Here is a 121,977-nt window from a genome sequence, read left to right as displayed (position 1 = left end):
CTTCGTTGAGTGTGCCATGAGCTTTGCTAAAGACTTCAAAGGATCTGATCTTTAAGGTCCTCTACTGAAATAACAGCCCATTGACATTAATGGTCTATCACTGGAGCACCTTGGGGATCAAAGCTATTCAGCCTATATTTCAATATAATCTTGATTGTTTGTTTTAACCTCAAGCTTTGATATTATTGATGTATGGTTCAAAAGCTTCATTGGTGTTAGCTGAGCTGGTTCAGATGGCCATCTCCTGTCCTTAAAAACATGCTTCTTCTCTTCCCCTCCTCAAAAAATGTATAGGAACTGATTTGCACTTCCATTATTCCACCATGATATTCCACTGAAGAAGACCCTGCACTTAACATATGTTTCCCGGTGATATCATTGACATCAATAACCGTTTGCCATTGTGTGCTGTATTGGAGGCAGAGAATGGAAGAACAGTGCGACAAAAAGTAGTAGCCTGATCCTGTATTTGATACATGTGTACTTGGGGAGAAGCAGATAGGAGTTATTAGATGTGGGAAATGAAACAGAAGCCTCCTGACTTGGCATTTTTGCAGATGGGACCCTGAGGATAGTAAGCTCCTAAACAGAGCCTATCTCATTGTGTTAGTTACCCTAGATTGCTGAGGTTTTTGTTTTGTTTTGTTTTGTTGTGGTTTTTAAATACATGTTAATGTAAGATAACATATAGTGGTCCAGGCATTTGGGGACTTCCAAGCTAAGTCCTAAATTAAGAACTTGATCAGAAGCCAGCCTGGTTATTCTATTTGAATTATAATTGTCATCCTTGACGACAATTCAGGGAAGGCATTCATTGAATGTTTGAACAGCACTGATCTCTAATTATTGATATGTTGTTGCATTAATAGGGACATAGTAATAGTGTTTGTGTTACCCACAGACTAATGTGCTTTGTGAGTATCTCTCTCTCTCTCTTTTCTCAATTTCTAGTTGATGACGGTAAGAAATTGCACTGACCACTTATGTGCTCCTTATTGTATAGCTACTGTTGTTACCAAGTCACAAAGTTGGCCATCAATCCAGCTAAGATGAATTGCTGGGTATAATGGCCTGCAGTCTTTGAACCTCTTTAACAAGAGCAATCCATTGACCGCAGTAGAAATCCACCCAAGAAAACATTGTGCAGGTTAACACTTATGGCTCTGTAAAAAGAGAGGAGAGAAAGAGATCCAAGAAAGAAAACAAATTATTCAGACATTAGTAATTGGAATTCAGAAAGGTATTGACAACGAAAGGGTCATATCATAGTCATTGATTTTCATGTGGAATTCACCATTGATATTTCATAACCTCATTGAATATTTCAGAGCCATAGATTCCATCAGGGAGTCCAACTTCAAAAACAACAGCTCAATATCATCCAAAGCAAATTACTTTTTTTGACGTATCAATACACTTGGTTTCAGGGCAGAAGTCTCTCCTTAAAGCAAAGTGTATGATTCACGACCATGTATTTCCTATATGTTGCTTTAATCCTGCTTTTGAAAACTGGTGTGATCCTACAGTTGTTGGCCAAAACTGTAAATAGCTTTTATTTTTCTGCTGGCATCAGTTGAAAGGACTTCCACTGTGTTTGTCCATTGCCGAGCCCAAGAGAGGCTGTTCAACAATCGTATAAATGCTTGAGTACCATCAGTCCTGAAATGGTATGTAACACTCATGCAACATAGATTTTTAAATGAGTTGTGAATTCTAGGGTGACACAACTCCTTGAGTAGCATGGCTTCTAGAGTAGCGTGGGTCCTTGACTAAGAGATTCAAGAGATAGATAGACGCAGCAGAAATGTAAATATAGGGCAGGACTTAAATAAGATGTCTATCAAAACAAACATTAATCCAATTATTCTAGGACCTCTTTTCACCACTGTACCAAGTGATCTGTTCTGGGCATGAGTGTTCTGGTATGTGCACACAGCTTTCCCACCTGGAAGGTTACGCAATTCATTTTAGTGGAAGGAACCAGCTAAGCCGTGTAGCTTGGCTCCCTTCATTGAAATTAATGGCGGGGCACATTCCATGTGCACAAGAGGTCCATGTGTGCATCTTGGCAGACAGTAGACGTTTAGACTGGGGTGCTTGACATATTTGCTGTTCTTGACAGCATCGTGCATGAAGACCTACCTTGCATTCACTGAAATTAAATGAGAAACTTGCACTGCCTGTGGTGGAAGGAAGCTCACATCCAAACGTATGTGTTCAAGATGCATGCGTATTCCATTGTCCACGTATGTAACATGCCTTCATTCTCACCTGCAGAAGGCCCGCAATGGCATCAAAGAGATATGCATGTGCAAACACTCCGAATGGCAGTCCCCAGTGCATGGGGACTGTACCCCATGCTGGTACACACTGCTGTTTACAACATGTGTTGTTAAGCTCTTGATTTGATTAGGCATCAGTAGATAGGCCTTGGTCAAAATAATCAAAACTACCTGTGAGGATCTGATGACTGGGCTGGTGATTGAGACACACAATATTTCCAGATCTATGTACTCTGGCTTACATGATCGTCCATTGTCAATCGGTCTATATAAAATATAGAACAGGCATGCAGAAGGGAGATTGAGATCTACTAGTAGATCTCTGAGTGACTGGCAGTAGATCAACAAATATTTCTGATTCCCTAATTTCATGGACTTACGCGCAGGTGTGTACTTCTTAGTATCCATCCATTTAAAATGGGCCTGCACAACTTTTGATAGAGGGAGCCAAAGGCAGACAGTTGTCCAAGCATGGTCAAAGCATAGGAGGTCCAAGGAAGATGGAGGGGGGAAACTTGCCTGGAGCTACACAGCCAGGGGGAGAGGGCACCTGACAGAACATAATATGGTGAGTATGTTGAGTGCAGGCCCAATCAGATACCAACAGGTCTTCTGCTCCCATTTCTTTCCTTTAAGCATCCAAAATCCCCAAAAAGCCAAGCATAGGTAATGTGAATGGAGGTTGCAAGCAGAGGACAGGATCCTGTAAATAAGTGTGAACTACTCTAAGGAGCTTGCTGTTCCTTGCTGAGTGGCATCATCTTTACACAGAAATCGCATTTTTCAGAAATTCTGCCATGGTCATCAAAACCAACCATTTGTTCTTAAATAGCCATATTAGAAAGTCTTTATTTTTCAGGTAGCAAATGTACACTAGAGTCAGGATTTAATCTCAGGTGAAATGGTGTGGAAAGCTGCACAATGTTTCAAAACGTTTGGCACGGGGGAGGAAAAAACCTGGAGGTTGTCCTAGTGAAGTCAGTGGAGATTTCACTGGTGGGGGAACCAGTCAACAAGCAAGCGCCATTAAATGAATGAAGCGTTGCCCTGATACAGAACTTAATTCATTTTTGATGGAGGAGTTGTTCCCAATAGCTTGTGTAGAACTCGGTTCAGCTCCAGGATAAGAAGTATTAAAGATGTATGAAACAGGGCCACACCTCTGAGATTGGAATGTGATCTGTACAATGTAATGTACATGTAAATATTTCGTCTGACTTGTTCATTGCCAGCTAGTTCATCCAGCCAAAATTAAGATGTTTCAACCTTACCAGTTTCAGTGGGAGCATCAGAAACCTCCTCTGAAATCAAAGAGGCTGAAAGGTTGGATCCAGTTTGGTTGGATTGTACACCTTGGTGTGTGTATTTTCTTTTCTTTATTGTTTCCTTGTAGATGAATTCTGCATAGTTATTGTGATTGAAAATTATTGGGGTGGGGTGCGGGAGATTTGCAACGATTCCTTTTGAATATTTCAACAACGTTATTGTCGGGTGTGGATGTGCCTGCCACATTGACTCATGTGCCAAAACATGATATTGAATGCATTGTTTTTAAATAAAATGTTTTATTGTGCACTGGAAACCCCCAGGCCTTCTCTATCTCTTTGTCCTCGCCTGACTTTGTAGGATCTGTTAGTTGTTCTGGATGCTCTGCAGATGTTCACATCAACATAGCAAAGCAAAAGACTCTAACTCAATAGTGTATACAATGGTACCTCTGGTTACGTACTTAATTCGATCCGGAGGTCCATTCTTAACCTATAACTGTTCTTAACCTGAAGCACCACTTTAGCTAATGGGGCCTCCCACTGCCGCCACACCGCCGCTGCATGATTTCTGTTCTCATCCTGAAGCAAAGTTCTTAACCCGAGGTACTAGTTCTGGGTTAGCGAAGGCTGTAACCTGAAGCGTATGTAACTTGAAGTATATGTAGCCCGAGGTAAATGCAACAGCCTAATTATGCTAACTTGCATATTTATGTAAAGGTTGCCCCAAAATTGGATGTTCCCTTCTTTCTTATTTAAATAAGTACGTAATCTCCACTTTTATTACTTTGTGACCATGGTTTCAAATTTCCATTAAGTACCACCATAACAGTTCAATGTATAAAATAAAAGAAGTGTGCCTGCACACGAAAGCTCATACCAAGAACTAACTTAGTTGGTCTTTAAGGTGCTACTGGAAGGAATTTTTTTATTTTGACTATGGCAGACCAACACGGCTACCTATCTACTACTAGTTCAATGTATGATACAGATATCAACCGGAACCCATCAGGAAATTTAAAAAAAAACCGTGTGTGTGTGTGTGAATGAAAGAGAAGAAGAGTTTTGGATTTGATATCCTGCTTTATCACTACCCTAAGGAGTCAGGCTGAGAGACTTCAGAGAAGTGTGACTAGCCCAAGGTCACCCAGCAGCTGCATGTGGAGGAGCAGGGAAGCGAACCCGGTTCACCAGATTACGAGTCCACCACTCTTGACCACTACACCACTATGCCAAGACAGGAGACCACTGGAACCTCTATGTTAAGTTGGCACCAGTGTGTCCACCAGGACCTTCTGTGGCACCCGTAAAAGGACTCAGTAAATATCCCCTCAAAAATCCACAGTGGGCAGGAGACTGAGCTTCCTACTTAGCTCCTGTTTGCTCCTGCTTAGCCAGTCCTGGAGTAAAACATTCACTTAAATATGCCCACATTTCACTGGATGCCAGGACTGGACACGCTCCCTTCTGTTCTAGACAGAGGATGGATGCAAAGGGTATCTCTCTCTGAATGAGTTTGGTGTTGCCTAGCTTAGGTGCCTTTCTCCCTATTTGGCAGAGAGGTGGCCCTGATATATGAGTCTGTTTTGTGCTCTTGTCTTTCAAATAATAATTATTATTTATACCCCAGCCACTCTGGGTAGCTCCCAACAGAATATTAAAAACACAATAAAACATCAAACATTAAAAACTTACCCACTCTTCGCCACAAGTTCCTAGGACAGGTTACAATAATAAAATGTAAAATTATAAAATAAATAGAGCAGGGTTTTTTAGGGGGAGAAAGGTGCCAGTACTCACCATGAAGTTGTTACAGTAAGTGCCATATTTTTAACATTTGAGTACCCCCAGAAAAAAGCACTGGTTGCAACCATAAAACAAGTGGGGAGGGAGGGGATTACAAGTATAGAAACAATTCTGTCCAGTGCTATTTTTCTCGAAAAAGAGGTGCTGGAACTCACCACGAACTTCTTCCTTGTTGTCTTAGAACAGCTATGGCGCCCACCTGAGAAGACTGGGGCTGGGGGGGGGGGGGAGCCCTGATTATGTCACACCCTTACAGCAGCCATTTTGTGCTATAACACAGACTCCCCCGCCACAGCAGCCATCTTGTAGCAGGCAACCAGGGTAGTGTGCAGGCCCAAAAAAAGACCAATGTCTCTGGGTTAGGTCCTGCTGGCTACTGGGTGCTCTCCCATGCCATACTATTTCATATCACAAAAGCACAATCAGTTATGGTATATCCTGAACATATCTGCACCACATAGCAAGCACTTTTATTTAAATATTTCTACTCCAGCATTCCAAAATTGTGTAAGCAGATTATATATATATATAAACTGTAAGACAGAGCTATTCAGCCAGGCCTTTAATTTGAATTCAGCCTGATCCTTTATTTCCCTTCTCCTCCCCTTTTATGAAGATTACCCACTCTGAGACCCCACAGCTAATTCTCCCCTGGTCTCCTCACTGGCCCAAGTAGGACTAATTCAGCCAGCTAGCCCTGGTGACTATCTAATGCTTATTAGATGGATTTCCCCCAAATTGATTTCTGAACTTTGAATTTTATTGTTATTCATGTTTTTATACTGTATTTTATGCTGCTTCTACCATTAAGTGTTTTAAATTTGTTGTTAGCCACCCTGAGCCCGGTTTTCTGAACCGGGAAGGGTGGGGTATAAATAAAAATATATTATTGTCAGGGGCTCAGGAGCAGAGGTACAGGGGAGAGAGGAAATGGAAAGCAAAGGGGAAGAATCTGAGGGCAGCGTAGGGGAATACGACAGTGACCCGAGAGATTCCATGAGCTTCTCCAGCGAATCAGAAGATTCCCAGAAGGAGGCGCCGATGGTCAGGGCGAGGGTGGTCCCGGGGGGGACACTCCAGAAACAAGGGGCCAGCGGGGACTCCCAAAGCAGCAGCTGGAAATCAGGACCAGCTTCCCCACCAGAGCGTAGTGGGGGGGGGAAGAGTCCCATGGGGCAGGGCCAGCGTCTCCTCCAGCAGGGAGAGAAGATGAGTCAGGGCTGACCACGCCTCCATTGGAGAGTGAGGGAACGGAGGGGAGGTCGGGTCCAGCTAGCCCCCCTCGAAGGGGGAAGCAGTGACAGGAGCAGTGTAACGGTCAGGAGGAAGGTTGCCGGCTGGGCGCGTGCGCCAAGTTCAAAGGTACAGGTGCGCGGGACAGCAGAAAACCCAGATTGGGAACCAGGTCCTAAAGCCCGCCGGAGGCAAGGAGAAGAGTCAGGGGATTCAGCGTCAGAAGAGTCTAGGAAGGGCGAGACCCCAGCTGACAGGCGGAGCCAGAGGCGGAAAGAGCAGCGGAAAAGGTGGAGCAAGGCTAGAGTCTTAAATTGGTGTATGGGGGGAGGAGATTCAGACGGAGCTTCGGCGGTCTAGAGTTTCAGACGTAGAGCTGCACGCTGCTAATATGAAAGACAAACTGAACTTCAATAAGGACTTTTGTATATAACAACGAAGTGGCGTTGGTCCTTTGTGAGCTGGGACCTAGGGCAGCTCTGACAATTATTATTATTATTATTATTATTATTATTATTATTATTAACCCTCAAATATTCCACAATCCAATTTCCAAGAGGCCAGTCCAAAATCAATAAATCTGTAAGCAAGCGGCTTCACACATTTTCACCCCATCTTCTGCAGGTGCTTCCTCATAGCCTGGAACAGATGCTCTTCCAAAAAGAAAAGAGGTGTCAAAGACAAGTGGTGAGGGGGGTCATCCCTCACAGGAGGACAAAAAGGAGACTATGAGGAAGGTGTGGATGGAAGGTCAACCAGAGACCTTCCAGCTCTGAAGCATTCTTCCCTAACCCAGTTTTGCTTGGATGAAAGAATTGAGGGGATGCTCATCAAATTTGAGGTTACACCAAACTGGGAGGGGTAGCTAATGCCGCAGAAGACAGTATCAGAATTCAAAATGACCTTAACAGATTGGAGAACTGGGCAGAAGCTAACAAAATGAATTTCAGTAGGGACAAATGTAAGGTTCTGCGCTTAGGCAGGAAGAGCCAGATGCACAAATATAGTATGGGGGACACCTGGCTTACTAGCAGTACATGTGAAAAGGATCTAGGAGTCTTGGTGGACCATAAGCTTAACGTGAGTCAAAAGTGTGGTGCAGCAAAAGAAAGCTAATGTTATTCTAGGCTGTATCAACAGAAGTATAGTGACCAGATCAAGGGAAGTAATAGTACCATTCTATTCTGCTTTGGTCAAACCACACCTGGAATACTGTGTCCAATTCTGGGCACCACAATTGTAAGCAGAATATAAGCAGAGGGGGGCAACCAAGATGATCAAGGGTCTAGAAACTAATCCTTATGAGGAGCGCTTGAAGGAGCATGGTGTTCTATTTTGTCAAAAGGGTTATATGGTTAAGTTCAGTAATAATAATAATAATTCCCCCAAAGCAAAAGTGCTAGAATTGCTGAGTTTGGGCATAATTGTGTGAATTTTAAATGAGTTGTATTTGGCTACAAAAGAAGAGGTCGTTCATCAGGACTGTGATATGAAGAAAAACATTAAAGCTATATGGAAGAAATGAATGGAGATGCAGCATTGTAAAATAGAATAGATCGTGATCAAGGAGAGATCATCCCATGTAGATGAAGAAGAGTTTGGATTTGATATTCCGCTCTATCACTACCCGAAGGAGTCTCAAAGCGGCTAACATTCTCCTTTCCCTTCCTCCCCCACAACAAACACTCTGTGAGGTGAGTGGGGCTGAGAGACTTCACAGAAGTGTGACTGGCCCAAGGTCACCCAGCAGCTGCATGTGGAGGAGCAGGGAAGCGAACCCGGTTCACCAGATTACGAGTCCACCGCTCTTAACCACTACACCACTATGCCAAGACAGGATAGTGCACAGGGTGGACGTTTGATTGGTTGCTGCCACGGCTGTCAGCGGCTATTGGGCGTGTTATTGGTTGCTGCGTCAAGGGCTGGTGTCGATTGGCTGATGTTGCGGCAATTGGGTGAGGGGACATACGAGAGACAGATTTTGCGCTGTGTGCCACTGAGCTATTTTCAGCAATCCCACCTTTAAAAAGCTCAATAGGGGGCGTCTTATACATGGTGGCATCTTATACACAGAAAAGTATGGTATATTTACACTAGGGTTGGTGTGATTTTAATGAACAGTGTGCATCAACATGGACAAATGGGCACATTTGCACAGAGACATAGGGAACCCACACACTCCACAGCGGATTTCAATTACTGCCCCGTCGATATGGAGAATTACAGTACCAACTGATAGCAGACAATGTGAAGACTGAAGAAGTTTCATGCATCACATGACCAGTCTGCATACTCCCTAAGTCGGGGATCCAAACAGTGACGAGACCATATACACATGTGCCAATTTTTGTTGTTAACTTGTGCACATTCTTCAACATCACATGGAAACTCTGCATTTTATCATTAGTTATTGTGTTTATTTGTGTCCCAGTATGTTTCCGAGCACAATTCAAAGTGTTGGTGCTGACCTTTAAAGCCCTAAATGGCCTCAGCCCAGTATGCCTGAAGGAGCGTCTCCACCCCCATCGTTCTGCCTGGACACTGAGGTCCAGCACCGAGGGCCTTCTGGTGGTTCCCTCACTGTGAGAAGCCAAGTTACAGGGAACCAGGCAGAGGGCCTTCTCGGTAGTGGCACCTGCCCTGTGGAACTCCTTCCCACCAGATGTCAAAGAGAACAACAACTACCAGACTTTTAGAAGACATCTCAAGGCAGCCCTGTTTAGGGAATCTTTTAATGTTTGATGTATTACATTATTTTAATGTTTTTGGAAGCTGCCCAGAGTGGCTGCGGAAGCCCAGCCAGATGGGCGGGGTATAAATATTATTATTATTATTATTATTATTATTATTATTATTATTATTATTATTATTATTAATGAACCACTGTGCAACAGAGTCCTCTGATCAAATCACAAATAATATATCGGTTTAGCAAAATTATAGAATGCAATCAAACAAGCACTGAAAGCCAATGACCAAGGCAGCTTCGTGACCAGGAAGTGTGCAAAATTCTCCGTTTGTGCTGTCAGTTTGTGTGCGTTCTCTGTTCCTTCGATAGAACGCACACCACTATTAGTGTCCTTTTACCATTGATTGCAATGCGTGCATGAATGTGCATGCGTCCGGGAGAATCCCTGCCTTAGCTCGCCCTGAATTAGATCACACCATTTCCTTTCTTTCGACCCACTGGTCTTCGAAACGAAAAGGCCTATGCTAATAGAAAGGACCTCGCTTGGCCAGGCCTGAAGGTGCTGACCTTTGCTTGCCTGTGCCCTGGGAGGCAAAGGGTGGGGTGAAATCAGGCTGTCTATGGATAAAGGCAGCTCATTAGATCATCACCTCTGAGATGCTGCATTGAAAGTGCAGCAGGCTGTATCGAGGACTTCCTAATGCCAGCCTCCTTAAGGCAGAAGCCATTTGTATCCGGTGACAGTGGGGCAATCTCATATAAAAGGTCAGCCTCAAGTAGAGTTACCAAGTGACCAGGAAGTCAGGGGAGGGGGGGCGGCATCCTGAGCCCTTAACAGCAGAAATAAGCAGGTGAATATTTTTTTCCCAGCAGGGAGAAATAGACGTTTCCCCTTGTTAATACTTGCCTGTTGAAGTCACAAGTACCATGGACCGCAGAAAAACTGGCAATTTTCAAACTGTCATCTGTGCAACACAAGTCCAGTTCTGCTGGGAAGATTTTTGAACAGTGAAGAATATCTGTATTTGGTCTTGTGATCAGTTGATTTTCTGATTGTGGCAGCTTTACCATGGGACAGCCTGCTAACAGGCTAGCAAAACTCTGGCCTAGGAACCATGGTTTTCATAATATGTCACTGGTTTTCATGAAATGCACCAAAAAAAGTATGGGATTTCTCTTTTGGAATTGTAGGAACAAAATCCAAAAACTAATGGACAGGATATTTTTGGAGAAGGAAGCCAGGTGGATTCTGAGGTTGACATCGTGGCTCCTATAGGCTTTAATAAAATTCTGGGGTGATTACCATAACTTTGAGATACAGCTATTTGGAATTTGGAGTAGTTGGAGATGTATATTTGGCCCTAGTTGCTTGGTTTAGTATAACATAACAATACAACACATTTAAATGTTGAATCATTATTTCACCAAGCAAGTAATCAGTCTTAACATTCATTTTCAATCTAGTATAATAAGTATTAGAATACTTTTTCTTGATCACTGTGTATTTCGCTTTCTGAAAAAGATCAATGTAGGGTGTTAGTTTCTCATGTGCTCCTTTTAAAGTCAATTATGGTTTTATATACTTTACATCGTATCTATAGACTTATATCATAGGACACTATTCAGCTCTGAAGTTTAATATAGATTCTTAAAACAGATTTTGGATTTCCCTGTCGAAGAACTAGCAGGGTCTGAAATGTGCTAAATTAGCATGTTTTGTCTACCTGCTGGTTTTTGTTCCTGCTTCCAACTAGTTTTGATGATGATGATGATGGAAAAACAAGTTTATTAAATGCTAAACCAGGACCCACAGCAATTCTCAAGGAATACACACACACAAACCACTTGAGGACCCTGCTTTGGTTTGAAGGAACAGGCAGGGAGCAGGAGATAGCATGTATGGGCACAACCTTTTTCAAATATCTCACATTGTCATGCCACAGAAAATGCCCATGTGAAGACACATAGGTTTTGGGTGATTTCTTCCACTGTAAGAAAACTGTAAGATATGAAATGGTTATAGCTTTCTCCTCAACCAGCTCCTGGAAATCTTGTGGAATCGGTCAGGAAATAACCCTTGCAGGACACCCTGTTCCAGGACTTCAGCTGGGTGAATGTACAGAATGGGAGGGAAGTAATCTGACCAGACTGCTGTGATCAGTTCAATAAACCAATAGAGAAAAATCTGGATTCACACAAGCCAGCACTAGATAGATGGCAACAGCATTCCACATTTACATAGCAAGCATTGAGTGTTGTAATCATTTCACATATATTATCTTGGCTAAACTTATGACAGTCCCATAAAGTGGGTCAGTATTGTTGCCTACGTACAGGTAACTCGCGACTTACCCACATTTAACTTGCGTGCACTCAGCTTTACATCCTTGGCAATCAAAAATTAAAAAGGGGTCAGAAGAGGGCTGGGCGTCAGGGAGGGAAAGACTTCGGCAAGCCCACCCACCATAGACTCCAATGCTTTTTGACACTGTGTGTTAATGGCTTTACGCACTAACCCAGCGTAAGTTGAGCGTTGCCTGTATTGCAAGTGAGGACTGAGGGACAGTGACTTGTCCAGAGTCCTCCTCTTTAAATTCCTGGCATGGGCAAAAAATAAAAATAAAAAATTGTAAAGTTGGCATGGGCAAAATTTAACCTAAGAACTTCCTGGCAATTGTGCTCTAGATAAACTGATTGTATGAGAGCAACATAGATTTTAATTGAGGGCCATGCTGTATCTCAGCAACAACAGCTGTGTCTAGTCCACAACTGGATCTTAGTTTGGTTGGGATATTTCATTCCAGTGGACAATTCCACTTCTCTTTGGAACGTATTACGAACAGTGTGGTTCCATGGAGAGCAAGTTGCTGCAAAGCCATTGCTATCTGCAGCCTTGGGAAGACCAAATATAAACCTGCAGTCCAGAAAGTTTTAGGTTATCTCTCTGTAGCTCAACATATTTATATGTACCTATCCAACTGAAGTGTTTGGTTATATTATCTACCCGGGCAGAAACAAAGACAAAGATAAAAGTTCAAACTATGCAGAAACATTTCGGCAGCCATTCTGCTCCATTGAAACCAAGGGGGAGTTTTGCTGATGACTCCAGCAGCAAAAGGATTTCAGCACTGCAACACTCCCACCTGTTTATACTCCGAAGCAGGCAAGGCTCAGTGCAACGGGACTCTGAACCCCTATCTGAGTGCAGAAAGGAGGCCTAATGCTGTTTGCTCAGAAGTAAATTCTACTGAGTTCAGCTTGGCTTAGTCCAGGCAAAGTATGCAGAGGAGGACTACATCTTAAATTATGGGAGCAGGGAGGTATATGAAAGGATCGTGTTTTCCAGAGTGTGTTTATTGCACTGACCTAAACTGCCTGCTAGATTCTTCCTCCTCCAGTTGAAAAGCTAAAACAGCCAAGAACCTTAAATAAACAGATTTATGGTGGCATTCGCTTTCCTGGACTGCGGTTCCTCCTCCTTTCTCAGTTTCTCCCGAAGCCGCTTGTCAGAGAATCCAGAGGGTCTCCTTTTCCGTGGCTGCTTCAGGGGGCTGGGGCTCCGCGGGAAGAGAGAAAGAGGTGGGAACTGGGGTCCCAAATTTGCCCTCGGGTCTCCTTCGCCCATTGCTTGCAGCCGAGATGAAAACCTTTCCTTGGGAAATGCCAATTGTGTACTGTTAGGAGGGATTCCCTTATTTGGCATGGGAGCTCTCCCTCCTCCTGGCCGATTCCGGGTATTCCTGAAGAGTTCTAAACTATACATTTGCCTACAAAAATAGCATCTTCCGAACGGATGGAAGGGCGCCACAAAAATCACAATTCTGGATGGGTTGTTTCTTTTTTGACACCTCCCCTCCTTTTTTCCTTTCAGCTTCTCGTCTCCAGGACACTTCTCTTCTAACATTTCTGACACTCTTAGTAGACAGCTAGAACTCTCTTAAAACCAGAAATTTCCAGGAAAAGTTGGGACAGCCATAAATATATTTATATGGCTAGTCTTTTGTGTAATTAATAAATGTCAAAGAAATGAGAGATAGATATACACATTTTAATCTATGTGTAAACATAAAGCATGCATGAATTATATTTCTTATTATTCATATTACACCCTCCTCAACGCAGGCTGGCAGATTTAAATATATACCTCATGAAGTCCACTACAAACCGATCTTTTACAAACCTCTTTCAGTATTATGAGTATAGCGTGGATTTCTCCTACTCTGAGCTGTAGGATCTTACACAGTTATATATATATGTTTAAGTCAGCTAATGGAAAACGAAGAATTTGACTCTGCTAAGTCACCACATCAAAAATAAGAAGTTTTCCTCTCTTTTCCATATCGCCGACCACGCCGAGGTCCAAATCCAGCCGGAATTGCCGAGTAGGTTTTCATTGTGCGTTGGATTTAGATGGATCTCTGAGCCGATTTGAACTGAATTCCGCTCGAGTGCTTTCCGGATCGAGCTGCAGGAAAGCTCACGAGCCGGTTTACAGGGCTTTGATTTGCTCGATTAATTGGAAGTTTACTGCTTTCAACAAAAGTTACTACCGAGGAGTTGAGGGAAGTGCTTTCGGGATCTTGGGCAGGTGTTTGCGTGGAGCGCGAAGCCGTGAAGAAATTTGTTGGATGTCAGGAAAACTCTTCAAGCAAACACCCGAGAGTTAAAAAATATATATATACAAATTTCCTTTGTTCCCATACTGGCTTAGAAAGATATTTCCAAAAATATAGTTTTTCGGGCACCTTCCACCGAAAAGAGCTGAAACCTAGTAAATTTTTCATGCTATTCTTAAAGTTTCCAAAGACCTCAGATCGAAGCAGGCTTTCCTATAGCTCAGAACAGTCGCTGCCTGTAGATTTATCGTTTCCAACAAGTGGGAAACTTCCCCCTAAAGTAAAAAAGAAAGAAAGAAAATTATTTATAGCTCAAACTTTTCAGGTTTTAAATTCGTATGTCCTCCTCCTCTCCCTCTCCTTCCCTTAAACTTCAGAAAGAGAGACGTCGGCTGCATTTCTCTTTTGGATTTCTCACAAGTAAACGTGAAATGTCCTCGACCAGGAGCGAGTCCACCCCAAAGTGGCGATAAATTAAAAAAATCGCGGCCCGAGTTTCTCCTCCGAAGCCAGCTTCCGCTTTCGGAGAGTTAAATTTGTCCCTTTGACAATCAACAGCAACTTTTGCCTTCCTTTTGAAAGCGCAACAAAAAGATTTCACGCCCAACTTGAGCGGAACAAAGAGACCTCGCGCCGCTTTGCTTCGGGACCCCCCCCCCCGCCGCCGCCCCGCCCGCCTCCTCCTCCCGTGTTAAACGGAGGGTGAGTCGCTTGTTAGGGGGGATGAGAGGAGAAGACTCAATTTTATACATACTTTCTTATTTGAGGGAAGGATGTCCCTGAGTTGGAATCACGAGAGGACTGCGGGTTTGAAAGGAAAATTCGGGATCTCTCCATAAAGGACGTTAAAAGCTTTCGGTCTCATTGGATTTATTTATTTATTTATTTTTATTAAAATGTCAAAGAAAGAAAGAAAGAAAGAAAGAAAGAAAGAAAGAAAGAAAGATAAAATAAGCCACGTAGATAAATAAAGTATAATTAAATAATCCATATGCAGAAAGTATATAGAAAAAAATGTAGACAGAGGTATGTATATGAATATATAAAAGGGGGTATAAATCTACACATATAAAGTCTAATTGTACAGTCTCACAAATAAAGCATGCGTAAGATAAAATTGGGTATGTTTAAGAAAGGTACTGCGTAAGATGTAAGAATGGGAAGGTTCTATAGCTGGGTTAAAGTGGCCTTTGAATTTAAATAACTAAAACGCATTGTATTGCATTGTATTGTACTGTATTGTTTTGTATTGCTACCACCAATTTGCGTGTGCTCCTGGGGAGTCTGGTGTATGAATGCATACATGCAGGTCAGCACAAGGGTACACACACCTCGCGTACACAAGCCTCACACGGTGGAGTCAGTCAGCATCCCAGTTAAACCAAATTCTTTGGCGTTCAGCCGGATGGAGTCCTCTTGGAAATACAAACAGCACCGGAATCGAATCAAGAGGGCGATGGAAACGGCAGCCTGCTGAACTCCTGGGGTGTCTTCAGTTTAATGGGAGGGACAGGGGCAAAATGTCACCTCTCTTTCACCATACACCCCCTCCCATTCCCCCCTTTGAGGCTTTCAATTGGGAAGTTTTCCTCTGTTCATAAAGGGAGGCTGCTCCCCCCAACACAAGTGCTCTTGCGCCCAAGCGGCAATCGTATTAGCCACCAGTACTGTAAATCGCATTTTTCCCTTTCCAAAGGTCTACGGGGTTGACGCCAGACTTAAGGTCATACTTCGAATTAGACTCGTGGGTTTTAATGGGACTTAAGTAAGCCATGCCTAACTTACTTTATGTGCGATTAAGTCTGGATCCAGCCCTAGAGCTTTCCTCTGCTTTCAAAGAAACCTGTGGCCTTTTCTTTCTTTTTTTTCTCCTTCCACGCTCAAAACCCAAAATAGTATAATTGAGCTATCTTGATGCAATGATTTGGAAGGCTGCGCGCTCTCCCTTTTTTCTTTTTCCCTTCTTTATTTCTTTTCTGTCGTATTTGAAACTCTCCCTGATGTCCTCCTCGGTGGGTTAGAATAGAAACAGGATTAACTTTCTCTGACCTTAAAAGAAGGTGACGTTTCCATCTAGCGATTCCCAGCAGCAAGAAACAGATTCCTGGAGGAGGGGGGGCGGGTTGGTGGGGTTGTTTGGAGGGGTTGAAAGGGGTGGAGAGGGTGAATTGAAAAGAGGGCAGCTTTAACAAAACAAAAGATGGCCACAGGGTTGCCAGAGATAAGATTGTCCCGCCAAACAAGGAGAGAGAGAGAGACAGAGAGAGAGAACTCCTTTCGAAGTTACTGATTAAAAACTGGGAGGTGGGAAATAAGGGGGTGTTGGACGGAGAGAAAGGAGACCCTCACACACATACGAAAAATAAGCCCTTTCAACCTCGAAGTGAAAAACGTGGTAAATTCAACAGTGGTAGCTATGTTAGTCTGTGGCTATCATTATATCATCATTATCATTATTATTATACATTGGTCAACTGTACGGACATTTTCCTGGACTGGAGCCTCAGCTCCCTTACAGGAAAAGCTGGTGGTGACTGACACCACGGTAATGTGTTAGCCTTGCAGGTGTCACAGGACTCTTGGGTTGAGTTTCATCTCCCGAAATGTGCGATCTTTCCTGGCCAATTGCCTTGACTCGCCAGCCTGTGAGTCAAGGAACTTCGAAACTTTTTGGGGAGGTGGCTCTGTCCTCCCTTTTCTCTTGCGCCCATCTCGGTTCTTTGCACCCCCTCTTCTTCCCCGCATCCATTTCTTCCTCTCCTCAGCCCCAAGCTTTTTGGAGTGGAGAGATAGGGGGGGAGATGGAGAGAGGAGGGCACCGTACCCCAAATCCCGACAGGTGGCTAGTCTTAAGACTCACCAGTTTCAAGGCCACCACTGCCTTGCTCATACCTTGAGGCCAGATTTGCAGACCACCTCATTTTGCACCAAGAAAAAAAGCTCCACCCAAAAAAGCGCTTCGGACTACCAATCCTGCCTCTCTCTCTCCAACCCCAACTGCATTCGCCTTCAGTAGGAGCAGGATCCCTCCCTTGTCCAATCGCTTTCTTCCTTTCCTTTCTCCTTTTTGTTCCTCTGGCATTTACAGCCGCATAAATCTTGCAATTCGCACCCAAGTCTTTCTGCCCCCATCTCCCCCGCCTTTCTCCAACCAAGAAAGCTATGAAACTCTCAAACTCCACTTCGGACACATTGCAAAACTTCTCCCTCTTGCCAGAAGAAGCGAGGCTCTTCCTCACTTCCTTACCTAGATCATCTCCTAACGTTGACTCCTAGGGTGATGGGCGGAAGTAATAGGATTTTAAATTCATTCCCTTTGAATTGGCACCCAAGATCTCAGCGCCTCTTTGGAGTCTTTCCAGTGGCGTAGCGTGGGGGTCAGGGGGGGCCGGCCGCACCGGGCGCAACATCTGGGGGTTAGGGTTAGGGGGCGCAAATTACTTGCCTTGCCCCGGGTGCTGACAACCCACGCTACGCCACTGAGTCTTTCTAAAGGGGCGAGCTCATTTCACCGGCCAAACCCTTCTCCCCTTCGCGTTCACCGTCCGGACATTTCCCTGAGGTGCCTCTGCTTTAAATACAACCACAGAGAAAGCGAGTCCACCTCCTCTTCCAGATGTTAAACGCAGCGCCAGTATCTGCGCGGCATCTCCCTAGGCCTTCCTGCAAACTCCTTCCTGCTGTTAATTCGCCAGTATTATTATTATTATTATTATTATTCATGTTCCACGAAGTCAAATCGGAGAAGCTCGCCAAACGCAGGAAAGCCTGGTCTACGGCATTTCGGTCCTTTGTCGCCCCGCCAGCCCCCACCTCCCCAAAACAAAATGTGAAGAAAAGGAGAGAGAGATTGAGAGAGAGAGAGCGCGCATGACTTACCCCTGAATGGAGGTTGGAGTTGGGGCAAAGGGGAACCTGAAGGAAGGATCAGAGCACTGTTTGGGAGCGGAACAGGGCAGGCAGATGCGCTTCCTAAGCAAAACTGATGGCCAGCAACGCTATAGATTAGCATGGGGTCACCAGCACACACGGATTTGATCAATACCCCCGCACTCACGTGCCAGATGGTTTTGGAAGAGGAGAAAGAAAAGGAAGAGAAGGAGGGGAGGGGGACAGGAAAAGAAAACCTTCCAAACTAAAAAAGAGAGAGACTTCAGGTCCACCCAACGCCTGCCTCCCTAGTATCCCACAGACCTGTGGAAGGGTTTTAAAAATAAATATAAAGACATTTCACCGACAAAAAAATATCACTGGCACGTTATTCTTTGCTTCTTCACCTCCTAGAAAAAAATTTACTGCCCCTGCCCCCCCATTAAATGTTGAGATTTCACCCTCTCCCCCACCCCCTCTGTAGCAAATACAAACTCGCTTAAAATATCTATTGCGTGCGTGTATCTATTGGGCGGCGTGTTTAAACACGTGTACCCGAGGATTTAGTTTGTTTCAGAGGAGACCAAGGGGTTAAAAAAAATCAGAGGGCACCGATGGACCTTCACAGAGAATCATCCAGCACACCGTGTACAATTAGGTTGTTCCCAAAAGGAATGAAGGTTTTGCACACGAGGACACAGCCATTCGTGCTGCACACGTGCACACGTGTGTGTGTGTGAGAGAGAGCGGGGGGCGGGGTTCAGCCTGAGATCTTTCCACAAACCTCGCTCAGGACGCGAGCAAAAATACTGCTAGATGCCTGAATGGCTATCAGATAAAAACATATACAATGTATGCCAACACATTTATGGAATAGCATTAAATTGTGTGTGTGTGTGTGTGTGTGTGTGTGTGTGTGTTTAAACATTTCATTGTTTTCAATGGGGAGGGGGGATGATGAATTGGTGGTTAAATCTCCCTCACTGGAATGAATGGGACTTGAGTGCTCAAATTTGACTTCAATCTGCCCACGATTGCTCCTCGAATATTGCACGCTGGTGTCATGATGACATAGATTTATATATATATATATATATATATATATATATATATATATATATATATATATATATATATATATATATATATATATATATTAGAGAGAGAGAGAGGTTAAGTATATTTGGAGAACACACACACACCTTTTAATATAAAGGACTGAAGAGGAGAAAGGTTAAATTCTGGCACAAGCATGCAGGATTCCTCTTACAATTATAGAAAGACGCTGAGAATATTTGATATCAAAACAGTATTTGATATCCTTCCCCACGCTTGCTATTGGATGCGTAAAAACAGCTGTCTGCAAACCCACGTCTCCTATCATTGGGGTGCGGGCAATTTTTCTCAAATATTAATGGGGGGGCAATTCCTGAGTCACTCTTATTTACTGCTTTTGGGGGGGGGAGAAAGAAATTAAAATAGCACGGTAAAAAGCAAAACACTTATGCAGATCCAAGAGCACGTTTCCTTTTTTTAAACGATTATTATCATTGCTGATAATAAAGGCATATATATATATATATGGTGACGCTTCCAGCTGAGGTTCCCAGGACTCCTGCGAGCAAGGCGTTTTATGTGTGTTTGTCAGTCATTTAATGCCCTGGATAGGAAACGATCCTAATCTGAAATAATCCTGTGTCGTGTGCCTCTTTCCCTACAAAAGGGGTGTTGGAGACTTGTTTTCATTTCGCCTTCGAGACGCTCAGCGTGGAAATCCAGAGCCGAGTCAAAGGCATATTCAGCACACAAAGAGCCGCTTGTCTGCCTGATTCCATACAGAAAGCAGAGTATTGATCCGGAGGTGGGAACACGCAACACCTCACCTTTAAACTCTGGCCCACGTGACCAGGGAGCTCAGCAGCCAGAAAACAGGTTTATTTTTCCAGGTTGATCTTCTCCCACCCTAGAGAACCTCAACCCGCCATGCCCACCCCCCCCAGGTTAAGAGAATAGGGGCACTCACTGCTCCCCTTTTTCCCTACAGGAAAATGTAGGTGAAAAAGGCCGCAGAGATCTTCAAAAATCCAGCCTTGGGGGTTCCTGGGTGCCGCATGTTTACGCTTTGCTCCAAATAGGGGTTCTCTTCCCCCTCAAACCTTACAAACGGATGGATCCTGATTTTGACAGAGATTGGAAGCTGGCAGCGCAGTCTAAGTCATGCCTACTTAGAAGTAAGTCCTATTGAATGCAGTGGAGCTTACTCCCGGGTAAATTGGCGTTGGGGTTGCGGCCTGAGTGGCACAAAAGAGCAGGTGGAGCGATCTGCTGGGGTTTCGTCCGATTTAGCGCAGCGTCACGTGTGAATGGAGGCACCTTTGCGAGTAAGTCGGCTGGAGATCAGTTGGTCTTAGCTTTCCGGGAAACGGGTTTAGGAGCGCGGAGTGCTGCTAATCCCAGCTAATCGTTTCGATGTGCGGTGGATCCCCCTCTTCTGAGGCGAGTCAGAGAGGCTTTCTTTCAGGAGCAAAGCGGATTCGCACCCAGGAATTGCGATTGGCTCCTCTGGAGTCCGCTGTGAAAACACCTCCTTCTTAGTTTAAAACTGACACGTGGATGGATTTTCCTATTTCTACCAAACAGGAGATTCTCCCTCTCAAGCCCCAAACTGAGCACGTTTCAAAAGTGTTCCTCCCACCCACTTTTTATAGGATTTATATTGTTGTCAGGATTAAGATTTTAATGGGGAGGGAGTTGAAATAATTCCAATGGCTTTTTATTCTGCTGTGACATACCAAAACCAAACAAAAAAACTAGAATTTTTTTTGGCAAGAAATGTAGATGCGTGCCCATAAATTAATACACATTCCCTATCTAAAAATGTTTATGGTGACGTTTCTATTCTTTCCTCGCTCCTTGGAGAAATCCCCTTTCCACCCTCTGTTTAACCTCATAATAACCGTGTGAGGTAGACTGGGCTGAGAGACGGTGCTCCACCAACAATTAAAAAATGCAGCAGGATGATTGGGTAAGGAACTGGACTCCTGACCCCCTGAACCCAGCTCAGAAAGGTTGCATCTCAAAGTGACTTCCTTCAGTTTAATCCCTATTATTATTATTATTATTATTATTATTATTATTATAATATTTTATGGAAGGGGTTATACTACCCACATCAAGATACAGGTAATATTAGAGAGATTTATTTTAGCACAAAATATAATGTGTTTGTTTGTTTGCAAGCCTAATCCTATTTGATCATTTAATACCACAGAAATTTTAAGAAGGCTATCCGGAAGGACTGATACCCCAACGTCTATTGAGTTAACCTTGTTGCTTTACCTGAGAAGCTGGGACTTCCTTCCCACCGCTGTCTAGGACTCTTGCACCCACGTAGGGCTTCAATCCTGAAAGCGACTGAACCTCTCTATCCTCAAATTATCCACTTATCATCATCTTCATTATTCCTATCACTACCGTTGTTAGCCTACATTCAAGAGGACTACTCCAGAAGCGAGTGGTTTGAGAATTTACCGCTCCCGAGGCCAATACTGAATCAATTTCAGGTCCTTGTAGTCTTGATCCTAGGCATGTTTACTCAGGAATTAACCTCGTTGGGTTCAGTGGAGCCGCCTCCTAAGTAAGCGTGCATAGAGTTGCAGCCTATAGCTTCCATTTCCAGCGAATTTACGTGGGAGACAGTCCCAATCCACGCAGGGTTTACTTCAGAATAAACACGCTTGGGCTCAGGCCATATGTATTCATACTAAGGGCTTTACGTACGAGCAACCCGCCCTCTCCCATACTCAAACCTTACTTAGGGGCAAGTCCCATTCAAATGATAATACCAATGAAATCCTATTGAGTTCAGTGGCCATTATTATTATTATTATTATTATTATTATTATTATTATTATTATTATTATTATTAACTTTTGAGTAATCACGTCTCGTTAGAAGTCCTGTTTTTTGTTTTAGCATGAGGGTCTCAAGCGTCCTCGAGATTTGGGGGAGGGGCGCTACTATTCCCCCCCTCCGTGTCCCCCCCCTCAAAAAGCCCCACAAGACCATGTCACTGGTCCAAAGATTTATTTTGCAAGCTTTTCTCAAGTTGTTTTTTTTTAAAGTGGGGCTTCTCTTTCTCCACGCCCCCCCCCGCAGCCCACCATTGTTTTCCGAGCCAAGTTTTCTCTAACAGCTGGAAGTGGTTGGAAGGGACTGTCTTAAGAGACCCCCCGCTCTTCTTTTGACAGCTGATCAAAAGAAAATAGGTCACGCTTTTCAAACTTATGTCCCTCCTGCCCTTAATTACTGTCTCTTTAAACAAAGGCAACATCTGCGCAGCCTCAACCTGCTCTCTCGTCCCCCCCCCCCTTGGAGAAGCTGTTACTTCTGGAAGGGGCTGCGCGCGCTCTCGTTCTCTCTCTCTCGGCGGCTGGCTAGTCCAAGGAGGCTGGCACAGAAAATGCGAGGGGTGGATGTGTACTAGTGGGCGGGTACGCAAGGCCTCTGGAAGGACCCCAAAGCTGTAATCCTAAATAAGCATCGCGACTGGAGCAAAAATCCCAGGGCACTGAATGGGGTCTTAACTGGTGGATCAATGCGCGTGGGATGTGACTGCAAGCCGCCTTGCTAGGGAGTAACCCTCGCCATGTCCAATGAGGGAGGAAACATGCATAGGATCCCACTGCGACGACGCTAGCTAGCCGAGCTGGATAGGGTTTACTTCCGAGTAAGCACGCTTAGGGTTGCACCTTCTCAGGTCCGGAATTGGCCCAACCCAATTCAGCGGAAGCCCTCAATTTCTGAATTTTGGGGGGGGAATGATTTGGGGCTGGGCCGCTTTCAAGATCGACTCCTTACTCAGGAGTAAATTCCTTAGACATCAATTTTACTTGATGTGGGTGATCTACAGGAACACTTCCCTTGGGTCAGCTTGCAAGCGCCATCCTATATGTTTACTCAGAAGTAAGTCCGACTGCGTCCAATGGGCCTTACAGTAGGTATACAGTATAGGACTGCAGTCTTCATTTATGTTTGAGTCTCGGTCCTTTCAAAGGCCTTTTATTTCTCTTGTTTGAAGGCATGCTTACTCAAAAACTGAGCCAGTGTGGTGTAGTGGTTAAGAGCGGTAGTCATGTAATCTGGGAAACCGGGTTCGTGTCTCCGCTCCTCCACCTGCAGCTGCTGGGTGACCTTGGGCCAGTCACACTTCTGTGAAGTCTCTCAGCCCCACTCACCTCACAGAGTGTTTGTTGTGGGGGAGGAAGGGAAAGGAGAATGTTAGCCGCTTTGAGACTCCTGAAGGGGAGTGAAAGGCGGGATATCAAATCCAAACTCTTCTTCTTCTTCTTCTTCTTCTTACTCGCAAGTGAATGTACATTGGACGGTTAAAAAAAAAAGTTCGGTGTAGAACGTGCAGCAGGATCTTAGACATATTTGCACTCAGAATGGCAACCCACGAGCTTATTAGGGCTTACTCCAAAGTAAGTCTGTAAAGGATTTGCTTGCACGAAGTCAATTTCCTCCTTGCAACCCTGGGCGAAGTAACCAGAGGAGGAAGCTATGTCGAACTTAGGGCGAATTTGCTTGGGAGTAAATAAGCTAAGGTAAAGGTTCCATGTCTTGATATGAATCGGGCCAACTGCATCCCTTGGGGTTAATCTTCTGGAGTCTCTGTGTTTCTGGTTATTAAGAGCTGTTTGGAAAGTAACCACCAAAAGTACAGGTTTTTAATAATCATAATCACCATACATTTGTATTTTCTTTATTATCTGCTAATTAAACTCGAGGGTGTTCAGGCCTTTGGCATTTGTTTCGACTCTCTCTCTCTCTCTCTCTCTCTCTCTCTCTCACACACACACACACACACACACACACACGAAATCTCATTAAACTTCCTGAAAGCACAACTACTGCAAAGCTTCTGCCGTGTTGGGGGTCCCTAACACAAGACAGCCAAGCGTCTCCTTGGATATTCTCACATTAGTGAGGTTTACATTCGAGGAAACCGTGCTCTTTATAAGCTTGCCATCCTATCCTACTTCCAAAGGAGGGTGTGTGTGGAGCTGAGCCCCACTAAAATCAAGGGTCTTGCTTCCATGGACAGCTAAGCGCATTGGCCACGATCCAGCCTAAATTAAATGCCTTATAAGTCCCCATTGCAGGCGCTGAACTTTCCCATTGAAATCAATGGGCGTTTTAGCAGCGGCGCCTAGCTGCGGCCGAATCTTGGCCGTTGGCTTCGCAACTGGATTGCCCTTGCAATACACGGCCATGTAAGTGCGCAGCTCCGACGTGTTCAGGAGCCGGTGTGCATGCATAGGATTGCGATACTTGCGCGCAAAAAGGCGACCTGGAAAATTTGTAAATTTAATGCTTCGTGCCCTCGGGGCAGAGACCTCTCTATTCCTTGCGTCAGTCTGCTTAAGCTCCATGCGCCCTATTAAGGATCGAGATGCCAGTTTCATAGTCCATAATTGCAGGACTCATTCGGCGCAGACTTCCGCCGAAGCCTCTTTTTGGAAAGAGGCGAGGAGGAGGAGGAGACTGGGATGGAATAGCGAAGCAGCCCAGCTAGAGGCATTCTTGGGACTGCCGAGATCTCCATAAAGGGCCACCCCCTCTCCATAAATAGCGCATATATTATGCATATTCACACACACACCCCTTGTTGTTGTTTGTGGTTGCAACGAGGCAGGCGCCGCCGCTGCCGTCTACCTAGCGGGGAGCTGTAGCCTCGGCCGCCACGCTCCTCAGCAAAGATCAACCCGCCGCTAATCAGCGTGGCTGCTGCATAATGAAGCCAAGTTTGGCTAAGTTCTGTCGCGCTCCACGAAGGCGGCGCAGGGTGAAGGGAGAGAGAAGGCTGAAAGATTCTCCGGATCCAAAGGCGATCGGCTAGGATCACAAGCTCTGTTCTCTCCCCCGCCTCTTCCTCCCCAAGAGACAGTCGGTTTTATGCATTTTTTTTTATTATTTACGATTTTTATTTTTTTCTAAAAACCAGCCATCCAGCAAAGCCAGCCCAAATATTCCCAGTAAAAAAACAACACAGAACATCACCTTTGAGGGACTTTGAGCTGGTGTAGAAAGGCAAAGCTTGGGTAGGGGGCTGGGTGTTTGGTGAGGAAGAGCCGGATCCGCTGCCTGTCTTACTCGAAGGAAACCCCACAGGACTCCAGGGAGGCTAGCTTTCAGGCAGGCGCGCAGATGCGTTGCAGCCCTGGATACCTGGGTTGGTGGTGGGCTCCCTAAATAAAGACCGACCATGAAAATGCGCGGGGGGGCAATCACTAACAGTGGGGCGCTACATAGACATTTGTGTGTGTGTCTTTGTGTGTGTGTGTTGTAGCCTTTAACGTTGACTAGCTGGTGCCTGTGCCTAACAGAAAGGAGAGCTGGAAAAGAGATTTCTGCTGGGCATCGCCACCCCTTTTAGGTACCCACTTAACCGCCTCTGATTACTGCCTTGGCGGTACCCCGTTATTTTATTTTTATTTCTGAGAAGGGAGGCAGCTCCCGGGCGTGGCTCTCCTCTCCCCCCCCCCCCATCTTCAGAAGCTCCCTCTCCCGCGTTCCCTTTGTGCGCGCCGTGCGCCCTGTTTGCGCCTGGGCGCGGAGAGAGAGAAAGAGAAAAACAGGGCTGGCCAGCTCCGTCTCGATACCCAAGGCAGGAGGACGCTGCATCTTTAAATTCTCTCTTTCATTCTCTCTCTCTGCCTCTCTCCTTGGCGTTTGATTCCAGTGCCTGGGAATCTTCAGGCAAGCTTGAACCCTCCCGGCGCGTCGCTCCTCCTCCTCGCCTCTGCCATTGGCCGGGCTCCCGCAGACCTTGAGCCGGCTGGCTCGGCGAGGCGTCCTGAGTGGGCGATCTCCTCGTCCATCCGTCCGCAGAGCCCGCCTTTTCCCCGGGGCTGGGCTAGGTTGATGGGAGGCGAGCCTCGATCGCAACTCTGGACAGCTCCAGCTACCCAAACAGACGACGTAAGAGCAGGAAAGGGCTCGGACATGGCGAGGCGGCTGCAGCGGCGCTGGCCAGGCTGACGGAGAGGCTGGTGGCTGCCCTCCCTTCTCTCTCTCTCTCTTTCTCTCCCCCACCCCCCCTTCTCTCTCTCTCGGCTCCCCTCCCGCCCCCCACACGCACTCACCACACAATTCACACACGCACACAACTGAGAGGCCTTATATCGACACCCCCCCGTCCAAAAAAAAGAAAGGAAAACCCAACACAGCAGGAGCGTCAGCAGCAGCAGCATCCAGCATCTTCCTCTGGCGAAGCGCCGCGGCTGGAGCTTTTGATCCCCCCCACCTCCTCCCCTTCCCCAGAGCCAAGGGACCCCCGGAGCTCCGTCTGCCTGCCTGCCTGCCTTCCCCCTCTGCACCCACCCCCGCGAAGCCCCCTGGTGCCGACCACCCCTCTCCATGGACTGAATGAAGACTGCGTGCACCTCCTATCGATGCCTAACCAAAGAGCTGGACAGCTGCGCCATGAACCCGGAGATGACAATGGAGACGCTGGGCCCCTTGCACGGGCCCTCGAGCCATGAGCAGGAGCTGATGGGCAGCCCCAGCCCCCACCACCACCCCAGCAGCCGGAGCGCCGGATCGCTCCGGGTCCACCCGCCGCCGCCGCCGCCGCCGCCTCCAGGCCCTCCGCCGCCGCCGCCTTCCCACCAGGACTTGGCGTCCGCCTCGTCGCGTTCAGCCATGGTGACCAGCATGGCCTCGTTGCTGGACGGCGCGGGGGACTACCGCGCGGAGCTGTCCATCCCGTTGCACCACGCCATGAGCATGCCGTGCGACTCGTCTCCTCCGGGCATGAGCATGACCAGCACCTACACCACGCTGACGCCGCTGCAGCCCTTGCCCCCCATCTCCACCGTGTCGGATAAGTTCCACCACCCGCACGCGCACCACCACCCGCACCACCACCACCACCACCCGCACCACCACCCGCACGCGCACCACCACCACCACCAGCGCCTGTCGGGCAACGTGAGCGGCAGCTTCACCCTCATGCGCGACGAGAGGGGCCTCCCGGCCATGAACAACCTCTACAGCCCTTACAAGGAGATGCCCGGCATGGGCCAGAGCTTGTCCCCCTTGGGCGGCAGCCCTCTGGGCAACGGGCTGGGCTCCATCCACAACACCCAGCAGGGCCTGCAGAGCTACGGCCCCGCGGGCCACGAGAAGATGCTGAGCCCCAACTTCGACGCGCACACTGCCATGCTGGCCCGCGGGGAGCAGCACCTGTCGCGGGGCCTGGGCACCCCTCCGGCGCCTATGATGTCTCACCTCAACGGGATGCACCACCCCAGCCACCCCGGAGGCCACCCTCAGTCTCACGGGCCGGTCTTGGCCTCCGGCAGGGAGAGGCCCCCGTCTTCTTCCTCGGGAACCCAGGTCAACAACTCCGGGCAGCTGGAAGAGATCAACACCAAAGAAGTGGCGCAGAGAATCACGGCCGAGCTGAAGCGCTACAGCATCCCGCAGGCCATTTTCGCCCAGAGGGTGCTGTGCCGTTCTCAGGGGACCCTTTCAGACCTTCTAAGGAACCCTAAACCTTGGAGTAAACTGAAATCGGGCAGGGAGACCTTCAGGAGAATGTGGAAATGGCTGCAGGAACCCGAGTTCCAGAGGATGTCAGCCTTAAGACTTGCTGGTAAGCCTTCCCACCCGTCCCTCTCGCTCTCCCCGGTCTTTCCTTGTGTCACGGGGGGTCACCAGAATATTCGCTCTCCCAGGGAGTCAGCGGCCAAGTCTGTTGGTCCTCGGGTCAAAAGAGGTTGGAGGCTAGGGAGAGAGGTTACTTAGCCTACGTGTGTGTGTGTTTGTGTGTGTGTGTGTGTGTGTGTGTGTGTGTGTGTGTGTGTGTGTGTAGGGCCTGAGTGCTGCACAGGCTTTTGAACTTGGCTGATGGGTTGTCCCAAGAACCAACCGCCTTGGTTTTCGGGAGAGGATGTTCGCGAGACAATGCCCAGGCCCTTTGGTCTCCTTCCCGCCTCCCTCCGCGCCCTTGCCGCCTTATTATTATTATTATTATTATTATTATTATTTATTATTATTATTATTATTATTATTATTATTATTATTATTATTATTATTATTATTAATTCGGTGGTCTCGGTTTGGGTCTCTGTGGTACTTCTGGATAAACAATCCCCGATGTTTCTATCTTCCGAGTAGGAATGCTCCAAAATTAGACATCTTCTTGGGAGAGGGTTGTGTTGTTGTTGTTGTGTTGTGCCCCTTCTCTCTCAGGAAAGTTCCCTGGAAGATGGAGAAAAGGGAGCAGCTCTTCTCCCCTGACCAGCTTTTAGGATGCGCGGGGAGCGGGCGCGGGAGAAGACAGCTACAGCTTTGTGTATGCTGTGAAACAGGGGTCGCCAACCTAGTGCCCTTCGCCAGGTGATGCTGGACTTCACTGCTGACCCACTGACCATGCTGTCTGGGGCTAAGGGGAGTGCAAAAAGCATCTGGCGAGCGCCACGTTGACTATCCCAGCTTTGGGAAAGGACAGTGCCTTTCTCAATTCCAATCTCTGAGTGCTGTTTGTGAATTCTTTCGTCTATTTATTACATTCGAAATGGAGCACAAAACCAAAGCCTTTCTTTTTTGGAGTGTGCTATGGTGTCTGCAAGATAAATAAAAGCGTGTGTGGTTGTGTCGAGGTGGAAATCTTCCATCCTCGTCTATCCCCACCCCCCACCTTTCCCTTCAGATATGTGTGTGTATCATTTAAAAGTCATCATGAGTGGAAATGGAGAATTAAAACCCGCGTTCGCTCTGCGAAAAAGGAGGCGCTGAGATTGAAAGCTACCAGATGAACGCATCAGAAAGCTTGGGGTCTCTTTTGGGAGGGAGGGAAGGAAGCAGGGGAAAGGGCGCTATTTTCTGCAGAACAGATTGGATATATTTGAGCGTGGGGGGAGGGGGAAGGAGAGAGAACAATCACATTTTTTGGTATATTGTTCTTTTGATGTGTGCCGAGTTGTTTGCGGGCGCCCTCTAGTGGCAGCTAAGGGAAGCCTTCTACCCCTTCTATTGTTCTAAAGATGGCAAGGAATTTCGTCCATTTGTGCGTAATGAAAAAATATTACAGTACGGATTGTTGACAAATGAATCAGCTGGATAAAGGTGGGCAGGGGGATCTGGTCGGCAGATCTTACTATGCAAATCACGCTGAATGGGCTGAAACTGGGAGACGCCAGAAGGGAATGTGTATAAATACATATATTTCCATCCCATATAATGTATGCATCAGTAGGGGGAACTGATTGCACCATGGTTTTGACAGCTATTTTGCGGTGCAGCCTCGGGTATGGAAAGATAACCCTGCGCGGGGATTCGCCTCTCATCCTTTCATCACCCTTCATCACAAGGTAGTTAGATGCCCAAGGCTAGAGTCACAGAGGAGCGTGTTGATTTCTGGTACATTGAGATCTATTGTTTCCTAGGCTTGCTCCAGCTGGGCATATTTAAACATTCTCACACAGTCTAACGCCCCCGTCCAATGTTTACAACCGCGTTTAATAAAAGGAATCCCTCCTCCTCTATCCTTGACAATTGCCTCATTCACCTGTAGTTTGATTGATTCTGGTCTGTTGCAATTAATCGTTGGCTGGTATTGATTAGCAGAGGGGAAAACTACTACATAGGGATACCCCCCAAGAGATGACTTCGCTTCCAAATTCTTCTCACCTCACCCCAATTTCCCACCCCACCCCATCTCCAAAATTACCCTTGCCTTTTACTATAGATATACCAAAGGACTGATCGATCCTTTGCAGGAGATTTCAAATCCCTCTCCTTTGGGGAGGGGGCGCTAGGAGGGTGGGGAGTGGGGTTTCTTTTCCTGACGCGTCTCCAGCGATTTATTAATAATTAGCAATCCTGCTCTCTTAATTATGAGCCGCGTTACCAGCTCGTGGGAAACTAAGGCAGGAGAGGAAATTGAATGTGTGAACGTTTTGCTTTCCTGGCGAGGCTGGGTATGTGGCTACATCCTTTGTTCGTGTGTGTGTGTTGTCACGTCACTCTTTCCCTAACAAGACAGTTTGTGAACACCTCGTCTCCAAAGATGAGCTCCGCTTCCACCCGCTCCTTCCCTCCCTCTCGGCCCCCCTCCCCTTTCTCATTGGGTCTTACTGATGATAATTAACGTGAGAACCGTCTGAATTGGTCTATCGACCCGCCTTTTGCATGGTATTCCCCCTTTTAATAGCAAGGTTGTTTGCGGTAATAAAGCAAAGCGTTGGGAACGAAGGGAGGGGGGCCGGAGAGAGTCTTACGGTGGCGTTTTCCTCTTGGTTTAACGCGGCGTTATTTTAGACTGGGGTGATGAGGGGGTCCCATATTTCTTTCTGATTTTTCTGATTTACGCAGAGCCGAAGGAATTTCAGAATGGGGGGAAGCGCTGGAATGCACCCCCAAGTCTCTTGCTTTTTAGGATTCAAGTCCTCAACGCCCTTCTTTGGAAGTAAACCCTATGGATTCCAATGGGACCGCACGCACATCTTGTGTCTAGAAGCTCATATTTCAAAGCATTAAAAAATATGCTGACCTTCAAAGCTGCCCGATTATAATCCAAAATCAGAGGTGCCAGGGTGACAATAGGTGGGAAATACTTTCCTGTCCTGCCTATTATATATCAGTAGGCTAAGATACTATTATGAACGTTTTTGGCGTCGCGATCCCATTTAGGTTGCACTTTTAACTCCACAGCGACACTTACTTCCGAGTAAACATATAGAGGCTTGTGCTCTTAGGCTGCTTCCTTGCAGCTCCCCTCTGAATGCGCTACGCGTAAGTAGGGCCCATTGAAATCAACGAGCTTTCCTTCCAGCAGGTGCGTTGAAGGTGCGGCTAGGAGTCAGTTAAAGAGGAGGAAAAACTTGATTGTTTGATAAGGTTTCTAGTACAGCCACAATCTCGTTCCCTTGTTACTTTCAACAGTATGCGGGTTGCACCTTTTGAAAAACCGCGTGTAGATGCGCTCCGGCTCCGTTTTGGATGTTGATCCGCCGTTTTATTCCGAGTAGCCCTGGCACACTTGTTGCAACGCTGCCTAAGGAGTTCTCCACGGTGCGGGGATGGCCAATATTGCCATATTCACCACCGCAGCTTGTCTATTGGAGAAGCAGCTGGCATTGCTGGAAGGATCCAACGGAGAGAGGAGATATTACCATGGACTTTACGCGTAGCTGCAGACACCAGCAAAAGCGCGGGGGACGTGCGCAGAGAAAAAGAACAAAAGCCCTCTTTCTATGAATTATTAAACTAAATCTGGGTGCTTATGGAGAGCGGGGGGGAAATGAGGAACGCTTGTGGGGTGGGGGTGGATTGCGAAGCGCACTCCGGTTTGGGTTGAGGAGTCACAGAACTGGAGCCTTGGCAGCAAACCGAGGGTGGAGGTTTCTGCGCATTTCAAGGGAGTGACAACCCACCGTTTGGTCCAGTCAATTTCACAGCTGCAACAGCAGCGACCTGTGCAGAGGGGTGGGGGAAGGTCTGGCCAATTTCAAGAGCCGCGTTTGAGTGATGATGGAAGGTGACTTGGTATAGTCTCTCCATCTCTCTCTCTCTGAGCTATTAAAAATTCATGCTCAAGCCCCACAGGGCGAGATGGGCCGCTGTGCCGGGGTGATTTCTTTACATATTTAATGTCTGTTTAGGCTGTTTGCTCAAGCAGAAAGCAGCCTGCAATAATAATAATAATAATAATAATAATAATAATAATAATAATAATAATAATAATAGGCAGCCACTCGAAAAAGCAGCAGCAGGAAGAGCCGACGGGTTTCACTGGTTCGAATTTTACCATTAAAATTTATCCACACTGAGAGAGAGATGCAGAAGGCAGACGTTTCTCCTAACAGCCTTTTCTGGGCTGGGCTGGTAGTGGTGGTCTCTCCCCTTAGCCGCGCGTAACCATCGCCAGGCCGGCCTGCCCTCGCTGGCAGAAGCTCTGAACACGCTAGTTAATTGTTTTCACCTTTGCGATAAATATCACTTATGCAAAAGTCGCCCCGCCACTCTCTCCATCCACTTCCTCGGCGCCCCCTCCCCATCCCTAAATTTAACGATTTTCAATTAAGAGGAAGAAACATAACAGGAAGAGGGAGGGAGGGAGGGACAGAGGGGGAGAGAGGCCAGATAATCACTATAACGCATGCATTGATTACATTTGTGTATCTGTGTGTATCTACGCATATAACACATGCACACATTTCGCTGGCTGGCCAGCAGTGCAAGCGGGAGACATTCCGAGGGATTTTATCTGCTCCACGCATATATATTCCTTTTCCATTGCTGTTATTAATGAGCGCCCACATTTTCCTCGAACGGCTAATATTAGTGCTATCAGGAAGCTATCGTTTCGATTAACACCCGGTGTTCCTTTAATTACCATTCCCTCATTTGCCCTCCCCGCCTCTCTCTGGGGAGGATTGCGGGGGTGGAGTGTTGGGGGGGGGGAGAGAGACCTTCAGCCCCCGGGTGACATTTTCTCCTCTTGTTATGGCGAGTTCTGAATGCGCAATGGCCGTTGCGCAATTCCAGAGCATCAGATGTGCGCCTAATTGGCACAGGAGCACATGGTCAGGTTCCCACTCAGATCAATGCAAATGCTTCTGTTTGCAAACAGGAGGACTCTGTCCTCCGCCGCCGCGCCTCCCTTCCCAGAAGACACCTATTTCGCACAGAACATTTCCCTCCTTTAAAAACAACAACAACAGCATTTATTTGTGTGAGTGTTTTAGGTTTTAGATTTCCCTTGCTGTCCTAAAGACCTGTTAAATGATAATTTGTGGCTAGGGTAAATAAGCACACTCATGGAGGGAAAACAAATCAAAAAACAATGGAATTTTGACTTCTGCCAGATGTTCCAAGCCGCCCTAATGCCAAAGGAATAAGGGCATTGGCAGATGATTTAAGGGTGGTTAATTGTGGGATATGCAGATCGTGGAGTAATAGAGGGCACAATTATATGTGGCAATTAAGCACCTCTGAAGTCTCACTGAAATCGGTGAGAGAGAGAGCGCTCGCCTTTGTGTGCTTCAGTATCGCACATAGGAATCAATGGGATCTGAGAGTGCTTAACAGTGGCTGAATCAGCCCTGTGTCTGCTTCGTTGAACACATGCTTGTTTATAGATCTCTGCTATTTGCTTTATTCATTCATTTGTTTTGCTTGCTTGCTTTAATTGCAATTTTTGTGTTGCCTTGCGTTTTCATGCCATGAGCTGGCTGAAGAGTCTTTGGCCTCTGAATATGGGGTGTATATATTATATAAGAGAGGAGAGGCAGAGCAGACTGGGATTTTCTCCAGTGCAGACTGGGAACTGCACAAGAGTGGTGCAAGCACATTCATTATGAACCATGCAGATTAGTGAATACAGCTGTAATCGGTCAATGAAATGGGGAACGACTTCGGCCTAATCACCATTGAAAGAATTACACACCCCTTACACAGCTCTGGCTTATTTCTATGGAGCTTTTGCAGGACCATCTACCAGTGGATTATGTTCATACATTGTGCATGATAGTTACAAAATAGGCTTACTCCCAATAATATATACCTGATTTCTGCAACCTGGTTGAATTATTCCCCCCTCCAGTTTAAACTGCAATGTACACACTACAAACCAATGACCAAAACCCCCATTAAATTGTTGTGAAATTCACCCTGTACTAAGGAAACAGACCTATACAGACTTGCTTTGGAGTCAGCCCTGTTAAATTCATTGATACTTATTTCTGACCAATTTTTAATTATCCTTAAATACTCCTTAAACTTATATCAATAGACACAACCCAAGAGAGTTTGGAGCATATTTAAAACCAGTGAACTTAAGCATGTGTAAGAGTTATTGTTCAGCAATATGTTTAGAAGCAGAGTGCTATTATAATATACCATTGCCAAAAGAATACAGTGTCAGCAATAATAACCCAAGAATAATGTAATGCAAACCACTCCGTGAGTTGAATACTGCACGTTTTGGCTAATCTTTTAAAAACAAATTTAATTATCACAATGTGCACATGTGTTGTGCTATCCTGGTGTAAAAATGGTGATGCACATGTGGAAAGAAGATTCTGCAATCAAATAATCATTTTGGATCCTGCACATGAAATAATGTGTTGTGCAGAAGGAGGGGGATAAACACTGAGTCATATTGCCATTGTCGAACAGATCATCAGTACTAATCTCCAGGGCTGGGAAAGACATTTGTTTGGTCATGCCTATGGAATGAACACTTCCCGAACAAACTGGAATACATATTTTCTTCAATATTTGCACTCACCCAAACTTAGCAATGTAGCTCTCCACCCCAAAAGTGCATACAAAACTGTACATATTAAGGGGAGATTGCACAAAAAATGCCTATATTCACAAAAATAACATACAAAAAAGATGGGTGTGTATCTAAGTCGAAACTACTAGCAAAAATATCTATATTAGACAAGGTTGCATACAATAATGCGTGCAAGTGTTCATGCAAACTATTTTTTAAAGATAATAATTAAAAAATTGCAATTGGATATGGAAATGGGGAGACGTGACCTTAAGGCTGAAGAAATGAGAAATAGAAATTGACCAATCCATCCATTTTTACGTATCACATATAGATTCTATCTCTAGACTCAGAAGGTGGTGAGACCTGTCCAAAATACAGAACATAGTTTTGAATGTTACGGTTTGAGGGATTTTTAATGCTATGGTTTATACAATCTTTAATTCTATGGTTTGTGCAATATGGTTTGTGGGGAGACAGGGAGCTGTGTCAGTACTTATATATAAAGGCCTGCTTAGTGGTGGGCTTTTTGTGTTCAGCAGTGTGTATGCAATATCTCTGATTGGTGCCTGCATGTATATTACATGTATTTTGCTTTATGCATTCATATTCCCACACTTTTTAGCAATTTCAATTAGTACCTTCCAAAAATTGCCTGGGTTTGTTTACACATCCCTCTCTGTTTATTCTGTAGCCTGTCATTGCAACATGCAGATATAAATAACGAAAACATTATGAGAGTGAGAAAAGATTTGGAGCACCTATTCATATCAAAGCCTTTATAACAAAACACACAGTTTCCCCTCTTCCAAAACAAGCCATCTTGCAAAACCATAACATTCAATACTATGTTTTGTATTTTAGACAGGTTGTTACAATGCAGTCTCTTTTTATTCATAGATATTGGTGGGCAAAATATTTGTGTGCACAGATACATTACAGAATATGCAGCGGTAGAGAATATGCAGCCAAGAATCATTTGACCCAAATCAAGATGCAAAATTCTGTCCCACACCTTTTCCCTCCATTTTCCCACAGCCTAGCACACAAAGCCACCTCTGTCCTTGGAGTGTATGACAGGTTTTACTTCTAGCCAGACCAACAATTTCTTGTTCCCTTACAGAAGCTGGACAGGGACTGTAAACATTCTGACAGTTTTTGAGTGACTGGAATGTTTATGAGCATTCTTGGTCATAATAACAACCCAATCAGTTGGTGTTAGAAAATTCCCGGTCACACGTGGAATAATGATACTTAGCCACTGCTGTGTTTGAAACACGTGCATACATGATAACGATCATGTATTAATAATCTGCCTTTTAACCAATTTGTTGAATAAAATTTAAATAACTTACATACTACAAAAACGGAATATGTGGTTATTTTTTAGACCTTGAAATAACTTGCAATTTACAGGATAATCTATACACATCTACTCAACTAAACTCCACCGATTTCAATAGGAATTACTCCTAGATAAATGTGCGCAGGGTTGCAGCCTTGAGAAACGAAAGCTACTTCCCATTATTAGTACCATGGACTTACTTAATGTTATAATTTCCTTTGCTTGTTGCAGTAACACAGCAGAATTTTAAAAAAGGTGTATGGAAGGATAAACAGACACAGCAACTCAAAAATTGGCCTCACCCTTTAAAATTAGCCCATTCCCAATCAATCAACTAGGGTCCAATCCAAGCACACTCACTTGCAGAGAAACTATTACACTTAAGGCTTGCTTCTGACTAAATAGGCATAGAATTGGTCTATAAAGGCTTGGTTGATTAATCTAATGATCAGACTGATTAAAGCTTATATACCAACTTTTAGCTAACTGAAAAAGTTTTGATTTACTGGATGTTGGCATCCTTTCTCAGGAGGCAATGGAAAAGTGTCTCCCATTTGGGGGTGAAGTCAAACTGTTGGAAGGTTGCAGCCCCTGCTGTGGCCACAGAGACTGATACAGGAGAGACATGTGTTGTTGCAGCTGGGGCAGATGAAGTTTCTCCTCCGGTCACGGCTATGAATGCATGACCTATCTGTCTGTCTCCAGGCACTATAACCAAATCATATGTGTATGTATTATTCTGTCTTGCCTACCACTGTGAGTACTTTCTGAAATGCAGTCTCTTGAGTCTCTGGTATGTTTCTGCATCAGGCTATGCCATGACATGTATGTGCACAGAACTACAGAGGGGCCATAACTTAGAAGGTATTTTGCATACAGGAAGTTTGAATTTTTATCCTTGGCATGTTCACTTAGAAAGGTCAGAAGTGTGGTAAGACTCAGAACAACTTATCCCTGAGATCTTGGGAAAGCCACAGGCAGCAGTAGGCTTAGAAGAACCAATAGCCTAATTTGATTTTTTTTAAAAAATATATAAAAGCTTTATGTTACACTCCTGTGTTATAAGTCACGACATATTGCTTCCATAAAATTCACTTTAAAAATATGAGCATCCTAAGCTCAAGAGAGTGTGGTTCAAGAGAAAAACAGGTGTTCTAGATTCAAATTCTAATTCAGGAACTTGTTAGTCAGGACTGGGCCTGTTGTTGTTTATAGGTTTGGGCAAGTTGTTCTTTTGACTTGCCCATCTGTAAAATGGGAGCAGTAATGAACTACCTAGAGGAGTTGTTGTGTGGCTCAAGAAGCAGTGTTTCAGTGTGTGCATCATGCTTGCTTTAATATGAATTTTCTTTCAAATAAAATAGTGTCACTTTGCTTGTACTAAATTCATGTCCTCATTGAACCCCTTACATGCCGCCAAATTTTACACTGGAACCACAACATGAATGATTTCAATGTGTGGGGCTCAGCCCAGACAAATCTAAGCACAATTAATCCTCAATTACTTTAAATGGAAGAAATGTAAGCACATGTAACAGGTAAGGATGCGAGTGGCACTGTGGTCTAAACCACTGAGCCTAGGCCTTGCCGATCAGAAGGTCGGCGGTTCAAATCCCTGCGACAGGGTGAGCTCCCATTGCTTGGTCCCAGCTCCTGCCAACCTAGCAGTTCGAAAGCACGCAGTGCAAGTAGATCAATAGGTACCGCTCTGGCGGGAAGGTAAATGGCGTTTCCGTGTGCTGCTCTGGTTCGCCAGAAGCGGCTTAGTCATGCTGGCTACATGACCCGGAAGCTGTTTGCCGGCTCCCTCGGCCAGTAAAGCGAGATGAGCACCACAGCCCCAGAGTCGTCCGTGACTGGACCTAATGGTCAGGGGTCCCTTTACCTTTAACAGGTAAGGACTCTACTCTACACCCCGTGCACAAAAAAGCAATCAAGACACATGTAGTAGGAGCAGACCTTATCACTAACCTATAGCAGTGCCCATGTAACTTCCTTAAAAGGAATATGAATGAAGTGGCTCTATGGAAGTAAGTTTATGCAGTTCTATGGAAGTAAGTTTATGCACAGCCTAAACTCTGTCATTCACTGCATGAACAGAAGTCTCAGATCCCAAGCAGTAATGACACTGCTTCATTCTGCTTTGGTTAGATACCTCCTTGTTTGGAGATCTGTCTCCAGTCCTGGGGCTTTCAGTTTAAAGGACATTGGCCATGTGTGTCTGGAGGAGGGCAACAGTGCATTGCAGGGGAAAGAAAGCAGCTATTGTGCTTATTTTACACCAGAGTATCCAGATAAGGCAGTCTCTAGTCTCATAAAACCAAAGGGGACAGACCACCTAATTGAGTAGTATGGAACCAGGTGTTCTTGGGCTACAGCTCCCTGCCCACTGGCCATTCCAGCTGGGGCTGATGGGAGATGGAACCCAACAACAGCTTGGGCACCAGAGACTTCCCACCCCCACCCCCGATCCCCACGCCTTGAGTTTCTCCAAGTCCCACAGCCAAATGAAAGGATGGAGCTCAGTGCTAGAGTATCTGGAAGCAAGAGCTCCTGCCAGTCCGTGCAGGCAGTACTGAATTAGATGGGCCAATGGTCTGACTTCATATGAAGCAGCTTTCTATGTTCAGTTCCACTGTTCTCCTCAGCCTCTGGATTGAATGTTGGAAAGTTGGATAATAAATTGGTGGGGGTCTTTCAGTTCCTGATCCATATGCTACGAACCATAGAGTCATAGAATCATAGAGTTGGAAGGGATCGCAAGGATCCTCTTTGTCCAACCCCCTGCAACACAGGAATCTCAATTTAAGCATCCATGACAGGTGACCATCCAACCTCTGCTTAAAAACCTCCAAGGATGGAGAGTCCACCCCTCCTGAAGGAGACCATTCCACTGTCAAACAGCTCTTAATTTCAGAAAGTTCCTCCTGATGTTCAGTCGGAATCTCCTTTCTTGTAACTTGAAGCCATTGGTTCGAGTCCTGCCCTCCAGAGCGGGAGAAAACAAGCTTGCTCCATCTCCCATGTGGCAGCCCTTGAGATATTTGAAGAATATTATGCACTCACTGCTCTCCATCTTTCCTTTTTAGAGGAAATTCAGGCCCTTCTTCCACATTCTTTAGTGTGGTATACAACCAACCAGTTACTCTAGCATGACGTGGTGTGCAGTTTAAGCTCCCTACCCTACCCTACCCTATCCCTGTGTGCTCTCAGCGCACCCCTCTGCTCCTGAGGACTGAGGAGAAACACAAAGCAGATCTAGAGGGGACAGGGCAGTGTGGGGAGAAGAAGGAGGAGGAGGTTTAATTGCGCAACTCAAAGGCATTGCACTAACATAACTGCCCAGTCTGTCATTCTTGTGTTTGCCTTATTCCCTGGGTCTTTGTCCCTCAACATAAATTTACTCGTTTGAAATATCTGCATGCATTACTATATTATACTCAAACGAATGACCAGGAGGGCTGCCTTATGGCAGTTTGATACAGTGGTACCTCGGGTTACATACGCTTCAGGTTACAGACTCCACTAACCCAGAAATAGCACCTCGGGTTAAGAACTTTGCTTCAGGATGAGAACAGTAATCATGCTCCGGCGGCGCGGCAGCGGCAGTGGGAGGCCCCATTAGCTAAAGTGGTGCTTCAGGTTAAGAACAGTTTCAGGTTAAGAATGGACCTCCGGAACGAATTAAGTACTTAACCGAGGTACCACTGTATTAGTGAAGTGATACACACGGTTCTCTTTAGAGGACAGAGGCCCTGTTAAGACCATTTGGTCCAAAGTCTAAAATTACCTAACTTCACCTCTAAAGCAAATGGCCAAAAAACAACCACCACATCCTTGTCCATGCCAGTTTCATCGTTCGGTGTGACTGCCACTTCTGTCCCCACAGTCTGTTCATAGGTGAGTCTTGTAATTGCAGAGGGGCATGTGGGAACTGGAAAATGAGGCGCCAGCGAATTGCTCCATACATGTTTCCAGGAAAAGCTGTTGTCTGAATGCAGGCCATAGGTCGGTGGCAGAGCACATCTGTACACAGAAGGCCCCTGTGATCCAGCTGTGCAGGGAAGGGCCATAACTCAGTGGTAGAGCAGCCGCTTTGCATGCAGAAGGTCCCAGGTTCAATCCCCAGCAACTCCCGTTATGGCTGGGAATGATTCCCAGTCTGGAAACCTGGAGAGCTGCTGCCAGTCAGTGTATGCAGTGCTGGGCAAGATGGCCCAGTGGTCAAAAGCAATTTCATATGAGTGTGTTTTCTTGCGATGCTAATTGTATGTTTTAAGTATGTTATTTCCCCAGTGGGAAACATCTTATCTGGAAGTAAATCTGGCTGGTTGCAGTAGGACTTTGCTTTTGTATAACTTAACCTGACCCAGCCAAGAGTGTTTGTATTGGCTCCTGTTCTTGCCTGGTTTTTCTGGATGCTGTTTAGAAGCCATAAACCACTTTCCGTTCTGTAGGCCAAGCTGAACTCATTACAGTACCTGGCCTTAGGCAAGCTGTTAGATCTTTGCTTGCAGCAACACAGGGTAGGGGGGATAACAGCAATGACCCATCGCATAGGATCCTAGAAAGGACAAATAGAAGCACTTAATTTGAGCACTTAATGAAAGCCGTCTACAAATACCAGAGCATGAATGGGAAGGACTGGGACTGATGGAAGTCCAACCACAGAATAGCCATAGCTGGTGCGCAGGGTTGCAGCCGTATTGACTAAGAAACCCTCTTAGATCTGAGTAAGCATGCACAAGACTGGGTTGAAAATTTAACGGAACATACCTAACACCCATGAACTTTTGATTGCTTTGCAATTGGTGCAGCAATAAAGCACATTTGCAAAGCTAAGCATGGTTTCAAATTGGATGGGGGACACCATGTCCTGGACTGGTTGGGCGCAGAGGAATGGTGGGAAGAACCAGCTGGGGAACCATCAAAGGAGCCCGGCGAGTGGTGGTGGGTTGACAATGGGCAGTCAGAGGGAGATGACTGGGAAGACCAGGTGGTGAGCTGGGAGAGTCTGCGGCAGAAAGAAGTCAAGAATCGGAAGCTGAAGCTGGTGAGTGGGAGGAGAGAGACCAAAAGGCAGAGATTATTCAGGCCGGTGAAGAATCATGGGTATCTCTCCCTCCGGCTGTGACAATCTCCTCTCCCCACTGTATCCCAGAAGCAGGAGAGGCATGCAAAGGGCGGAGGAGAGATTGGCTGCCTCTATGTAGGCATAGTCTCCGATTGCTTGGCAAAAAGGAGATATAGACAGCTGGGGGGGGGGGGACCTTTAGTCTCAGCAACTGATTTCCCCACCAGGAATGAATTGCTGTGCTAATAAAAGGTTAGCTCCAGCTTTGGACTGTGTACTGACCAGCGTGCTTTGTGACACCTCATGTTGAGATTCCTGCATTCCAGGGGGTTGGACTAGATGACCCTTGGGATCCCTTCCAACTCTGAAATTCTGGGATTCTATGGTTCATCAATCCAGCCAAAGTTAAGCCTCCTAAGGATGCACCCTTATGAACTTCCTAGTACGTGTGTACCAAATGTGGCAGCACTTCATTGATTTTATAGGTTGATATTTTTAGAAGTGTGTTTTTAATTCTCCCTTTGAGTAAATGAGAGCAGGTGGGTCATGCTCATCATTTATTCTGATTCTCCACATTCTCAGTGCTTTGACAGCCTTGAGTCGGGAGCTAGGAGAGGAGAGTGTAACTCAGTGACAGAGCACTAAGGTCCTGGGTTCAGCTCTTGCCTTCTAAACAGTGGTACCTCGGGTTAAGTTCTTAATTTGTTCCGGAGGTCCGTTCTTAACCTGAAACTGTTCTTAACCTGAAGCACCACTTTAGCTAATGGAGCCTTCTGCTGCTGCTGCACCGCTGGAGCACGATATCTGTTCTCATCCTGATGCAAAGTTCTTAACCTGAGGTAATATTTCTGGGTTAGCGGAGTCTGTAACCTGAAACGTATGTAACCCAAAGTACCACTGTAGTTGGGAATAGCCTGGTGATGTGAACAACCTCTATGCCTGGGACCTGTCCTCTGATCTTTGTGTGTGCTAGTCTGCAGGCCGGATTAAGACCTTTAGAGGTCATAAAGAGGGGAAAGGTTATGGTGCGCTCCCTGCTTGTGCCATTCAAAACAAAAAAGAACACTAGATTGTAAAAGAAAATATTATTTTAAAAAGTGACACAAAACTTCTATGCATGCAGACATTAGAACAGTTTGCCCCCCTAGGTTTTCTGATTGCAAACTTATTTCCAAGAGAGATCCATCCTTCCTTCCTTTTGGTGCCCCTGCTTCGCTTGCCTACTGGCTGCTACTCCAGCGCTGCCAGTCTGAGCAGGCAGCAGGAGGCTACCTAGGCGAGCAGCCTGGCGGCCAGGTCTTTCAGGCAGCTTTTGCATGGGCCAAGCAGCTTTGTACGAGCGAGCACCTTGTCAACAAACCAACGGAGGTGTTCGATTTGGCGCAGGGCCATTGCAGACCCCCCCCTCCTCCTTCCCTCTGTACTTGGCGGCTCTTGCTTCCTCCCCCTCCCCCTCCCCTCTATTTGTTTCTATTTATTCCCGCCTGCCTTCTCGCTCGCCCCTGTGGTTGTGTCACTTTCTCGAGCCGATGTGTATATGGAGCCGGATCGATGCTGATAATGTTGCGAAGATTAAAAGCGCATTAATGCTGCCAACGACGGCAGAGCGTGCGCGCCCGACTCGCCATTGATTGGCCCGGCAACTCGAGCCGGCGCCTTTCCAGGAACTGCGAGCTGGCGGCGCGCGCCTTTCCCAGCAGAGGCATCAAAGGCTGCCGCCCCCCCAACCCAGCAACCCCCCCCCCCGCGCCCACACCCCAGACTTTCCCAGCCTGGGTGGGTTTCTCGTCTGGCTCGGGCTGGCCCCCTCCCTCCCCTCTGGCTTCCCTACCTCCCCCCCCCCCCAGGGCATCGCCCCCTCCCCTCCACTGCCTTTCCCAGTCTGGGTGAGTTTTCTTGTCTGGCTTCCGCTCGCCCCGTCCCCACCCCCGGGCATCGCCCACCACTCTTTCCCCGAAGTCTGGGCCGTTGGTGGGGGTGGGAGGAGAGAGAGAGAGAGAGAGACAGAAGCTGGAACTGACAATGTGGACGACAAGGAAAGAGGGAGAGAGACCAAGCGAGCGTTCACTCCGAATTAATCGCCCGCGCCGAACCCGAATTGGTCCCCAGTGTTTCTCAAATTTAGGTCTCCAGCTATTTTTTGACTAGTTAGCAGGACCGGTAGTCAGGGATTATAGGAACTGTTGTCCAAAAACAGCTGGAGACCCAAAATTGGAAAACACTGCTCCAAAGCCCCAATCATTTTACAATTCGATCTCAAACCTACTTGGAACTCTATGGGAAGTATTTGCCGCCGCTTACTCGGAAGCAAGCCTCCCTGCATTGACCAAGGACCTTTTTCGGGCGCGTAGAATTGCAGTCTTGTTGCTTTTATTCGTTTGGGCTTTCTCTTAATCGGGAGACAGAGTTAAGGCGCTAGTCCCTTTGAAGTGGATGGGCAGCCGATGGGAATTTCGTCGATCCGGGTGTGGTTTGCCTTTACAAAATCCAGCGCCTCAATCGCCAACCGGTTTCCTTGGAAATAAATCCCCTTGGTTTCAGTGCAACAGGTTTCTAAGTTCACGTGTTTTGAACGGTGGCAGTTGGCATAGCTGCCTTCTGGATCGCACCTGAAATCCAAGCATGGTGAACGGTGGCAGGCAAGGCAAAATAGGGAGCAGAATCCGTGAGCCTTTTCCTCGGTTACCCATTTCCAGCCTAAGCGCTGAGATGCAGAAATATGTATATATCGCTACAGTTCTATTTTCCCTTGCAAGCCAGGTGCAGAGCGTCGTTGCTGCTCTTAATCCAAGCCCACCAATCTATGTTCATCCCGATCCTATGTATGTTTGACTCGGAAGCAGGGGCTGCAAAGTTGTGACCCCGATGATCAATCGCTTAGATGCGTTCATTAAAAACCTCTCGGTCTGTTAAAAAGCATCACCCGCTTAATCGAGCAACCGATTCCCCCTCCCCTTTAAAGAATTTTAAGTAGAAATAAAATTGCAGATGGCAAAGTGTCAACTTAGAGGAGACCTCCCCCTTTTAAAAAAATTCCTGCGCTTCTATTCAATTATTTGCCACCAAGCGGTTTACACAATACTCAATAATAAACCATCAAAATGGGGGGGGGGGGTTTGAGGGAACGCCCCTTCTAAAATGGTGCTGGTTGTGACAGATCTGAGCATCCTAAAAATAAAATAAAAACTCACCCGCCCATAATATATGCCATTTCCTTCAAAACCTGCTTTTTCCACAGGCAGATCTATTTATTAATTTACTTGCAGTTGAAAACGCATACAGTTAATCGACTGAAGCCGCAATCCTATGCGCACAAGGAGACCTACTTCTGCGTAAACAAGCCTAAGATTGGGCTGTTCGGTGTTTTTTAGTCCGATGATGCTCGGAAGTAAATCCCACTAGGCTCAGCGGGGCTTACCTTCAAGTAAATGCCGTGTACGAAGACCTCAACCCTTTCTTGCGCCTTAACTGAATTGATTCTTTAGGCAGGTTTCAAACCTCAGCAGCACCCATCGGAGCGCAATTGTCACTGTATTCAAATGGAAACAAATTCCATGGGAATCAATGAGGTTTACTTCTGAGTAAAAGCACCTAGGATCAGGATGTTAAACCCCACAGGGTGAATATAATAAAATCCTTTCTTGTGTGGTGACTTCCTGCTTGGTCTGGTGTGTATGGACTGTACTAAGGCAACTTACCTAAGGACGCTTACTTGGGAGTAAGCCCCATTGAACTCTGTGTGCAGATTTAAAGAAACCCTGCGGTCCCATCCTGTGCGTATTTTCTGTGCACACATCGTATATTTATTTAACTCTTACCCCCTCCCCTCCCCCCCAAAAAGAATCATTGGAATTATATTTTCTTAAGGGTGCTGGGAATTGTAGCTCAGTGAGAGGTAAACTAAAGTTCCCACGATTCTTTTTTTTTGGGGGGGTGCGGGTAAAGAAATGTGCTTTCAATACATGGGATGTATTGAAAAGTGATGATTCCCAGTGCATGGGAATCACTTTCACCCTGGTCTTCTTAACAAATCACTATCAAATCGCTTCAATGGAATGCAACTCTCGGTTTGTGAGTTTGAGGTCGCACCACAAATTTAAATACCTACCTAAATAAAGACTGAAGGAATTAATAGAAGAGGCCCCCGCCTGCAAAAGCCGGTCGCCGTCCACTTTAACGCTCAGCAGCGGACAATTCGGATTGCCCTGCGCCGAAAGACAGGGTCTAGGCTTGAAGCTATGGGGAGTCGGTCACTCTTATTTGCCAACACACCGCTCCGATCCCTAAACTAAGGCTCAGCCCCCTCATCCCCCTCCCCCACCCGCACGAAGGGAAGAGAGTCTCAGGGCATGCACAGAGCGCAGCTCACTGAAAACCGCATCACCACAACCTTTATGGGGGACACATTCCGGCTTCCAAGGGGAGTTGGGTCTCATTTTAGCAAGCAAATGTATGGACACCACCAGCCCGTCCTCAAGAGTGCTTTAGATGTTTAAATGAGTTAAATGCAAACTGCGCTGGTGCATATTAAGAGAATAAGGCTAGAGATTTCCAGTCCAATTGTGCCGCCTACTTTCTACATTCCGCCTCCACCTAAATGCAACCGCCGTTATCTCCTAATTGCTGCTTAAGAATTGCAGTGCGCTGCTTTACCAAGAGGACGGTAGCAAGCCCGTTCCCCTACCCCCCCCCGCGTGCCCCCCCCCGTTAGCCCCTCCGGCCCCGCAACCCTTTGGAAGGTCAAATAGGTTGAGAAAGAGGAGCAGAGCGAGCGAGAGCTTTTGTAAATTTCATACTGCCCTTAGGAATTGATTTTTGGGGGGTGGGGTGGGGGGGGGGAGGTTGTCACGTGACGTGACCGAGCCCAGTTAAGCATTCAGGTTTCCAGCCTTTGTTTCTGTTTGCTTTCTGGATCCACACAGCCCCGAGCTGCGGGCTTGGATTTTGAAAATCGGTCGCCACACCAGTTGCTAAGGCTTCAAGAGAGGGAGTAAGCCCCGGAGGCTCTTATTCATGAGCAAACATGGGGCAGGGAAGGGTATTGAAAAGGCCTTTTGGTGGAAACGTAAGCACACGGCTTATTTCCGTGGGATTTCCCATTTATTTATATAGAGATTTCTGCTCTGCCCTTTTGGGGTGGCTTAGGACAGATAACGCCGCAATAACACAACCTAATAACAGTATTGGATAAATTGCATTGGGGTTCTGCTAAAAGGAGGTACTTCTTCGCATAACTTGGAGTTAACCTATGGAATTGTTTATATGCAGTTATTTTAAAAAAAAAACCCAAGCCACTTGAGTTATAAGAAGGACTGACACATTGAATCATAGAGCTGTAGGAACCACAAGAGTCATCTAGCCCCAATTCTCTGCGATGCAAGAATCTTTCGCCCAACATGGATGGTGGAAGCATATTTGCCTTCTCTTTTGCATCCAAACTAATTGGCAAGGAAGGAATTGTTGACTATTGGTTTGTGGCACAGTGTTGAGAGTACTGGACTAGGATCTGGGTGACCAGGGTTCAAACCTTAACCCCGTAAGGCTCACTGGGTGACTTTGGACCAGTCATGAGAATGAACATTCTTCTGGATCAGGCCAGCAGCCCATTTAGTCCAACATCCTGTTCTCACTTTGGCCAACCCAAGGTTGCCAAATTGAATAAAATATTGGGCAGGGGGACAGATAAGCCCTGCCCCAAATAATCTATCACAAGACAAGGTACACACACACCATTTGAATGGCATCGCCTATCAACTTTGGGGGCCCCAGACTCCTCTCACATATTTTATTGGGGGGACCAAAGGGACTTCGACCCCTAGGAGTTGACTCCTATGGGCCAATTAGATGGCCATGAGAAGTCTTCAAGCAAGACCTGAGCTCAACAGCATTCTCATCTCCTGTGGATTCCAGCGACTGGTATTCAGAAGCATTAGTCTGCAAAAGTGGAAGGAGAACGCAGCCATCAGGTTTAGTAGCCGTCCAGAGTTTTATCCTCCATGAATTTGTCCAATCATCTTTTAAAGTTGGTGGCCAGGGACGCGGGTGGCGCTGTGGGTTAAACCACAGAGCCTAGGACTTGCCTATCAGAAGGTCGGCAGTTTGAATCCCTGCAATGGAGTGAGCTCCCATTGCTCCGTCCCTGCTCCTGCCAACCTAGCAGTTCGAAAGCACATCAAACTGCAAGTAGCTAAATAGGTACCGCTCTGGCGGGAAGGTAAATGGCGTTTCCGTGTGCTGCTCTGGTTTGCCAGAAGCTGCTTAGTCCTGCTGGCCACATGACCCGGAAGCTGTACGCCGGCTCCTTCGGCCAATAAAGCGAGATGAGCGCCACAACCCCAGAGTTGGCCACGACTGGACATAATGGTCAGGAGTTCCTTTACCTTTACTTTAAGTTGGTGGCCATAATGATGCCCAACTGAGAGAGCCCTTTTCTCTCTGCCTAAACCTGGTCTCTTGGGATGTTGCGAGGACAAAATGAAAAGGGGGAGAACCACGGTTGTTACTTTGTGTTCATTGGAGAAGCTGGGATATGAATGTAGTTGTCATAGTAGTAGCAGTTCCACAGTGCAAGTTTGACTGCCTTAGTTGTGGCGTCTCCACCTATCAGGGACCTGTAATATTAGTAGATTCCCTGCTTCAGCAGAGGGCTGAACTAGATGATTTTTGCAGTCCCTTCCAATGCTATGACAATGTGATGCCCTGTGACTGGGGTGCAATGATTAGGACCCGAGAACATCTTTTAAAATCTACAGCCTTAAGCACACTTACTAGAGGGAGGGAGTCTCCTTGTAGCATTTCCATCAGAGCGCACTTGCTTAGGAGAAGTAAATTAGTAACACAAGCTCTCTTTGAACCCGTGAGTAAGAGGGGGGAAATCTCATCAGGAGTGATATAATATCTCTTCTAAATTGTAGTAAAATCTCTTGATTGCTCATAACTCAGCAGTGATTTGCTTTGTTGTTGTTTTATTATTTTTAAAAAAACCCACATGCAGTATTTCTTACTTCTAATGGGGAGATAAGAAGCTCCCTCTATTACGCAAGAGATTTGTTTAGCCCTATGCACATAGTTAAAACCCTTCCTTGGTTTTTAGCAGCATCCATTTCATGGGACCCCCTCATTCTACAGTATCAGTTGTCATGGCAGCTGCAGCAGGATGAGGATCACTTGCTATAGCGGTGACAAACATGCATTTCGATAACTGTATGTTAAGGACAGAGGAGGAAACTCAGGGAGGTCTTGTTGTTTTCAGCAACTACTTACGATGTTCCTTGTCTGCCCTAAGGCAAATGTCTCAAGAATTCACAAAATAATGTGTGGAAACCAGACTGTTCAATGCACTTAGTTCCTGCTGATTTCAATGCAACTAATGGGTGATGGATGGCATAAGAAAATGAACTTAATGGTCCTTAATGGTCTGGAATCTCTCTCTCTGCCTTTGGGATGTCACACTCACCAGAGTTTCAGAAAAGGACCGAGAAATAGATAGAAAAAGTTTCATCACAGAGAATTGGAAATGTTACACTGGAGTCGGATGCGTGCAGGATTATTAGCACATGTGCTGCCTACAACAAGAGTCTGTTTGCTTCCATTATGTTCTCCTAATGCCCTCTCATCCAACAGAAACTAAGCTCTATAGTAGTGTATCTGAAGAAGTGTGCATGCACACGAAAGCTTATACCAAGAACTAACTTAGTTGGTCTTTAAGGTGCTACAGGAAGGAATTTTTTTATTTAAGCTCTATAGTGTTGTCCTTGACTCATCTACACTCACCCCGGTCCCCTGCCAGGAAAGTGGGAAGCCCAGAACAGCAATGCCATGTGAACATGCAGCATGTAGCATGTTCACATGTTCATGTTGTGCCAAGAAGATATCTGGAGAAAATTAAGCATCACCCTAATGCCCTCCAGATATTTCAGATGACAAGTGTGATCCATAAATTGCAGTAGCACCAATGAGGACGCTGAGCTATAACACAAACTATTTTTTCCTACTGTTTTAAGGTAGGGATAGGGGGTGAAATCGGATTCAGTTCTCATTGAATGGCAGACTTACCCAATTTTCATATTCCAAACTGAAACAAAGGCATCTTTCAAAATTGGTGCTTCTCCAAATTTTGCAGTGCAGCCTTCCAGCCAAGCAATGTGTACAAAAATGCATAACTAGGCTAAAGTATGCATATAAATATACATATACCTACATACACACCAGTGACAATAGCAAACAAAACTGCATTATGTTGGAGAAATTTGCTTTGCAAAAGTGTGTACATTAGAAAAAAATCTACTCCAAAATGCTGATAAATTTCTGGATGTGGAAATCTGGAAAACTGAACATAAGATTGAAAAAACGAGAATCCAGAATTGACATATTCACCCAACCCTACTAAGGCATGAGGCACAGTGAGACGTGGCTGTCTCTATGGAGATATGAATAGATGTTAGCAAAATATGCCATGGAACATCAAGTCAATTCCCATCCCTGCCCTGCCATTGGTTGTCCTAATCAGTCCCCAGGGATGCAGGAGGTTAATGGGAACACATTTCCTTTTCCCCTTAATGGTATAGCACACTGAAGGTTGCCTTTGACCTCTAGCCCAATATTGTCCACTCTGGATGGCAGAGGCTTGTCACATCATCCGCTGCCTGAGAGAGAGATCCTTGTTTAACTGGAGATGCAAGAGACTGAACCAAGGGACCTTCTGCATTCAAAGCAGCTGCTCTACCACTAAGCTGTCACCCTTTGCCTAAGACTGTGGTCCCCTCCTTACTGTACCCAAAGCCTAGTAGGTGGCTTTAGTAATCTGGAGCCACGTGCAATGCCAAATTCAATGCCTTGCATTACTGTAGCCCTCAGTCTGTGGCACATTGTGGTGTGGGTTATTTATGGGAAATGCATGTGTGAATGGTGGAGACATCACATCAGTCCCTTGAAAGTCCATAGGTCCCATCTTACAATACATGGAGGAATGCCTATGAATGCAGTAGCGCTCAGGAGGTCTTCCCCTGGCATCCATAAAGCACCTGAACCCCCGTTCCACACTGCCTCTTTTCCCTCCCTTGAAAAACACATAGAGCTGAGAGAGGAAGTCGGAAGAGCGGCACTCTTTCTCACTTCCTCTTTCAGCTCTATGTGCCTTTCAAGGCTCAGATTATAACGCACCTGACATTTTCCCTTGGAAAAGAGAGGTGTCCATGTGCACTCTCTGTCTCTTAGTGGGTAGCTGGTCTGATCGAGGGTGGGGCAAAAAGTAATTGGGTGGGGAGAAATGGTGTCCACAGTGCCCCCTCAAAAATCCGAATGTGTCTGTAAGTCTAAAAAGGTCGACAACCCCTGTAGTGCACTATAATAACATCTTTTATCCAGTCTTACTTTTACTTTTCAGTCTTTACTTTTATTCAGTCTACTTTTATTATCAAAAATGCATTTGATGTCTGTAGGCACCAACCAGAAGATAACCCCACAACTCCTCAGTCAGCCACTCCTGGTGTGTAATTTCAGGGCCGATCCAAACCAGGTCTCAGGTGCAGTGTGATAAATGATGAAGATAAAGGAACGGGGAGAGAAAAGGGTTGCCTAGGGGGAGAGAAAGAGAGGGAGAAAGTGAAATGAGCACTGGAAGAATATTATATATCTGGGATATACTTCTTCACCTGGCAGGTGAGTTAATTTATGGAATTCAGGGCCACAGATGTGGTATGGCAGGGCTTTAGATAAATTTAGGTAAAGATCTTGTTAGAGACATTTCAATGCTCCGGTGGTCTGTTGGGAAAGGACCTTGTGACTCAGTGGTAGTGCTCTGCATGTAGAAAGTTCTGGAATCAAATTCAGGGATCTCCAGGCAGGACTTGGAAAACACCTGCCTGAAATATTCAAGAAATGCCACCAGTCATTGCAGACAATGCAGAGCCAGAAGGACCAATGGTCTGATTTAACTTCCTGTGTTTCTCTATACAGATGAAGGACACATTGGTCCCAAGATGGCTGTGAGAACCTTGCAGGAAACAAGCAAGGTACCCTCACTGGGGGTACTGTGCCTATTGTCTCTTCCAAAACACCTGATAAGTGCTTCACTTAAGTGGCTATCATTAAGGAAGATTGCTGTAGGATTGCACAAGTCTCACCTTGGTGCAGGATTTAAATGCAGGGTACAGCTATCCCCAAGACTTGGCCATCTATCCTCTACTTAAATACCTTCACTGAAAGGCAGCCCACTACCTCCCAAGGCAATTTCTTTCAACATTGGACAGCTTTTACAGTTAGAAAGTTTCTCCAGTGTTCAGCCAAACAGTGCTTCCTTGCAATTTCCATCCATTAGTTCTAGCTCTTGCCCTCTGCGGTAAAAGGGTGGAGAAGTTGACTCCATTTTCTGCATGACAGCCCTTCAGGCGATTGAAGTTAGCTGTCAGGCCTCTCTTTAATCTTTGCTTCTCCAGACATGCCAAGCTACTTCAACTGTTCCTCACCGGTCTGCTTCCAAACCTTTTGCCATTTCGTCTTGGCCGCTCTTCTCAGTCAATGTCCTCCTTAAAATATGGTGCTCAGAGATGGATATAGTACTGTCCTGGTATTCCATTCTCCACACCATTTGCATTTAGGAATTAAGAAAACACTGGATGGGCCCATTTCAAAGCTAGCATTTCCATTAGATAAAGGGTAAAGGGACCCCTGACCATTAGGTCCAGTCGTGGCCAACTCTGGAGTTGCGGCGCTCATCTTGCTCTATTGGCCGAGGGAGCCGGCTTACAGCTTCCGGGTCATGTGGCCACTTCTGGCAAACCAGAGCAGCACACAGAAACGCCGTTTACTTTCCTGCCGGAGCGGGACCTATTTATCTACTTGCACTTTGTGCTTTTGAACTGCTAGGTTGGAAGGAGCAGGGACTGAGCAACGGGAGCTCACCCTCTCGCGGAGATTCGAACCACCGACCTTCCGATCGGCAAGTCCTAGGCTCTGTGGTTTAACCCTCAGCGCCACCCGCATCCCAGCATCTCCATTAGTTGGCCCCAAATTCTCAAGCCTCAGTGGCTAGGTTTGGTTGGTCAAAAGTCCAGAAGCAAGTTCTGCATTCAAAACATCTCACTTTGAAAAAAACACATGAGGTATTTCCTATTGGTGGGGGTGTGGGAGAGGAGAGACAGTGTGTAAAAGAAATGCTGTTGGTCATGTTTCACATTACAACGGCAGGGCTTTCCTTCAAACTTCAGGGATGGCTGTATCATTAGGAAGAGTGAAGCAGGTGCCCCAGGTAGCAGAACCTGGAGAACTTGCAGTGGCAAGATGCTGGAGGAAAAAGCCATCTGAGTCATGTAGCCTGACCTTCACCATCACCCCATTGCCCTCAGGAGCAGTAGAAGATATTGCTGCAGTCAGGGTTGAAGTATGATTCATCTGCCACTCTGGCCAGCTTTCATCCATGGACCGGTGCACTATTTTATCCTTTGCCTCAGACAGCAGAATGTCTGCTCAGATTCTTTTGAAGTGCATTGGCAAGGCAGCTAGGCAATGGCTCGTCTCTCCCAAAGGGTGTGGGAGAATGTGATGCTAATGTCCAATACCAAGATGAAGGTCTCCGAGGCTTGTGTGTTGAGCACACTGCTTTATGGAAGTGAGTCACGGGCAACTTACAACCGCCAGGAGCAATGCCTCAATGCCTTGCACATACGCTGTTTCAGGAAGATTTTGGGCATCACACAACAGGGCAGAGTCTCAAACAGAGATGTGCTCTCGCAAGCCCTCATTCCCAGCATGTTCACACTCCTGTCTCAGTGATATCTACGCTGGCTTGGCCATGTCCAGAAAATGGAAGATGGCGGGACCCTCAAAGATGTGCTCTATGGGGAGCTGGCTTCAGGCACCAGGCGAGTTGGCAGACCAACTCTGTGTTGCAAAGATGTCTGCAAACGTGACATTGTTGGAATGTTCAGGGTGGCAGGAGAGGATATATTGAATATCCTTCCTAACTTGCGCTAGCAAGTTCCTTTACTTGTTGCATTCCCCTTTTACATGCACAGCAGATAGCTGGTTGCAGGCTTGTGTGAGCCTCTCACTAATATACAATTCAATCTGTCTTCAGATTGAATTGTACGTTCCTGGTAAGTTCCCTTGAATCCCTCTTAAAAAGAATAAAGACGCCACAATCTTATTCAAAGTCAATAAAAGAAGTTTACTTACACCAGTTCACAGTTGGATTCCTGAAGGCAGACTTAGTTACAAATATGTACATGGGGATCTACCCCATGTGGGGGAATAATCCCAGTGCTTCTGCTAGCTGCTAGCAGAGCAGTCCTAGCTAAAAGCTAGTCAAACGAAGAAGGAACTCAAAAAGAGAAAGGTTGCTGTGTGACTCGTCCTTTTGTTACCTGGACAGGTTAGGTCACGCCCACCTTCTATCACATGAAAAAGGAAGGATGCTCCAGCCAGGAGGAACAGGAAGTTTCGACTGGCTGGACCGAACATTCCCTCGCATGTCTTCTCTAGCATTTCAAGGAATGTTGTACTTGACTGCCTCTCATGGATCACATCCCACAGACATGAAGGCTGGCAGCATCAAACCCACCATGTGCAGACAACAGCAGTGCCTGGAGACAATTCAGTCAGGTTGTGTATCCACAGCAGTGACAAGAGGAGGAATCACTGCTGGGAGGAGCGCAGAAAGAAGAAACGCCCTGGTGCATCTGCAACAGCACAACTGGACGCTTTCATCTGCCCCAGCTGCAATAAAACATGTCTCTCCTGCATTGGTCTCTACAGCCACAGCAGGCGCTGTAGCTCTCCAAGGGTTTGATTTCACCCTCAAAGGCACACTCCTCCATTATCTCATTAGACAGACGGATGCCAGCAGCATATATAATTATGGTGGGTGGCGTTGTGGTCTAAATCACTGAGCCTCTTGGGCTTGCTGATCGGAAGGTCGGCAGTTCAAATCCCCACAACGGGGTGAGCTCCCGTTGCTCTGCCCCAGCTCCTGCCAGCCTAGCAGTTTGAAAGCACGCCAGTGCAAGTAGATAAATAGGTACCACTGTGGCGGGAAGGTAAACGGCATTTCCGTGCGCTCTGGTTTCCATCACAGTGTTCCGTTGTGCCAGAAGCAGTTTAGTCATGCTGGCCACATGACCCAGAAAGCTGTCTTTGGACAAACGCTGGCTCTCTCGGCCTGAAAGCAAGATGAGCGCCACAGCCCCATAGTCACCTTTGACCGGACTTAGCCGTCCAGGGGTCCTTTACCTTTACCTTTTTACCTTATAATTATGGTTGTGGTAATTACAGAAGAGCACAAGGGGGGTTGGTTCCAAATGATGATCTAATGGAAGTCCTGCAAACCCTCTAATGTTTCATAAAATACAACATGCACAACCCGAGCCAAATATTACTGTATTCAATAGTAGCATTTTCCCCAGGCACTGGAGCCATAGGCCAAAATACTAATACAGGCAGGGGAAATATTAGCATTCATTCCTTGCTGCACTGTATCATTTTAAAGATGAATTATTCTCATAGAAACAGGTTGGCTTTGTCGGGGTTATAAGCATACCTCGACCGTAATTTAATCACATTTGGACTTTGGCTCCAGTAATCGAATATACATACACATTCTCCTTCAGGAAGAGAATAATTTAAATGTATATAGCCAGTATTGACTTTGGAACATGTCGTAAGTACTAATCATATGAAATCAGGATGGAGCAAACTTACATTAAGAGGAACGAATAATTAAAGACATTTGGTAGAGGACAAATGGTATATATATATATATATATTCTTCCTAGAACATCTCCTCCAAACAACCTAGACCAGAATCTCTCTCATCCTTTGCATTCTAGGTATTTAAAATGAAAACAATAATGCCTGGTGTATATTCCAAAAAAAGAATACAAACCAAAACACAGCTATCCTTTGAAACTCGCACTTATTGGAATTTTGCAAAGCAGTTCTCCAGACAGTGTTTACAAAAATGCATATATTAGAGGAATGTGCCCATAAAAATTAATATATCACAGTAAAAATAACATTGGAATGCATTATGTTGGGGGGAATTGCTTGCAAAAATGTGTACGCTAATCAAAACTGTGTATAAATATGTGTCTAGTATGATAAATTCACGCTAAAATGCTGGTGAATTTTCACGAAGTTTTGTGTGTTTTTTAAATTGCAAATTGCTGCAAAATGTGGAGAACTGAACTGATTTATAGGATGAGAGACTGAGAGCACCAGAATTGACAGATCCTTCCATCCACCCCTGGTGCTTACAGCCTTAAAAATCAAAATGCTTGGTTCAACCAAGGCTCTGCTTTCCACTTTTGGCACGTTATACTTCTTCGTCCCACAATGCAACAGCATCATCCATTGTTTTGTGTGCTGAGAAGCTCAAGAGATATTCTTTTCTGGGAATAAAATCAAAATGGGAAATAAACTCCTGGAAATGTCTGGGGGAAATGAGTGCCCGTTGACTAACGAATTCCCTAGTAAGTTTTCACAAAGGAATATTCTCCCCCCAAATGTGTCTATCTTTATTGTTTTAAAATAGATACATTTATGCCAGGAAAGCAAACCAAACCAACAGACAAACATACAATCAAATAAACAAACTACAAACTGACAAACAGACAGTAGCAATATATGAAACAACGCAATTCTTATAACCAACATCCAATGATGTGAACGATTGTAAAACCTGTAAAACAAGAAATTAAAAATGACTTCCAAAGGAATATTCTTAACGTTAAGAAGACTTTGAACCAGCACACACTGAAAATAATAATACAAGGGAGCAAATGCCCCCTTTTCACCATGAGCTGATCAGTGGGTGGGTGGGTGAAATAAAGTCAAACAACATCGGGGGAATAAATAAAGGCAGCACCACCACCCTAGGGGAGCGGGGTTGTATAAAATGAGTGGAAAATGCAGTGAGGGGCAAAATAAAATGTGACAAAGGGTATTGATGTGCAGACAGCCTAAGGCAGAAAATCCCCACTCTGGTTGAACCACTGGGAATCTTGTTCAGCCAAACACAGCAGGATAAGGTCTGTTTAATAATTAAGGATCCATTTACATGGCGGGAGCTTTTCTTGCAAGACCTGACTGGCATGTTATCCTGGACAGCCAGATTGCTGACCGCTGCTTGCGTCTCGTCAATGTCATTCTCCTTCCATCAGGTTGGATGCTCTAGAAACACCAGCTGCTGGGTTTGAAAAGTAGGGTGAGTGGATGAAACCTGCCAAGGGGACCCCGTGGCCTTTTCAGTACTGGCCCCGACTTGGTGGAACGCTCTGTCACAAGAGACTAGGGCCCTGCGGGACTGGACATCCTGGCCTTTGGTTTGGACTCAGTTTGACCCTTATGTTTCCCTCCCCTTATGGTTTTGATCTATGGGCTACTTTTAAAATGAGGCTGCATTTTAAATTGCATTTAACCTGTATTTTAAATTGGGTTGTTTCCCCCCCCCCATTATGATTTTACTGTAATTTTACTGGTGTTAGCCGCCCTGAGCCCGGCTCTGGCCAGGGAGGGCAGGGTATAAATAAAATTTATTACTATTATTATTATTATTATTATTATTATTATTATTATTATTATTATGGGGCATGCAATATGCTTGCCACAGGGATGCCACTGGTTCCCCTTGATGACTGATCTCCGCCCTGGACCTAGCGGCGGAGCAAGCCAATCAGGCACCTGGGGCGGTGTGTGTGCCCTGTGCCCAGGGGCGGGGCCAGCTGTTCACAGGGGCGAGGCCAGCTATCCATGGGATGGGGCCAGCCGGGGTAGGATGCTCTGCGGGGCCTCTGAGGAGTCTGCCTGCCTCCTCCCACTCAGCTGCCCTACAGCTGAGGGGGAGGCAGAGAGCGGACCATTTGGGCAGCGTGGAGCCTGCGGGTGCCCAAGCCACCGTGTCACTCCCAGGAGAGACACGTGGATCGGGCGTGCTGCAGGCCCCGCGATGAGTGCCGCCCTGCATTTTGTCACCCCCCTCAGTGGTGACACCTAAGGCGGTCCGCCCCCACTGCAGCCCCCTTCCTCCACCCCTGCCTGGACCATAATGCTTGCAAGTTCTCACCATATGGATTTGGGGGCAGAGTTGCCATATTTTATTTCAACAAGAATGAAAAGTAGAAGGTGTGGCTGTGCAAGGAGCTTTCGGAAGAGCTGGGGTTTTAAAGGGGGAATGAAGAAATGGAAGATATATAAGAAATATGAGTAGTATAAGAAATGGAAGAAGGGGGCAAATAAAAAAGGAAGAGTATAAATGAGTAGCCAGCACTTTCAGAGAGAAGGTCAGGTGCGATAAAACTCTGAACAAGCTCAGGCTTGCGAAAGAAGTTTAAAATGGCTTTCCCCCCAGCTATGTTTGAAGCGGGACGCGGGTGGCGCTGTGCGTTAAACCACAGAGACTAGGGCTTGTCGATCAGAAGGTCGGCGGTTCGAATCCCCGCAGTGGGGTGAGCTCCCGTTGCTCGGTCCCTGCTCCTGCCAATCTGGTAGTTCAAAACCATGTCAAAGTGCAAGTAGATAAATGGGTACCGCTCCGGCGGGAAGGTAAATGCCGTTTCCGTGCGCTGCTCTGGTTCGCCAGAAGCGGCTTAGTCATGCTGGCCACATGACCCGGAAGCTGTACGCCGGCTCCCTCGGCCAATAAAGCGAGATGAGCGCCGCAACCCCAGAGTCGTCCGCGACTGGACCTAATGGTCAGGGGTCCCTTTACCTTTACCTTTATGTTTGAAGCAAGAAGGGGAACAAGGAAGCAATAGGTCCTCTGCATGGAGAAGACAGAGAAATGCTATTGGGTGGCAGACGGAAATACTCAAAGCCTGTGTCTTAACCCAAAAGGAAAGCAGTGCTCAACTTGGTTATAATAGAACAAGTGATGATGCAGAGACAGAGCTGTAGCTCAGGAAAAGGATCTGAAAGGGCTGTCACATTTAAAATGGAGCAAGCTTATTTTCTATTGCTTCAGAGGGTAGAACCTGAACCAATGGATTTAAGTTGCAAGAAAAGAGATTCTGACTAAGCAGCAGGAAAAACATTCTGATAGCAAGAGCTGTTCAACAGTGGAATGGTCTGCCTTGGAAGCAGTGGCGTAGCGTGGGTTGTCAGCACCCGGGGCAAGGCAAGTAATTTGCGCCCCCTAACCCGTGGATTTGCGTCCCCAACCCTAACCCCCAGATGTTGCGCCCGGTGCGGCCGGCCCCCCCTGCACACCCCCCCCACGCTACGCCACTGCTTGGAAGCCCTTGGAGGTTATTGTACATAGGTTCAATGGCCATCTGTCAGGGATTCTTTAGCCGTTATTCCTTCATTGCTGGGGGTTGGGAATCCTTTCCAACCTACAATTCTATGATTCTGTGAGAGCCACATGTTCCCCATTCTGTCCTAGACCACTGTAATTTTCTCGGCCCTCACTGTAGGCTTTTGAGAATGCACAGGCAAAAGCTCTACCTCTGTCCCCATCTTAGCTGTAATTCTGGACTGAAACTTGCAGTCCTGATTAGATGCAAAGAAGAGTTACTAAATGCAGTGGGAAATAGATCGCAATACAGAATTAGTACGTGGCACCATGCGTCTATTTGAAAATCCGGCATCTCCTGTTTTCTTACTCTGCCGTGTGGTGGTTCATGGGGAGCTATGTTCTGTTGTGTGCAGAGGTGATATATGCAAAATTATAAGGTCCCCACCACTGACACCACACAGCCTATTCTTCATTTACAGGTGCTGTGGATTCAAGGCTCCCCTGCCTGCTTTGGCTGCTCTGTAAAGTTCTGTGTACATTGATGGCGTTGCATAAATTATTGCAAGCATCTTTTTTTAAATCCAATTTGACTCTGTTGCCTGCCTAAGGTTTAGAAGATGGGTCGGGAGGCCTGTGCAGTGTTTAGCCTGCATCGTTCCTGCCGAATCCCCAGAGCCTATTTCCATGTTAAACGTAAGGGCACCTTCAATGTTTTCCATTTTATGTAAATTGGCCATGACCCAGGGGTCTTTTGGCAGCTGTCCAGCACCATTGTCTTTGCTGGGTCTTTTCTTTCTTTCTTTCTTTCTTTCTTTCTTTCTTTCTTTCTTTCTTTCTTTCTTTCTTTCCATTGGCTTAAGTGATGGCATCCCCCAAGTCCAGTCTGTTAGCGGAATCTGTTGTAAACACACATCCATTGATTTGCATTTGTCAGGGAGGGAAGTTAAACCATCGAGAAAAGAAGGCTTCCGCCCGTTGTGTGTGTGTGTATGTGTGTGCATGCTTTATGCAGAGCCAGGGAAACCTTTTCTATTGATCCTATTGATCCAATCTTTCCCTTTAAGGAAACCGCATAGTTAAAAGGCACCCTTCCCCCCCCCCACTCCCGCCACCCAACACACCCATTCGATAGATTTATCCTTTATGTGCCTGCAACATTCTTTTAAGTGGTTTCGTCTGGGTAACAGCGGATGGTATTAAACAAGCGGACGAAATGGAAAGCGAGCTACTTCCGCCGAAGAAAGAGATCTCGGAATTATTAGCGGAAGCTCCCCGAAGATGCCCGTGCAATGGCCGGCTGCTATCAAAAATGCAGCAAGTTGTGTCACAAAAGGCATGGTAAAAAAAGAAGCAGCAAGAATGAACATAATGCCTTTTGCCCTGGCTCTAGAATTAGCTAACCTGCAGCCACTGACCAAGGTTGATGGGAACTGGAGTCATAGACTTGCAGGAATCTTTTGCCCAACGTGGGGCTCAAACCTACGACCTTGAGACTAAGGTCTGCCCCCCTTAATATTTAATTCAAGTTAGCACCCCTGCTTCCAGGCCTCACACCCACACTGGTCCCAGGTTTGTGGGAGGGGAATTATTGGTTTGCTTTTGTATTTACATGTATTTTGGGTTCTCATTTCATATTTTTATGCTGTGAACTGCCCTGTGATCTTTGGATGAACGGTGGTATATGAATTTAAACAGCAACACCAACTCCAGATAGGGCTGGAAATTACTCTCCGCCTTAAATCCAGGGAGCCACTGCCAATCAGTACAGAGCTAGATAGGGGGTTGGACTTGATGGCCCTAGTGGTCTCTTCCAACTCTATGATTCTATGATTCTAGATGGATCAATGGTCTGAGTTGACATAAGGCAGCTCCCTGCATTCCTATGATTTTATCAGAACTTGGATTATCTGAACATACTTCAGGCCAGAGTTACTCAGTCTTGGGTCTTGATGTTGTTGGTCACCAGGTCCCATCAGCACCATCTTTGCCAATGGTCAGGAATGATAGGCATCGATGTCCGACAATATCTGAAGATCCAAGGTGGAAGAAGGTTGCCTCAGGCTATTTACACAACAAGGCATTCTGGATTACGCTCTCTTTCGAGTTCCTGTGCTCACATGCACCAGCTATTCCCCCACCCCATCCTGGCACATTGCAAATGTCTGCAAGGAAGGAGACTTCGCACATATGCATCTAGTCTCCTTCCTTATGAATGTCCAGATGTGGGGCCAGGTGGCATGTCCTCTCGTGGTGAGGGGGTTACTCGGCGCAGGTGCACTTATGGGTTGGGACCTGAGTGAAACATCTGTTGTGCATTTTTAGAACCTCTCAGCTGATCTCATGAGCAGGAGGAGGGGTGGTGGTGGTTAGATTCAGCAGTGTCTGAGGGAAAAATATTTTAGGAACAGATAATTAAACAGTGAGCACATAGAAAAGGATGCTGTGATTACTAAGAGCCAACATGGGCTGGACGAAGGGCTGTCTTAAGCATATCCGGCGCCGTGGTGCAAAGCTCCCTCCACCCCCAGTTTCCCAGAGTTTTTTAGGGAGGACGGCGCTGTCGGCGAGGCTGGAAGAGGTGGGCAGTGGCTGGAGGGCAGCTCCTCCAGTGGGGAAGAGGAGGATGCTGGACGCGGCACCTCCCTGCTTCGTGCTGCCATGACCACAGCACACGGAGGCTCTGGGCACGGCGCTGCTTTGGCGCAGCATGGTGGCGGCGAGCTGGTGCCAGGGGGCACCGTGTCCAGCCTCTGCCTCTTCCCTGGTGCCCTCCAGATCTTGATGCCCTGGCGCCCCGCACCACTAGCCTCTATGGGTAAGATGCCCCTGGCTAGATGAGTTAACTGTTTGGCTGATTTGTAGCTGGTTGACTGACCGAACCCAAAGAGTGCTCACTAATAGTTCCTCATCATCCTGGGGGAAAAGTGACAAGTGTTCTGTCCTGGGCCACTTGTTGTTCAACATCTGTATAAACAACTTGGATGCAGGTACTGAGAGGATGCTCATCAGATTTGCAGATGACACCAAACTGGGACGGGTAGCCAATGATGCTGAAGACATCTTTCTCGGACCAGATTCAGAGCACCAAAGCCAATGACAAACAGAAACCCTTATGAACAGGGCAGCACAGCCAGTGGCTCTCTCAGTAGCCCATGACAGGCAGGCCACTGAGCTAGCCTTCGCCAGAAGATCCTAGACCCCTGCCACCTCTTCCTGTTTTGAGATCTTTCCACAAACTGCACGGCTTTTTAGTTGATGCAACATTTTCTGGAAATCATTCTGGGATAATTCTCATGGAAGGAAACATTAAGCTGGCTCCAGCTTTGGCTTTGCAGAGGCACCCTTACCTTGTTAGGTTGAAGGTCCTTTAGTTGGATGAGAAGCAAGCAAGGAAGTGGGAGGGGTGAAATTGTCAGGAAATGGTTCTACTGTCTGGTTAACAGGGCTGGTGTTTTTTTGTTTTAAAACCCAGCAAAACCAGTTCAACCAGGAACAGAAGAGCGACAGTCCTGGGGCTGATGGGAATTGTAGTCCAAAGTAGCTGGAAGTCACCAGTTTGGGGAAAGCTGAGCAAAATCACCATTCTGAAGAGTTCAAAGGGCAGAGTTCAAACGTGGTTCAGGTTAATTGCACACAAAGCCAGGTTCCTAGGCAAGTAAAAGCAAGTAAAAAAAATTTCAGACAGAGGTGCTGTATCAAATCCAGGGTAGGAAAACAGCTGCATTTCTGGGGCAGTGCCAGAAGGAATTCTGTTTACAGAAATGGAAGTGGTAAGACAGGCTCACGCTACTTGGTTATAAAATTTTGGGTTTTTTTGTAAAATACTTCTTATTCTTGTGGGTTTGAACCCCACATTAAGCAAAATATCCCTGCATTGCAGGGGGTTGGACTAGATGACCGTTGGGGTCCTTTCCAATTCTACAGTTCTATGACTATGAATAAGAAGCAGTTTTTTCTTTTGCCGCTGGATAATTGGTATACTGGAATGACTGACGTGCAGAGGAGAGGCAGAAACTGGAGAGAGAGGGCAGGCAGGGGGATACTCAGACCAATGAATAATAAAAAGTGGTTCTATTAGAATGGAGAGAGCCTTTTGTTTATGCAATTAGGGATTCCAGCAAGTGTCATTAACCTGTTTCTCATTTGGTGGCTATTTGCAGAAGCCGGGGGTCAAGGGTCAAGTAGGCCTACTGTATAAACAATGATAGTCCATCGAAAGAGTCAAAGGCAGCAAGACCCTCTTCTGCAATCTACAAACATTGCCGTCTTTCTGCATTTTCCCTCCCCTCAAGGTTGATGAGCAAAATGCTTGCATAAGTTGAATATGGATCCCAGTTGATGAACCATGTGCTTTTAAAGTACATCTCAATAGATCGGGAAAGGGGAATTTGTGGCTCTGCAGGTTATCTGGATTCTCATCCACCTGCAGCCAGCTTGGCCAATGGGGATTATGAAAGGCATGGTCCAACAGCATTGGACAGGTAGAGATGGGGGAGAAAGAGATGTGTTCAGGTTGCAGGTTCATGCAAACCTACCCGATTCACATTTCCTGAGTCAACAAGCAAACCAAAATACAGTCATCCTGTGCGTATTGCACTCCTCCAAATTTTGTGATGCATTTCTTCAGCAAAAAGTGTGCACAAGGATGCATGCATTAGTGAAAATAATGTGTCAAGCTACATTCTAGTAGACCCAGATGCGTGCAAAACTGCACTTATGATTTGTGCGTTCTGTACAAAAATGTATATGAATCTTTCTCGGAATTTGTAAGAGAAAATGTTACAAATGGATGCAGAAATGGGGGAAACTGAAAGTTCGCAAAATGAGAAATTGAAGTGGGTTGATTTGTCCACAGGTCCCTCACCCCTGCTGACAGAAAAAGCTGGTACAGCATCATGCCTAAGAATGGGAGCCAGGCAACTCCATGCCAAACATTACTAATAGTTTAGGAACAAAGTTATGTTTATTTTCGGTGCGTTGCAACAAGATTTAGCAAGGTCCAAATTCCTGCTTTTAGAGATGTTCAAGGTTAAACTGCAAGGGGGAGCGGTTAAGAGTATCATTGTGTGCCCATGTGTATGTTTGTGTATGCCGCAATAACTGTTGCAGCGTTATTTACACAGCGCTCCCACTTTTGGTTTTGAGTCGTTGTTGGGCTGTCTGTGTTTTTAAGCAATGGGATGGGTGGTTTTGGTGTAGCTAAACCAAAGCAAACAGCTCTGCTTCACAGTTTTCCTGTTGTATGCAAACCATGGCATTCAGTTCTTAAGTCTGATTAGCGCAAACCACGGTGGATCTGATGTCTTACTTCAGCCCAGTAATCAAACCATCGTTGTAGGTGCTCTGGCCAAAGCCACGCAAGAGTTCCGCACCTTCTTAAAGACTATAATTGTGACAAAAGCTTTCATGGAGTGGAACCCACTTATTCATGTGTCTTTCATACCTTTAAAGCCCTAAACGGCCTCGGTCCAGTATACCTGAAGAAGCATCTCCACCCCCATCGTTCTGCCCGGACACTGAGGTCCAGCGCCGAGGGCCTTCTGGCGGTTCCCTCACTCCGAGAAGCCAAGTTACAGGGAACCAGGCAGAGGGCCTTCTCGGTAGTGGTGCCCTCCCTGTGGAACGCCCTCCCACCAGATGTCAAAGAGAAAAATAACTACCAAACTTTTAGAAGACATTTGAAGGCAGCCCTGTTTAGGGAAGCTTTTAATGTTTAATAGGTTGTTGTATTTTAGTGTTTTGTTGGAAGCCGCCCAGAGTGGCGGGGAAAACCCAACCAGATGGGCGGGGTATAAATAATAAATTGTTGTTGTTGTTGTATTTTATTTTATTTTATTTTATTTTGTTTTGTTTTGTTTTGTTTTGTTTTGTTTTGTGTGTTATTAAGTAAACCATAGAGCCAAAAGGGCCATGAAATTTAAGAAATGTAGAGGAAGGCTCAGTGGTAGAGAATCTGCTTTGCAAGTAAAAGGTCACAGGTTCAATCCCCAACATCTGCAGTCAGGGCTGGGGCTGTCCCCCACCTAAAATCCTGCAAGTTCTTGGAGGTTTTTAAGCAGAGGTTGAATAGCCATCTGTTATGGATGCTTTAGTTGAAATTTCTGCATTGCAGTGGGTTTGGACTGGATGAAACTCAGAGTCGATTCTAAGTCAGGTTGCCCACTAAGGAACACATCCCTAGGGCTGAAAAGGCTTCCCTGGACCTGCTCTAAACTAACCAGGTATAGTTTCAGACTCTGTTCTGCTGCTAGTTTGATGTAAGGTTCAAATGCCAATGAAGTTGAATTCCGCACATGAAAAGGCAGGAGCCCCTTGGCCTTTGACTCAGGCAGCAAAAAGTCTTGGGTGGTCAGCCCTGCTTCCCTCTCCCAGATGTTGTTGTGCCACTAATGATGGGTAACAAAGGAACATGTAGCTGGACAGACAAGGTGTTTTGGGCTTGGCAGCTCTGTAGACTTAATTGGAAAGGAGATACAAAACACACTTGGTACCGTCTTGTGCTCTGAAGAAAGTTTATATCCCTCTTTGCCAAACCTGGTGTCCTCCAGATGCTCTAGACTACAACTCCCAGCATCTGGATTGATGGGGGTTGTAGTCCAGAGCATCTGGGGGCACCATCTTGCCAAAGGCTCCCCTATATCTTAGCCATTAAAACAGCTGGTTTGAACAAAGCGATATATCTGGTGTTGTTTTAGTTGTTCAAGACTTGGGTGTCTTCCAGGATTAGGAACAGACTTGTGGAGCTGTTTGTGAACCATGCAAGGTGCAGAAGGCACATCTGCCATGCAAGGTTTTCTAAATATTGTTATGTAGCTCTGGGTTGCATTGCACACAGCCTGTTCAAACCCCCAGTGAAGAAATGGGCTTTCGCTGTAGGTCTGGCATCAACACTTGGCAGTCCTGGGCAGCCGCTGGGGCCTGACCACCCTCTTGGGATCTCTTGATGTTGACCTGTGTGGGACTGGGGCCCTACAGCCCTCCTGCCCTGGATTTAGGTGGTGGTGGGCAGCTGCTAATATTGTAATTCACCTGCTCTTAGGAATTTCTCATAATGCTTCAGAGCAATATTCCATTTGGGCATTGGGTGAAGTCCTAGTGACGTTGCCTTGACAGGAGAACATTTATCTTAGAAGGATGTCAACACATGGGGTATTTTCTTGTTATGATTATTATTTGTTAGAAAGTCCTATTCAGGAACATACGGAGGCCTCTCTCTTTTTGCTTCCTTTGCCATTTTGTTTTTTTAAAAAAGATTTCATTTTCATTTTTTAACAATATTCTTATACATTCACATCATTTTCAGTTTCTGCACTTCTGGGATTACTTAGATCCCTCGGACTTACCCCACCCCACCCCCTGTTTTCCAATTTTCCCCTATTTTTATTGCATCTAATTACATTTTTCTAATCCATTTAATCTCCTTTTTCACTTTAAGTCATATTACACTGTAAGTGTTATAATAATCCTTCTAATGTTTTTAAGTATCTACAGTGGTCTTTAAGGTATTCTATACATTTTTTCAACTCTAGACTAAATAATTTTTATCATCTTGGTGTCTGATCTACACTGTCATCTTTGCCATTTCAGCATACAGTGGTACCTTGGTCCTCAAACTTAATCCATTCCAGAAGTCTGTTCCAAAACCAAAGCGTTCCAAAACCAAGGCATACTTTCCCATAGAAAGCAATGAAAAATAGATTAATCCGTTCCAGACTTTTAAAAACAACCCCTAAAACAGCAATTTAACATGAATTTTACTATCTAATGAGACTATTGTTCCATAAAATGAAAGCAATAAACTGTTACGGAAAAGCAGCAATGCGGGAGCGAGCTGCAGGTGGCTGGAATGCAAAACAGGATGTTGATATTTGGGACTGTACCATGGGAACAAAGGGGCAGTCTATTCACTGTGCTGAGCACCGGATGTTAGCTCAGAGTGTCATCTGACCTGTACTGGAAGTACAGGGGTGGAGTTTTTCTCTCTACTGTTGGAGTCTGATGAGTGCAGACGCGTTTCTCTGTACTGCTGCAAGGACAGAAATAAAGACATGTAAATACATTTCTGTCTGTCTCTTTCCCCTCCCTGGGGGAGGCAGGGAGGAGGGGAGAGTGGTGTGTTCTTCTCACGCTTGAGGAGGATCGCCGATAGTGACCTAGCCTGATCTTGCCGGGAGATGCAGACGGGGAGGTCCACAAGGAGCTTAAGCCGAGTGCCTGGAGAGTGGCCAGTTTTCCTCTGATAAGGCTTAAGAATCCGACATAAACAATGTACTGCAGTCACACAATCAATCAATCAATCAGTAGCTGAACTGGGTTCCACAAAGTCACAAAAAAGAGCCACAAAAACACAAAATAAATAGCAAAAACAGGCAGAACTCAGCGTAACACTCAAATCAGAAGCATAACACTCAAAATGGAGTACCTTAAGCTTCCGGAAAAAGTTCACAAACCGGAACACTTAGTTCCGGGTTTGCAGTGTTTGGGTTCCCAGTTCTTTGAGTACCAAGGCGTTTGAGAACCAAGGTTCCACTGTATTCCATCATCTTGGTTGGGACTTTCTGTTTCCTTAGTTTTTTAGTGGTGTTCTTTATGCTGATGTGGGCACTGATGCTAGGCACTGCCACTCGTAAATGTGTGCTCAGGATTGGAATCATTTTTCCTTTCCTTTTTTTGCAATTTCAACAGGTTTCGCAAATTTTCGTGTTACACGTTCATTTGGTTCCACTGGAACAAATGCCATATTAACACTTTCTCAACATGTTGTTGTTGTTGTTTAGTCGTGCCTGACTCTTCGTGACCCCTGCCAGATTACAAATAATAAAATTATTATTATTTTATTAAAGGATCTAGGGGCCTTGGTTGACCACAAACTTGACATGAGCCAACAGTGTGACACAGCAGCTAAAAAAGCCAACGCAATTCTGGGATGCATCAATAGGAGTATAGCATCTAGATCAAGGGAAGTAATAGTGCCACTGTATTCTGCTCTGGTCAGACCTCACCTGGAGTACTGTGTCCAGTTCTGGGCACCACAATTCAAGAAGGACACTGACAAACTGGAACGTGTCCAGAGGAGGGCAACCAAAATGGTCAAAGGCCTGGAAACGATGCCTTATGAGGAACGGCTAAGGGAGCTGGGCATGTTTAGCCTAGAGAAGAGGAGGTTAAGGGATGATATGATAGCCATGTTCAAATATATAAAAGGATGTCACATAGAGGAGGGAGAAAGGTTGTTTTCTGCTGCTCCAGAGAAGCGGACACGGAGCAATGGATCCAAACTACAAGAAAGAAGATTCCACCTAAACATTAGGAAGAACTTCCTGACAGTAAGAGCTGTTCGACAGTGGAATTTGCTGCCAAGGAGTGTGGTGGAGTCTCCTACTTTGGAGGTCTTTAAGCAGAGGCTTGACAACCATATGTCAGGAGTGCTCTGATGGTGTTTCCTGCTTGGCAGGGGGTTGGACTCGATGGCCCTTGTGGTCTCTTCCAACTCTATGATTCTATGATTCTATGATGATTATTATTATTAGTAGTAGTAGTAGTAGTAGTATGGAATAGGACATACCTGTTTTCATCGGAGAAGTGTTGCAGGGTATGGAATCATATGATGCTTTCTGCAGGTGGAGAGTAATTTAATCGGCTTTTTTCATGTATATCCTATCTTTTCTTCAATTATGGACTCAGGTAGTCACACCAGAGGCGGTTTTAGGGCAGCGCCACTGGTTCACCCACAGTTGACATGCAGCCAAAGAGGGCATCTTCTCAAAGCCTAGTAAGCACTTGCCTGGCAGGGTCCTAGAGTCCTCCTACCTCCTTAGTAAAGCTGGGCATTAACTTACTGGGCATTGGGAAGGAGGAGGAAGGGCTTCAGGATGCTGCCAGAGCCTCACACCTCATTCTTAAAGCCCGTCACTCAGCTTTTATAGGGTGAGGCTGGAAAGGGCGTCAATTTTTGGCCTTGCACAGGGTAAAACATCACTAAGGTCACATATCCAGGCATTGACTGGATCCAGACCTGCTTAGCTGTATCAAGGTAGTAGCTTCATTTGCTTTCAGGCTGTACCCTGGGACCTTGCATATCAGGGAGAAGATATTGGGGGGAATCTGTCTAGGAATTCAACTGAGTTTACATTTACAGTCGTACCTCGAGTAAAGTACTTAATTCATTCCGGAGGTCTGTTCTTAACCTGAAACTGTTCTTAACCTGAAGCACCACTTTAGCTAATGGGGCCTCTTGCTGCCGCCGCGCCACCGGAGCACGATTTCTGTTCTCATCCTGAAGTAAAGTTCTTAACCCGAGGTACTATTTCAGGGTTAGCAGAGTCTTTAACCTTAAGTGTATGTAACCCGAGGTACCACTGTAAAGGCAAACCTACCTAATTCAGTTTCCAAAACAACATGCTAACTGAAACTCGAAATGTGCACCTCCCCCAATTTTGCAGTGCAGCCACTTAATGTGTACAAAAACAAATGCATTTATGAGGACTTTTGTTTTTTTTAAAAAAGCCCTTGCAAACTAATAAGGAGGAAGTGAAATAAGAAACAAATAGATTTGCCCATATTTAGTTCTATCTTATGTTGAATTTCCATCAGTTCCACTTCCCCACTGCAGGACCTCCACCTCTCCAAATACACCCTGAAAAGCTGCTCCTGGGGTTGGGGAGCGCTTCAGAGCAGTGTGGTCAGGAGGAAATGGGACCCCCGCCCCCATCTTGGGAAAGTAGAATTACTTTATATAACTGCAAAGCTGCTACAGTGGTACCTTGGGTTACAAACTTCATACCGGAGGTCCATTCTTAACCCGAAACCGTACTTAACCTGAGTCGCGCTTTCGCTAATGGGGCCTCCCGCTGCCGCTGTACCACTGCCGCACAATTTCTGTTCTCATCCTGGGACAAAGTTCTCAACCCGAGGTACTACTTCCTGGTTAGCAGAGTTTGTAACCCGAGGTACCACTGTATTGGATGCAACCACGGATGCTTGAGAAATCAGTTCTTTGCCATTCTGATTCAAAGTGTTTTAAACGGACCCAAGCTCCTTAGACTAATATGTGGGTCAGAACATAATCAGCATACCCTCCAACATTTCTCCGATGAAAGTAGGGACGTCCTAAGGAAAAGCGGGACATTTGACAAGAAGTCAAAAACACCACTGGGCACACCTGCAGTGGCTCTTAGAATCCCATCCCTGAAAGTGCTTTAATCATCCCCCTCCATCTTGAACCTCAAGGGAATCCAGGAGCTGTAGAGCAGGCAGGAAAATAATTTATTATTACTATTACTATTACTATTACCTCACCCATCTGGCTGGGTTTCCCCAGCCACTTTGGGCGGTTCCCAACAGAATATTTAAAACACAATAAAACATCAAACATTGAAAACTTTCCTAAACAGGGCTACCTTCGGATGTCTTCTAAAATTCAGATACAGTCGTACCTTGGATCTCAAACGCCTTGGCTCCTGAACAAATTGGCTCCCAAACTATCGAAACTCGGAAGTGAGTGTTCTGGTTTCTGAACAATTTTCAGAAGCCAAACATCCAGCACAGCTTCCATGGCTTCCAATGGGCTGCAGGATGCTCCTGCAGCCCATCAGAAGCTGCGCCTTGGTTTTCGAATGGTTCCGGGAGTCGAACAGATTCCTGGAGCACATTCTGTTTGAGAAACAAGCTACGACTGTAGTAATTTCCTGTAGTTGTTCCACAGGGCAGGCACCACTACCGAGAAGGTCCTCTGCCTGATTCCCTGTAACTTCACTTCTCGCAGTGAGGGAACCACCAGAAGGCCCTCAGAGGTGGACCTCAGTGTCTGGACAGAACAATGGTGGTGGAGACGCTCCTTCAGGTATACTGGGCCAAGGCCATTTAGGGCTTTAAAAGTCAGCACCAACACTTTGCATTGTGCTCGGAAAGGTACTAGGAGATATGTGTTTATAACAACAACATCATTCTTAGAATCTTCTGCAAAAGATAATATAGACTGAAATCATGTTCATACACATGATGTGGGTCTCCAGACACAAGCTATCTCGCCCTTTTGTCAAAAAAAGAAAGAGAGAAAGGTCCATGTTCAGCGTTGCTCTGACAGAAGGGAATGCCATTCAAGTCCTGAACGCAGAACAGGTTTGTGTGTCGAAGTGAAAGGTCTTTTGTCTAAGCCTGTTCCTGCCAGGTTGACCCCCCACCCCACTCCTCCACCCCCGCTGCTTTCAAATCTCCAATTGATCTCTGGCAGAGATTTGCATGTGAAGAGTGTCTGGCATTGCACTCTCATTTGATAGTCAACCAGACTTTTTATTGATTTAAACTGTAAGAAGAATGATGGGCAGTTGATAGATGGTGAGAGATACAGAATCAAGCTGCTGGGGTGTGAAAATATGAGGTGGCGAGAACATCAGGCCGGTGGTGATGTGCACATTGTGTAGAGAAAAGAGAGAGAGAGAGAGAAGACAGATGGGGCATTTTGGGCAACCCAAGTTGCTCCATAGCTGCACAGAGCACTTTGAGAACGGCTTTGGACACCCCAGAATGGAAATGGAAGAGGAAGCTTAATCTACTCTCTTTAGAGCATGTTCAGAATGGCACCAGATAACTTTCATCTCAGGAACAGTGAATGTTGTTTTGGATTCAGGGCCATAACTTACAACCGTCTTTGCAAACTTGGTTCCCTGTGGAATATTTCGACTGCAGCTTCCATTTATGGTCCGTTTATGCTTGCTGGGAGTTGTGGTCCAAAATATCTGGCTGGCAGTGGCTCTTCAGCAGTTCAGAAAGGGACATCTAACTAAGCCCCTCGTAGTTAGAGCACATGCGTTGCATGCAGACGATCCTTGGTTCAATTCCTTACACCTCTAAGTAGGAAAGATCCCGGTCAGAAGTCCTGGAAAAATACTGCCCATCAGCATAGACAGTTTTGAGCTATTTGGACCAATGGTCAGACTCAGTACAAGGCAACTTCCTGTGTATCCTTTCTGGCTAGGAGAAGACACCTCAGAGAGCCTCTGCTACTCAATGTAGGCACAACTGAGCTTGATGGACCATTTGGTAGCTTCCTGAGTTCCTGATAGATATGGCTGGACTCCAGCTCCCATAATCCCCGACCATTGGCCCTGTTGGCCAGCAGGGGCAGATCTACTATGAAACTAATGAAGCTGAGAGCCAGTGTGGTGTAATGGTTAAGAGCAGTGGAGCAGCCGAGGGTCAATGGGTTTTAGGCATATGGGTAAGGCTGGGTGAAGGGTGTTGCTGTGATAGCGTCCCAGTGAATGGGTTACTGTTGCTTACCAGTGTGGTGTAGTGGTTAAAAGCAGTGGACTCGTAATCCGGTGAACTGGGTTCGCTTCCCCGCTCCTCCACATGCAGCTGCTGGGTGACCTTGGGCTAGTCACACTTCTCTGAAGTCTCTCAGCCCCACTCGCCTCACAGAGTGTTTGTTGTGGGGGAGGAAGAAGGGAAAGGAGAATGTTAGCGGAGACGCGAACCCGGTTCACCAGATTACGAGCCTATTGCTCTTAACCACTACACCACACTGGCTCTCGTGGTGTAGTGGTTAAGAGCAGTAGTCTCGTAATCTGGGGAACCAGGTTCGATTCCCCACTCTTCCACATGCAGCTGCTGGGTGACCTTGGGCCAGTCACACTTCTTTGAAGTCTCTCAGTTCCACTCACCTCACAGAGTGTTTGTTGTGGGGGAGGAAGGGAAAGGAGAATGTTAGCTGCTTTGAGACTCCTTAAGGGGAGTGAAAGGCGGGATATCAAATCCAAACTATTCTTCTTCTTCTTCTTAAGCTTCAAGGCCCCTAATCCAGGAAGGACCCCAGAAGCGACTTTCATCTACATTGCTTAAAAAAACATTAGGTCCAGTAGACCCAATTTGAGTTGCACGACTCAGATTGTTTAATTTCTTGTTGTATATATGTCAACAATCCCAAAGTTTGAGAGTCAGTAGCACACACGTTGTAAAAGTGGAATGTCACAGTAAGAGTGCTTAAATTCTTTATTCCTATTGCCTCTAGAAAATGATATTGCAAGGAAACTGTCATAGGATGAAACTGTACATGAATAGATTGCTAGAAAAATCAGGAAAGGTGTATTTTGTAGCAAGTGCTTCACGTAATATGAGATAATTCAGTATAGCAATTTTAACCAAAATTTGAGGTGTTTCCCCACCCAAAAATTGTGGTGTTGTGGAACAACCCCACTGAAGAAGATAACAGTGGTTATCTTAACCCAACTGAAGGAGATAACAGTGGTTACTCAGACCTTGTTGCTGGTTGCAAAGGGACCCCTATAACAGTTCAAGCTTTAGGGACCCAAAAATGTAGGTCTGCCACTGCTAGCCAGAGCTAATGGAAGGTGGAGTCCATCCTTTGCAGAACTGCAGGTTCCCCACCCTTGGACTAAACTGGCAAATCTTCAGATGTAGCACAATACAGTTTCCTATAAGATGGATGGGAAGCAGGATCTGCTGGCGCCTCTGCAGTCTTGCTTGAAATTAGACACATGAACCAGCAATGCTCCCTATTTTATTTAGCATTGCATTTATACCCATGTTACCCCCAAGGAGTTCAAGGTGGCATAAATGGGACATGGGTTATCCTCACAACACTGCGAGGCAGACTGAGAGACAGTGACTGGGTGAAATTCACCCAGTGAGCTTCATAGCCAGGTGTGGATCTGAGCTCTGGTCCCCCATGTCCTAGCACAGCACTCGAATTACTACACCTCAGGGGGCAATGGGGAGGGAGAGAGGCGATTGCAGTGTAAAAATCCCCCCAAAACTAGCATACAGTAATGAGGTATAAAGGCCTAGATCAGTAGGGAATAGTGGGGCAGTGGACCTGGTAGGAGGAGAGTTTTTTTATTTCTGCAATTTTGCACAAATAACTCAACATGTTTTGCCAAAAATTTAAAAAAGCCCAACAACTTTGCTCCCCCAAAAGTTCAAGTTTGAAACATAGCAACCCTACTGGGAAGAAGAAGAGTATGATGTTCCCCATAATATAGTAGGTCATTCAGATGTATGGATGTGCTACACGTAGCCTTGTCTAGTGAGACTGGTTTATGCTTTCATTATATTTTATCTCATTCTGTTATCTTGCATAAGATACACAAAGGAGGTTGCTGCAACAAAACATTGTGATATATTTTTGCCTCCTAAGAGCAGCCCCTCCAAGTGTCCCTATTTTCCAGGGACAGTCCCTGATTTACAGAAGCTGCCCCAGTTTCTAATTTGATCCGGGAATGTCCCACTTTTCTTTAGGACATCCCTATTTTCATCAGAGAAAGGTTGGAGGGTATGGGGTTATGAGCCCCACAAACCAAGGAGATAAGTAGCTGTATAACATTTACAAGACATCTGAAGAGAGCCCTGGATAGGGAAGGTTTTTAAAATGTTGGAAGCCACTGGGGCAGCCCAGTCTGATTGGTGGGATGTTGTTGTTGTTGACATCCCTATTTTCATCAGAAAAATGTTGGAGGGTATGTAAGATGCGTGCTCCTGATCAGGGTTCCAGCCAGCCAAACCATGGCAACTCCCACCTGGTTTTCCATTTCTCTTTGCCTATGAACACCCAGCGCACCAAAGCTAGACTACTGAGCATGCTCAGTCTATATTTTTGAAAACCATGAGTATGCTGATGCCACTCCTTAGTTTCTCGGTCGTCCAGTTTGGGCTTCTTTTTTAGTCTGCACTTGCCACCTGAGTTCGCTCTTATAAGCTGCCTTTGGTGGGCATTTCACCGGGAAAGATGGAATATGCATTTTAATAATGAAAGAATGCCTGGATGAATATTTGTGGCTAACTTCACACACCCACACCAGTTGGAGATGTTGGGAAATTCCAGTGGAAATGGAAACAGGAGAAGGAATGGTCGGTGTTTGCATATTTGTCCCATGCCCAGAACTGAAATCAACCCAGTGAATAAGATTGCTATTTGCTGTCGCTTCTGCTTTCGGTCTGTAAATGTTACATAATTATATTCCACCCCACTGGCATTTCCTTTCCTTGTTTGCATTGGTACAAATGGAATGGAGTAATGTAACAACAATGTAATTTACACAATTACTGTATTTTTCGCTCTATAGGACGCACAGGACCATAGGACGCACCTTGTTTTAGAGGGGGAGAACAAGAAAAAAAAAATCTCCCTTTCTCTGCTCAGTGGCCCTTCAGCGAAGCGGCAGGAGAAACGGAGCCCCTTCCATTTCTCCTCCCACTTGGCTGAAGGGGTGCTGGCAGCTCTCCCTCTCTGCTGAAGCCAGGAGAGTCTTGCTCCCCTGGCTTCAGTGAAAGGAACCTGAAGCCTACGGAGCACAGCGGGAACTCGCGCTGTGCTCCGAAGGCTTCAGGCGGCTATCCCTGAAGCCTGGAGAGCGAGAGGGGTCGGTGCGCGCCGACCCCTCTCGCTCTCCAGGCTTCAGCGAAAGCAATGCGAAGCTTCCGAAGCGCAGAGGGAGCGCTCCAGAGGCTTCGCGTTGCTTTCGCTGAAGCCAAGGAGCCTGCATTCACTCCATAGGATGCACACACATTTCCCCTTACTTTTTGGAGGGGAAAAAGTGCGTCCTATAGAGCGAAAAATACAGTAAATGGTGCAACCTATGTAATTTCACCACAGTGGACAGCGAGACGAATGATGTAGTATTGGGTGGCAGATGAACTGCAGTGCACTAGAAACAGCACTGCATGCAGTGGAATGGGGAAACAATGCTTTCTTACACCCCTGGCGCTGGTGTGTGAAGTACCTATGCAATCTGGGTGGCCCATAGGGTAGGAAACTTCTCTTGTCACCAGTGCAACTTGAGCTGACCTTGGCATGGCAACCACACTCCCTAGGGCAATGTCTGAACTGGGCTTACTGTCTCCCAGTGGTCACCAAATCAGCTTGAAGTTCCAGCACCCACCAGGGATGGGAAACTTCTATGCCGGTAGGAGGACTGCTGGCTTGACTAACGGCTTCCGAATGCCTGTTTTACAGTGATATGTAAAGTGTCTTTAGAGGGTATTCCTAAGGTTAAAAATAACAGGCAGGCTTAATGGGCAACTACCTGGCGGAAATAAGCAGATAAATATGTTTACCGTTCTAGCCTCCCCCCTTACGCTATGTTTATTTGTGTCTTCATTCCAATTGTTCCCTGTTACATAATGGTTTTGTACACAGCGGAGTACTTAACCTAATTTATATCGATCTCAATTGCTCTCATTTGTGCATACTTAATTCAGAGAGGTAATCAAATTGATTTCTGGGGCCTACTTTTTAAGAGATTGTACTAACACAGATATACAAGAGGTTGCTGTAACTAAATTAGAGGAAAAAAGGAAAACATTTTAAACCTTTGGAAGCCCCTTTTTGACAGTCATTTCATTGTGTTCAGCATTACGGGCGTAATTGAATTTCTCTTCACATTGAGGTCTGTTTGAAATCAAATTGAGAAACTGCCTCTTCTTCTTCTTCTTTTTTAGTTCCATTGGGCAGATAACTCGGCTGAGCTGGATGCACTCTGCACACGCAGAAAACAATGCATAATAAACCAATATGCAAGCCTTTCCCTTGGAAAAAATGCAGAGTGACTTAGGAATGTATTGGCTATGGATATGGTCCAGCCGAGGGTCAATGGTTTTTAGGCATATGGGTAAGGCTGCATTCCACATGATACTTCAAAAGCGTTTCACTGGCTGGAGGGTGTTGCTGTGATAGCATTCCAGGGAATGGGCTACTGTTGCTTACCAGTATGGTGTAGTGGTTAAGAGTGGTGGACTCATAATCCAGTGAACCGGGTTCACTTCCCCACTCCTCCACATGCAACTGCTGGGTGACCTTGGGCCAGTCACACTTCTCTGAAGTCTCTCAGCCTCACTCACCTCACAGAGTGTTTGTTGTGGGGGAGGAAGGGAAAGGAGAATGTTAGCCGCTTTGAGACTCCTTCGGGTAGTGATAAAGCGGGATATCAAATCCAAACTCTTCTTAGAAAGCTACAAAGCCGAGCTGGTGGGAATGAACACAGGCCTGCATCCAGGCAAAGTTACTTCCCATTGAAGCCAGCGGAACAAAAATTAAGTCAGGACTAACAGAGACTCCTTAGGGTAATGATAAAGTGGGATATAAAATCTAAACAACAACTTCTTCTTCTTCTTCTTCTTCTTCTTCTTCTTCTTCTTCTTCTTCTTCTTCTTCTTCTTCTTCACCAGCAGGAACACCAGATGGGCAAAGCAAACTGCTGCAATCACCCTTGCTTTGTTAGCACGCCACTTTAAACTACACTTTAAGCTTAACTGTGGTTTTAAGGTGAACACACAGCATGCTGGTCCACGGGGAGAAAATTGCAGCCACTTTGCTCCCCCCCACTTCTGCTGCTGCCAAGAGCTAAAACCATGGTTTCGCTTGGCATTCTATCCAAGCCTGGGGTAGTGCTTTGCCTCTCTCCAGGACTGGTGAGCTAGCCTTGGTTACAGCCTGTGCTTTGTTTGGAGAGAGGCAAACTATAAACCCGGGTTTGGACATCATGGTGAGCCAAACCATGGCTTAACTCCTGCTAGCACAGAAGGAAAGAGGGAAGAGGCGGTGGCTTTTCCCTGTGCACCTGTGTGTTGCACATTCGCCTGTAAACCATAGTTAGGCATAACTGTGGTTTTAAGTGATGTGCGAACCAACCCGGTGAATGTTCATTCCTAGGTCTCTGCCATGGGTGTTTCTATCTTAGTTGTTTTTAGTTGTATGCTTATAAACTGCATTGAGGCTTATGTGATTCCTTTCTTGCGAGGAATCCTATTCGGAATAAGGGAATTTCCCTTTAAAAAGGGGAAACGTTGACAGCTATGGCGGGCACCCAAGCCACCGTGTCACTCCCAGGAGAGACGCGTGGCTCAGGCGCACTGCAGGCCCCACAGTGAATGCTGCCGGGCATTTTGTCACCCCCCTCAGTGGTGATACCTGGGGCAGCCTGCCCCCACCACCCCCTTCCTCTGCCCCTGAACATGCTCTGTTTGATGACTTTTCTATCCATCTCCAGTTTCCCACAATTATGCCTTGACTTGCTTAATTGTATGTATTTATTTTGAAATCTGAATCCTGCTTTTTCACCTCCAGGATTCTAGGGGACAGTGGTGCAGGGGAAGGTGGGGAATCTACTGACCCAACCCTGTGCGCCTTCCTTGGACTGCCCTGGCTCCTGCCTTGTGAGTGGCATTACACCCTACAAATCACTGGTCCCCTCTCCTGGGTCACTCCCCTGGTCCCTTCCCTTTGGCACACACTCTGCAGACCCCTGCCAATCCCCGGCAGCATGTTGTGGGATGTACTCAAGAATAAAGGGTGAGATGGGTGGAGAACTTCTGCCTGGCCTTCAGGACTCTGCTTAGACCATCCCTCTTATTGGCCCTGTTCCATGCCCTCCTTGTATTCCTTTGCCTGGCTGGAAAGAGTCCCTGGATGGTGATAATGCTTCTTGTTTGTCCGGATGGATGACGCATATTTGGGGCGGGAGGTCATGCAGAAGAACACCTCTGGCTTTTGCGTAGCCTTCGGTACAAAGTTCAGAGTTACATTTCTCGTTCTTCCTGCTTCTGCCTCTGGCCTTGCTCACCACTGGCATGCGCCCCCAACCCGCCGTGGAAGGATGCACACAAAGGAATATGGCCCTTGGTTCCCTGCCCCTGATTCCTGCATTGCAGGGGGCTAGACTAGACAACCCTGGGTAGGGGGGGTCGCTTCCAACTCTACAATTCTATGAAGCATGGCAAACCCTGGTTTTCTTTGGCAGTGACATAAACTCATATACACATAAGAGATAAACGCATATACAGTCATACCTCATGTTGAGCGTTTTCAAGTTGCGTCCCGCGATGACCCGGAAGTACCAGAAAGGTTCCGAGTTTCGCCACTCACACATGCGCAGATGCACAAAATGACATCACGCGCATGTGCAGAAGCTGTGAATTGCAACACGCACACGCGAGTTGCGTTCCGCTCATGTTGCGAATAGGCCTCCAGAACAGATCCATTTGCAACCAGAGGTACCACTGTACACATAAAGACCTAAAATTTGGACTACCAGACAAATTGGCCCTGCCACCATGGAGGTCGACTTTGATTGTTTTCCTAGTGAACTCATTTGTTTCAGGGGGTGGTCTGCACCTGCAAATCTGCGCACAGAATCTGGTAACCATCCAGGTCGTCTTGTGGTCTTTGCCTAAGAGGAGAGAATTGAGTTTAGACTTATCCAAAAGGTTAGCAAGCCTCTCCAGCTGAGGGTCAATGGTATCTCTGTGTATCTCGTCATAAAAGGGACATCTAAAAAATAAATGCTCAGGGCTTCCTATTTCCCCCTAATGGGCAGGCGCAAAGTCTCTGAGCATACGGGACTTTTCCAAATGCTCCTTCCAAAACCGGCAAGGGAAAGGCTGAGCTTCTGGCTAGAGTAAAGGCCCGTCTTGTGTTTCTTGATGCGAGAAAATAGAGGTATGCTGCCGGAGCCGCAACATTATCTGTTGACAACAGCACTAATAGATCATTGACTGTGGTACAGATCCAGTTCTGGAAAGGCCCCTGATCTCCAAATAATGTGGGCTGTAGGTAACAGGCCAGGTTTTCAGCTCTCCCAGTTGTGAATTCACCAAAAGCAGACTGTGACTTTTCTAAGCATATTGGCAGCTTGAATGCAGACTTGAGACATAACCTGTGGAAAAAGTAGGAAATTGTATAAGATGTGAGCTTGTTAACAAACAAACAAAATGTGTATAATGTTGTTTTAGTGTGTGTGTGTGTGTGTGTGTGTGTGTGTGTGTGTGTGTGCGTGCTTAAAAAAATAAATGGGGAGAGCAAAAGTGGTGTCTTTTAAAAGCACTTGCTATTGTTGCTTTTTAAAGCTTCATAATAATTGGCTGAAAGGTGATGAACCAAGAGTCACCACAGCCACCCCTTGCACTGAGGATATGTGCCCATTTAATTGTTTGTAGAGATAGCCACTTAATGTGTCGAACCAGTGAAATATCCATGCTGCTGAGGAATGATCACATCAGAAACAAGGGGAAGGGAGGGCCCTGCTTCCCCTCTGTCCTCCTTAAATGATGCCCCGGTTTCCATGCAGGGGTTTCCTTTTACTGGATCAGGGGAATTGCATGTGTAAGCAGCTCCAGCTCCCGACAGCTCCAACAGATAGCTTAAGAAAGCCTGAACTTCCCTGCCCTCCATTAATCTTGCAACAGGATCAACTAAAATGCTAACACTTTTAATGTCAGCATTAAGTGCGAATATTTTTAGTATTCTGCATCGGGCAGGCTTGCAAGCCTGTTTCATTAAGGATCTCACGCTAATTGAACTAGCTTTCCAGTTCATACATATAGAGTGATTCATTAATCACTCTTCCTCATTACAGATCTGATCACTTCTCCATAATGCATCCAAGGGGACATTATGATGCTTTGCTCAGAGTTAAGAAATGGATTAGTTGAATACAGTCACCCTGACTTCCTGCAAAGAGATATGCGGTTGCTTCCTATTGCGTCCCTGGCAAACCTGCTGTCACGCCTCTCAGTCAACGGGGGTGTTTGCCGTTGACTTGCTTGTGTGCATGATTTGCTGACTACAACATCAAGTGATGGCTTACAACAGGAGAGGGAAACCTTGGGGCTCATTGACAAATGCATGTACATCACCTGATGACTGCAGTATCAAGTGATGGCTTGCATCAGGCGTGGGAAACTCTTTAAGTGTAGTTGCACTACAGCTCCCATCAGCTCCTGCCAGCTGATGTTGGCCAGGGATGATGGGCGTTGTAGTCCAGTGGACCACACGTTCAGGTCTCCTGGCATGACAAATAGGCCACAGGTAGAAGTTTCAGATCAACCCAGCACTTTTCAATGCCTGCCATTCAAGTGCACTGACAATCTATTGCTGTGCCTTATATGCCAAAATGGCACCTGAGCATTTTACACCTATAATTAAAATATGCAATAACAATTCCACTGGAGTATTGAAACATCCTTAATTAAAGCATATAATAAATCACACAAAGCACAGCAGTTTAAACAGATAAAAGGACCAGTTACAACAATAAAACCAGGAGGATGCTTGCGTTAAAAAGTTTGCTTTCAGGAGCCGGCGGAATGCCAATGTTGATGGGGCATCTCCTATTTCAGCAGGGAGGGCACTCTGCAGCACTTCATCATGTGCGAACTAGCCTAAGGATGAAGCAATTAAAAAATTAATTAGAAGTGATGTGAAATAATATGAGAACACAACTGCATTTGGAGCAGTGTGTGTAGTTCTGACTGTCTCACCTCAAAAAGGATATTGCAGAGTTGGAAAAGGTTCAGAAAAGGGAAGCCAAAATGACCGTGTGGGATTAAAAAAACTCCCCTATGTGGAAAAGTTGCAGCATCTGGAAATTTTCGGTTTAGAGGAATGCAAGTTAGAGAAGACATGATTTATTGTTGTTTAGTCGTTTAGTCGTGTCCGACTCTTCGTGACCCCATGGACCAGAGCACGCCAGGCACTTCTGTCCTCCACTGCCTCCTGCAGTTTGGTCAAACTCATGCTGGTAGTTTCGAGAACACTATCCAACCATCTCGTCCTCTGTCGTCCCCTTCTCCTTGTGCCCTCCATCTTTCCCAGCATCAGGGTCTTTTCCAGGGAGTCTTCTCTTCTCATGAGGTGGCCAAAGTATTGGAGCCTCAGCTTCACGATCTGTCCTTCCAGTGAGCACTCGGCTGATTTCCTTAAGAATGGAGAGGTTTGTTCTTCATGCAGTCCACGGGACTCTCAAGAGTCTCCTCCAGCACCATAATTCAAAAGCATCAATTCTTTGGCGATCAGCCTTCTTTATGGTCCAGCTCTCACTTCCATACATCACTACTGGGAAAACCATGGCTTTAACTATATGGACCTTTGTTGGCAAGGTGACGTCTCTGCTTTTTAAGATGCTGTCTAGGTTTGTCATTGCTTTTCTCCCAAGAAGCAGGCGTCTTTTAATTTTGTGACTGCTGTCACCATCTGCAGTGATCATGGAGCCCAAGAAGGTAAAATCTCTCACTGCCTCCATTTCTTCACCTTCTATTGGCCAGGAGGTGATGGGCCCAGTGGCCTTGATCTTAGTTTTTTTGAAGACATGATAGGGGTGCACAAAATGTTGCATCTCTCTCTCTCTCTCTCTCTCTCTCTCTCTCTCTCTCTCTCTCTCTGGCAGCAAACATACAATAAGAAAGTGAAGTTACTAACAATTTGCTGCTCTTTTATGACACCCAAAGTTGTGGCTGCTTCACTCTGCCTAATGGTAGGGCCTGTGCTGCTTGTAAAGAAGCCCAGATGAGTCAGATTAAGGTTTTTGCTTGGAACATTTGGGTCAAACCCAAATCTGGCCAGCAGAGTTCTCAGATCCAAATTTTAGGTCAAAGCAGATTGCAGAAGCCATTCAACACACTTGCAGCTTTACTGAGAATTCCAAAATGGGACCTGTATTCCCTGGCATGAAAATCCAACTGCTTCTGTGGAAGGATTGCAGGTCTCTCAGTCCCCTTCTCTCCTGTCAAGGCCTTGAGTTAGCAGGTGGGGTAGGTCACAAACAAGGGCCCACAGGAGGTCTGCGAGAAGCAATGCCTGCCACTCTGAACAGAGACTAATCTCGACAGCCAATTCTGCCTTATACACATGCAGAGGCGCACACACATTATGCCAGTTAACAAGGTGTGCAAGCTTTCCAAAATCTTCCCCGCCTGCAAAAATGGCTCAATATGCAGAATGCATATGTTGCAAGTTTGGGGGAATATACCAGATTCTGTCTCAATTCTCCTGGCAGTGGGCTCTCCATATCATCACTCATCTTCGCAGCCAGTCTCTTGTCCTCTAGTTACCAGAGTCTGCATTGTTAGATGTCTGGTAAGAACTAAAAATGTTCTTGTTTGACATGACTTTTCCTCTCTTTTTTTCTATCTCTCGAGGCTTTTGCTTCTGAGAAATCACCTGTTGCAATGGCAGCTTCTTTCTCTGGCTGTGAATGCTAATGATTTTGCTGAGTGCCTCACCAGAGCGTCCCTCCTGGCCTTTCGGAGATTTCCTCAACAGCGTTTTCCAAATTTCCCTGGCAAGTAGCTGACATTTCCTTATTCCCTTCCAGGGACAGCCTCAAGACAATCCATCCCAGAGACAGCTCAGCTCAGCAGTGACAGTCCAAGACATTTTGCTTCTTGAACCAAAGCGCCAAGCCGTGCCCCTTGCCCACCCCCCCTCCATAGAAAGGCCAATCCTTTCACACATCAATGCCCACCTCCATCTGTCTCCTTCATTTGGTGTGCTTCCTTGGAACAGGGATTTAACAACTGCGGCTGCCCTGGTTGAAATGTACCCAAATGATGTTACTCTAAGCAACTCGCTTCACTTGGTGCTATGGTAGAGCTGGCCCTTTAACCCACAAATTACAAATGATTAATTTAATCTAAACCACAGAACCTAGGGCTTGCTGATCAGAAGGTCGGCAGTTCGAATCCCCGTGAGGAAGTGAGCTCCCGTTGCTGCCAACCCAGCAGTTCGAAAGCACGTCAAAGTGCAAGTAGATAAATAGGTACCACTCTGACGGGAAGGTAAACGGTGTTTCCATGCGCTGCTCTGGTTTGCCAGAAGTGGCTTAGTCATTCTGGTCACATGCCCCGGAACCTGTACGCCAGCTCCATTGGCCAGTAAAGCGAGATGAGCACCGCAACCCCAGAGTTTCAGGTTAAGAACGGACCTCCGGAATGAATTAAGTACTTAACCCGAGGTACCACTGTAGTTGCAAACTTAGCCCAGGAGCGGAAGTTGTGCATCAGCAGCAACGCAGCAACGGGAGGCACCATTAGCAAAAGTGTGCCTCATGTTAAGAACAGTTTCGGCTTAAGAACGAACCTCCGGAACAAATTAAGTTTGTAACCAGAGGTACCACTGTAATGATAAAAACAATTTAAAATATCTAAAAACATATAAAGGGAGGAATTAAATGTAGCACTACGGCAATCGTTCTGTCAATGCAAGCATTTTGCTTTGCCGGACGGGACAATCCCCCCTGTCCTCCCCCTGCACAACTTTCTGGTGGTTCTCCCAAGACAATTTTGTGGGGCGTGTGGGGAGAAGAGAGCAGGGGACAGCCCCTCTTAGCCAGCAGAAGTCTTCTGCTTAGCGGGACTCATTAGTTGAATCCCGCCCAAAATGCTTTTAAAATGATTTGAATGGCAAAGTTGTTATGAAACCACAATCTAAAAATATTATAAGGAAGCAAGGAAGCTGACAGGGCTATGTCCATTGCAGTACATTTTAATACTTGGTAAATGCTTGTCAGCATCTTCAAGCCCCAATCAAATGCAGCTGTGTGATACACACATAAAAATAATTCTCCTCCCCATTTAATAGGAGGGAGCATAAAGAGGGATGGGCATGCAAAGTGGCTATGTGTATACTGCAGCAAGTTATGCCTTGGGATGATGGTTGTTTGCACTCAGAGCTGTCTGTGATCCTACAGGGAAGGGCCATAGCTCAATGGCAGAACATCTGCTTTGCAACATGCAGAAGGTTGCAGGTTCATTCCCCCAGCATCTCCTGGTAGGGCTGGGAGAGACTCTTGCCTGAAACTTTGGAGAGCTGCTGTCAGTCAGTGTGGACAATACTATGTCTGTTAGGCTCATCACAAGGTAATTTATTGTGCTTCTATCCTGAAACATTCCTGCCTCAATCCCAGTGCACTCTAGACAGCCAGTGTGGTGTAGTGGTTAAGAGCGGTAGACTCGTAATCTGGGGAACCGGGTTCGCGTCTCTGCTCTTCCACATGCAGCTGCTGGGTGACCTTGGGCTAGTCATTCTTCTCTGAAGTCTCTCAGCCCCACTCAACTCACAGAGCGTTTGTTGTGGGGGAGGAAGGAGATTGTTAGCAGCTTTGAGACTCCTTTGGATAGTGATAAAGCGGGATATCAAATCCAAACTCCTCCTCCTCCTCTTCCTCTTCTTCTTCTTCTTCTTCAGTCTGCCCAGAAACAAACCCTCAAGATTCCTCATGCAAATTTCACATGCTTAGCCAAACATGTATTTCTGGTGTGTAGTGTGGCGCTGGTTTTTTTGCAGCCATGAGATGTGATTTCAGATTCAGTGACTGGGGCAAGGGGAGATGAGGAGGGCAGAGAAGACCCCCCACAATTCCTTTTCCAGAGCAAACTTAACAGCTGGAGGAAAGTATTTACCGAATCGCATCGAGACGCATTCAGCCTTTGCATTATTTATTGTTCGCTACTGAGAAGGATAAGGCCATGAATTAGTGATGTGATAAAATAACCTCCCAAAAAACCTTTTAGGAACTACAGTGAAAAGGTAAGAGCTCCTGATCATATTCCGTAACTTCTCTTGGCTTTTTGCGGGACCATACTGGAGACAGGCATCATAAATAAATAACCTAAGTGAAGCAAAAAGAAATGGGGGGGGGGAGTGTTGAGGTTGGGGAAGAAATCTCATACGACCCTATTAAACCAGTAATTATTCCACATACACACAGTTTAAGACTTGGGGGGGGGGCGATTTATTAGAACCTTTAAAAAAGCCTCGCTTAGCTCCTGCCTCATGAAAAGTACAACTAGGAATAACGGCAATGGAGCAAGGTCTTTTTCAGTGGTGGCCCCTCATTTTGCAATTTCAGGCTCACCTGGCACTTTCAGGTGCCTGGTGAATACCTTTTTTATTTCCCCAGGCCTTTTAAATCTGTTTTAGTCTTGAGCCATTTTTACTCTTAGCCAAAGAGTATATTGCTGCTGCCATTTGTTGAGGGTTGGGGTTTTTGACTAGATGACCCTTTGAGTCCCTTCCAACTCTGTGTGGGTTTTGTGACTTTTAGGTTGTTTTATTTCTTCTTGTGGACTTCTCCGAGAACTTTATAAGGCAGTCCCACTTTAAGTAAAATAAAATAAAAATGAAACTTGATAAAAAGCCACAACGTTGTCATTTAGGATGTCCTTACCACTCATCTTGGAGGTGTAATTGCTCAGTGGTACAGGCAAAGTGCTCTTCATATGCTCAGAGGTACTCTTGCCTTCAGTAGGACTTCACATGTTTGAAGCCTGAGTTGACAGTGAAAATACCCTTATTGTTCCATGTATAAAATGATGGTTGTTTAGGGTGTCGTTTTATACACGGATAGTGTAAGTGCGGAACCGGCGATTGGTGGCATCTGCGAATTGGAGAATCCGATTGGCGATTGGGCGGGTGATTGGTGGCTGCGGCAAGGCCTGCTGACGATTGGCTGCTGCTAAGGCAATTGTGCGTGTGATTGGTGGCTGTGGCAAGGCCTGCTTGCGATTGGCTACGGCGGTGGCGGCAGTATGGCAGGCGATTGGCGGCTGATGGCGGCAAGTGGGCAAACAATTGGTCGCCTTGTCGAGGCGTGCGATTTGCAGTGGTGGTCAGGCGGGAGATGGATTATTGGCAACCCCCCCCCCCCAAAAAAGGGGGTGTCTTATACACAGAAAAATCCAGTAGATTCCAGAGAGACAAAGGCAGGTATTGGCATGATTACATGAGAATAATAATAGACTGGCTTACTTTACAAGGGTAACTGTAAGGGTAACTGAAATAACGTTTGTGATTATAGTAACTTAGTAGTAACACCCATTTGTAAGAATGTGTCTCAGAATGACACAGCTAGGGACTGCTGGCTCTTGCTTCTCTCTGCATACACTCATTCTTGACCATTTGCTTCCAGCCCCTGCCTCTGCTTTGTCCTGCACTGGCTGCCTTTTCCCTCTCATCAGGGAAAACAGCAACTAAGTGTGAGATGAGGGCAGAAATTGGCTTGATGGCTGCTGATTTCATATTATTGGTTATCAGCAGTGATTTGTTCCAGTAGGGAATGGGTATTTTGGAAAGGGGAAAGGTTGCAAGCTTCCTGAGCAGCTTGTTACCTTCTCTCTCGTCTTTCTCCTTCCCAAGGCAGAAAAGAAGTTCTGGAGAATGTGAACAGAAACTCTCTTAAGTGTGCAGGGCTATTCATACTACTGCTGCTACTACTAGTAGTAGCTGCTAGTAGCGGTGGTGGAGCAAGCCGATCAGGCGCCTGGGGTGGCACGTGTGCCCTGCTCCCAGGGGCGGGGCAAGCCGGGGCAGGACGCTCCGTGGGACCTCCGAGGAGTCGACCTGCCTCCTTCCACTCAGCCACCCTACAGCTGAGGGGGAGGTGGCGGGCGGACCGTTTGGGCAGCGTGGAGCGCAGAGACGCGTGGCTCAGGCACGCTGCAGGCCCCGTGGTGAGTGCCGCCCAGCATTTTGTCACCCCTCCCAGTGGTGACACCTGGGTCAGCCCGCCCCTACTGCACCCCCTTCCTCTGCCTCTGGCTAGTAGTAGTTTCTAGGTGCTAGTAGTAGTAGTTGCTAATAGTAGTTACTACTAGTAGTTGTTACTACTAGTACTAGTAAAGGTAAAGGGACCCCTGACCATTAGGTCCAGTGGTGGCCGACTCTGGGGTTGCAGCGCTCATCTCGCTTTATTGAGGGAGCCGGCGTACAGGTCATGTGGCCAGCATGACTAAGCCGCTTCTGGCGAACCAGAGCAGTGTATGGAAATGCCGTTTACCTTCCCTATTTATCTACTTGCACTTTGACATGCTTTCGAACTGCTAGGTGGGCAGGAACAGGGACTGAGCAACGGGAGCTCACCCCATCGCGGGGATTTGAACCACCAACCTTCTGATCGGCAAGTCCTAGGCTCTGTGGTTTATCTCGCGGGAGCCAACTGACTCACACGAGAGCTTGGCATCAAAAATAGGACATCCAATCAGAAGCCAGGATGGTGAAAATGGGATTGTTGATGGCATGTTATTCCTATCCAGTTAGGGTGAGCACGTATAATAATAATAATAATAATAATAATAATAATAATAATAATAATAATAATAATAATGATAATGATGATGATGATGATGATGATGATGATGTAGAAACAATCTGCCTTGGGCCCGTTTCTATCTGGGTGAGGAATCCTGCATCTAAACACTTGCTGCAGACATGCTTCTTCCACCTGATCCAGCCCCTTATATGCCCAATCAGTCACAGCAGGGGGAGACCTCCTGCAGATCTTATCAGAAAGTTCGTTCCATAAAATATAGGAACCAGGCCTTTAGTGTTGTGGCATCTACTGCCCTTGGAATTCCCTCCCCTTGAATATTAGTAAGACGCTATCTGTTGTCTTTTGGGCAGCTGCCGAAGAGTTTCCCCTTTCAACAAGCAGCCTAAGGCTGCATTCAGACAGCATTTATTCCATTTCCCCAGTTCCACACCTGATGCTTTCTGCATTTTATGTGATATTTCGCACAAAAGCCACTCCTTGAAATCTAGCAGATGTGTTGCACTCATTTTCACAATGATTGCTTCCAGAAAGGAAAAAGAAATGTTTGCAACCTCATTAAGCCAGATTTGGGGTGGGATTCCAGCAGACAGTTCTTTCCTTCCATTTTCATGGATGAATCATGTGGGAACGGAAGCACGCATGTGTATAGAAGGCAGCAGCATGCCCAATGATGTCAGAAGGCTGACACCAAGACCCAACAGAGGAACACTTTAACCCAATCCGAACCAACCCCAGCCATGTGCAAATGAGGTTTGGTTTGCTCTGCTAGTGTCTAAACTGAACCTAAACAGTTTCTCAAAGGGCATTGTTGTTTTGTTTTGTTTTGTTTTGTTTTGTTTTGTTTTGTTTTGTTTTGAGAGCCAGTGTGGTGTAGTGGTTAAGAGCAGTAGTCTCGTAATCTGGGGAACCAGGTTCGATTCGCCGCTCTTCCACATGCAGCTGCTGGGTGACCTTGGGCCAATCACACTTCTTTGAAGTCTCTCAGTTCCACTCACCTCACAGAGTGTTTGTTGTGGGGGAGGAAGGGAAAGGAGAATGTTAGCCGCTTTGAGACTCCTTAAAAGGGACTGAAAGGCAGGATATCAAATCCAAACTCTTCTCTTCTTCTTTTGTTTTGTTTTGTTTTGAAATACATGTAGATCAGGCATGGCCAAACTTGGTCCTCCAGCTGTTTTGGGACTACAACTCCCATCATCCCTAGCTAACAGAACCAGTGGTCAGGGATGATGGGAACTGTAGTCCCAAAACAGCTGGAGGGCCAAGTTTGGCCATGCCTGGTGTAGATGTTCCACACGGGCTTTCCACATTTCATCCAGGGAACTTCAGTTCTGCAAATGTGCATTTGGCAAGGCCTTTCCACGCTCAAAACAAGGAGGGGAGGAGAATTATGTTGGCTCAGCTTTGTCTCCAACCATGTGCATTAACTTAGCAGATTAATGTTGCATTTACTCAGCATAGTACTGCCGAGGAGAGCAGGAAATATAGTACTGTAGAGTTCATGGGAGTAGATATAAAATATTAGGTCAAGATTGTCTGACCCGCTATGCTAAAAGAGTTATTTGTTCTGGATTCATTTCACACCCTTTTTCACTTGCTTCAAGAATATGCTATATTTTGCCTACCAGATTATGGACTAGGGCTGCCTCCGAACCATTGCTATTTTGTAGGAGGGATTGGAGAACATACTAGGTTTGTGCAATTAAAGCACTTTAAAGTGCTCTAGTGCAACAGATTCACTATTTAAAAAGCATGCTTTTCTTAGGTTAGAAAAATGATGAATGAAGGATGAACTGGAAGGTGTACAAACACCTTGCAAGCAAATCAGGATAGCCACTTCTCATTGTCATGCAACTGCTCTGCAGACAAATCAGAATAAATGCTCAGTAATTACCAGACATAGGCTAACCTCTGCATAAGCTTTCTGCAAGCAAATCTGCATGAATGCCCAATAAACAGATAATCTGGAGGAGCCCAGAGGCTCCCAATTCTAACCACAGCAAGTCACAAGTAAGTCTGTTGAATAGGGATGCTGAGCCTCCTGGGCTTCCTGATCAGAAGGTTGGCGGTTCAAATCCCCGCAACGGGGTAAGCTCCCGTTGCTCTGTCCCAGCTCCTGCCAACGTAGCAGTTCAAAAGCACGCCAAAGTGCAAGTAGATAAATAGGTACCACTGCGGCGGGAAGGTAAACAGTATTTCTGTGCACTCAGGTTTCCATCACGGTGTCCCGTTTCGCCAGAAGCAGTATAATCATACTGGCCACATGACCCGGAAAGCTGTCTGTGGACAAACATCGGCTCCCTCCACCTGAAAGCTAGATGAGCGCTGCAACCCCATAATTGCCTTTGACTGGACTTAATTGTCCAGGGGTCCTTTACCTTTTGTTGTTGTTTAGTCGTTTAGTCGTGTCCGACTCTTCGTGACCCCATGGACCAGAGCACGCCAGGCACTCCTATCTTCCACTACCTCCCGCAGTTTGGTCAGACTCATGTTTGTAGCTTCGAGAACACTGTCCAACCATCTCGTTCTCTGTCGTCCCCTTCTCCTTGTGCCCTCCATCTTTCCCAGCATCAGGGTCTTTTCCAGGGAGTCTTCTCTTCTCATGAGGTGGCCAAAGTATTGGAGCCTCAGCTTCACAATCTGTCCTTCCAGTGAGCACCCAGGGCTGATTTCCTTAAGAATGGATAGGTTTGATCTTCTTGCAGTCCATGGGACTCTCAAGAGTCTCCTCCAGCACCATAATTCAAAAGCATCAATTCTTCGGCAATCAGCCTTCTTTATGGTTCAGCTCTCACTTCCATACATCACTACTGGGAAAACCATAGCTTTAACTATACGGACCTTTGTTGGCAAGGTGATGTCTCTGCTTTTAATGATCCTGTCTAGGTTTGCCATCGCCTTTCTCCCAAGGAGCAGGCGTCTTTTAATTTTGTGACTGCTGTCACCATCTGCAGTGATCATGGAGCCCAAGAAAGTAAAATCTCTCACTGCCTCCATTTCTTCCCCTTCTATTTGCCAGGAGGTGATGGGACCAGTGGCCATGATCTTAGTTTTTTTGATGTTGAGCTTCAGACCATATTTTGCGCTCTGCTCTTTCACCCTCATTAAAAGGTTCTTTAATGCCTCCTCACTTTCTGCCATCAAGGTTGTGTCATCTGCATATCTGAGGTTGTTGATATTTCTTCCGGCGATTTTAATTCCGGCTTGGGATTCATCCAGACCAGCCTTTACCTTTTACCTTTACCTTTTACCTGTTGAATTCAGTGGGGCTTACTCCTGAGTAAGTGGTGTTAGGATTGCAGCCTAACACAGGGCTGGGTTTGAGGGACAGCAAACCAACAGCTGTAGGAATCAGGCAGAGAAGCATGTCTGCTGAAGAGACCCTGTAGGAAAAGAGCAAAACGCTTCCATTTGGGAATATATCCTACAGCGTTCAGATAATCAGGTCTCTTAATTTTGGGGGTGGAGGAGGGAATCAGTAGCGTAAGCCAACACTAATAGCTATATCTTTTGGAAATACAATGATTTAACTGTGTCTGCGGTAATTCTTCCCAAGGGATTAACACAATCCATTGTAAGACCTGCTTTTCAGTTTGTTTTGCACATAGATTTCTCAGTGTTCGTATCCATGAATCTGTGAATGCCCAGCTTTCATTTAGGATTGTGAGGAAGATGTGAATCTGTCCATACAAATCAGTGGTTGGGATTTAACACACTTTTAAATGTGTCAGGGGGCAGGTTGAGTTAAAGTTTTTGTTTGCATGTGTTTTTATGTCTTTATATGTTATGTGTTTTTATGTTGCAAGCTGCCCTATGAGGGCAGTATATAAATTTAATTTTAAAAGCTAATGCTATTTTAGGATGCATCAATGTAAGTACAGGAGCCAGATCAAGGGATGTAAGAGTCCCAATCTATTCTGCCTTGTTCAAACCCAACCTGGAGTACAGTGTCCAACTTTGGGCACCACAATTTAAATAGGATACAGTGCTACCTTGGGCTAAGTACTTAATTCATTCCGGAGGTCCGTTCTTAACCTGAAACTGTTCTTAACCTGGAGCACCACTTTAGCTAATGGGGCCTCCTGCTGCTGCCACGTCACCGGAACACAATTTCTGTTCTCATCCTGAAGCGAAGTTCTTAACCCGAGGTACTATTTCTGGGTTAGCGGAGTCTGTAACCTGAAGTGTATGTAACCTGAAGCGTATGTAACCCGAGGTACCACTGTATTGACAAACTGGAACATGTGCAGAGGAAGGCAACCAAGATGGTTAAGGGTCTGGAAACCAAGTCTTATAAGGAATGGTTGAGGGAGTTGGGTATGTTTAGTCTGGGAAAGAGGAGACTGAGAGATTATAGCCCCAAAATAGCTTAAAGGCTGTCACATGGAGGATGAAACAAACTTGTTTGGAAGGAGGAATTTTGATTGGGCTCACAAGTAAAGGTGGACCTTTTAAATTCGCACTTTCTGAATCAATACACAAAACTACAGCCACCCTTCAAAATTCACACTTCTCCCAATTTTGCAATGCAGCTCTCCAGTCAAGTAATGTGCACAAAATGCACATACTGGGGAGAAGTGTGGAGAGAAATGCGCATATTGGTGAAAAGGACATGCAAAATGCATTAAATTAGGGAAAATGGGATAAGAATGGGCACATTGGGGGGGGGGAATACAGTGGTACCTTGGTTTACAACCATAATCCATTCTGGAGGTCCATTTATAAACCAAAACAGGTTGTAACCCAAGGCGTGCTTTCACCAATGGGACCTCCAAATATTTTTTTTTTGTAATCACAAAAAAATGGGTTGTAATCCAAAAAAAAAGTTTACAAACTGGGACACGGACTTCCAGGTTTGACGTGTTTATAATCCAAAATGTATGCAAACCAGACTGTTTGCAAACCAAGGTACCGCTGTACTCTAAAATGCTGTTGAATTTTCACAACGACTTTTTAAAAAAACAAAACAAAAACCAACCAACCACAAACTAATGTGCAAATCTGGATAACTGAACTTAAGGCTGGAAAAATGAGAAACTGAAATTGTGCGATTCATCAAATTTGCCTAATATACACATTTCTGCAGTGTAGTTTCCCCGAAAACAATTCACTTTTGTATGTTATTTTGATATGCTTCTTGTACACATTACTTCTCCTGCCAACCTAGCAGTTTGAAAGCATGTCAAAGTCCAAGTAGATAAATAGGTACGGCTCTGGCGGGAAGGTAAACGGCGATTCCATGCGCTGCTCTGGTTCGCCAGAAGCGGCTTAGTCATGCTGGCCACAGTCATGCTGTACGCCTGCTTCCTTGGCCAGTAAAGCGAGATGAGCGCCGCAACCCCAGAGTCAGCCACAACTGGACCTAATGGTCAGGCGTCCCTTTACACATTACTTGGCTGGAGAATTCACTGCTGCAAAATTCAGAGGAGTGCAAATTTCAAAGGATGGCTATTTGCGTATTGTTTTGGAAAGTACAGGATAGGGTGGGTTCCCTTTGAAATCTGAGCAGAGCAGAGTTTCTCCTCCATTCCTAGGGGCAGAGCCATGGTAGTCTGCCTATATGCTAATGCCGACCCAGTTAATTACACACTCTGTATTAACAGAGATGGTTTTTACTATGCACTTTGCCTGCATTAGTCACTCCCAGTCAGAAAAGATGGGTCTGGGCAGGTTGGATATTGACGTTTCTGCAATTTGCACAATAAAAGTTTAACAGTTTACATCTACTCTACAGCTTCATCAATGTTTTCAATGTATCACCTGCTTAGTTGACTGGTACTTATGCATGCATTGATTCTCTTTTCCTTTCTCTCTCTCTCTCCTCTCTCTGTTTCTCTTTCCTAAGCATGCAAACGCAAAGAACAAGAACCAAACAAAGATAGGAACAACTCCCAGAAGAAATCTCGTCTGGTTTTCACTGATCTCCAACGCAGAACACTTTTTGCCATCTTCAAAGAGAACAAACGTCCGTCCAAAGAAATGCAGATCACCATCTCTCAGCAGCTGGGCTTGGAACTTACCACTGTCAGTAACTTCTTCATGAATGCTAGGAGGCGGAGCCTCGAGAAATGGCAGGATGATCTGAGCACCGGGGGCCCCTCCTCAACCTCCACCACTTGTACCAAAGCATGATCGAAAATCAGAATCTAAATTGGGCACAACTCAACTAATATATATATGAAAAGGAATGGATTCTTCCTGGGGCCCTTCACTGGTGATTTGAAAGCACAATCCTCTTAAAACAGTAATACTGATTTACAACACAGGGCATTTTAATTTTATTTAAATTGTTTTTTAGGGTTTTCTTCTTTTAAAAAAATATATGTGCAGGTCCAAAAGACATTAAAAGGCAAGACTAAGCATGTCTGAAACAGAAGTAGGTCGTGCATGACCCAAATTAATCCAGGGTTATCATGACAGAGCCAATGGAAGCTGAAAATATTCATCAGCTTCGAGGGCCAAGGAATCGGTCAACAAGACAGCACCAACTTTGCTAAGATTTGTTCACCAAAGGAAATCCAAAGACACTGGACCTATTTTGTTTCCAACATGCTTAGTTTCTCCACACTACTATACCAAAGCTCACAAGCATTGAAACATACAAGTACTGAGCACAAACTTAATCTAGACCTAAGAACACGGGGGGTTTATTTTAGAAACTCAGGCATTGCTACGTTAAACATTTTCAGAACTATCCGACTTGCTTTCTCTTAAGGGGGGGGGGGAATGTCAGTGGAGATAAGGTCTTGGATCAGTACGATTCGGTTCCCTTGAACCCAAACTATCAAGCACAAAGACACCAGAAAACAGGAACAGCTCTGGACTCTTTGCCTGTTCTTACAAGACGTGCTCGGAGTTAGGGGGTGTTAGCGAACACATTGGTTTCAAGCACACTTTTGCAGGTCTTCACAATTTCTATTTGTACATAGTGCAGACACACACTCAGGAAGCCAGATTAAGATGCTACCACAGATAGAGCAGATGCAACACTTGAAACGCTCTAGACTTTATTTTATATTAAAAAAAAAACACTAATCGTGAATATGTCCTAAACAGTTATGAGACATCCAATTTCATCCCGTCACTTATTTATTTAATTTTCTTTCTTTCTTTTTTTTTGCCACATCCATTCTGTGTTTGAGTTAGTTGGTGTTTCCAGGCAGGAAAAGAAAGCCAATGCCTTCATAACTTCACTGACCACTGGAGCACTTACTCCAAGTCTCTTCCATGGATAAAAAGCATCCCACCCACCACTTCATGTAAGAATGCAACACACCAAAGATGCAGGATATTGCAAGCCAAAGACCATTATAACTTGCCATTTTCCAACCTCATTGTCATCGCCATTGTCCTTGTCATCAGTGTAGTCAGGTTTTGAATATGTTAGAAGTAAACACCAGTCAATGTACAGCTCTATTCCAGTTCACCTGTCCAGTGAGCTGAAAGAGACAGTGTTCTCAAGTGAAGCATCAAAGATAACTTTTAATCTCACTAGGGTACAGTGTTCACCTAAGGAGACCCACACACAACACGCGCCATCTTTCTCATCAGAATTGCTATGGTCACTCAATGTGCATATTCACCAGTGAATAGCCCCCCATTCCTTGGAACACCGCTTGAGTGTTCAGAAGCAAGCCAAATGCTGTAACGATCCTTTAAAGACACTTGAGACTCTTTTATGTACTACTTAATCGAAACCAAAGAAACTTTTTCTGCACCTACTTCTTCTGCAACAAACTGTTCCATTTAGGGGGGAAAAAATAAAGAAATGAATAATAATTTAAATAAAAAAATAAAAAAACCAAACCAAGGAAGCACGTCAGGAAACAAACCAATGCTAACACACTGTGTTTTGACAGACATCTTGGGACATTTTTAGGAAGCAGAGTTCAAAGAAAGGGTTGACAAGAAAGGAAACGAATGGAAAAGCCAATGGGGATTGCTGCTTCATTTTGACAACTCAGTAATCTTAAAGTTGAAGATTGTCTTTAATTTGTGCCTATGCAGTTTTTTCAAAAGAACAAGGAACAGAGCAACCGAGACCTCAACAGCTACAATACCAAAGATGAGGATTTCTCACGACTTTTAGTTCAGTTCATTCTTCCCCCCCCCTTGCACAGCTAATATGCGTATAGCACGATTGATCTGTGCAAAGGTAAATTGATTCTGTTTCTTTTGAGCAACAAAAAACAAACACACAAAAAGGATGATATTTTTCTTTTTAATATTAAAAGGTTCTTTTCTTTTCTTTTCCAATTTCTGCTCTCACGTGGAATCTTCCAAAGGATTCCATGGGCTCCAAGTATAAGATGTTGGGATACTAAGCTAATGGATCTTCTCCAATCCGATGTTGTGCGTGTGTAGAGCGGAGAAACATCTTACTCTTTAAATGATAATTTTGACTCAGTGGGGTTGCATATGTTATGTGATTTTTAAATGATAACCTAGGAGACAGGGGTTAGAGGAGAACTTTTGTGAATGCAAATGAATGGTATGTGTTCTTGTTTCATACTTGAGGAATCTCATAATGTTGGAAAGGAGCCTGACACATATAATCCAGACAGTGAATAGTTAGTTCTTTGTCAGATCTTTGGGCAGTTTAACTTCACTGTCCAGTGTCCTGCACATGGCCATTAAGTCTTGACCACTCAGGTCCAGATCTTCCCACCAGACCAGTGTTTCTCAAATTAGAAAATCATAGACCTTCTAGACCTTCTAGCTCTTTGGTCCCCACACCACCAAGCAGGCCCAAACAATCCTATGCCTAGCTCCTGCTCACACAGTATACAGCTCTGATTCATCCACGGTATACAGCTTCTTCCCTCAGATTCATATACATTCACTCTTCCTGGGAGAACTCCCTCTCTGAACTCAGGAACTGGACATATAACCTCAGAGATGCATGACTCTACCCTTCTCAGTCATCAATGTGAGTGGAGTGGTAATCTTTCCTTTCGAGAACCCAGAATATTGAAAGCGTATTAAGTAATAACACACCACCACCCTGGTTGAGAAACACTGTTCTTGGTGACTTTATAAATATTGCGGACCCACCAATGGTATTCTGTCTCCATCGAGAGCCTGCATTCTGTTAATTCGAGCTAGTAATGAAATTTTCATAACGGCTATATGCAAAATCCACCTCCAGTCACCCCACTTCAAAGGGGAACCACCCTTCAGGCACCTCCAACTCCTCTGTGGGGTGTTGATTTGCTGTTTGGGAATCAATAACTTAAGCTGGATGAGGAGCTGGAGATGTTGACTTGCACCTATCATCCACACCCATTAAAATTGTTGCTAGTATTGCTAGACTTTGGTAGCAAAACTCTCCCCCCCCCTTTTAACAATTCTGGACTAAGCTCTCAGCTCAGATCCATCACTATAACAATAACAGGGTAATTATGATTAACTTCATTGTAAGAAAGAATTTGGAACTGTTGCACCAGTAGAACAAACTTGGATTCTTCCATGAGAAAGAGTTCAAGATGAAACGTCTTTTCAAACCCTAACCTGAAGATCTAAAGGAAAAGCACCCAAAATTCATTCCAAAGTGCTTTGGTGTGAGAGGTGGATTTTGCTTTTATCAGAAGGGAGTCTTGGCCCTAAAAGTCTTGGAGCCAAAAACCTAAATTTCCCCTTCCAATTCTTTTAAGAATTTCCATGGCAGAAACTGAAAGCCTGGCTTGAGGTCTAACCATTGCCACGGTGGCTTCTCAGTGGTCACAGAACATCAACACTGAGTGAGTTTTGCAAAGCCTCTTGTGCAAATGAAAAAGATCCCGAGGTCCACGTGAAAGTCCGGGTATGGTCAGATGCAGGCATCAGCAGATGTGGCCCATCCCTCCAAAATAAGATACACACTTTGTATCTTGGGTCATGTTCTATTCAAGAATGTTCACTTATGCAATGCTGTCGATTCATTCTTGCATTTGATTTGCTCATATGTCTCAGACGTCTAACAGTCTCTTATTGGGATGAACATGGTACTTCAGCTGAAGAGCAAAAGGCCATTTCCAACCTCTTCAAATGCTGCTCTCTGTTTTTCCTTTGCTTGCCAGGGAGAGATGGGTGATTCTGGGGGACTTCCTGGGCAGCACAGTCAGTTCAAGCACTGGTCAAGACTGTCAGGCCTCACTCTTGCCCTACATGAACTGAGAGTGTGCCCTATATTACAGCCGCCCCTTCCCCTGTGGCTGTGTGTACATTGCAGGGAAACATTAGCAGCGATAAGCAAGCTGTCTTTCTCGGAATGCTTGTCTGCCATGCTGGCTGCTCTTAGATATCCAGGAAGCCCTGATAAGACTTCTCAGGAACCCTAGAGTGACACAGATTGAATGCCGCTGATCTAGAATCCATTTATATTGCCTTTTTTCCAGTTGTTGGTGAATGTGGGAAACTATTTTTTTTTAATATCCAGGTGCTCACACCATCAGACACACTCTGGACTGCAGAAGATGTTTCTGAATCATTTTTTTAGGGAGCATGGCCAGCGCTCCAATCCTGTCAATTGAGACCATAGATCAGGCATCCCCAAACTTGACCCTCCAGATGTTTTGGGACTACAGTTCCCATCATCCCTGACCACTGGTCTTGTTAGCTACGGATGATGGGAGTTGTAGTCCCAAAACATCTGGAGGGCTGAGTTTGGGGATGACTGCCATAGATGCTACAGGGAAAAGGCCACGTTACGCTCAGTCACTTGCAGAGTCTTTGCATCAGTGTAAATGGCTGCAACAGGAAGGATTTCCTAAATTGCAGAAGTCCGCCTTTGTCCAAAGAGTATCTTGCATTGATGTTACAAGCTTTCAAGCAAAGAGGTGGGAAGATTCCCTCCACATTTACCTGCTCCCAGCCCACCCCCCCACCCCCACGCACTGGCATGACAGTACACACACATCCCTGGTAAGGCAGGGATAACTAAGTGCTCCCCTATTCCTTGAGCTAGAACAGGGTTTCCCAGGCTTGGCCCTCCAGCTGTTTTTGGACTACAACTCCCATCATCCCTAGCTAGCAGGTCAGGGATGATGGGAAATGTAGTCCCAAAACATCTGGAGACCCAAGTTTGGAAAACTCTGAGCTAGAACCACCCACTGAGACAGTATTAGAACAAATCCCGCCATACTCTGTCAAAGATGCGGACAAAATCCAATTGCAGCCATACCATACAGACAAGCAATGGGCAGAAAGCACTCAGTTATCTATTGGAAAGGCTAGACAACATTATAAACATCTCAGTGCTAAGATTGCTGTCCAAAGAGGTTTGTAATCTATGCGAGTCACAAGTCATGAAAGACTCCATACTTCATTTCTGTTATATGCAGGCAAAGAAGTCACAGTCAACAACAACAGGAAATCTAGGTTAAAAACAAGAAATGCGGAAGACACAGATTTTGCATGTTAAGGGGAGTGGAATTCAGTTTTATCCAAGCACTTAGAGGCACCAGGGCTCAGGATAATTGCTGGTATTGTACTGAGCAACAGCTCAGTACAAACAATACACTTGATGCAAGAGCTCTGCATTTTGATTGACTCTGTTCTTCTTAACTAGGACCTCCCTTTCTACCCAAGCAAAATCCGCGTGAAAATATTTTACATGGCAAAAGGTTTAGGCTGCAATCCTACATTCGCCTACTTGGGAGAAAGTGCCATTTAACTCAGTGAGACTTACTTTGGAGTAGATGTGTATAGGATTGCACTGGCAAAGCAATGTCAGGAATGGGAAACCTGTGGCCCTGCAGCTATTGTGAGAAACCCACCACTCTCATCCAGCAAAACTGAGGCTCCCCATTCCTGCAGTAAGGCATACCTACATTACAAATTTATAGTGGGCTTCCCCTAAAAATCCCATGAAGGGTAGTTTGGGAAAGTACAGAGAAACTTCCTTTAGAGATCCTTAGCCCCCTGCTACCTGGGGGCAAGTCAGAGATGTGACTTTTGCTTATCATCACACATTAGGTCTTCCATTTACTCCAGGAGAGAGAGAGAGAGAGAGAGAGAGAGAGAGAGAGAGAGAGAGAGAGAGAGAGAGAGAGAGATTAAAACTCAGAATAGTGGAGCATGCATGTATCTCATTGGGTTTTCCCACATAGTCTGAAACATCAAAAGTATTTATCAGCATTGAACTGCATTCCTGAGGTCAGCACTGGCATTATGTGTGTGTGCACATATGTACACACACACACACACACACACACACACACACACGGCAAGCCCTGGAAGGCAAAGCTCCAGAGCAGGAATCCCTAGGGATAAGGAGAAAGAGTCATGTGGAGAGCAGATTCATTGCACACAATTAAGGTTGCTAAGGTTGTGCTTTGCTAGGATTGGAGTGCCCAAGTGTTGATAAACTATACCTTATCCACAATGATGTGTTCCTGTGTGTGTGTGTGTGTGTGTGTGTGTGTGTGTGTGTACCCATTGCACATGGATATATACATATATAGACACACACATTCAGACTTACCTGCGGTCTTACTCTAAAAAGAACTCTGACAGCATTTCTGGCATAATGGTCATATTGGTGAAAAGGGATAATCTCAGACTATCAAATCCTGTCATCTGGTATATCTACTCAGGCATGAGACGCATATTCTGTTTTAATTATATGAATACGAAAGAAAGTGGTTAATGTTTGACATGCCATTTGTAGCTCCACCAACGGCTGCCAACAGTTTAGCCGGTGATTTCTATTCAACGTATAACACACATTCTTCCTTCTCTGAAGTTATCCAGTGTCTCTGTTCCCATTACGAACAGCCGCTTCTGTTCCTAACCTCTTGTGGTCTTATTTTGACTTGCCCCAGCCATATTTCCTTTGTTGCAGTTGCACTGTTGGTAAACATTTATGTAACTTTGCCACCTGCCATTCACCGAATGACAAGGGCATCTTGGAGACATGGCAGCCATTGTTAAGATTTTTATTTTTTTTAATGTCTTGGCTTAATCTTCTGTATAAATGCATTGAGTACTGCTCATTTTGTGTGTTCTGCTCCTCCAAATAGTAGCGATATAGTATCCCAACATCTTCCTTACCTTTTATACTTGGAGTTTTTTTTCCATGGGCACATCCAAGATGAATTCAACTTTCAAGAAACCTTGGATATTGTTTAATCATCTGTGGAGGAACAAAGAATGTGCTTGATTACTTCGGTTGAATAGCTTTATACTGGATCTCTCTTAACTAAAGCTAAATCCAAAGACCTACGGAGGACAAAAACCAGCAAAACGTAAAGCTCAGACCGACTTACGGGAATAGCAACCTCCTTTTTTTTTTACCCAAAAAAAAGAGGAGAAGTGGCAATGACATAGCTATGGGGGAACAAAAATTCTGATGTTTTTCTTGCTTGTCACCATATTTAAGTATTTTGTGATTATTTTTTTTATAGATTATGCTTGGCCTACTCTATATTTATTATGGGAATTCTTATTTTTGCTATTGTTTAAAAGTTACGCCAGTCATCTTCAAAGCCTTTATTTCTTTCCTGATAATGTTGGGGCTATATTGGTGGTTATCGATCGTAAGAATTACTTTGATGAGATCAAGACCTAAGCCGAAAGCCTTAGCTCCACTTAAATTTTCATTCCGACCAAAGCTTCTGTTGGTTCCAATGGAGCCGGGGCACCATCTTGGATTTTCGGATGCAACTTTAGCTGGAGCTAAAACGGTAGGGTCTCGCTTCTGTTGATTACCCTTTGTGATTATTTTGATGACGTTGCTGGTTATTTTGGTCGCAGCCCACTTGGATGTGCTCCCAAACATGTCCCACTGAAATGAACCAAAGTTTTGCAGGAGCATGGATGCATGCTACTGCCGCAGATTTCAATGGGTCGTGTGCAAGAGCCTTTTCTGCTGGGCTGGGCCTTTTTGTTAGACTTAATTTGCTCCCCCCCCCCTCTTATTTATCAATCCTAGAATCGTAGTGCATCCTAGATGCAAATCTGAGGTTAGCACATAAATTTAATGGGGAGGGAGGGAGGGAGTATTAGTAAAGTTCTGTTACAGACATGGGGGGGGGGGTGAGACAAGGTACCAAAAATATTTAATTGTCCCCAACCCCTCTCCCTAAACTGGAGCATGCTTTATTTCTTATAATCAGTCTCAATGGTTTTATAAAATGATTGACCCTTAAGTTATTTAATTTAATTCCTCCTCACCTCACTCAAAACAATGAAACCAAAAAAAACAGTGAGGGATACCTTTTTAATTATTATTATTATGGCACATAAGAGCCTTCATAATATAACTTATTTATTTAACTTATTCAGCATCTACTGCAGGTGCCCTTGTATAGTTTATATTTTTATTTTTTTTATGAAATCAACTTAAAGCACTACAACTTATTTGCTGTCAGAACAACAGAGTGATGATTTTTTTCTTTTTCCTTTTCTCTTTTTGGACAAGCAAGGAATATTTTGTCTAAACCATGCATTCAGGAACAACAGGGGATTTTTTAAAGAAAAAAAAAAACCAAGACACTGCAACACTTTGCCTGAACTTTGTGGCTTTTTAAAAACTTAAGCTGGGGAAAAAAATATGAAATAACAACAAGCAAAAAATAATAATAATAATAATAAACAAATAAAAAAACCTAAAAAGAGAGAAACCCTTAAAGTAGCTGCTTCCAAGAATGAACTTTGTGTGTGTGTAAAAAAAAAAAAATTAAAAGGATTAAAAAAAAAACTGAAAAAGGAAAAAAAAACTTTCTATTTCTAGTGAGAACCAAAGAGGCTACCTCACTGACTTTTTCCATTTGTAATTTTAATCGTGTTGATGATACCAAAGATACCAAAGATTTCTTTCTCTGTGCGGTCTGCATTTTGCTTGTGCTCTTTATAGTTTTAACTTTTCCTCCTTTACATCCAGTATGTACAGCTGCAACTCAGATGCCCTGTCCTCTGTCCCGACAAACACCGTTATCAGAGGGAACTGCTAATTCTGACAAAGTCATTTTCTGTGTTTTATCCTTCTGCCACCCCCTCTTCCCCCTGCCCCAGTCCCTACCCACTGCCTCCAAAAAATATGAGACCCACGGCTTGATCTCAGGCACAGTTGCCTTCTTACAGCAAGAATGATCCACATGCAGAAAAAAGAGGGGTGTTGTAGCTGATGGAATTGCCCAGCAATTTTTGCATCATGATGCTCACGCTTGCTACACTGAAGGATGGCAGCGTGCATCCCTTTCTGGAATGAATCAGAAAGATGTACAAAATCTAGCATCGCGCTCTCTGGAGCGGACTCTCCAAGTACCCCTGTTTTCCAGGGACAGTCCCTGATTTACAGAAGCCGTCCCAGTTTCTGAATGTCCCGCATTTTCCTTAGGACACCCCATTTTCATCAGATAAATGTTGGAGGGTATGGAGTTACATGACCTCCAAGCCAAGGAGATAAGCTGCTACAGAATCTTTAGAAGACATCTGAAAGTAGCCCTGTATAGGGAAGATTTTTTTTATTAAAAAAAAAAAAGTTTTATTATGTTTTTATATATGTTGGAAGCCGCCCAAAGTGGCTAGAGAAACACAGTCAGATGGGCGAGGGTATAAATAGTAAAATTATTATTGTGGAATAGGACTTCCCTGTTTTCATCAGAGAAATGTTGGGTGGAATGCTGGAGTGGCCTTAGCCAACTGAATGGGAATGTGAGTCCCTTTCTGGAATCTAGTTAAGTTTACTGGATCTAGTTGCCCATGACTATAACTTGATTGGGACTATGGCCTGGGACCGATGGGGAGAGACAGTCGCTTGGTGCTAGGACTCAGGCTATACACCCAGAAGGGCGCAGGTTCAACCACTGCCATCGCCCGTTAAAATTAAATAATGTATCGCTGCTGAAGGAAGCATGAGATACACTACAACTATTACTGTGGATTACAACTGATGGGTAACAGCTGGTAGCAGTTTAACTCCTGAGAGAATGCAGCTCTTGAAGACCAAAAATGTTGCCTGCTACTAGCTAGCTAGCTAGCTGGACCGGACCAATGGTCTGACACAGCATAATTTAGCTTGGTTTGTTCACAGACATGCAGCAAGTGCACCAGTTTTAAGGGGACTCACTTGAGGGGAGCATTCAGACTCTGTGTAAGACTGTGATTATAGATTCCCATCCTTGGATGTAAGTTCCACTGAGAACAATGCAATCTCCAAGCAGGTGTGTTTAGGATCCGGGTCAAAGAGATGAATGTGCTAAACGTACCAAATCATACCCTTAAGGCAGGCTTTGCCTAACCCAACATCCTCCCAATGTTTTGGACTACGATTCCCATCATCCCCAGATGGCCGGGAATGATGGGAACTGTAGTTCAAAACATTGGGAGGGTGGGCAGGTTAGTGAAGGGTGCCCTAAAGTATACCCTTCCTTGGAAGTAAATCCAACTAACACCAGTGGTGCTTACTTCAGAGCAACTGTGGCTGGACCATCAACCTATGCATTTTATTACCTTCAGTTTGCCCAGTGTTCTTCCGGCTTGTGGCTATTTGGAGGTGGAGCTCCAGCCATGTGGGCTTCTCTGCAGACACAAGCTTCCAGGGTTCACCTTCAGCAGCACCTCCATGTTTCACCTTCAGCAGAAGCTCAGCAAAGCATCTCTTTGAATGCAAGGAACGGCCCAATTCACTGAAGAGCTTGATTCTCATGCAAGCTTCTGCACAAGGATCAGGGTAGATGTGTTTGAGATCAAGCTGTGGGATCTACAAAGTAAAGAAGGCAAATGTGTTGAACATGAGTCATATTTTATTGCTATTCTTGTTGTTCCTAGGAAATTACCTCAGCCGTTGTTGTTTCTCCTTCTGCTATCTGCTAAATACTTGTTGGAAATATCTGAGGGACTTCACCCAAGATTTGTTGACACCATTTGATTCTGGCATACTCAGGTTGTCTGTGTGTCTTAGTTTACAATACATAATCATTTATTTCAGAACGGTCCTCTACTAGAAATCCAGTTTAAAGGGATAAGAAAAGAGAGTAAACAAAAAAATCACAAATATACATCTTTTGATTATTATTATTTTTTTAAAAAAAAGCAAACCACAGGCAGATTAAATCAGTATATTTTACTCAGTGGTAGAACATCTGCTTTGCATGCAGAAGGCTCAAGGTTCAATCCAAGGCATCTCCTTGGGGAGTTCCCTGCCTCCTGAAAACCTCGAGCTGATGTGCTGCCAGCCGATGTAAACACTTCCAAGGTAAATGGAGCAATGGCCTGACTCAGTATAAGGCAACTTCCTGTATGCCAAAATATTCAAAAGACCTTGTGAAATTTGCTTTCAGAAGTTCCTCACAAACTCTGAGGAGAACTTGCTTCCAGGTTCTTCCTGGGCTCGGAATTCCATAAAAATGACGCAGGAGAAGACCCTTTCCTAGCCATCACCAATTTGGCCTCCCCAAAAAGAACATCTGAAGCAGGAACTCACTGTCCCAGGGAAAAACAACATACTGCTTAAACCAGCTCTATTCTGCCATTTCCCAGCTTAAAAATTTGCAAAGCTCATCTTACCTATTCCCAGATTTTGTTTAACAATCAACCCCACCCTGGAAACAATAGCCCTGTGAGGCAAAAAGGGGTGGGGTGGGGGGAGCCATGGCTGTTTATAATAGTATATAAATATATAGTGCAGATGAGACCTAGGTTGTTTTATTATTATTATTATTATTATTATTATTATTATTATTATTATTATTATTATTATTATTATTATTGTTGTTGCCTATTTCTAAGAAAGATCCAAGGCATCTTACAGAGATTAAAATATACAAAAAGTAAAATGAGACAATATTGTATACAAATGTAATTAATAATCATAACAGTGGTTCCTCTCCCATCTTCCACTTTGCTTTTTTCCAACAAGGTTTTAGCAGATCAGCATAGATTTTTTGACATGCAAACTGTGCCCTTTGTCAGTTCAACACAATGAAACCCCAATCCTCTCACAGATTCCTTTTTGCCTTCACACCCTTCCTTTCCCCTCCTTCCTCCCATCCCCTCCATATGACGTACTTCACCCCCCTCCCACTGCCACCAATTTCTTGACTCCTATTGTGTAAAGTTTTATACATTGCGTATGGCGATATGCCTTCAACATAGAGCTATAATAATTCTCAGGATGCCTTCCATGTGTGGAAGACAATGATTGATCCTTTGTGTTGAGCCCTTCCCGGCCAGGCCCTCCGTCGACCTCTCGCCCTGCAAGGGAACGTCGAAGGAAGTCCCAGAGCCTGGACACAGAAAATGATGCAAAATTGGCAGGGCCCTTTGATGGCAAACCACATTTCCTATCAGACTCATGCTTCACGTGCAAAGTGTGAACTTACCACAGGATGAGTGCCTTGCTTGAACCAAAGCAACGATTTTGCCAGTCTAGACCTCTCTGTGCTTTTTTTTTAATTCTTCCTGTGAATACCTCAGCGTCAACTGGGCCGCCATATTGTAACTGGTGGGCTTATTGTACTGTGGTGCTTTGCAATGCAACCCTGCAAAGAACATGACTTGTAATAATAATACCAAAGGTCCTTTCCCTTTCTTCTTCTTCTTCTCCTTCTCCTTCTCCTTTCCCATCCTTCTCTTCCTCTCCTCTCTCTTTCTTCATGGTTCCAAAGCTTTAAAGTATAACCATGGGCATGTTGGCAACGCAGACCGCTCAATTCCTTACCGAATTTTCTCAGATATACCTCATAGATGATAGTGTTTAGAGTAATGTTATTATAGCGTATGTAATAAATTATTCACTTGTTTCATTTTGGTAACTGTGATTTAAAAGAAATAAAAAAAAGCTTTATACGTTTTAGGTTGTGCTTTTGTAATAGACAGGAAAAAAAAGGTGCGCTTAAAGTTGTATGTCCGTCTTTCTTCCCTTTGGATTTTTATTTATTCTGGATTGGGAAAAGTTGCAGAATGAGCCCAAAGTTTACAGTTTTTCATATTTTGCTGAAGAAACAATCTGTGTTAATTTGCTCTGTTGAAGAAGAAAAAAAAAGTATGATTTATTTTCTACATTTGTGCTACTTGGTCTGAACAATTAATTGTTCTGTGTTAACGGTGTAGTATTATAATTAGCAACTGCTATAATTTCAGTGCTATAATTTTGATGCATGAGGCAAAAGAAAAAAACTTAGCAGTGTAATGCATTGTGGTTCTTAATAGCAATTTCTTTTTCATTTGGAAATAGATGTTTCCCTTTCATTTGATGAAATTTATTTATGCATGAGAGCCTGTTATCCGTTAGCGGTTGTGAAACAGTTTGTGTATACATTGCATTTAGACTGTGAAAAATGTGCACAGTTCTGTCTCATACAGTTGAAATATTGGTTTGCAAAGTGAAGGTATTTCCGTTCTAATATGCATTTAGATCAGTGCACATTGGGGAGAGAGAGAAAACCCACACCCAGTCCAAATTAGATTCAAATTATAATGTTAACAAGAAAGATTGGCCAGTCGGCAGTTCCCTGTTTCTAAGACAAATGTCACTTATATGTGGGTACTTTGACACCTCTTAATTGGAAATATGAGTCAGCTGTGCATTGTTTTCCAATACAAAAGGAGTTCCTTTGGCTTTATGGTTAAAAAATAAAATAAAACAAATCTCCAGCAATACATGAAATATTATAGCAAATTTATATAGCGATTCTGAGAAGATGAAGAAGAAAGAGCAGCAATTTCCCCCTTAGCTCTGCTGGGAATAAACACCATACAGATGGTCCAGTGCTTTATTTCTCTTGGGGTGTATACAAGGTGGTCAACGTTTGGCATGCGCCAAACCCCACCGGAATTAGCAGGGTCTGTTCAAGTCTTGTTGTCTGCTGTGATTGACAACAGGCTCTTTTGGTAGTTCAGCCTTTAAAAAAAAATTCAATAAAAAACCACACACCCAACTCGGTTATAATAGCTACTCATCTACCTTGCCTATGCAACTGTATTTCACTTTTCAAGTGTGTCTGAAGGGTGTTTGTCCGTTTTGTTTTGTACCTCACCCAAAAAAAAAGAGAAAGAAAGAAAATGAGGACAACCTTCTTTACAGGACAAAGTAGGGTGCCACGGCTTATATTTACGAAGGTATATTTTGGAGACAGGTCAAGAATGCTGTGCACTCCATTCTGACTCGGTGCTTTCAGAAGCATTTTGCTAAGGAGGGTGGGCAGCAATAGATTTTGGTCCTTGGTTGGGGCACCTTCGCTGATTCCAACCATGAACGCAAAAACTGGACACCCACAAGATCTGGTCCAGCATTTTGGAACCAACCTCAAAGGCAGGGTAGACCTTGGGCCTGCCATTATCAGATGTCAAACACGGGTTCTTGCATCTGTCTCAGCCAGCTCCTTGCAAGAGTGCTTTGCAGAATCCTTGTGGTTTAACAAGAATGATGGGGTGCACTCTCAGGCTATGAGGGGAATTCCTTTTGGCCCAATCCCAGCAGCACACTCTCCTGTCAAGGGTAGTACACAATACTTGAACCAGCCTTGACCAAATTAAAACAAAACCAAAACCATAGTATGTGGCAGAACTGGCTTGCCTTTAGCACATCGGATCTCCTTTGGGTTCGTTACTGGTCCCATTTGCAAACTTTCTGCCTCAACCCATCCACCCGGCCACACCATAAAGCCAAAAAAACTGCTAAGTACACTTTACTATGTTTAGGAGAGTGCCACTTAGGAAATAGGCCGTGTGTGGGAAACGGCAGTCTGCTATACAAGACGACGTCCAACATTAACATCCGTAGTGTGTTTCTATGTCTTTTGTCATTAAGAATATATTGGACGTGTGCTTTACATTAGTGCAAAGGAACATATTTTTTATTTGGCCTTATAAAAGTAGATTGTGATAAACGAAAGCTTTGTACTATAGTCTGTTTATTTTTGTTTTCCTATTTATCTGCCAAAGATGGTACTGGATACAAGGATTTTAAATAGGTTTTTTTGTAAGACAGTTAATGATTGTAATAGTGTTTAAAAAGAAAAAGGAAAAAAAACTTCCCAAAAGCTTTATATGTTCTTCCGCAATAAGCCGAACCAAATATCTGTTTCAAGTGAATTCCAGTCATGCTAACAGATTCACAAACCATAGCTACCCGAAATGCAGCCGTTTGTTGTAATGTTTGCATAACACTCAAATGCATTTATTTTCATTTTTCTTTCGATCCAAAGGAAATAAGGGGTATGTGAGAGAATGGCAATGCCAGCTGCTGTTTCGCCAAACAGCGGGTGGTCCAGCTTACTAAGTTTTGCCAAGAATACTTGTAATTTAAGGTATATTTTATAATGCCATTATATGTCTTGGATTTTCGTTTTCGTTGTTTTTTTTTGTTGTTTTGTTTTTCTTTCGTGAAGGTGATATGTTAAATCGAGTGTTCCAGACAAATAAAAGTAGCTACAGAATGAATGTTATTTTATTATTAAATGGTTTTTACTCAATTATTTGTGCCAACAGACATCCTTTACCTTAATAACAAATTACTGTATATGTGTCAAAGTCTTAATTTATAGTTCTTGATGTGAAAATAAAGAGAAAAACACGTATGGTTTGTCAAAGTTGAATAAATGAAGAATGCCTACTCTTTTTTATTTTTTTATTTTACTTTACTTTTATTTTGTTGCATCCCCTTGCACAAGACGCACCTTGTGCCATGGACAAAAGGGAGGAATTGCCTGAAACACTGCATAGCCTCTGCCAATCATTGTAGACACTGAGTTATGCCCAAATGTTGTTAGTGGTTAAGAGCAGTAGACTCGTAATCTGGTGAACCGGGTTTGCTTCCCCACTCCTCCACATGCAGCTGCTGGGTGACCTTGGGCTAGTCACACTTCTTTGAAGTCTCTCAGCCCCACTCACCTCACAGAGTGTTTGTTGTGGGGGAGGAAGGGAAAGGAGAATGTTAGCCGCTTTGAGACTCCTTCGGGTAGTGATAAAGTGGGATATCAAATCCAAACTCTTCTTAGAAAGCTACAAAGCTGAGCTGGTGGGAATGAACATAGGCCTGCATTCAGGCAACATTACTTCCCATTGAAGCCAGTGGAATGGAAATTACGTCAGGACTATCTCGACCCAACTGATTTCAATGGGAATTAAGTTCAGCTAACTTGGTTTTGATTGCAACCCACAATTCTACAGTGGACCCTATAGTTACATACCACTCTGGATACGTAATTTTCGGGTTACGAACACGGCAAACCTGGAAGTGTATACTTCCGGATTTCGCTGCGTGCCCACAGAAGCAGCACCTCGGCCTACAGACTTTTCGGGTTGTGGACGGACCCCCGGAACAAATTTAACTCGTATCCGGAGGGTCCACTGTATAAGGCTGCATTTCTAAACACAGATGCCTGAGAGCAGTGGTGTTTTTTCCTGGGGGGACGCAGGGGGACGCATACCCCTAAACATTTTGTGAATCTAAGTTTGGCCTCATTGAGGGGCAGTATTTCAATATGAGTAGGAAAATGAGAATACCCCCTAAACATTTTTTTTTAGGAAAAAAAGCACTGCCTGAGAGTAACATCCATTGAATTCAGCCGGGTTGAGTACGCATGCATAAGGTGGCTTAGTCCAGAATTCATCCCAATGAAGCAGGAAACTGGCCAAAAGAGAGAATAGCGTCAGTCCAGAGTTTCTGTTATTATAGTTCCCAAAGGGCTTGCCTCACTTCCCTGAGTGATGAAAAATTCCAGGGGTTGCCACTCACAGTATTTGCAACACTTAGAACCATAGAATTGTAGAATTGGAAGGGAGAACAAGGGGCGTCTAGTCCAAAGTGGAGCGGGGGGGGAACTGAGGCGAAGTCTGCATCCAAACCATACCTTGCAAGCGTATGTAAGGCACATTCCACTTTCCCCAAAGAATGAAGGGTACTGTGGTATGTTAAGGGTGCTGCAATTTGTAGCTATTTGAGAGGTAAACTACAATTCCCAGAATTATTGGGGGGAGTGCTTTAAATGTGGTTTAAAAATATGGTGTGTATGCCACCAGTATGTACTAAGTGTATTGTGTAGCTTTTGACCTTCCTCACAAGTTCCCAATCCAAGATTCTCTAGAAAGAAAGACTGTTAAATCAGTAAGTCCAACAGGTGTGTGTGTGTGTGTGTGTGTGTGTGTGTGTGTGTGTGTGTGTGTGTGTGAGAGAGAGAGAGAGAGAGAGAGAGAGAGAGAGAGAGAATAAAAGGGTAACCACTTCAGAGAATCCAAATATAACTGGGATAGTTATCTTTTAAGAGTTGAGCGAAACCATCCAATGTAGACACAATTCTCTCCCCCCCCCCCAATAAAAGTGTTTTAGTTACCTAGAAGAGAGTTGAAGGCTTTCTGACAATGGATTCCGTTGACCTTCATTTTACTTTGAATGGAAAAGTCCAGTATTTGTCTCTCGAGTGGCCTCACGCAGAGTAGAACAGATGCAATTGCATCAACAAACAAGGGAAAGCACTTAGGAGTGAACTTTCCCTTTGTGTCTCAGAGCTGCTGCTTCTTTTAAAAGGAAAAAAAAAAGTTAAAGCGTTTAGAGAAGCCATTTCCTCTGTTATCAACTGAAATGGAAAAACAGCGCACACACACAAATACATACACAGGACCTTAAGTCCATTTCCCTTTGACTTTAGATGCAAGTGGTCTCAGGACTGACAGTGGCTCATACTAACCTGCTGAAGCAATATTTAAAGCCATGATTCCCAAGTGGTGTGCCAGGGTACACAAGCAGGCCATGAGAAATAAATTAATTGAATAATAAAAAGTCCCCCCCCCCAATCAACCCAAAAGTACCCACCCAGAGACACAATTGTGTTCTGTGCTCCTGGCTGGCTGTTCTTCATTACTCTGGGCTTGCATCTTGAAAGGTGGTTCCAGTTTCAACTAAGAAGAAAGAAAGACTTCAGTATCAGGCTAGAAGAAACACAGGTTTGGAACAGTGGTCACATGTGTGACAACTCCTTGCATGTGGCATGGGATGAGATCTGTTTGCTCAGAAGCGGCCATAGAGGACGACTTGTGTAAACCTGGGCCGGTGGGGCAGGGCTCCAGCCAGGTGCTTTGGTTACAGGAGCAGAAGATTTGGCCCATTGGTGAACCTCAACAATGCTGAGCATCAGGATTGTCTCTGTTGGTGCAATTGCATGATGCTGACCTCTCAACTGCCTCATCCCCCGCCCCCTTCCGCCTGGTAAACAGCAACGGCCCACTTGCGTGTTCAGACCGTTAAACCTCCCCCTTAAATTAATTCAGACAAGACTCAAATTTTGGTTTGGTTTTTGGCAGAATTTAGGCCACAACTTTATTGATTACTGCACGTGAGTGGCTGCATAGGCTCTGGATTGACTAGCTCCCTGCACCGTTGCAGGTAGCACTGACCCAGGGCACCAGCATAGGTCAGCCTAGGGTGAATACCCGGACAGGCGGAAAGCTGGGAACAGGCTATGTCCACCACCCAGATGTCCCCCTGGACTCTGGCACCGGCACAGCCCCCTCACAGGGTTGACCAAACCATCGAGTCCCTGGATTCTTTTAATGGAATACCCTTCACATAGGGATGGTGAGAGCGTTCTCCCATCCCTATCACCTGAACCAGAGCCTATCTTACAAGTTGTGACAATTTGCTACGCGGCAGGTGAAACCCAAATGGCACAGCCAATCAGCCAAGTGGGGAAATTCCTGCTGTGCCCCTGTCCCAACGACAGATGACACACGACAGCATAGCAAGGTCATTTGCACAATGCCCTAAAAGTAGGGAGAGGTGGGCAGGTGTTCTGAATGCACGAGCCGAAAGAGGAAGCTCTGGGTCATGTGCATGGGTATATATAGGTCCCTAGATCTGTTTAGGCTGCATCCCATTGGCCTCATAAAACCTGCATCAAGGGACCTACCAATTGGGTGTTGTGGCTATCCAATCGTACCCACCCACAACACAGGGTTTGGTTGCCAGGTCTCACCGCAACACGTGCCCTCTTTAAGGGAGGACCCGATCTGCTGGGAAGCTAACATAGCAACTCCACCTCAGCTGGGCAACCATTCTGCATGTCTTCCCCTAAAGGTTTGCTCCATCTTCTGTGTCCCCATTTTTGGAGTGGCGTTTCCTCTTCTTCTGGCAACGCATAAGTGACATTCTACCAGTCCAGCAACCGAAAGGACCCATCTGTGTTGCCCTTGCGTTTGCGAGTTCAGTTTTGTAGACTTTGGATACTTACAGAGCCTATATTTCGCTTGACCTGGTGTTAAGCAGCACAGACCACGGAGATGGATGGCAGTTCAGCCGGCTGCAACCAATTGTCACTTCTGACTCTGAGCCACTTGACTAAATCTAAGAAACCACTTCATATTTTTCTGGAGTGGGTGACTGGAGCAAACCAAATGGCCATTAAGAGGATCTGAAGTGGCAATTAACTGATGGGATCAATTCACTGTATTAATTACCCTGCCCTGCATTGTGCGGCTTGATTGACAACATCCTTTCTGAACATTTCCATTCATTCCAACAACCACCCCACTGGGAACAATATTAGGCCTGGTTTATACATGCAGCAGGATAAGGTGATAATTTGGGAGGGAAGGGGGGTAGAGTGGAATGTACTATTCCAGACTGCAGGTGTTACTTGTATTGCTGTCTTACGGACACAAACAAAAACTCTAATGTATTGTTTTTTAAGCATATACTGGAGAAATGTTGCAGGCCAGGGTGTTTGCCCCGCTTTGCTAGGTACAGGAAGTTTGTGTGTATTTTATAACACAGCAAAGCATTCCATAATGTGACTTGTACTCTGAAGCAGTAGACTCCATTCTACCAGCTTTGGCTTTCCAGATGGTGTTAAAAAGGTAAAGGGACCCCCGACCATTAGGTCCAGTCGCGGACGACTCTGGGGTTGCGGCACTCATCTCGCTTTATTGGCCGAGGGAGCCAGCGTACAGCTTCCAGGTCATGTGGCCAGCATGACTAAGCCGCTTCTGGCGAACCAGAGCAGCGCACGGAAATGCCGTTTACCTTCCCGCCGGAGCGGTACCTATTTATCTACTTGCACTTTGACGTGCTTTCAAACTGCTAGGTGGGCAGGAGCAGGGACCGAGCAATGGGAGCTCACCCTGTCGCGGGGATTTGAACCACCGACCTTCCGATTGGCAAGTCCTAGGCTCAGTGGTTTAGACCACAGCACCACCCACATCCCCCAGATGGTGTTAGTTAGACTATAACTCCCACCATCTCTAACCAGTAGCAGTGCTGGCTGCTGGACTCAGAGGTGGAGTCCAACAATGTCTGAAGGACCACAGGATCCCCAGCCCAGATCTAGAGTTGTCCGGGCTGATTAGCAGCAAATTCAGACGGACAAAAGGAATCGCTTCTTCATATTCAAGATGCAATTCATTTATTGCACTGACTGGCTTCGCTAGCTTTTAAAGAGGCCCAATTTATCCGCCAACCTCTCATCCAAGAAAGCTAAACGGAGCCCCCAGATTTAAGGCAAACTGCTTTTATTTTATTTTACTTGTTTACGTTAAGGCATCTCTGTGCCACCCTTCCATTTAACAAAACTTCCAGTCGCCAGAGCAATATTAAATAAAAACAAACATAAATTAAGCACAGAAGAGCAGTAAAAAAAACAACTAAGCGGAATTAATAAAAAACAAACAAGCCAGCAGAATCAATAAAGCGCAGAGGCAGAGGCACACACACTCACATTAAAGCCAGCTTAGTTGGTAGAGGTTCTGATTTGCCTGCAGAAGGTTTCGGGTCTAATTCCTGGCATCTCCAGGGACTGGCAGAGTCTCTTGTCTGCCAATGAGTGTGGGCAATAATGAGCATAAAAATATGAGGAAACACTGTTGAATCAGGTCAGGTGCCCATCTAGTCCAGCATCCTGTTCTCACAGGACTAACCAGATTGTTGTTGTCGTCGTTAAAATTTGTATACAATGGTACCTCGGGCTACAGACGCCAGTGGCGTAGCGTGGGGGGTGCAGGGGGGGCCGGCCGCACCGGGCGCAACATCTGGTGGTTAGGGTTAGGGGGCGCAAATCCACGGGTTAGGGGGTGCAAATCCACGGGTTAGGGGGCGCAAATTACTTGCCTTGCCCCGGGTGCTGACAACCCACGCTACGCCACTGACAGACGCTTCAGGTTACAGACTCCGCTAACCCAGAAATAGTACCTTGGGTTAAGAACTTTACCTCAGGATGAGAACAGAAATTGTGTGGCGGCAGCGGGAAGCCCCATTAGCTAAAGTGGTACCTCAGGTTAAGAACAGTTTCAGGTTAAGAACGGACCTCCAGAACAAATTAAGTTCTTAACCTGAGGTACCACTGTACTTCCCTATACCTGTAGATCTCAGGGAGCTTCACAACACAAAACAACCATATTTGTTTATTATTTATCCATTGAATTTATTGAATTTATATACCGCCCTATACTCGGGGGGGGGGGGGCTCAGCGCGGTTCACAAAACAAAATCAAGATATAAAACCACAAAATAAATAATAAAAATAAAAAGAACAACCCAATAGCTTCCCACACACACACACAAAACACATTTTAAAAGGGCATAGGATGTAAATTAGATCAACCAAAGGCCTAGTAATAAAGGAACATTTTTGCCTGGCGCCTAAAGGTACATAATGAAGGCACCAGGCAAACTTCCCTGGGGAGAGCATTCCACAGACGGGGAGCCACTGCAGAGAAGGTCCTGTTCTCATGTTGCCGCCCTCCTGACCTCACCAGGAGGAGGCAAACGAAGGAGGGCCTCAGAAGATAATCTTAGGGTCTGGGTAGGTTCATATGGAAAGATAAAAAACACAAAATACACAAGAAACTGGGATAAACCTCCCTTTCCCCAAAACAATAGCCATACAGTGGTACCTCGGGTTACAGACACTTCAGGTTACAGACTCTGCTAACCCAGAAATAGTACCTTGGGTTAAGAACTTTACTTCAGGATGAGAACAGAAATCGGCAGTTGGAGGCCCCATTAGCTAAAGTGGTACCTCAGGTTAAGAACGGTTTCAGATTAAGAATGGACCTCAGGAAAGAATTAAGTCCGTAACCCGAGGTACCACTGTACTTTGATAGTACAAAGATGTCTCTTGCGCTCAAAACAGAAGCAATACAATTGACTTGAATAGGACAAGAGCCCATGGGAAACCTGTGGGCAGAAGCTGAGTGCAGTAGCACTCTTCCCCGCCCTGCAATTCCCAGCAGCAGGCACTTACAGAGGCTTACTACCTCCAACAGAAGAGGCAGGACGTAGCCATTGTGGCTGGTAGCCATTCTCATCTTCCAACTAGATGAACAAATTTCCTGTCTCTGCCTCCTCTGTTTCTAAATAAAAGGGCCTTTGCTAGCTGTGTGGAGAAGACATCAAATCCGGCTTCAGATGAGCGAACCGTTTTGGGATTGTGTCCTCATCCTCAGGGGAGTCCCGGGTCCCAAAAGTAGCCCCATGGAGACTGAACATGCAGGAATCTCAGCTAAGGTATCCATGGCAGATGGCCGTCCAACTTCTACTTAATAACTTCCAAGGAAGGAGAGTATCATAATACACACCTTAGCAGGCAGAGGCGCTGCTTGTTGTTACAAGTCAGGCAACAAAATGAGTGGCATTCAACTATGTTTTAGTCAGAGTAGACTAAGGTTAATGGTGCTGGAGGAGTCTCTTGAGAGTCCCATGGACTGCAAGAAGATCAAACCTATCCATTCTGAAGGAAATCAGCCCTGAGTGCTCACTGGAAGGACAGATCGTGAAGCTGAGGCTCCAATACTTTGGCCACCTCGTGAGAAGAGAAGACTCCCTGGAAAAGACCCTGATGTTAGGAAAGATTGAGGGCACAAGGAGAAGGGGACGACGGAGGACAACATGGTTGGACCGTGTTCTCGAAGCTACCAGCATGAGTTTGACCAAACTGGGAGGCGGTGGAAGACAGGAGTGCCTGCCATGCTCTGGCCCATGGGGTCACGAAGAGTCGGACACGACTAAACAACTAAACAACTAAACAACAAGAGGACTAAGGTTATCAGACGTCCCCGTTTCCCGGGGACAGTCCCCAGATTTACAAATCAGTCCCCTGACAAAATCCATCTATTTACTAGGAAGTTGAGGTGTCCCCGGATTCGTTGAAAAAAATCTGGTAACCTTAGAGTAGACCCACTGACATTAATGAACATGACGAAGGGCTCGTCCAATCTAACACTTGTCATCTGATTTTTGGACACGGGTCTGAGAGCTTTTTCTTTCATTCTGCTGCTTTCCCCGGGAAAACTCGCTGTTTACCGCTAAAGTGGAACAAACAAACATCCACAGAAAACATCTGTGTATCTGGTAACATCAGCACACTGTGAAGAGCTGCACTTTTTTTCTCCAGAGCATGAGTGGGGGTGGGAGGTGGGGGAATGTGCAGCCACCCTACACAAAATATATTATCTTCTTTGCCAGGAGGGAGACAAGAGATTGGACAGGAAATCTTTCTAGGATGTTTATAGGCTTCTTTAGATTGGTTGTCATTATAAACCACTTAGGACGAAGACTTTGGAGTCTAATTAGTCTCCCCACAATGTATGTATTTAAAAGCCGATGGATGTGAAACGCTTTTTGTGTGATTATTTCCACACGCCCCGGATGATTTAAGCTCCACTCTTGGAGAGCTTCAGTAAAGGAAGCAGGATCTGTGACAGAAGATCCACCATTTCCCAAGCTCTGCAGGTCTAAACACCTGTCAGGGGTGGATGGCAAGGAGGTACTGGCTGGAACTCGGAGGGGGGGGAATAAATACACCCGAAATTCTGCAGCCAATTCAGGTAGCAAAATTAGGGAGGCAATTTCACCAAACATGCTCCAGGAGAGGACTTGATTTCTCCCAACTGTCGAATCCTTAGCAATTCCAAGTGGACTGAGATAACCAAACAACCTTTTAGGCTTCATGGGCTAAATCCTGATTAGCATCCAAATTTGGCAGGTAGACGGAGCTGCCCACCAGTCAATCCTCTGGTGTCACAATGCTCAAAATGGCGGCCAAGTTTGACCAGAAGACTGAAGGCTTCCCACCTTGGTAAAGGCAATACCTAATTAGATGAACCAATGGGTCTGACTCTGTATTAGCCTGCTGCCTATGTTCCTACATTGTTCCATAATTTAATTATGTGTTACATGGAGATGTCATTACTTTTTTACCCCATCCTGAATGTATTGCCGATTTTGTCCTATAGTGGGGGGGGGGCAGTGAGGATTTCTCCCAGTCTTCCCATCGTTCATAATTTTATGTCCCTCTGTCATTCCTCTCACCTCCCAACCATGTTTTCCTACCAAAAAAGCAAACATCAGTGCCACCTTATAATCTCATTCAAATTCTTCTCTCTGTATTCTTTAAAATCAAGGTGCAGCTCAGGGGACTGCAAGTATAATTTTCACTAACACCACCAGGAGTTGTGAGGAGAAAAGCATTCATTTACCACACAGGAAATGCCTTTCCCTCTTGGCTGGCAAACATCAATAAAACATATTTTAAAAAGCCTTCTAAGACAAAAATTACATTTCTGTCATACGGTTGTTTCTATCAGTTTAAGGTCATGACATTTATACTCCATTCTCCATTAACATTTTACATTCCGTGCCAGCCAGATTAACTTCACTTTGTGCAATCAGTCTATTCTTATGACCTTGCCCTGGTCTCCCTGCTTTTTGACCCGACAAGATCTTGCATGATTATTTCAAGTTAAACCGCTTTCTCTCTCTCTTATTTTATTTTAAAGAAACGAGAAACAATTCTGACCTTGAACAGAGAAAAAACAACAGCGCAAATGATTAAACACCTATACGGAAATATGTATTCAGAGGAGTGATTAGTTATTTCAAAGTACTACGATTATTATTATTATTAATTGATTGATTTACCACATTATTCCTCAAAGGTAGGGCTGCATATTCCATGCAAATGCAGCACAAACACAGAGTTTTGATAACGTGTCTAGAATTTGGTATCAGGAGAAACGGAGATTCTTTGTTTTGGCTTGGTGATTCATAAATTAAATAACATTACATAAATAAACTGGGTATGCCTAAACCTGGTGCCAGCCCTAAAGAAGAAGAAGAAGAAGAAGAAGAGTTTGGATTTGATATCCCGCTTTATCACTACCCGAAGGAGTCTCAAAGCGGCTAACATTCTCCTTTCCCTTCTTCCTCCCCCACAACAAACACTCTGTGAGGTGAGTGAGGCTAAGAGACTTCAGAGAAGTGTGACTAGCCCAAGGTCACCCAGCAGCTGCATGGGGAGGAGCGGGGAAGTGAACCTGGTTCCCCAGATTACGAGTCTATCGCTCTTAACCACTACACCACACTGGCTCTCCAAATCTTGGGCGAAGTAAGGTTGTGGTGCTCTCTATAATTGCCCCTTCATATTCTGAGCACTCTCCATTTTGAGAAACTGTGCAGTAGGGAAAAGAGGAACCATACAGCCTGGTCTCCATCATGAGGCAGAGCAGAACTTCAGGAATGTACCAGGAGACACAACAAGGATGATGTGGGAAAACATGGTTGCACCAAGACAAGGAATGGACAAATATGTCAAGTTCCGGTTTCTCCCATTCTCTCACTTTTGCAGTCTTCAGTTTATTCACATTTTAATTACTTCATAAAATTTACCGTATATACGGCTTCATTGCAAAGCAAAACCTCAAAGTGATTTACAAAAAGAATAAAACAATAAATTTATCAGTAAAAACAGTTAAAAACAACTCTTTAAAATGTTTTTTTTAAAAAATGAAAACCTGAGATAGACTAGAAACAGATTAAAAGTCACACCAACGTTCCACATATATGGGTAGCCTTCTCTAAACAAAAATGTTTTTAGCAGGTGCTGAAAAGAGTACAGTGAAGGTGCCTGCCTGACGCAAAAGTTCAGTTTGCTTCATGAAAAACCATCAGCATTTTAGTGCGAATTTCTGTTGATATACACATTTTTGTACGCAATCTGGCCTAATGCATGCATTTCTGCAAAAAACATTCCCCTAAGACGTTACATTACTGTATGTTATTTGCCTGAATGTACGCTGTGGTCTAAACCACAGAGCCTAGGACTCGCTGATCAGAAGGTCGGCAGTTCGAATCCCCGCGACGGGGTGAGCTCCCGTTGCTCGGTCCCTCCTCCTGCCCACCTAGCAATTCGAAAGAACGCCAGTGCAAGTAGATAAATAGGTACTGCTCCGGCGGGAAGGTAAATGGCGTTTCCGTGCGCTGCTCTGGTTTGCCAGAAGCGGCTTAGTCATGCCGGCCACACGACCCGGAAGCTGTATGCTGGCTCCCTCGGCCAGTAAAGTGAGATGAGCGCCGCAACCCCAGAGTCGGCCACGACTGGACCTAATGGTCAGGGGTCCCTTTGCCTTTTATGCATCCATATACACACCTCACCCTAGCACATGCATTTCTTGTACACATTATGTGGCTGGTAAACTCTGCTGCAAAATTTTGAGGTGGTTGAATTTCAAAGGATGGCGGTGTATCAGTTTTTACATTGTTTAAGAAAGGGTGCTGTGAAAGGGTGCTGTGAAATGGAGTGACAGATAATAAGAGTCCGGAGCTGGGGTGACCAGAGCCAATAATTGCACCAGGGTGGAATAGGAAAAGATTTATTCAGACTGCAGTAGAAGGTACAGGGGGATGGATTCTCAAGCCTGCACACCTCATGGGTGCCTGTTTTGCTTACATCAAGCCATCAGTAGGGTATATCATGCTATATGCTGGTTGGTTGTAAAGCGTTGACATATACATTGCTGTAGAATCAAGGTAAAAAGGAACTCCTGACCATTAGGTCCAGTTGAGGACGACTCTGGGCTTGCGGCGCTCATCTCGCTTTATTGGCCGAGGGTACAGCTTCTGGGTCATGTGGCCAGTATGACTAAGCCACTTCTGGCGAACCAGCGCAGTGCATGGAAACGCCACTTGCCTTCCTGCTGGAGTGGTACCTATTTATCTACTTGCACTTTGATGTGCTTTCGAACTGCTAGGTTGGCAGGAGCAGAGACCGATCAACGGGAGCTCACCCCGTCATGGGGATTCGAACCGCCGACCTTCTGATTGGCAAGCCCTAGGCTCTGTGGTTTAACCCACAGCACCACCCATGTCCCATTGTAGAATTAAGTTAGCTGCACCCTATTTGTTAAGTTGTGGGTGAACATATCAGACGACACAGCAATTCTTCGAACAGCTCTTGTTTATTCACAGGCCAGAACAGAACTGAACTGAAGGGTTCAGCCAGCCTGCTTATATAGAGCTCCAGTACAACGCAACTGTAACCACTTTCTTTAATTTTCCAATCACTTAACATCACTTTCAATCCCTTATTTGCATATGCGGACCTGAGTGAAAACTATCTACAGTATCCCCCTGCTGGCCCAGGGTGAGAACTTCAGTACATAACACTATTCAACTTTTTCCACTTGTTCTTCGATTCTGGGGTGTGTGACTTCCTCATCTTCGCCCTTGTTCCAGGAGGATGTTCTGCTTGCCGTTCCTTGACCGTGCATTCCAAAGATAGGGGTAGTGATTACAAAAAAAGGCAGAGTAAGCAATCCGAGACCCTCTCGGCTCAGAGTAGTGGCCTAAAATGCCGTTTGTCTGGTCCTGATCCACTACAATGGGAACAGAGTCATGTTAACCAAGACACATTCAGATCACGGCTGGGAGAAGCCTAAGGAACAATTCGCACCTCCAAGCAATCATGTATCCATAGGGAGAGCTGAGGCCCACAGCCATAATGCATTATGCAATAATGTGTAGAGGGCTCTTTTAACCCACACAGCCCATTACAAGCATCCACCACATGCCTCTCCATCTCCTGCTCTGCGTAAGAGCTACAAGAGAGCAAGCATAGTGTTCCTTCTTATGGTACACGGCCATTTGGAGTGGGGGCTGGGTAGGGAACGAGAGGGGGAGGGGCGGGAAGCTTTACGTTTTGGCCTATATAGAAACCATTCCCAATTACTCCAGGGTCCATCTCTTGGAGAAGCTATAATGGCAGGAAGCCATAATATATTAAAACAGTAGATTAAAACAAACAAGAGCCTTTTGGATCGGATTACACATCACTTTCCTCACGTCTGACAACAGACGAGATCCAAGGCAGTAAAAGACAATCGTCGGCCATAATGGTCTAATAACTCTGTGCTAAAAGTACTTGTGGGAGTAGTCCGCGACCAGCTCAGCAGAGCCTCCAGGATACATAGTGGGCCTTAAAATCCGCAGCGGCGGACTCTGGAGCATTACTGCATAAGTGCTCGTTTAAGACTTCCTCCGAAATGCAACATGCTCACTTAAGAAACGTAATTAGGCCTCACTTGTGGGTGGTGTTCACACATTGTGGATCATCCTTAAAAATGACAGGGGAGGGGTGGGGAGGGGAGGAAGGGGAGGGGGAATGAACGACCGAGAGAGCTCTGAAAGGTCCATTACGCCTCTTGTTCCATTACGTTGCCATGTGGGAAAATTACCACTTTATGACAGACGCAACGAAGGAGCATAGCACGTTTTGAGTGTGCCGAACCAACCGATGGCAAGAAAACAACGTACCTCAGAGGCCCTTCTCATATAAAGGTGTGCTTGCTGGTGCCCATGTGTTTTCTGCACAGGAAATGAGAACGGTGGTAGTCTTGGCAATGCCTTCCCCTTTATCTCCCACATAAACATGCCAAGAAGTGGCTGAGTTCTACTTGTTGAAAACAGAGGGGGCAAGTCCACCTTCCAGGGAAGGCCCCATAGTTCAGGGGTACGAGGCAGCCAGCATCATGTGTTTTTTTCAAATAAGAGGCTTCAGGTGAGCATGCTTACTTCTGAGTTGAACATGCTCTGGAGGGTAGGACTCAAACCAATGGCTTCAGGTTAAAAGAAAGGAGATTCAGCCAAAACATCAGGAAGAACTTTCTGACCGTAAGAGCTGTTCAACAGTGGAGTGGTCTCCCTTGGAAGATTGTGGACTCTCCATCCTTGGAGGTTTTTAGGCAGAGGTTGGATAGCCATCTGTCATGGATGCTTTAGTTGAAATTCCTGCATTGCATGGGGTTAGACGAGACAAGGTCCCTTTCAACTCTACAGTTCTGTTCTGTGCAACTGTTTTGGTTCAACCTTCAAGGAAATCTAACCAATCTATATCTATCTGTCTATGTATTTAATCAATCCATATCCCTATTTTCAGGAAACTGACATCAGAGCGAAAGGAGAAGGAGAGGCTTCCCGATTCTGCAGGAGAAGGTACCAGCACCAGGGGGAGACACAACTTGGTAGAGGGGGAAGGAAATCAGCGTAACACTAAGGATCCAGGAGGGCAAATGGGAGAAGAGGGGGAAGAGCTCCGGGATTCTTCCCTGGACATCAGTGAGGAGAGCACTGGTCCTTCACTACCCACGCCCTCCCTGTGCAGAAGACTCCCGCGCAGTGAGAGGCGGAGACGACTGGGGGTCAAACAGCTTTTATGCTGGAAAAGGTTTAAGAAACGCCCACAGACAGATTCTGC

At 45.4% G+C, this 121,977-nt stretch overlaps 1 protein-coding gene and 4 long non-coding RNA genes across 5 annotated transcripts; 2 read left to right on the top strand and 3 right to left on the bottom strand.

Moving 5' to 3' along the window:
• Window positions 1-13,302: 13,302 nt before the first annotated feature.
• On the bottom strand, window positions 13,303-14,775 carry LOC308597517. Its single transcript, XR_014013039.1, has 2 exons — window positions 14,646-14,775; window positions 13,303-14,166 (listed from the first exon to the last, which is right to left on the bottom strand). It is a non-coding gene; the product is annotated as an uncharacterized lncRNA (long non-coding RNA).
• Window positions 14,776-19,356: 4,581 nt separating this feature from the next.
• Window positions 19,357-21,526, bottom strand: LOC308597454. The gene is made up of 2 exons (XR_014013001.1): window positions 21,101-21,526; window positions 19,357-20,333 (listed from the first exon to the last, which is right to left on the bottom strand). It is a non-coding gene; the product is annotated as an uncharacterized lncRNA (long non-coding RNA).
• Window positions 21,527-25,701: 4,175 nt separating this feature from the next.
• ONECUT2 (one cut homeobox 2) lies at window positions 25,702-99,914 on the top strand. The gene is made up of 2 exons (XM_081212984.1): window positions 25,702-27,422; window positions 92,382-99,914. The coding sequence occupies exons 1-2, from the start codon at window positions 26,192-26,194 to the stop codon at window positions 92,666-92,668; spliced, it is 1,518 nt and encodes a 505-aa protein (XP_081069110.1). The 5' UTR covers window positions 25,702-26,191; the 3' UTR covers window positions 92,669-99,914.
• A 608-nt stretch (window positions 99,915-100,522) lies between these two features.
• On the top strand, window positions 100,523-108,079 carry LOC308597463. Its single transcript, XR_014013010.1, has 2 exons — window positions 100,523-103,590; window positions 103,716-108,079. It is a non-coding gene; the product is annotated as an uncharacterized lncRNA (long non-coding RNA).
• On the bottom strand, window positions 105,360-109,848 carry LOC308597473. Its single transcript, XR_014013020.1, has 2 exons — window positions 109,795-109,848; window positions 105,360-105,482 (listed from the first exon to the last, which is right to left on the bottom strand). It is a non-coding gene; the product is annotated as an uncharacterized lncRNA (long non-coding RNA).
• Between the last annotated feature and the right edge of the window lie 12,129 nt (window positions 109,849-121,977).

This window comes from Podarcis bocagei (genome assembly GCF_964188305.1).
Source record: "Podarcis bocagei genome assembly, chromosome: 11".
Lineage (NCBI taxonomy): Eukaryota > Metazoa > Chordata > Lepidosauria > Squamata > Lacertidae > Podarcis > Podarcis bocagei.
The sequence above is the reverse complement of the archived record's forward strand: the minus strand, read 5'-3'. Positions and strand labels throughout refer to the sequence as shown.

Excerpts from the sequence above, each read along its gene's own strand:
- ONECUT2 (XM_081212984.1), top strand. The coding sequence starts at position 26,192 with ATGAAGACTGCGTGCACCTCCTATCGATGCCTAACCAAAGAGCTGGAC. Across the intron at positions 27,423-92,381 it reads GTCAGCCTTAAGACTTGCTG|CATGCAAACGCAAAGAACAA; the intron begins GTAAGCCTTCCC and ends CTCTTTCCTAAG.